A 124,569-nucleotide genomic window follows, 5' to 3' on the forward strand; every position below is an offset into this window, starting at 1 on the left:
CATTTGGTCTACCAGGAGGCCATTTATCAAGGTTACCATCCAGGACAGTGTTGAAATCACCTCCCATGAGAATTATGGCATTTGGCCACTTTTTTAACCATTCTAAAAGGATCTTTTCAACTATGAGAAACAGCTTATCATTTTCTTTTTTATTATTGTAACCATAAATATTGGCACAAATGAAATGATGGTTTTCATAGAAAAAAAGTTGAAAAATAAAGTGACCCAGCGAATCACATTCAGTAGAAATAATATTCCCATTAAATCTATGTTTTAAAGTCATAACTCCTGCAGAGCGCTCAGTCCCATGAGAGAACCAGACAGAATTACCCCACTGGGACTTCCAAAAAGTAACATCATCAACTGTAGAGTGACATTCTTGAAAAAAACAAAAATCAGATTTAAAATTTTTGGCAAACAAGAACAACGCTTTTCTTTTTAACATATTGCGCAACCCCCTGGCATTAAGAGAAATAAGTGAAAGAGACAACATATAAACAACAGGAAAAGTAACTTAATGAATGAAGGTAGTTATAGATGACATGGACACCGTGGGTCAGCACATTATTAAAGCTTCAGATCTCAGTTTGCAACCTAGGGTAAAGTTCTGAAGTAGTGGACCCATTAAGGAGAATAGACCTGCGATCATTCTAGCAGTGGAGTAAACACTGTGGGTATCTCCACACCGTTGATAAAACCACGACCCCCTATGAAGTAGGCAGATTTTCCTTCTTCACGAGCCTTCTGGATGCGAGGCCAGAGATTCTGCCGAGATTCACGGTCTTCTTTGCAAAGGTCTTCGGTAAAGCGGAGACCATTTTTCTTCAGGAAGTCATTTCCTTTAGCTGCTTTCCATATGTAGTCACGAAATCTCCTCGCAATGAAGCGAATGATGATAGACCGAGGGCGGGGGATTCCAGCGACCTTCCTACCGACTCGATGAGCGACATCAATGAAGAACTGAAGCCTTTCTTTTTCCTTCGGAAGAATCTCCTGGCAAACCCGCAACACCTCCTCCAACACGTCCTCCTTCTCCGACTCAGCGACTCCATGAAGCCTGAGGTTCCAGCGGCGACCATAGCGCTCCATCTCCGTGACACGGATTAAGCAGGAAGTTGTATCTTTTTCATTGCGCTCGACACGTTTTTCAACTGAGTTAACTTTTATTTTGATATCTTTAATTTCTTCTAGCATACTACCCAGCTTTGTTTCTAAAGCATCACTTCTTGTATTGATCAGGTTAGCAAGCATAGCAAAAGCATCATCAGGATTTGAGTTGCTATTTGTTCGTTGAATATCTGAAAAGGGCTTCTTGGCAACAGGAGGCTTACTTGGAGTCACCGGGAGCGGCGGGAAATCCTCTTCGTTAGTTAGCGGTTGGGGAGCCGGACCGACATAGTCGTGTTCCATTTCAGCATTGCCAGAGCAGGATTTTTCCATTTTGTTGTGGTCACTGGCTCTCTTTTGGGCTGTTTTAGGCATCTTCCCGTCAGTAAAGTAGATTTTAAAAAGTACTTATACTCAGGAAAATTGCAATAAGAGTTCTTGTACTGAGAGCACGGCACAGGACGTCTTACGCTACCGCCATCTTCTTCTCATCGGGTTTGGTTTTTACATTTAGTTAAACAAGAACATGTTGACGTGGGTCATGATCTGACTTTGGTACCACTGTGTCTTTTATGGCAAGCCGTGTTAACATAAAATCAGCTTCACCACACTTATATTCCAGACATCTGAAATCACTTTATTACTAAATATTATTAGTTAATTATAAAGGTATTTCTTATATTGAGTCCCAGTTCAAGATATCAGCAATAAAATATTTACTATTTCAAACATATATTTCCACCATGTTGATAATAATGAGGTGAACATGAGGAAGCTCTAAAATAATTTATATACTTGGATATTTTGCATATATTTGATGATCACCTCTAGTTGTTTCCCCATGTGAGTTTTGTATTTTTACATAATCCTCATTTTTTCATTTGTTGTATTTTTGCCACTTGCTCAATAACATTTCATGGGAAATAAGAATGAGGGGTTAACAGAACAGCTGCATAAATAACCTTCACACACTTCAAAATAAGAGCATGGACATAAGCATTTAATTATTCTTAACACTAAAAAACCAAAACTTTGACACAGATGTCAAATTTTATTATAACTGAACGTTTACAAAACAGAAAAGTCAATTTGTGCTTTAAAATTAATCTGGAAAAATGTACTTAAGGGAAGCTAAATGCACTGAACATTTTCAAAGTTAGTTAAAAAATTTGCTCTGCTACTAGCATTGTAGTGGAAGTGTGCAAACTAATACATTTTCAAGATGGTAGATATCCTCTTACTCTTGTCTAAAGGCATCAACAAGAAAACAAAACAATCCTGGGATTCCAGCTCCAGATCTCCAGTATTAAATTATCACATTATATTTCTACTCATAAAGATGGAAAAAGCTGAACAAAAGAGAAGCAACTCATTTTAAGTGTCTGAGGAGCTTTTACTCCATGTTTACTGGACTGATGATCAGGGGCATTTCGTTTTTTCCTGATTTGTTGGTGCAGGGGCTGAAGAAGGGGAAGAGGTTTTCAGTGAAGATGTCGTGGAAAGAGTAAATGTGGACTTTGGAATCGACGTTGTAAAAAGATACCTGTGGGAAGAAGAAAAGAACAAGGACAGTTTACTAACTTAATAAGGTTTCACATCCAGCCATTAATCGTTAGATTGATGAGTTTCTGAAAGTAAAACAAGGTTTTGTTTTCACCTCTCCTTTCTCATAGTCCACAAATATTCCAATCTTATGAGGTCGAAGTTTCATCTCCACGTTTGTGCACGGCTCAGAGCGAAAGGCGTAATTGTGTCTGAGAGAAAAGAAGAAAACAATTAAATTTCTAATGACTGCCTGTAGAGCCATGATGGGAAGAGTGGACACACAGCCAGACACAGGGATTTAACGTGAGGAGGTTTCTGTTATAATGTGAAAATAAAGTCATAATGTTACCAGAATAAAGTTGTCACATGGCAAGAAAAACGTTGTAATATTACTAAAATAAAAAACAACAGCATAGAATAAAATAAAGTTGTAATATTAGTAAAATAAAGTAGTAATTAGTTAAGAAAAACATGACAGAAGTCTGATGGTCTCTGATTGATTAGAGAGTGAAGTCAGAGGTCACATTACAATAGTTTCTCTCTTACAATAATCCAATTCACCATTTGCAAAAACTCACAGCAGTCACTGAGTCTGACCAAAAGCAAAAGACTAATCAGAAATTTACAACATGGCTTCCATGTCCTCCATTACTAATGAAGGACGTTGTGTTTGGGTCACATACAGATCACATTGTACTGACACTGGCATCGTCTACTAGAGCTCTGACTCAGTGGTAATAATAAACCATCCGCACTGTGTAGAGCAGAACTGAGCCAATTCAAACTGCCCTGCTAGTTGCTTTTGGTAAAGGGCTGTAAGTCAGACTGATAATCCACTAGTTTCAATTTGTAGATGTAAATATACAGACCAAAAATATGGATGTTTGATGTTGGGTATTCTGACCACTAGGAACCTCTGAGATCTTCACTCTGGAGGAATCATAAAGACTTTATCACACTCCAGCTCTCCACACAAAACAGGCAAAAATAAACAAGTTATTTGTAGATCTTGACAAATAATAGAATTAATCCTAAGAATCAACTTCAACAGATTATACTTATACTTTTTTTACATTTGTTTTGACAGTGAAAACAGAGAAAAAGCTTTAGCCTCATCTGACCGGAACATCTTCTTCTACAATTTCTCTTTCTATCTTCTCATCACTCTCAGCATCTCACATTCCTACCCTTAGAAATCCTAACCTGCTCACCTTTCCCATCTCTCTCTCTCTACTTCACCAACCTGTACAAATTATTATCTCCCTCCTTATTGTCCAACCAGCATATAGGTCATTATTGGCCCTTTGTTTGGGCTTTCCACCACTATTTTCACAATACATAATATCTCCTGGTACTCCTGTAAACACTCCTACTTCCTCTTTCCTAAATTCTTTATTTCCATTTGCTTCTGCAAATTATGCACTTGTGTGGGAACACGTTCTGCAAACTGTTGATAATTATGATTTATAACTTATAATTAACAGAAGTTGCTAATTGTTTTACTCAGATAAGTACTGGCCAAACAACATCCAGTCAGTCGGTGATGTTTTCTGAATGTCAACCTGAAGCAGAGTTACAAAACAAGTTCAGGTTCCTCCCAGTTCAACACCTGGGAGGAACCTGAACTTACAGCTCGTCTCTGTTTACAATGATCTTTAGGCCTTTGTGAAAGGAGCGGCCACATTCCTGGTATTTCCACCTATGGTTTTAGTTTTGTTTAGCCTCAAAATATCTAAGAAGTTTGTGGAAAGAATAAAAATATTCCATAATACTACAGATAGGGAAATATTAAGTAATTATACTACAAACAAGATTAAAGAAATAGACTTGAAGAGACCTGGAATAGTTATAAATTGTAAACCAAGTTGATGCTTGTATTTCCACAAACTGGTTTTTCTCTCTCCAGTCTGTGTGATTATTATTATTCTGCATAAAGTAGCCAAGATAAAACCAGAACTGACTTTAGTTCCCTCTTTGGTTTAATGTCTATAATACAAGTAAAGATAATTATAAGAAATAAACCTGTAAATAACAAGTTAAGCATCAAAGAGACTATTATTTTACCTTAAATCTTTCTGCTTCACAGCAAAATGAAATATGAAAGCGTTTGATAAACAAATATGAGGAAATGCTTCGTCTCTGGGGAGGGACAGAACCAACCTCATCACAGGTTGTTGTTGCCGCTACACCCCCTCCCCCCCCCTGCCCCTCCTTCACTCTCTACTCTCTCAGTCACTACTTCCTCTTCTGAGAGGGAAGATGTGCTACCAGCTCTCCATCTAACGGGTAAATTGAGTTTCCTAAATCTGCTGGGATTTACCCTGTCCAGAAGTAAACTCTGTTTAAGCTGGTTTCAAGACTTGATTCGCCTGACTACTAACGGCCTCCATCCAGATGTCCCACCCTTCTTCCCCCTGTGAATTAGCCAGACTGAGCAGCCTACAGCCAACTAGTTCCACAGAGCACATCTGTTAACGGTCGATGAAGAAGGTGTTGCAGCAGGAGGAAGGAGGTTGATTGATGAAGGCAGGGATCTCTGTTGGTCTGATGAACTTTCATCTCTGCATCGATGATAAGGTCACACAGCACTTAGGTCTTTATTTTTGTCTTGATCTTCATCTTTGCTTTGGTCTTCATCTTTTCCTTTATCTTTGTCTTTGGGGTCTGAACCCAGCCGATGAGAGAAGTCCGATTTGAAGCCACATGTTGCGGGGCTGATGGGTTGGTCCCCGTGCGCAGGACAGTCTTCGTCCCTGTGGCCCCGGCTCTTCTTCAGCTGCAGAGTTCTTTGTCCATCTCGGTCTTGACTCGAAGCTGCCTGGAGAATCCAACCAAACATTCCTCTTTTGCTCTCCCCTTATATAGGGTTTATACCCGCTTTCGGTGCATTTTCATTGGCTAACACTGTAGCTGTGCTTTATTGGGTAGCTGTTTGGACAGATGAACTCATATCCATCACTGTCTTAGAGACATTTTGTCCTGAGGTCTTGGCTAATGTCTCAGGGTTGCTCAACGTTCCTCCTGTGTCTCTTACACGTTTAAGTTGTTCAACAAGCTATCTCCTAATAAGGTCTTGGTCGTCTGCTTTCCTGTTAGTCCCCATTTGACCCCTAACCTCTCACCTACTATCTACCTCCAACACATCATCAGTGATCTTTAATAGCAGTTACATGTTTTACACCATTTCAAGTTCAATGTTAAAATCACATTCATAAACCTTTTAGTTTCTTTAATTTAGCATTAATTTATAATTTTATGATAACCACAACTTATTACTCTTTTATTATTTGATACCAAAGTTAGTTACTTGTTTTACTTGTACATTTTTCCACAAGTGTAAGTAAGTATTGTTATAAGTAAACCAATATTAATATAAGTACTTTACTTTAAATCTTATCTAATTACTCACAATGTTTAGATTTTATCCTTTGAAACTTTTATGCTTTTAAATAAGGACTGGTCTCAGCTATTTTTATACAGCTGCAAGCTGGAAACTTACTTCCTCTTTTTTCAGGAAACCTGCTCTTCCTGTCTCATCTCTCTCTCTGACTATGATTTCTTGTGATTAGATATAAAAATGAAGTATAATGAAAGCTAAGTTTGCAGGAGACAAAAACAACACACACAACCAGGTTTATTTTATTGCAGTCTGGGTCTACTGTTGGATCTAGATGTGATTGATGTGACTTACTTTAAAGGTAATTTTATTTGTTGTTACTGTTAACTAAAATCTCCAGCATGGGGAAGTGGGATGATCTCGGATTTTTCTTGACAAGGTGGATCGTCACCTGTGAGGGAGGGAGGAGTTTAACTGCTGCTCATTGCTTCAAGCTGTCAGTTCAAACCTTAGAAGAAATTTTATCTAGTCAGAAACTACAGTCAAAGATATCTATTAATTTAGTTTTCCCTGCCACTATTTGCTTTTACAATATCTGTAGTTGGATTTGCACAATTTGATTCCTTTATAAGTTACTTCATGTCTAAAAATACATTTTATACATCTTGACTACTTATCATGTAATTTAAGATATATTTAATTGGAACTGTTACTAGACATAACAAAAGAGCAAGATGACTAGTCATAATTAAATTATATTTGAAATATTGAGATGGCCAGGAATTTATGGCATTAATCTAGAATTGGAGCCTCCAAACATCTTAATAGTAAACCTTATTCAACTCAATAATACCTGATTGGTCCTGTTGTGTTTTGTTCTTCATATTTACAATGAACCACACATCCGTTTGTCAGGTAGCTCTATTCTCTTTATTTATTGCTAACTCACAGGTCCAACTCCTTCAGTGCTGCCAACATCTCATTCTGACTCCCTTCCCACCCAACTCTGCAGAACAACATGCACAATAATAATACTAGACAGAAAGTGAAAGTAACAGGATGCAGAACTGGCGGGTGTGGATTTCAAAACAAATTAGACAGCACAAACACAACACAAAAACTCAAAGACATGTTAAAATGAGAATATACAGTCATATGAAAAGGTTTGGCCATTAATGTTTATTATTTTTATTTCTAAATATTTGGGTGTTTGCAACAGCTATCTCAGTTTGATATATCTAATAACTGATGTACACAGTTATATTTCAGTACTGAAATGAGGTTTATTGTACTAATAGAAAATGGGCAATATGCATAAATACAAAATTTGACAGGTGCAATAATTTGGGTACCCTTATCATTTAATTGATTTGAATACTCCTAACTACTTTTCACTGACTTCCTGAAACACAAAGTTGGTTTGGCAACCTCATTAAGCTTTGAACTTCATAGCCAGGTGTATCCAAACATGAGAAAAGGTATTTAAGGTGGCCGATTGCAAGTTGTTCTCCAGTCTGGATCTCCTATGAAGAGTGGCATCATGGGCACATAAAAACAACTCTCACATGATCTAAAAACAAAGATTGTTCACCACAGTTGTTTAGGGAAGGATACAAAAAGTTATCTCAGAGATTTAAACTGTCAGTTTCCACTGTGAGGAACATAGTAAGGAAATTGAAGACCACAGGGACAGTACATGTTAAACCCAGAAGTGGCAGGCCAAGAAAAATATCAGAGAGGCAGAGAAGAAGAATGGTGAGAACTGTGAAGGACAACCCACAGACCACCTCCAAAGACCTGCAGCATCATCTTGCTGCAGATGGTGTCACTGTGCATTGTTCAACAACTTTGCACAAAGAGAAGCTGTATGGGAGAGTGATGCGACCGAAGCCTTTTCTGCAAGCACGCCACAAACGGAGTCGCTTGAGGTCTGCAAAAGCACATTTGGACAAGCCAGCTTCATTTTGGAATAAGGTCCTGTGGACTGATGAAACAAAGATTGAGTTGTTTGGTCATAAAAAAAGGCAAAAAAAAACACGTTCCAAGAAAAACACTTGCTACCCACTGTGAAGTTTGGTGGAGGTTCCATCATGCTTTGGGCCTGTGTGGCCAATGCTGGTACTGGGAATATTGTTAAAGTTGAGGGTCGCATGGATTCCACTCAATATCAACAGATTCTTGAGACTAATGTTCAAGAATCAGTTATGAAGTTGAAGCTACGCCGTTGATGGATATTTCAGCAAGACAATGATCCAGAACACCGCTCCAATCTACTCAGGCATTCATGCAGAGGAACAATTACAATGTTCTGGAATGGCCATCCCAATCCCCAGACCTGAATATTATTGAACATCTGTGGGATGAATTGAAGCGGGCTGTCCATGCTCGGCGACCGTCAAACTTAACTGAACTGGAATTGTTTTGCAAAGAAGAATGGTCAAAAATACCTTCATCCAGGATCCAGGATCTCATTAGAAGCTACAGAAAGCGACTAGAGGCTGTTATTGTTGCAAAAGGAGGATCTACTAAATATTAATGTCGCTTTTCTGGTGAGGTGCCCATATTTTTGCACCTGTCAAATTTTGTGTTTATGTGTACTGCACATTTTCTTTTAGTCCAATAAACCTCATTTCAATATTGAAATGTTACTGTGTCCATAAGTTATTGGTTATATCAAACTGAAATTGTTATTGCAAACATCCAAATATTTATTGATAAAAATAATTTAGATTAATAGGGGTGCCCAAACTTTTTTATATGACTGTATCCTAACAGATTCCAAAGGGAAATTAAATGCAACTCATTAATTCAAGATTCTTCAAAAAGGTGCTATAAATGTTGATGACTTTGGGCAGAAAATATCTTGTGTCGCAGTCTGTTAGTGAGTTTGAATCTGAAATGTGTTCAAGTTGCTAGTATTGAAATGCTGCCCTCTGGTGGACACATAACATCCCCAAGTTTTAACAGCAATACAACCTGCATTGAAAACTATGAGTGCTGCCCTGTTGAAGCATCTTTCAGTGGTATCCCTAGTCCAACCTAATGGAGCTCCAATTCCTCATTGACTACTGTCCTTTATTTAGGAGATAAACAGGTGTCTTCTATGTGATATTTCTCCCATCTCATGCTACCCTGGTCAAGTGCCCACATCAACAATTACTACAGCAGACAAAGATCACTACATTAAATCCAAGAAACAGTTTGTAAAATGATTTAATTTATTCAAGGATAAAGTAAAGTAAGAAAAGGTAAACTAATAAATAACATACAGAGTTGAAGCCAAAATGAAAACTATACATTTCCAACTGTTAGGATGAGTTGATGTGTTGAACCAAATGCAGCAGGCAGAAGATGAAGGTGAGATTCAAAAGTTAATGAAAAAAAATGAAAATGCAAACGTACTAAATACAAAGTCAAAGAAATAAAAAAATAAATCGAAAACAGAAACACAAGGGAACCAGGAAGGAGGAGACAAGGTGAGATGATTTGCTGGACCAGCAGGTTGTAACTGAAGAATAAGGAGCTTAAATATTAGGAGGTTGATAGTGGGAACAATGGATCAGGGCTGATAAGCTAACAGATTGCAGGTGTGAGTAGTTGGAGCTGGAACCAGGCTGAGGAGGGGAAAGAGAAAGTGTCACAGGAAAGTGAAGAAGAGAATACAAGGGAATAGAAAATAGTTCTAACACTAAGGAACAACTTGGATTAAAGAAACATGATAAACTAGAGCATCAGAAAAATAACTTAGAAGCAAGAAAAACATAAAAACAATCACTGAGGAGAACAGAAGAGAAAAACAGAGCAAACTAAAGTAGAAAAGTTAAAGGAACAACAATAATGACTAAATCTACAATCTAATTTAAACGCCCCCAGATCCTGACACCAACCTTAAAGGGGCAGGATATAAAATAATGAACATCATATTGTGCAAATATAAATAAGATGTCACTCTATTTTATATCATTTACACTACCATTCAAAAGTTTGGGGTCACCCCATTCAGTACTGTAGCTTCTGTGAGGAGCTAAACTCTTTTCAGATGTGTGAACATGGTTACACAAGGGTTTTCTAAACATCAATTAGCCTTCTGAGCCAATGAGCAATCACATTTTACCATTAGAACACTGGAGTGATAGTTGCTGGAAATGGGCCTCTATACACCGATGTAGATATTGCACCAAAAACCCAACATTTTTAGCTAGAATAGTCATTTACCACATTAGCAATGTATAGAGTGTATTTCTTTAAAGTTAGGACTGGTTTAGAGTTATTTTCATTGAAAAGTACAGTGCTTTTAGTGACTTTCCAATGTGACCCCAAACTTTTGAACGGTAGTATATGTGTACGACTTATAGCATATTAGTGAAGATGTATATTTCCAAGTATTTATTCTTCTTATTGATAATTTGTTAAGCACAAGAAAACAATCAATGCATAGAATCATTACCACAACATTAGAATATATTGTAGTTTAAATTGCAGTTTAAAGTGCAAGTAGATTACATTACATTGTCTTCAGGCACTAATAGCAACCAGGAAATCTACATCTTAACCAGTTTTCACAAACTTAGAGAAGAAAAAATGTACATCAGAGAAATGCATATTACAGAGATTATTGACATTAAACTGAGAGGTTTTGGATAAAATCTTACATCCAGTCTTAGATTCATTACTTTTAATGATCTGGTCATAGATTCTTTATTCTCACATTCTCATAACTAATTATTGATGCTTTTCCCCACTGCACTCTGTGCATCTCAGCATTCCTTCCCTAGAGTGGCTGCAAGGTGTAGTAAATGATGCTGCCAGGCTTCTGACAATCCTATAGGTTTTCATACGTGACTCCAATATTGATGCAGTGACATTGACTTCAGTTTTTCTTTTTTTTCCACAGTAAAATAAAATAAAATTATTTTATTGACTTAAGGAGTTTTCACAGACAGGCACCATTGAATATGAAAAGGCCACATGTCCTGTCATCAGGACCTGCTGATGACTTTTTATTTTATGATTAATTGAAAACAAAGGGAGACAGAATCGTTAGTTCAGTGGTTCTTAGACTCAAGAATTCTCCTTTGTTTGGACTTAAGATCGATGGACTATGTTGTTTCTTTTAAAAAACTGTTTTATTAATGTGACTTTTTATTGTTTTTTTCCTGTTTTTATTGCATTGATAGTCTTGAAATGTATTAGTTTTGAAAAGAACATAGGACTAAAATGAGCACCAGCACGCTCCTGAATAATTCCTGATCCCAAATCCAGGATAAAGTGTTTCAGTGAATTTGGTGTTGAAGGTGTAGATGTGGATCAGTGCATCTGAAGAGACTCTGTAGAAGGACAGAGTCCCAGCAGGACAGTCCACATATACGGCCACTCTGTCAGAGACAAAGGAGGGAGAGGAGAAGGAGGGAACAGGGATGAAAGCTTTTTTTTCACTATCATGCCAAACAGTGTAACCATCATTAGAGCAGATTAGACACCAGGACTTATCATTCAATCCAAACCAGGAATCATCATTGAGTCCTTTTCTATTGATTTCCCTGTAACTCACTGACATGTAGACTTTCCCACTCCACTCAACCTCCCAGTAACAGCGACCAGTCAGACCATCAGTACACAACAGCTGATGGAGATCAAATCTGTCTGGATGATCAGGATATGGCTGCTCCTCTGCCACACGTGTCACTTTCCTCTTGTCAGACAATCTGAGGAATCTGCTTACAGTGTTCAGGTCGACTGTTAGTGGACGGGAATCTGATGGACAGAACAAACACAATGCAGTTACTGATATATACTTTTCTGAATTCACTGTCACAAACGTGAACATCCATAAATGGGACAATCTGCTATGAATCAAAAATGCACTTACATTTCTTCAGACCTGATGTCATCCATCTTTCTCCTGCAGGCTCCATGCTGTAAGAAAGGAGGTTTTTTGATGGTATTTATCATAACGGGTGTCCCTATTATGTAAATAGGGACACCCATATTGATACCTCATTGAGTTTTCTAAGTCCATCTGTGGCTACATATCTGTCACTATGTATTGACAGTTTATTTGCTCCTCCTCAGTTTTTGTGTCATTGTTCTCATTCTGCCCCATACAATACATCCATAAAATAGTCTGGGAATAAAGTCCCAACAAAGTAACATTTGTCAAGAGCATTTTTAAAAAATTTTTAGATCAAACAAATTTATGTATTAGACTAGACCTAATTGAGAGTGCGTAGATTTGTACTTTTAATTCATATTAGTTATGGGTTAGGGCAAGACAAGGCAACTTTATTTATATAGCACCTTTCAGTCAAAGACAACTCAAAGTGCTTGTACAAGAAAAATAAGGAATACATACTGTTAGAAATAAATAAATAAATAAATAAAATAAAGAAAATATAGACAAAGTAAACATTAAAATTGTAATTATAGTAAATGAGTGGGATTAAAAATTTAAGAATAGACAACTTCAAATAAGAAGGTTTTTAACCTTGTTTTAAATGAACTCAAGGTAGGCGCAGACTTACAATGAGCAGAAAGTTTATTCCATAGTGTTGGAGCATAAAAACTAAAGGCTGCTTCTCCGTGTTTACTTCTGACTCTCGGTATAGTTAATAGGTTTGAGTCTGATGATCTTAATGTTCTGAGTGGTACATAGGGTTGCAGAAGAGCGGAAATGTAGTTTGGATTTCTATTATGAAGTGCTTTATAAACTATTAAGGAAATTTTAAAGTCAATTCTTTGAGCAACAGGCAGCCTGTGCAGAGATCTGAGAACTGGACTGATGTGCTGATCTCTTTTTGTGTTTGTAAGGACTCTTGCGGCAGCATTCTGAAGGAGCTGGAGCTGTCTTAATGCTTTTTTTGTAATCCAGTTAAAATGGCATTGCAATAATCAAGTCTGCTAAAAACAAAGGCATGAAAAGTCTCTCAGAATCCTGTACGGACATGAGTCGTCTCATTTTAGCAATAAGCCATTGTGTTCCCCCCTCCCTCTCTGCTCCTCCAAGCATTCACAGGATTCAATGGATACCAATGAAGAAATGTCTTCCGGACCAGAGTTTCTTAAATTTACAGATGGAATGAATCAAGAGGTTCGCCTCGGCACGTCTCTCCTTAGTACTAACATAGCAGACCTCACTACATTTAAGCAACCTGCCCCTGACTTTCCAGAGGATCCATCACTCTGCGTTTCTGAGGTCTGAGGCCGGGGACCAGGTATTATCTTTACACCCGTCTCCATCCAGAATGTGTCTGGCCCCCGGGTTCTGCAGAACAGGACATTACCTGTCCGGATCACTACAAGAAAATTTACAAAAACCAGAAATATGAAACACAGCGGTCCTAATTCAAACCTCAGAGTGATCCCCTGCCTAAAGGAACCTCAGACTGAAAATCTTTTGGCCTCCAAGCCACTTAAAGTAGCTCTTTTAAATACCAGATCACTCTGTGCTAAAGCTCTGTTAATTAATGATTTCATCACTGAGTATAATGTTGATGTTATGTTTCTGACAGAAACATGGTTGAATGACGATAATGACCAAATTGTACTCATTGAATCAGCGCCTCCTGACTACAATTTTTTAAGTTAGAACAGAAAACATAAAAAAGGAGGAGGCATGGCTTCTATATTTAAAAATACCATAAACTGTAGTAAAATCTCTTTCGGTCATTTCACATCTTTTGAGTATCTTGGAATTCAGGTTAAAGGCTTCAAACGAACTTTGACACTAACTTTATACAAAACTCCAGCATATGTGGAAAATTTCTTTACTGACTTGACTGATCTTCTTTCTCTCATATGCATTGATTATGATTGTTTAATAATTGTTGGTGATTTTAACATTCATGTGGACAAACCCGAAAACAGAGGAGCAAAAAAGCTCTCTGATATTTTAGAAAATTTTGGTTTAACACAACATGTTAAACAAGCAACACACACTCAAGGACACACACTGGACCTGGTTATCAGTAAGGGTGTGAATATTTCCAATGTCTCTGTAACTGATGTCGCCTGTCGGATCACTTCGCTGTTATCTTTGAAGGTTCTTTATTCTTTGACCCACTTGGACAAACAGCTACTATCACAAAACGTTCTTTCACAGAAAACACAGCAGAAACATTTAATCAAATCTACTCTTCCTCCTCACCCTTAAGCTGTAATGATGTAGATCAGTTGTTAGATGATTTTCAGTCTAAAGTTTCATATATCATTGATCCAATTAAAGTAAAGGTTGTGTCTGGTACGAAAAAATCTCCATGGAGAAAAGCACAAACAGTTCGTTCTGCAAGACAACTCTGTCGCAGAGCAGAACGAAAATGGCGTAAAACTCAACTTCACTTTCATAATGACATCTATAAAGAAACACTACGTAACTATCACTTAACACTAAAACATGCAAGGGAGGCTTTCTTTGCAGATGTCATAAACAAAAACATCAACAATGCTCGAACTTTATTTGCAACAGTTGACAGGCTCACAAACCCTCCTGTGACGTTACCACCTGAACTCCAATCTAATGTTGCCTGTAACAAGTTTTCCAGCTTCTTTTCAGAGAAAATTCAAAAAATCAGAGGATTAATCTGCACATCAACTCTAAAGCCAGAACCATTGCTGTACCAAAACAAAACAAATACAGAAAAAATGACCCACTTTCAACTACTTAATTATAAAACTCTAAAAGAAATTATAAGTCAATTAAGTTCAAGCTCCTGCTGTCTGGATGTCCTTCCCACACATTTCTTTAAGAAAGTCCTGCCTGTTATTGCTACTGATCTGATCCAAATCGTAACTCATCGCTTACATCAGGTGTTTTCCCTCAGGCCTTGAAAACAGCAGTCATCAAACCACTGTTAAAAAAGAACAACCTGGACAAATCACTATTGCAGAATTACAGGCCAATCTCAAACCTCCCATTCATCAGCAAAGTTATTGAAAAAACTGTGTGTAAAAAATTAAATAGTTTCCTCATGATGACCAACTGCTTTGACACTTTCCAGTCTGGTTTTCATGCTCACCACAGCACGGAGACTGCCCTCGTAAAAGTATTCAATGATATTCATATAAATACGGACTGTGGCAGAACCACGGTGCTGGTTCTGTTGGACCTCAGTGCAGCTTTTGACACTGTCGACCAGGACATATTACTGAATCGACTTGAAAGTTGGGTTGGACTCTCCGGTTCGGTGCTCGACTGGTTTGAATCCTACATAAAGAACAGGGATTTCTTTGTTTCAATTGGAAACTTCTCATCAAAGAGGTCAAAGGTCACATGTGGGGTACCCCAAGGTTCAGTCCTAGGACCCCTCTTATTTAATATTTATATTCTCCCACTAGCTCAGGTCATAACAGGAAATAATATTAGCTACCACAACTATGCAGATGACACAGCTCTACATTACGATGTCACCAGGTGACTCTGAACCCATCCAATCACTGAATAAATGTTTAGAACAGATAAATGTGTGGATGTGCCAAAACTTTCTCCAGCTAAACAAAAACAAAACTGAAGTCATTATTTTTGGACCTAAAGAGGAACGATCTAGAGTCAATGCACAGCTTCAGTTATTACAACTAAAAACTAGCATCAGGCCCGAAACCTGGGAGTAGTGATGGACTCAGACTTGAACCTCCAGAGCCACATAAAGACAGTTACAAAGTCGGCCTTCTATCACCTGAAGAACATCTCCAGGATTAGATGACTAATGTCTCAGCCAGATCTAGAGAAACTCATTCATGCGTTTATCTTTAGTCGCATTGATTATTGTAACAGCGTCTTCACAGGTCTGTCCAACAAATCAATCAAAAAGCTGCAGCTGATCCAGAAGCTGCTGCTCGCGTTCTCACTAAAACCAGGAAGATAGAGACATAACACCAGTTTTAAAGTCCCTCCACTGGCTCCCTGTAGCTCAAAGAATAGATTTTAAAATACTGTTGTTAGTTTACAAATCACTGAACGGTTTAGCACCACAATACATCAAAGATCTGCTGTTGTTGTGGCAACCTTCCAGACCTCTGAGGTCTTCTGGTTCTGGTCTGCTCTGCATCCCAGAACCAGAACCAAGAGAGGAGAAGCAGCTTTCAGCATCTATGCACCAAAACTTTGGAACAAACTTCCAGACAACTGTAAAACAGCGGAAACCCTGACTGCTTTTAAATCGCAATTAAAAACACACCTGTTTAGAGTTTCATTTGAAATGTAATATGTAACAATGTATTCTCTATTATATGTTGCATGACTTTGTGTTCTTGTGTTTATGATGTAAAGCACTTTGAAATGCCTTGCTGAAATGTGCTATACAAATAAAATTTGATTGATTTGATTGATTGATTGATTGATTGATTGATTGATTGATTGATTGATTGATTGATTGATTGATTGATTGATTGATTGATTGATGAAGCAAGGGACATGAACTTAAAAAGACCACTGTTCAACATTGTTTAATTAATTATTCCTCTATCTTAGCTTGATTTCCCTTGATGCAGCATACAGTAAACCAGCATTTCTTGGTCTGAGGCTTGTTGAGGTATCTGGGTTTACCTAGCTATATTCATATTCACATTGATTTATCCAGATCTCCTCACCCTCCCCAAGGATTATTGTTCCTCAATTATCCTGAGTATCACTGAGGGGCTGCAGAAAATATGTCCTTACTTGAGAGACTCCAGCCTGAAGTTTGGATTCTTCAGTATAGCTGCTAGACTCTCCATTCCTGCCTCTCTAGGATGATTGAAGCTGAGGTCCAGCTCCTTCAGGTGAGACGGGTTTGTAGTCAGAGCTGAGGCCAGAGCAGCACATCCTTCATCTGCGATCAGGCAGCCTGAAAGCCTGCAGACACAAACACACAACATTGTTGGAAAACTCACCCATATTCTCAGTATGAAGCACATTTTAGAACTTGTTTTCATCAGGAATAATTAGATGACATGCTAAGAAAGGTAGAGCATGAATGTTAAGCAACAGTCTGCAGAAAACTGTGTGTCTCTCTATATTGTCAGTTGAAGATGTTTACCACAACAGTTCGGCAAAATCAGCAACAGAGTTAGCAATAATCCACAATTATAAAACTGTAACCATGACTGGAAGGTCTGTTTCAAAGAATCACATCTTGAAGTGCAACCATAGAGAAAATGTTGGCCCGGACATGAGGACCAATGTAAACACACCGGTACATGCTGTTGTAGCACATGTTGTGTCATTGTGTGGTGGGTATCAGCATGATTTCATTTATCAAATTAGGATTAGAGTTAGCACAACAGTTAGTCAGCGATGCCCACAGCTAGAAGCAGGTTTTCCTAAATAATCCCTGTATTTGGCTGGGTTTTGAATCAGGTGTTCTGGAGCCAAAGTACATCTAAAATATGCAAGGTAGTGGTCCCTGATGAAATGGATTAGGAACATTTGTTGAAGTAATTTTTTCAGTTCAAGAAATGTTTTCAGTTTTCTTTCTAGAAAACTGAAAACACATTTTAGACATGTTAATAAATTTGGTAAATATGATAACAATAGAAGACTTTAAATGTATCTCACCTGAGAATCTCCAGTTCACAGTTAGGACTCATCAGTCCTTCACACAGCAGCTTCACTCCTGAATCTGTCAGGTCATTGTTACTCAGGTCCAGATCTCTGAGACTAGAGGATGTTGAGCTGAGCAATGAGGACAGAGCTTCACAGCTTCTCTCTGAGAGGTTACAGCCACTCAGTCTGAAAGGACAAGGACAATATAAAGTAATTGTATTATTATTATGAGACACTTTTCTAAAACTGATTACATCTGTACTTACATAACTTTGCTGGAGGCTTTGGCTACTGGCAACAGTCTCTGAAGAGCTTCCTCTGAAGCAGAGTATTTCTTCAGGTCAAATATCTCCAGATCTTTCTCTGATGACAGTAGGATGAAATGCAGAGCTGACCACTGAGCAGGAGACAACTGGTGTGTTGAAAGACTTCCTGTTTGTAGAGATTGTTGGATTTCCTCCACCAGCGACTGATCATTAAGTTCATTCAGACAGTGGAACAGATTGATGCTTTTCTCCACACCATGATGATTCAACTTCTCCTTGATGTACTGGGCTGTGTACTTATTGGCCACTAAACTTTCTTCAGTCTGTGCCACAAAGCCTCTGAAGTGACGCTTATTGGTCTCCAGTGAAAGACCAAGTAGGAAGCGGAGGAACAAGTCCAGGTGTCCATCTGGACTCTCTAGGGCCATGTCCACAGCACTCTTGTACATTTCTGTCTCTGAGGATTCATGATTTCTTTTTTCCAATTCCTTGGATTTCATTTCACCTTCTGCCATCAGATTGACTCCAGATTTGTTGAAGGTCAGGTGAACATGAAGAGCAGCCAGAAACTCCTGAACACTCAGGTGGATGAAACAGAAAACTTTGTCCTGGTACAGACCTCTCTCTTCTCTGAAGATCTCTGTGAAAACTCCTGAGTATGTTGAAGCTGCTGTGATATCGATGCCACACTCTGTCAGGTCTGATTCATAGAAGATCAGGTTTCCTTTCATCAGCTGCTCATAAGCCAGTTTTCCCAGAGACTCGATCATCTTCTGGTTCTCTGGACTCCAGATTGAATCTGTCTCAGTTCCTCCATCGTACTTGATGACCTTCAGTTTGGTCTGCACCACCAGGAAGTAAATGTACATCTCAGTCAGGGTCTTTGGCAGCTCTTCTCCATCTTTCTTGTTCAACATGTCTTCCACAACTGTAGCAGTGATCCAGCAGAAGATTGGGATGTGGCACATGATGTGGAGGCTTCTGGATTTCTTTACATGGGAGATTACCAAGCTGGTCTGTTTCTTATATTTAAATCTTTTTGTGAAGTATTCATCTTTCTGTGGATCAGTGAATCCTCTGATCTCTGTCATCATACCAATAAACTCAGTTGGGATCCGATTGGCTGCTGCAGGTCTTGTGGTTATCCAGAGGAGAGCTTTGGGAAGCAGGTTCCCTCTGATGAGGTTTGTCAGAATAACATGCACAGAGGTGGACTTTCTTACATCTGTCAGGATCTCATTTCTCTTGAAGTCCAGTGGAAGTCGACATTCATCCAAACCATCAAAGATGAACACAACTTTTAAATCTTCAAACCTGGAGATTCCTTTGGTTTCACTAAAAAAGTGGTGAACAAGCTCCACTAAGCTGAACTGTTTATCTTTTAACAGATTCAGCTCTCTGAATGTGAATGGAAACATGAACTGGATGTCCTGGTTAGTTTGGTCTTCTGCCCAGTCCAGAGTGAACTTCTGTGTCAGGACTGTTTTCCCAATACCAGCCACTCCTGTTGTCATCACTGTTCTGATTGGTTCATCTCTCTCAGGTGAGGGTTTAAATATGTCTTCAGGTCTAATTGTTGTTTCTGGCCTTTCTGGTTTCCAGGACACTGATTCAATCTGTCTGACCTCATGTTCCTTATTGACCTCTTCAGATCCTCCCTCTGTGATGTAGAGCTCTGTGTAGATCTGATTGAGAAAGTTTTGATTTTCTGATTTTACAATTCCTTCAAACACAAACTGGAACTTTTTCTTCATGTTAGACTTTAGTGTTTGTTGACGTGTGGTGAATGATCCTAAGTGAATGCAAGAATAACTAATTAAAATAATTTCTTCACTTCTTATATATTTAGCTTTAAAAGTATTACAAATATTTTCTGTTGGTTACATTTTATAGCCTCAAAATCAAAACATTTAAAAATCAACCATTTAAATCTTCTAGCCAGATTTATATATAAAACGCAACTGAATTCTTTAGATAAACTATTAAAGGAGCATGGACTTTTCAGTTTTTATATGCTATTAACTCAGTTATTATTTAATCATAATAATATCAACATATAATATTTTCATATTTTGCTATTTGGTACAAAACACACAGACAAGAAATTACTGAACTACGGGGATCCTAAAGTAGAAGCTCAGTGAAAGAGGCTTTATGCAGATAACATGGAAGGTTAAATAAATTTCTATATTACATGAACAACAACTTCTTTCCTGATGTTCATCATCATTTTCTGCTCGTCTTTGGAACAAAAAAGTATTGTTGCTTGGCAACCTCTCAGCCAATAGAATAAAAGTGTTGTACTGGGTTTGTTTGTTTTCTTCTAGCAGGTGTCCCTGTGTGGCTACTGTTAATTATAGCAACCTGCACCAACCACTGAATGTACTGAAAAACAACAATCTCAGCTTTCTCATCAGTGTTACGCTAACTATCCACTAGCAGTGCGCTACTAATTGCTAACAGCCTATTGAATTTGTTCACCCAAACAAAGAAAATGGATTCATAAATCCAATAGTATTACAACTTAGTCATGACTTGGTATCTATCTGATAGTTTTCTTTCTTAAGCCTCACTCAGCCACACTTATGCTGCCAGATTATTGAAGACGTTATGCAAGTAGTTTTCCAGCACTTTTCATCTTGTCCTTATTGTTGTGACCTCACTTTTGTTTGCTGGATTTGCCCCCTCACCTTTGTCCAACAGCTGTTTTTAAGAGTCACAAGGTGAGAGGCCACATTTGGTACCAGGAGCCACTGATTGAGCCCCACTTGCTGCGTTGCTTCAAAATATAGATATCTCTTTGCAGCGTACTCCTCAGGCCAGTCTTTAGGCGTGCTACGCCCTCTCCAGCCCAAAGGCTGCAGGTTGAGGTTCCTCTCTGCCCTGATCATCTGTGCTGGGCCACCTGTCCGACTCCTGGGACTTTGTGCCCAGTGAGATTCTACTCACTCCTCACCTGGAATACATCTGTATTCCACCAAATCTGTACTCCCCTTCCTTTACCTTAGCTCCTTTTATCTTGCATTTATTAGTCTTTGCAAATACCTCTATGACAGTGTTTCTTAATTCCAGTACTCAGGCCAACCTGCTCTGCATGTTTTACATGTGCCTCTATACCAGAACAGCTGATTAAATGACTGCATGACGTCTTCTCCAGCCACCAAGTACTGAAGAAGCCTGTTGATCACCCAAAGATTTAATCCATGTCTATGGCAGAAGGAAAACACCTAAAACATGCAGGGCAGTTGGATCTAAGGACCAGAATTAAGAAACACTGCTCTATGAGCAACTAATCACTGTGGTCCCCTCCTTATTAGAGGACCAGATCCAATTCAGAGTGTCTGACATGTTAAAGGGGAAAAAACTACACAGAATATAAAAGACATGTTTATATTCACTGTGAGAAAAAGAACCCACTGTGCAACAAATGTATTTGAATCTCATTTTGGAGCCTCTAAATATAAATCTAACAGAGGTTTGGCAGCCATGCACCAGTCTGGATGGAGCAGGTATCAAATCGGCAACCTATTGATTGTGCTGATTAAATGATTACCAAAATTGAAAGAAAGATTCATTTATCAATTTACACTCTTTACAGAAATTGTCTTACTGCTTTGAAGACGGTCAGCAAGCTCCTCCTGGTTCATCATCCTCAGGAAGTGCTGTGTGATTTTCTCAAATGCTTCTCTGCTGCTGTTCATCTGCTGTTTATCTTCACCCTCTGAAACTTCATGCTCCTCCTTATTCTCATCTAAACCTTCTGGGTAATCTGAAGCCAGAACCATTTGGATCTTTTTCAGCTCATTTTCCTCAAAGGTGAAAATCTTCTTTTTCAGCTCCTAAAATGGAATAATAGACAAGACCTCAATGGTTTAGCCAGTGCTGTGAAATACCATTAAATTCAGAGGTTTGTGAGTTGGGGATAATCTATTAACAATTTTTCAAAGTGAAATTTTATTTTAAATCTAATCTGAATTATTTACCCAAAATCTCCATCAACTTTAACTCAATAGGGAACAGACTCTTGTTAGTTCTCTGTTCATTGTGCTCCAATAGTGGAGCTAAATATCTAATCAAGAGAGGCTGTTAGAACAAAATGGATGCTGGTGGAAAATCCACTGGATTATAATTTACAGCATAGAGATGATTATGAACACAATAGACAGGAAGCAATGGATGTAAATATACTGACCTTATATGTGGAGTCCAGCTCTGTTTGATGCTGTTGGGGAGATGTACAACTAGGAGCCTCTGGGTTTAGCTTCACTCTGTGGAGGAATCATAAAGACTTTGCTCATATTACAGCTTTTCACAAACACAAGAAAAAAAAGGAAGCTTTTATAGATCCAGACAGGTAACAAATTTTATGTCATACTGAAGTTTATAAGGTGGATCCAATAGCAGCAGGCAGGACTAGTGATGGACCAGACGACACAGAAACCTCTTGTCACTTTAAGAAAAACCATGTGACTGATACAGTTCCTGTTTGGATGTAAAATTGTATTTATGAGTGAGATGGAGATACTTTGTGTTCTTTGTCTTGCGTTAGTTTTTCGCTCATATTATAATACCAGCATGGATCAACAGAGGAAGAGGAAGTTTCCTCAAAGAAACTTCAATTTTTATCAGTTATTTAATCATAAATAACAATTTATGATTAAATAACTTATTTACTCATAAATAATTTATTTATTTATGATAAATAAACAATTTATTAATAAATAATTTATTTTTTATTTATTGTCAAAATGACATTTTGTTTAAATAAAGGAAATGTTTATTTATCATAAATAAATAAATACATTATATTTAATGGAAATATAAATAAATAAATTTATTTATTTATGATAAATAAATTTATGATAAATTTATCATAAACTTTTGTTTATGTGAGATCATCACATTTTGATGATCTCACATCAAAATGTGAGATCATTTGATCCTATCCCAGAGAATAAAATAAGTTATTCTATTTTCATTTCACTTTGATCATTTTCTTTCAGATTATTCCACTTCCTTTCTGTAGAATATTTGAATTAGTTTACATGAATTAACTTTTATTTATATTGTAGATGAAAGTTGGATTTGCTCCCATAAACTGTCTTACTTCTCCAAATGTGGGTTGGGTTGCAGACACGCATCAAAATGCAAAGTAAAAACAAATAGTGCCCTCACCATAGCAACTACCACCTTCAAATGCAAATACAGGAGTAATAGAAATTATTTTACAAAACTAACCCGGGCGTCAATTACAAAAGAAAAGTAAGGCAAGCTGAATGAACACATAATGTCAGCTGCACTTCCTGTATTCAGCTGGTAGGTAAAAAGGATAGATGGTTATAAAACAGAAACAAATGCCCAGATATACCAAGTTACAACATTTACAAACAACTCACCTCTTTGGAGAAGGATGTTTTTCTATTTCTGACAGTTGTCCAGATGAACAGCTGGGCAGTGAGTGCTGAACTCTGTCATGTAAAACAATTATATACAGTAAGAGTACAGTGGCTAACAGGAGTATTGGCCTAACCCCTAACCTAAACACGATATAAATAGCAAAACACATAAACACAAAAAACAAACTGTAAATAAAACATATATACAATATTTTACAGTTTGAAGAAGAGATCTTTTTTCCGTTTTCAAACTTTTATGCCTGTATTTTTGAAGTAAACAGTAAAACATTACAAATAAGAAAAACAACCAAGTATGAAAAGCTGTCACTTTGTCCATGTCAACATGCAAAATGCAGATTGGAGTTGTTGAGTGTCTGATGAGAGTTTATTAAAGCAAACAGAAAACTTACAAAAAGTTTAGGAACAGACTGGGAAAAGCCAAGTTAAAGGGAGGATTAAAGAGTTTCTTTGTCTGGGTTTTGACAAAAGGAGTTAGTATTTGTGTTTCCACTGAACTTATAATTGTACAATTTGATTCGCTTAATGGAAATACAGCAATTTTGAAATATCAAAATTGGTTTAATTCGCAAAACTGCAATGGAAGCACATTTTCTGCACATAATCAACAACCAGAAGATGAAAGGAAGTAGTAGGTGGATGGGAGAAAGAGACTTGAATCAAATGAAACCATAATTAGAAAGAAACATTAAATAAACAAAGAATAAACTAAACTGGAAAAGTAAAAGAAAAACAAAGAAATGATCAAAAGAGGAAATAACTAAAACAGTCCAAAAAACAAATATCAGTTTACAGTTGCAACATTTTTTTTTATTAATTTTTTTTAATTTTTTAATTTTTTTTTTTGCATTTGTATTGTTCAGGTTTTAGTTTCTATTTTCTTGCGATTGCTTTTGTTTTGTCTTTGTGAGTTTTGGAGTTTATATCATTCATGTGTTTGCAGCGTTTTTCATTATTTGTTGTGTTTGTTACTGTCAGTCACCATATAAGCATCTAACCTAAGTAATATAATCCATAAATTACTGCATCATAACTCAACTGTGATTAACGAGATTCATGTTGTTAATCACACCATAATATCTATCTAAAACAGATAGTTATATACTGTTTTCCAGCCCACCCAGGTCTGATCACCTACTGACCTGATAAATTACTAAATCACTAAAACAATAGTACAATAAAATAATTTAAAATTTTCTTCCATGGGCAAATATTTTTCCATACCACATTATATGTTGGGATCACGTTTTAGATAGTTAGATTGTTTAGATGTAGCTCACCTCTTTCTAGATGAAGGCTGGTTTGATTTAAAATAAAAAAAATCCTCTTTGGACTTGTTCTCCCAGGATTCTGATTCCACTTCATCGTCAGATTTGCTGTAAATAAAGTTGCTTAAGTGATGCTTTGCTCTAACAGATTGATGACACAAAAACAGTGGAAGGTTATTTCACCTCTTAGCTTTGCTCTGAGTTTCTCCTTCTTTCAGCTCCTCACTCTGATCCATGATGCCGAGTTCAGGGCCACATCAATCTGCAAACAGTTTTTATATTAATTTATAGAGACGATCACTCACCTGTCCCACAGCTCTACATATTGTTTTTTTTTCACATTATGTGTTCAATAGTGATGCGTTCACACCATACGTGTTTCATGCATCAAAAATGCGTCCAATGCTTCAAGTTCATGTGTGACCTTTGAAGTCAGATGCTTGACATTTTATTCACATTGAGGGCGATTCACAGCCTCGATGCGCCTCAACATAGACTATAAACCAGATGTGCCTGATGCTCAAAACGTGGTTGATGTGAATGCAGCATAAAACTATCAGTTGACATTATTTTGCTGTAATAGGAGCCAACAGAGAAACACAAAGGGATCTGGCAAAAACACAGAAACTAATTTGGTACTTCCTACTGAATATTTAAACAAAATGTTAACTTTCCTGTTATTAAAACATAAAATCAGGTTTCAACCTTCATATTTTTGTATATGCACTTTGTTATTAAGTGCATATTTATTAATAAGATGTTAATAAATATGATTAGTCATTTAATATTAGTACATTAATTAATAAAGTTGAAAACAGTTTTAATCAAACTAGCAAACATCAGATGCTGCTCTGTAAACACCAACCTGTTACGGAACAACTGGTGGAGTGGCATTTAACATGGAGGATTGTGTGTAAACATGGGCAGTGTTTAGAGTGGAAACAATATTTTATTTTCAGGTTAGTTTTCTCCCTGTGCTCACAATATGGGAGGACATGTACAGTGTGCTGTGTGTGTCAGTAGACATTCAAAGTCAAATATATAATCCTTGTATGAAGGACTGGGTGAGGTACATGTATAAACTACCTTGAAACAAAACGATGCCAAACTAGAAAGGAACGATAGAACAATGGATAAATCTTGCATTTTAATATAGACATTGGATCACATGAGCTTCAGTTGTTCTTTGATGTGCAGAAAAACCAGTATGAGTGTTTATGAAGGAGGAGGAGGTCAAACCGTTCCAGTTCTCTGGTTTCAGTGTTTTTATCAATTTGACCATTTGTACAAACTAAACTCAGAACTCTTCTTATAATTTAACAATTTAAACAAATAACAAGTAGGATAAAACAATGTTCTCTGAAATATTGGAGTTTACGTATGTATGATGGTTGTATATATTACATTAATTTTAAAAACATTAGTCTATTATACAGCATTGCTCTTTATGATTTATTTCAAATTATGAGAAATAAATCACAAAGCAAATTAGATTTCATTTTCTATGAGTTGTTTTTATCACATTAATAGTCAGAGGTGGGTAAATTGTACTCAAATTAGAAAACAATTTGACTTTTTACTCAAAAAAAGTAAAACATGGCTGTCTAAAAGTGAAAAGTTTTTTATAAAAAGGCCCCTGAAGTACTGAGTAACTGATCACAGCATTTGTTTTAATATTTAAAACACATTTACATCAGACAGACAAAAAGTTATCTGCAAATATTTACGGAGACCCATCTTAAGATACAATTAGTATTCCATGTAATCATAAGTAAATGATGTTCAACAATAATAATGTTCCAGCATTAAACAAAGCATCACACCTAACTGGAGTTTAGAAATAAATGAAATAGAGAAACTAAACGAGCTGATCTTTCATCAGCAGAAAGAGAAATACATCATAAAGAGCAAATCCAGAGGTTATTTAGTGTTTCTCTTGTTTCGTCCTCAATGTATGAATTGTCTTACCTTCAGTTTGAAGTTGATCTGCAACACAGCAAAGATAAGTGAAAATAAGTGTCTGAAATTTTTAGGTTTTTCCTCCAGGTGAGAAACCGATTCTGTTTCTATTCCTGATTCACCTCTAGTTCTGTGCGGTGTTTTTAGTTCCTGTCCCTCAATTTGCAGGTTTTGTTTACTGTGAGCAAGTTATCAGTAGGCTACCTGTGCACTCAGCTTCCCCTATTTCTGATGCAAAGCCAGAAGGTTGAGCCCTGAGAGTATGGCAGGCCAGTTTAGCATACAATCTTTTTCTCCATCCATCCATCCATTTTCTTACACCCTTGTTCATCTGAGTCTTTATAAATATTTAAAACGAGTTTTGACTAGAAACAACTACATTTTGACTAATATAACGGGTAATTTAAAATTTCTGCTTTTATATTCTGACTTGTAAAAAACACAATTCAAAATGTCTCCAGTGTTTGTGTTTTCCACAGTGTGTTATAGTGGGTTTGGTTTTTACATTTAGTTAAACAAAAACATGTTGACGTGGGTCATCTGACTTTGGTACCGCTGTGTCTTTTATGGCAGACAGTGTTAACATAAAATCATGGCCGCAGACTACCTCTGTTCTTTGTATTTTCTGGACATTTTTGCATTAAAATTATTCAGTGTTTACCTCACCACCGCCACTCCACCCATCGTGACACTTGGATATTTTGCATATATTTGATGATCACCTCTAGTTGTTTCCCTATGTGAGTTTTGTATTTTTACATTTTCCTTATTTGTTCATTTGCTGTATTTTTGCCACTTGCTCAATAACATTTCAAAAACAAAATGAGGAGAGTTAACAGAACTGCTGTGTAAATAACCTTCACCCACTTCAAAATAAGAGCATTAACATAAGCATTTAATTATTCTTAACAGTAAAAAAACAAAACTTTGACACAGTTGTTAAATTTTATTAAACTGAACGTTTACAAAACAGCAAAGTAAATTAGTGCTTTAAAATTCATCTGGAAAAATTAACTTAAGGGAAGCTAAATGCACTGAACATTTCCAAAGTTAGCAAAAACTTTTAAACAAAAAAATTAGCTCTGCTACTAGCACTTTAGTGGAAGTGTGCAAACTAATAAATTTTCAAGATGGTAGATATTGTCTTACTCTTGTCTAAAGGCAGACTAGCAGTTAGCTTTAGCATCTAATCTCTTGTCATCCTGTATGACTAGAGACTGAAGGTAAGCTGTTAGCTGCTAATAACCTCTCAACAGAACCCCACTTCAAAAACATCTAAATTCTCCTTTTAATGTAGCAGAAAATGGCATTTAAACAAAAACTGCTTTACTAGATATCATGAAAAATGTTCATTATACAACAGTTTATTCAGAAACCACATTGTTTGTCCCATTTAAAGGTATATTTCCTGAATAAAGTAAATTAGGAATTAAGTAAATAGAAGGGATAAAATGTGGTACAAGAACTGAAAACCAAATCCAGTCAGAAATTATTGCTGTTTTCCACATTTTGAACATTTCAGGTTGTTTTTTGAAGCATCAACAAGAAAACAAAACAATCCTGGGATTCCAGCTCCAGATCTCCAGTATTAAATTATCACATTATATTTCTACTCATAAAGATGGAAAAAGCTGAACAAAAGAGAAGCAACTCATTTTAAGTGTCTGAGGAGCTTTTACTCCATGTTTACTGGACTGATGATCAGGGGCATTTCGTTTTTTCCTGATTTGTTGGTGCAGGGGCTGAAGAAGGGGAAGAGGTTTTCAGTGAAGATGTCGTGGAAAGAGTAAATGTGGACTTTGGAATCGACGTTGTAAAAAGATACCTGTGGGAAGAAGAAAAGAACAAGGACAGTTTACTAACTTAATAAGGTTTCACATCCAGCCGTTAATCGTTAGATTGATGAGTTTCTGAAAGTAAAACAAGGTTTGTTTTCACCTCTCCTTTCTCATAGTCCACAAATATTCCAATCTTATGAGGTCGAAGTTTCATCTCCACGTTTGTGCACGGCTCAGAGCGAAAGGCGTAATTGTGTCTGAGGGAAAAGAAGAAAACAATTAAATTTCTAATGACTGCCTGTAGAGCCTTGATGGGAAGAGTGGACACACAGCCAGACACAGGGATTTAACGTGAGGAGGTTTCTGTTATAATGTGAAAATAAAGTCATAATGTTACCAGAATAAAGTTGTCACATGGCAAATTTGAATGACAATAATGTAATAGTTCTAAAATATAGTAGTACTTGTGTAATAACTCCTGCACAAAAAATTTTAAAAAGAATATTATTGTGAACTTTTGGTATCAGTTCTACAAATAAGGAGATACTTAATCTTCTAACTTATTAATATAAAATCATTATCAGCAGGACTTTTAAACAATTCAGGAAATAATTGGGTTGATTTTAAGGACATAATTATTTACTGGACAGTGTTTTTACCTCAGATCCAAATAATGATCAAATTTTTATTTTATTAAAATGATTTTCTAGTATTTTTATGACTTTTTTCTGCTGATTTTTCTGCTTTATTCTTGTAATTTGAAAAAAAATCTATTCGTCTTTCTATCTGAAACGACTTTATTGCTGCAATATTTATTGACAATAGTGATAAAATGAAACTATGCATTTCCATTTAGTTCTCTATTAAAAGTATTTTTGTAAAAAATCAACCTTTAAGCCTGCATTTTATCCATCTTCTAGAAGATGAACTCACTTGTCTCTTAAGCTGAGGAACCAGAAGCCGTTGTCTGGGGTGTAATTGATCTTCCCCTTCCTGTTGACGGACTGTCTGGCCACGCCCAGATCCCAGTCCGTTTTTCCCGTTCACCTCCACCTGTTCACAGGAAGCGCAACATGTTCCCCCGTCAAACAGAGCAGATCCTGAAAGCTTGAGACAAAACTGTCCAGCCAGTAACGCTGACAGTTTACATCCAGTCACAAAGTTTCATAGCATTTTAGATATTTAGACCAAAAAATCTAATCATCAATAATTGATATTGACTGATATGAAACGCTCATCGTCCAGCCCAGGTTTCCTAAAATTACACAGAACTTGCAGGTTTATTTGAAGAAGGTTGAAGGTTCATTTGTGCCTTTTCCGCAGTTTACTGGTAAAATTTACAGAACACCAGCTGTTACTTTCTCAAAGCTTGTAGGTTGATTCTTACTCAGAACATACTTTTTAAAAAATGTTTTAGTGTACAGAAAGTAAGATGTTTTTCCCATTTGGTTTCTAGAAAGTGACACTGAAGAGTCAGTAATTCATAATAGCTACATTTCCTTGTTTGATATATATTTAACTTGAATTAAAAAAAAAAAAATCTTTGTTTATGCACATATAGCTTCAAATGTTTTAGAACAACTAAAAGTTTCAGATCCATTAATGCTTAAGTAATATGGCTTGAACTACAATTGTACATATTCACTTTCCATTCAACATTTTATAGTAGGATAACTTTTCAGCCTATTACCTCCCAGTAATGTTTCCCATGGGAGATTGCTTCTCTCCCCAGGACACAGACCACCCTGTTGAACCTCTCTGGATTATCTGGAACGTGGTTGTATCGATCTCCACACCAAACCTGCAGAAAAATGGACTATTAGCCCGGTTTTCTAAAATCTATAAACAAAACTTAGTGGTTAAATGTTGTGATAACTGAACGGGAAGCTCACACTTTTCAAATCTTCTGACAGGATCAGTCTGGGATGGGCGGTGCTGGAATCCAGAGTGACGTTCACTTTGTAGAAAAACCATGACATGAAAATTAATGACTAAAAATCCTGGTCTAAACTCACGTAACAATGCCAGTTCATGCTATTAAAATGAAAAGTTATTAGTTAATTGTACAATTCTATAATTATACTTGAGAATAGACTAACTTAAACTGAGAAATCATTTTCTTTAAGCATTAGCTCTTAACTAAAAAGTTGTAAAAATATATTTTTGGTTAATCAATTTTCACTTGAGAAAATCATTTTACAATATATGGATTTTGTTTTCCAGTTGGCTTGTTCTCAGGCTAAGCTATGCTAAGTGTTTTTATATCTGAAATGTTATCCTAACATAAAATGTTGAATGGGAAGTGAATATGTACAATTGTAGTTCAAGAAATATTACTCAAGCATTAATGGATCTGAAACTTTTAGTTGTTCTAAAACATTTGAAGCTATATGTGCATAAACAAAGAAATTTAACTAAACCCTCAAAATTTCTTAATTTTTTCTTATTCAAGTTAAATATATAGCAAACAAGAAAATGCAGATTTTATTAATTTAATTTTACATACGTGCAAAATCCTGCATCTTCTTTTCTCCTGCAGGAGAAACAAACAATACATTTACATGTTACAGATTGTGAAGTTTCATGTGAGGAAAAAAATTATTCATGTGATTAAATGAAGTGTTGCATCCTGTTTGTTCAAACCAAGAGTAAAACTCACTGGGCTTTGTTTGTGCCACACTGGCCTCCAATAGCGGAGAGGGAAAACCTGGAGAAAAACAACAAAGTGCTTCAGGAGCTGGGATCAATAAAGCTGAAGTTTAATTTATTAGAATTATTTTACAACAGTTTCATAATTTAATCTGTGTGCAACAACAATATGCTGTTTTTTTAAGGGAATAAAAAGACAGACGTCTCATTTTAACCAAAACTTTACCACTAGAGGGCAGTGTTTAATGATTAATGGTACTAACTGAAGTTTCAGCTTCAACACTTTAACCAAACCGGCTCTTTACTACCATGAAAGAAGTTCATCTCTTTTGGATCAAAAAGAGTTGTGTTCATATTTTTGTGCACTTTGGTACAAAACTATGTGTCTTTTTCCCTCCTTGTTCTTGTTTTGCGTTTACTAACCATTTTCTAGAATATTCCTCAGATCTCGCTGGAACTTTTCCACCGTAGCTGCCAAAGATCTGTAGATGGCGGCCGTCCCCAGGTCTTTCTTCAGCGACACTCCGGTCCAGTCTTTGGTGACTGGAGGTGTGGACAGGCTGGAAAAACTCTGAGGAACATTTACAAATTAATAAAAACATCCAGAGTTTTCTAATTAAACCAACCTTAAGTTCTGACTGACCCTGACGCAGTGAACATGGTCCTCTGACGTGGCCAGGTCACTGAGAGCAGCTTCTCTCCTCTCCAGTTCCTCTATCTCCCTCTCCAGCTGGTGGATCATGGCGTCAGCCTGGTGCTCCGCCGACCTGCGGCTGTTATCCATCACCTCTATCAGCTCCGCCTGGGACCGCTCGATGGCGGAGGCCAGCGCCGAGAAGAGGCACACGGTGCCCGACGTCTCCCGCTCCACCGCCATCTGACCAGGGTGAAGGTCATTTAGAGAAACACTTAGAAACTGAAGATTATGGTAACACTTGGTTGGCAATTAGCACTGGAACCAGGGCTTAATTTGACTTTAAAATAGCAAAATATTTGATATTCACAAAGAGACTTTAGTAAAACATTTATTTTTTTTAAAAAGGACAATCCCAAAGAAAGAGAATTAGTAGGAATTAATACTACTGAATAAAAAATATCACTATTATTGATACAGATCACAAGATTGTCAAAAATATCCTGAATAGGTAAAAAAAAACCAAAAAACAAGCAAAAATACAATTGTTAAAACCAGTTCATAACATTTAACAGTAAATCAAAAAGAAAGGCAAAATTTGAGAAACTATACAAAAGATCAATTTAATTTTGGTGTTTTTTAATGAAGTTTAAAAGGTCTAAAAATATTTAGAAAACTAATGAGAACATGTTTTTTTATGAGAGGTAACTTTTTGTGTAATTTAAAAAAGGTAAATTTGTTTAAGAAGATGTGATTTTAACCTTAGATTGTGCAGGTTGTGTTTGTTTTACCTCTAGTTCTGTCATAGTCTGTCTGATCTCCTCGATCTTCCTCCTCCTCTCGCTGATCATGTCCCGGACGTCCTGCTCAGAGTCCCTCAGCAGAAACTGCAACACAACCAACATGAATCACACTCACTACCAACATCATGGCTCTGATTTCTCCTATAACAGTTATTTTTAAAGTTCATTTCTGGGATTACAGACTTTGCATCTCATCCTACTAACTGAGGCTTTACATTATTATAAAAGTTTATAATAGTGATGTGTTTTTGATGAGCTACATTCCTAAATGCTCCCACTGGCTCAGATTATAAGTATATTATCAGCTATTAACAGGAACACAGACACTCAGCTCTACATTATGATGCCACCAATATTAAGTCAGTCATTCCTTAATATTGATATAAAATACTGGTTTCAGTCATATTGTTTTACTAATATGGGAAAAATTATTATAGTTACAAGTGAAATGATTTGCAAATGGAACTAGCACTTTTTCATCAATATTAAGGAGTTATCCACTCAAAACCAGCTCCTATATTTTACAGAAAAGTTAGTTTTGTCTTATTTCAAGTAGTAAGATTTTATGTTTTTGCAGTGCACAAGGGTAAAACTGGTACGATCAGCGACAAAGAGGTAAGTTGTGAAATGGAAATGTACTCAGCATGAGGAAACTGCTGGCATCTGCACTTTATTGAGCAACCGCTGCTAATTTCTTTCAGTCAGTTTAAGTCAGTCCAAACAAGAGCAGAAGCTTTTATTTTCTAACCTTAGTTTCCATCCACTCGGCCTCAATAGTGATGGTGTCATGATCGTTGTGGTCTTCGATCGCACATTCAGGACAGATGCACATTTGGTCAGATTTACAGTAAAGCTGGAAGCAAAAAGAGGAAAAGTTACAGTGCTGCTAAAATGTATTTTCTCCATTACAGATTTTTTTTTTCTTTTGTATTTTTTGTTCTAAATTTCATAATTCTGATTATTTTCAGTCATTATTTGCATCTGTTCAGATATAAATCAGATTTTTTAGTACAATATATGAAAGTGGAACAAATCAGCTTTTTTGGGGGTGAACAGATCAGAATTGGGTCGTTGGATGTTTCTGGAACTAGAAAACCTGGAAATGGTTTCTAAAACATTATTTCTACAGCTTTACAAACAGAAAAAACAAGGAATGATCTGTAAAGAAAATGATGCATAACACACAGCAAGTCCAGCTTCTTAATGGTTAAAAATAAAAAAACACAAAGTGGCCTAGTCAAATTCTAGAAGTCGATGCTCTGAAGAGACACCCTGGATGTGGCTGAATTAAAACACTTCTAAAGAAAGGAATATTTAAACCTATTTGATTATTTTAAACATTTAGATGTAACAATAAGCAAAAACATAAGAAGCGATTAGTATTTTCCTCTATAGTTTCTATATCAATACATAAAATAATACCAATAATATGTGAATGAAATACAAAGTTACCAATATTCCTCTGTTATGGATTTCGCACAGAGGGACATTCTGGCTACTGGCCGCTCCGCTCAGAGTGAACCTCCTGCGATTGTTGGAGTGGGGCATCATATGAGGGAAGTGAGGATGAAGATGATGATGCTCGGGGCTGTGGTTCAGACTGGAAGACCCGTAGTGGTCCGGTACCGATAGAGCCATCGTGTTTGTGGCAGTCGGGTACAAAGTTGACGTGGACAGACCTGGGAAAGAATGCGCTGCCAAAAAGAAACCCCAGAAAAACTGTTAGGTCCTTTTTAATATGTAATTTATTTGTATTATTTAAGAAAACAGAATCTAACAATCAACATTTCATCTCTTGGACGGCATTTCAACATTCCTGCATCGCTCCATCATCGCTGGATTACATAACCCTGACAGGAAAGTCATGTATCTCCTGCATAAGTGAAATTACCTGAACTTGGCAGCTTTCACAGATGTGCTTGTTATGAAACCAACCAGAGCAACAAGGTTATTGTATAAAGGAGAAACCTCCATGTTGCTGTTCTCTTGTTTCTCCTCATATATCTGTCCCTAAACATTTTTAACGTGATGAGATCATTGTCTCTGCTCTGCGTTTTTAGTTCATTCATAAATGTTGTAACTAATATCATCCTGGAGTCACAGGCAGTATTTAAGCTTTTGAGATTGTAGTCAGTTGCTCCCAGTTGTTACAGAAGAAAACAACTGAATAACACACCATGGCAATAGTCTAAATGTAGCAAAATAAGAGGAAAAATTTTTGCACCTGCACCATGTTGAAACCATGATGACCATGACGAACAAAAGTTAATTAGAACAAATCAGAACTGACGTAACAGAGTCTCAACAACATGCTGCATTTCTAGTAAATACATTGAAACCGCAGCTTCTCAATCACTGGCCATGTTTTCATGGGTTTTTTGAAATATCGCATAAGAAAAGGTTGATAGAGATGTTAAGATTCAAAATAACTATCAGTTTCTCAAAAAGGGTTTTAAACTTTTAGGGTTTTTTTTCTTAAAAGTTATTAATGCGCTAAAAGGAAATGGAAATGCATTTGCCAAATAATTTCTGACGTAGCAAATGTTCCCATCCACCGTTTAATCTGTGTCTTACCACAGGCATGAAACTTTGAAAAACGTCCTAGTCCAAACCTTCACTCAATTTTTAGAAGTTGTGTGGTCTCTACATTTTGTTTATTATAGCTGTACGTGATGTCAACATGTGATAACGTTTTGCAAACCCTTTCGATTACTTACCCTGGGATTGAGCCGTGCCGGTCAGAGCTGCCACGTTCTTGGGCAGAGGTTTTGGCAACTTCTTTTTTAGTTCTGCCATGAAGTTGTGATTTGTGTGTCCCATCATTTTTCCCTTCTTGTCCTTCACTGGCCCTCCACCTTTCATAGATTTGAACTGATCGGTTATCTCTCGCAGAGTCCTGTTGATCTGGAGGTCCGGTCGCTTCTGAAAGGTTTTCTTACATAAAGGACACTGGAAAACCTGGAAGAAGACGATGGAATAGGTGAAAGGATGTCCAGGAGAAAGAGATCAAATCAGAAACGCCAGCAGACAAATGAATAGGTAATGAAGATGGAAGAAAGATCGTACAGTTGAAACATAGCCCTTGTGACTGTTGTACCTCCAGTCATGAAGGGCTGACAGCAGGAAGCTGGTATTTAACTATTTGATTCAACAAAGGTAGAGTTAAAGCAGCTCTACCTTTGACAAGAAAATTTAAAGAGCAAAAATGAAGAAACAAAAGACGATTGAAGGGAGCTTCAACAATCACTCACCTGAGATCCATCCCAGTATGTGGTGATGCAGGCCATGCAGAAACTGTGGCCACATGGTATGGATGAAGGATTGGTGAACACATCCAGGCATATAGAGCATGTGAACTGGTCTTCAGTCAAAAAACTGCCATTTAAAGACATCCTGAAAACAAAACTAAAGGACAGGCATGAATTAGACAGAATATTCTAGAAAGCAGAAGGTCAGTCGTGACCTTAGGACACTCCAACCACCTTGTCTGCTGGTGATGGTCAGAAAGTCAGCAGTGGCTTCCACCATCACCAGGTGAATGTTTTCATGAATGACTTCATGTATTGTGAACCACTTTGGAGTTTTGAAGTCAACATGAAACAATTCTGTAAGAAACTTCTTAATGTTAACCCTAAAGCCTTGAATGACTTTCCCCCTACATTGACACAGATGCATAAGACGGGCCGTTGTAGCTGCCGTTATACTATGACAATTCCTAATCCCTAAAAATCTGATTAGGAAGAATTAAGGATTAATAGAAAAAAATCTAAACATAGTGAAGCATGGCATACTGGAGGTTTGTTCCAAACATTTATCTCAGATCAGATTAGGATGTTCAAAAAACCTCCAGGAATGAAGTGGGGTTGGATTCTCTCCCTCATTTTCACGTACACTTAGTTCAAATACACATACAGGTACCAGATCATTAAGGCATGAATGCTGCAACCTGCCAATATTTTTCTATTACATAAAATATTTTCAGATTCATCTGCTGTTCAGATTTGGTGTTTTGGGCTAAAATGTATAACTGCTATATGGAGAAGGAGAGGGAGGAAGCACACATAGAGTCTTGAACATAATTGAAGGGCAAAACAATATAAAACAAATTCTAACTAAATATTTTTTATATCCTCAATTATTGAAGCAATTGGTGTTAACCCTTAAGTGTTGTTTGACCTTTTTCCTACATATGCATTGGCACAGATCTCTTGACAATTACTGGTTAATGAACCCAGGTTTCCGTTTTGGACAGACAATGTTCCTTCCTTACTAAAGATCTCTTATTTAAATGCCAAATCTTTACTGACTTTCAAAAGCAACCCTCCTTCCAGTGTTTGATATTTGATTATGTCCAATAAAACTTCTCTTTACTTGTAAAGTATGTTCTTCCTTTGCTAAAGAAGGCGATAAACAAGTAGTATTGTTGTGAAAAGAATCCATACATTTCTAATTATTTGAGGTAGTCCTGTGTCTCTATCACCAGTAGGGATTAAAAAATTGGTTAAAAGTTTGTCAAGCTCAAATAAAAAACATAAGAAGAACAGTTCTTATGGTGCTTCGTTGTAACCTCAGACTTTAGTAATAACGTCGGTAATAATAAAGACAGAAATTATTATGCTTAAGCATGTTTCAAAAATAAAACTCAATAAATGTTACAAATTTTCCCAAACAGAGTCATGTAGTCACATCAGAGAATATTAACCTTTCATAAACCATAATACAGGCAAACAGAGCTAAACACAAACTGGGCGTCCAGATAATTCACTTCTTACACTGTAAAAACACAAAATCTTACCAAGGAATTCTGGTCTAGTTTTTAATGCAAATATTTTAGCACACTTGAAATAAAACTGACTTATAAGTAAATTTTCAGGCTTGTTTTAAGTCAATAATCCATAATATTGATGAAAATGTTCTAGTTCGATTGGCAGATAAAGACATTTTTTGCATGTTTTAGGTAAAATAATCTCACAGTGGAAAAAGTTATTTTTCATCAGTATTAAGAAATTATTGACTCTAAGCTCCTAAATTTTGTTGTGAATTTGCGTTTATGTAAGTTTTGTATTTTTAATTAAAAAAAACTTTTATAATCCCCACGAAATAACACAATGTGACACATTACTTATATGCTGTCGAAACATATTAATTTTACCTACTTCAGAATAACAAGCAGATACCTTAAGCTGTAAGTCCAAAGCCCTGCAGAGACGCTTGAGGCCCGTACCTTCTGTGCTCGCAGCAGTTGAGGTTGTCTGGGATTTAAACTTCCTCAAATCTTGCGTGTGGGCGTACCTGATTGAGGGCGGTGGTGTTTCGTTGCAAAGCCACTCCCACTCACCTGTCTCTCATTTTAGCAGGTAAAAGTGGCAGGACTGGTTAAGCTAAAAGGAACACACTCAGATATGCTGCAGAGTAGGTCAAAAGTCAACAGATCCAATCCTGAAGCTGTGTTTCAGGAGATGTTCAGCTGCATTTCTCACGGGTAAAGTATTTCCTGGAACCGAGCATAAACAAAGACTTGCCAAACATCATTACAACAACCCTTTGATAGATAGTTTGAGTTGCTCATTAAGATGGAGATTAGCTGGAAATGGAAACGTATGCATAGTCCTAAAACTGCAACATCGTTCTGTGAAATGGCTCCCTGCATTGCTTTGGAGAAATGAACAAGACCAGTGAAGTTAAAGAAATATGGGACACCTTCATGCAATTTTTGAAAGCAACCAAGCTGAAATGAAAATAAAATAATAAATAAAAGAACAGCACCTAAGATTATCAAGAGAGTGACACTTTATCTAGGCACTAGATTGAAACTTTATTTTATTTATCTGTATACTTATACATATATTTAGTTACTGTACAGGCAAATATACTTTTTTCCTTTATTTAAATGTTTTTTTCCTTATTACCAATGCTGTTATTTTTTTGTTGTCCCTTTTTAGTACAATCTTGGTTTGTTTTAAGTTATACCCCGAGGGTTTGTTGTGGGTGTTTGAATGTATATTTTTATATATGCAAAAACATATATAAATTGTTTTTAAAAAATGAACTCTGCCATTATTTTTAACCTGGGCACTTATGGGGGCCGTAGCTCAGGGCCCCCATTTTCACAGATTTTTCCATCATTAGTTGGTATTATCAGTTCATACCTAGTTATGTATGATACTTTCTATTAATTATTGCATTAGCAAAATATATTTTCTTTAGGGGACAGAACAGTCCCAGGGCTCACGTCCTTGTAGACCTGGTCCTGTTTCTAAGCCTAAGAGATTATAAGCTGTTAGAGGTATAATCTGAAAACACAGTAGTAATGATGAAAATACAACTAATAAAAAATAGAAGTCAATTTAGTCCATAAATTAAGTCATAAACATGAAATAACCCAGGGACTAAATACTGGCCAAAATCACAAAAATTTATTAATTTCTTGGTGAAAAAGCTTTTTTCTTCATTCATGCCTCTTGAATGAAGTCGGTGTTGGTGAGGTGTGATTTTGGCACATTCTTTCATGCCAACTGCCTTCAAATATTGAAGGTTCTGGGTAAACAAACAAGATGAGTATTCCAGTAGTTTGACATTCTTTCTCTGAAACCAATTAAGAGTTTCTTGTACTCTGTTGTTTTACTTAGAAATTATCATTAGATTCTTTTCAAGAATGTTGTGGTGCTTTTTCCATTCATCCTCTCTTGGTTTCTGTGAAGAGAGGATGAATGCTGTATGAAAGCCAACTCTTGAATGTTCCGATCTGCAGACATAATATGACCATAATAAAGTTTCCCAGTATTTCTTTGGACTGTTCGAATTTCATTAATTTTATTTTATTTTTTTGTTTGAGGAGTGTAATATTTCGCAGTGAGAGTGCATTAACAACATTTTATATTGTTTTCATAGGAAAAACTTTAAAAGGATTGCAACAATAGAAATATGTATTTAAAATAACATAGTAAAAAGAATTGCAGGCTGTTTACTTTTCTTAACAAAATTTAAATAAAAATATTTTCACATGGACGTAGCCATGTTGTTTACGGTGCAATGCATCCTGGGTAGATGACGTATGCTAGGTGCATCATGCTAGCTCCGACCAGGTAGAACAGAACCGTCATTTTTGCGCAGTAAGTAACGCTCAGCTTCTTCAATTTGAACCAGATCGCAATAGAGAAATATCAAGAGGAAATGAAAACGAGATGGACCGAACCAATAAAGAAAAAAGTCGGCCGGAAGTGCTAGTGTTTGAGCGGCTGCTGCTTGGACATGCCAACCGGAAATTAGTTCGTTTGCTGCAAAGATCGCAAAAAGCTTCGGTTTCCAAATCAAGCGGTTAACGGTAAGCTTCGCGACCAAAATTTTTCTCAAATACATTGGAAAAGTGTCTTGCAAAGATTTATAGATGTTGCATTGTTATATTAGTTGATTTAATATCGCTTAGCTTGTGCTAATAGTGTTAGCTCCTGTTTACTGTAGTAACAGTTGATCACAAACCGGTAACTTTTATTTATTTGTTTGTCGTGTCTTGTGTATAACGCCAATTGGAAACTTTGAGGTAGCTTGCCTGAATCCAGATGTTTTGTGGCCGCAGTTTTGACATCTTGTGTTTTAGTTTTAATTGTGCAGATGACAAAATAGCGACCTCTACATGATCCAACAAAATGGCGACCTCTGTATGGTCTAACAAAATGGCGACCTCCATATGGTCCAACAAAATGGCGACCTCTGTATGGTCCAACAAAATGGCGACCTCTGTATGGTCCAACAAAATGGCGACCTCCATATGGTCAAACTGTTAAGCATTCAATTTTTATTCGACTTCATCTTTACACCTGGCTGTGTTTAGTTTCACATCTGGAGCCCTGGAGTTGACTGATGTTTAATTAAACCAGAGTCACTGACCAAAACTCAGTCTTTTAATAAAAACTTGGGTTTTCATGTTTTGATCTGTTTGTGTCAGACTCTGAGAGGTCACCATCTTTACAAAACCTCTCCTACAGAGCATGTGCTCACCACTTCTCTTTGTTTTAGTTGTTTGTCTAAGGGCACGTGGATTTGTAGGGTTTCCCACAGTTGCTTTTAGGTGTTGACGTGACATCGTCACGCATCATGGAAGGTCTCTCAGACAAGCTGTACCAATGTTTTCCTGATTCTGTTTCTGATTAGTTGCACCTCTGGTTTTCCATGTAACAGTCTTCCACTCCCTTCCTGTTTTGTATTATATCTCTAGTTCAGTCAGACTGTAAGAAGAACTCATTTGAACTTTACTTCTCAACTCTTGCACAGATTCTAAGTTGGATATATATCCAGGCTTTGACTTGACCATTCTATTTTTTAATTTTTTTCATTTGAGTTCTGGCTGTATGTTTACTGTTGTCCTGCTGGAAGGTTTATCCTCTTCCAGGATTGTTTGGTAGTTAGCTCCTTCTATTTTACAAAAACCTCTGATCTGATTCCCTTTCCTGATGTAGAATAGCATCCCCAGAGCATGTCACGGCCACCGCCATGTTTTGCTGCTGCTTGGTGTGGTTGGTGTGATGTGATAATGAAGTTTGTGGTTGAATAGACCCAAAATGCAAAAACACTCAGGGAGTTTGAAAACTTTGTCAAGGCAGTTTAATCAAGGGGGAGCAATTAATAATGTAGAACAGGAGGTCCAACGTAGGGCGGTTCATCCAGATAAAAATTTTAGTTACATTTTAAAAGGTTTAAAACTAAAAATATGTATTTTTGAACTAAAATGCAAGATAATCCTCTTTTATGAATATTTTATCAGTTTTTATCAGGACAAATAGTCCTATTTGTTTGTACCAAATAGGATTACAAACATCCAGTGAGTTTCACTCAAAGCAGACTTGCACATATTTAAACTGAGTGCACATATTTAGTAAACATAACTAAATAATGCGGGACTTTCTTGAAATTGACCCACATTCACATTTTTTTATGACTACTAACATAAAATCTAGACAGAGAAAACATCAGCTGAAAAATCTAGGACACTGCATGGTGTTTTTGTTTCTTATTGTTTTTCCTAACAAGACAAACCTGCAGGACGGAAATGAGTTATGAGTCCATTTGTACAGACTTTATTGTTCATTTAAAATCCCAGGTTTAGTTTAAATTATTTTTTAATGATGCATAATTTAAAAAAATGGTTTGCAATAAAATAGGTAATGTATTTTTAATTTAACAAACAAAAAACATGTGTCATGGTTGGTGTTTGGGTGGAACCAAAAGAAGGCAGATCAGAGTTGAAGTGAAGAGTTTTAATTTGGACTTGGAAACAGAGTGAGCTAAAACAACAGAGCCCAGCTATGTAAGTTCATTGTTTGGCAGTGACTCACTAAGACAGAATGGACCTTGGGTAAATTTCCGCCACTGTAAAAATATGTAATTATCTGCAGATCAGCCGTTCAGATTGCTGATAAATGACTCTGTGTTCTGGTAGACCGGCTGTTTTCAACCAGAACCGGTTTGATCACTCCTTCTGCTAACGCTACATCACAATGACAATTCAAGTAATTAATTAAATGAATCAGCAAACCCAAACAGGAACTGCAGTTCATTTTCTCGCCACTTGTTGGCAGCAAAAACAAGCAGAAGATTTTTCTTCTGTATCTATGGCGTATCTGATTGATTTCCCCTAACTCTTTAATAAAACTTAATTATCAAATCAAAGCGAGTAAAGTAGAAGAGGGTTTAACTACAAAACAGTTTAAAACAATTAAACTGAGTTGAATTGAGCTGAACATTTTCTAAACAGTGTTGGTAAATGTTTTTTAAAAAATCAGTTTGAATCCATCAGAACATAGTTATTACAATTTCCCAACTTAAGCTTTATAAACTTTTGGTGGATTGTTGAGATAGGGCCTTAAATCAAATAAGGTAAATTGATGTGAGTACAACAATATGAGAAGTAATTGAAGGAAACATGATTTTATTTGCAATAAAAAACACAAGTCTTTATTTGACATGAAACAGAGAGAAATTATATATAAACTTTCTATAAAACAGAAATATAACACTTGGCTTAATGGCTCTGCTCCGATTTATTCAGAGAACATGATCCATTTTGGACTGTATTCAACCCAAATTTGTTATCTAAACATCACATTCTCTAACATCAGTTTAAAACTATGAAAATAAAATACCAAAATAGTTTTGGCTTTATGTTAAAATGGCAGCTTTTGCACAGGTAAAATATAGACAAATAATACTAAACCGCTCATGAATTTGAATTGTATGTTTCTCTTTCTGTAGAATCAGCTTTTTTTACACTCCTTCCATGACCTTTTTCCGGACGGGTGGCATGTAGTTGCTGCTGATGCTTCTGGCTCTCTTCATCTGGTACACCACCTCAGCTGCTTCGTCCGACAGACACTGCTCCAAAATGAGGGAACAAATGTGCATTTATGGGATATTTAAACTGCAAGATTGTAAAACATTTGCTTTTAGTTACATTCATAGTTTTCTTAATCTAAATGCAATCAGGCACAACTAAATTTTACTGCATTTAATGTCTCAATCAGGCAAACTTAACATGTTTGGCATGTTTTTTCTTCAGAGTTTAACTTTATTTTTCTATTATGGCTGAAACTAAAAGTGTTGGCTGGTGTGACGGTAAATGCAAAGGCACCTGAGAATCTGCTTTCATGTTGCCACAAATTGTGGTCATGGTTTCCATCCAGTTACCATAGATACTCTCTTCCTTTTGGATTGGCCTCAACCTACTGCAACGCAGACAGACAGGAAATAATCAATACACGTTTAACCCAGCAATTAAAATGAGCCAAGTCTTAAAACCCAACTTTAGCCTTTTAAAATGAATGGATTTATTCCCACACCAGTCTCCTGCATTCTGATGGGATTCTAAGTCTCTTCTTCTTCTCTTTTTCTTGAAGGTGTTTCACCTCAAATTCAAAAGGATTCAGTTCTGAACATGATTGGAACTGATGAAAATTATAAGTTGCAATCTTGGTAATAGCTGCTGGAAACATGACAAATGTTGCAGCTTTGGTCCCTAATTGAACCGAGTCGACCGGACTACTAGATGTCTGGTAAACATGTAGTGAGATGTGCAATGACAGCACTTGGAAAAATTCAAAATTTAATGGATTGATGTGAAAACACTCAGTGAGATTCAATGGTTTTGATAGAAAGTGACCATGCTCGGATCTCAGAGAGGAAGTAGTTTCCTCACTACTTCCTGTCGGGCAGTGTTGGTAGTACCTGATGTGTTGCAGCAGGTCTTGTTGAGCTGCTAGCTGCCTCTGTGCTTCGGCCACGCGGCCGTCCATGGTTAAACCGGCGCACAGCTGAGCGCAGTGGACGGCCAGCACCGCCGTGTTGAGTCTTCCCAGGGGAATCTTACTTTAGACAAAACCGACCAAGTGAAGTCAATACCAAAGAATCTAAAAGACAAACCAGTTTGGTTTATTGGGTGATACTGGGAGTAAGCTGTGGTTTTGCTTTTAACCTGCTGGTGGTTACTGGCCGTTGTTCGGTAATGATGCGAGTGACTTTTTGCTGGTCTCTGCTCTTGAAGCTGAGCTGCAGCTGGAATGGAAGCGTGTTCCTCTGGAGACAATCTTGTAACCAAACAACATCTCTTAGCAAAACAAAACTTCTTTTTGTTTCTGTGCTCAAATGTTTTATTTCTGACTAACTCACATTCCATGTAATCTGGTTTCACAGCAAACTGGAAGGTGATCTCCAGTCCCTTTGTTACGTTTCCGATCTCTCTCACCAGCTTGTGATTGTTCTCGTCCTCATATGGGAAATATCTACAGGGAGAAGAAATGTTTTAGTTGTTTGAACTATTTCATATATCAATTGACCAATAAGCCATAACATTTTGACCAATTATCAAGAAACAGAGGTGAGCGGATTGGTCCAAAATATTGATTATATTGATACCAAGTTGAGATTGATCATGTAGTTTCAGATTCCCTCTTGAAATTATATTTTTTGGTGTGTGTTTGATTTCAGTCTCCACTCACACGCCGTCAGGAGCAAGCAGGGTTGCAGTTACACTTGTTGCTAACACGTTGTCTTCAGAAATGGACTGGATCTCTGTCGCCATGGTGCCGATGCTAACAATGTTCACCTGAGGGGGACAAAACATTAAGAGTTTAAAATGTATTTTTTATGAAGTCTTCACAATGGCAGTGTAGGGTTTATGGTCTCTGGATGAGTTGTGAGCAATGGTGCGACTCGATTAAAATTTTTAATCGAGTTAATTGTAATTTATTAATCACAGTTAATCAAAAATTATATATTGAGAAAATAAGCAACAATTTTGATTCAAAAGGGAATTTTTGCTGCTAAATTACACTGTATAAATCAGAGCTTCTCTGTTCAATTTTAGCAATTGAGGAATCAGTTTCTTGACAGTAATTTTTAAAATAGAATAATGCTTTAAAAATGCTATGCTTATGTCTTTAAAATAAGAGTCTAACTTATTTTAGACTTATTTTAATTGTTTATGCTTTGAATATTGTAAAATCTGATTTTCGATTTAATGTCTGGCAGCAATCTGTCAAATTGTACATGAGCTATGTTAGGGCTGGACAATAAATCAGTAACTTATATCACAATAGAAACATAATCTATGTCAATAGATATTAGATCCTGATAAAATGTTCAATATTCACAGAACTCAGATCCAGAACCGCAAAGCATTCTGGGGGATGTAGGCAGATTAAAGGCTTTTTCCGCTCAATCTGCTGGTCAGAAACATGGACGAACTCACTCAATCTTTGGTTACCTGCTGAGTAACTGGGGCAGCAGCAGTTTAAGGTTTTGCCACCATATTTGAAATGCTTAAAAATAAAAAACAATGGGGTGGAAACTGTGGATACAACTCTGGATAAAACAGAAAAGGTCACGCCACCAGTCAGATAGTATTTCAATATTTAAAACATAAAGCTTTGTTGTCATCAACTTATGATCACATTTTATACAAATATATGTATTTTTTTTAACCTTTTCTTGTAATTGAGTGACAATAAGGATAACATTTTCTCTTTCAGCATGCTTTTATGTTGCTGCTGTGATGCCTGACCTCCATGCTTTCAAGCATTGCTCAAAACTACAATACAAAAATATTTACACCTCAGATTTTCTGCATTTGTAACTGCCATATAATATTTTGAGTAAATGTGCTTACAGCTCACACCAAAAAACACCAACACATTCACAAACAAAAAAATAGAACACACCTACACAACAATAGTTTCAGTTAACCTTTGGTAGACATTTGTAAAATTGCCGTTATGCTGAGTAAAAAGGCTTAACCACTGCCTGACCAGCTTCCTGTTTAAATGTAAAACAGTGTTACTTTGTTCTTCTTTAGACATTTTAATAAATTCATATTTGTGCCAAGATAACCAGTTAAATGTGCTTAATTTTGTGTCTCACCCTTCCTCCAGTCACATCAGCCAGTCTCCCAATATCAGCCAAGCAGCAGTCTGTCCCTTTAAAGGACATCACTGAGATTATGATTCTGAAAAAAACAAGAAATTGTTTATTTATTCTTAAGAATACAACAAAAACATTCTAGCGTGGAGTTAATGGGGAGGTTAGTGTGTGTGTGTTTCCTGACCCTTTCTCTACTGCCTGCAGACTCAACTGTCTGTAGAAATATGAAGCCTCTGCATTACAGGACAGAACTTGCTCCATGTCTCCGAGTCCGATGTTGGCTCTGCCGTCAGTGCACAAAATGACCTGCAGCATACATTGAAATAAAGCTGTGACACAACTGAATTAAACATTCAACCTTTCAGATGAAATTACGTATAAGATCATTTTTTTTTTAGCATAAGATCTGACTTATGCATATTTTGTTTTAAAGGAGCAGTATGATGTATTTTCCAGGCTCATAGTGCCGTTTTATACCGATAATGAGATAACCATGGTACCTTCAGTCATTATTAAATTCTATGTATATCAAATAGAAAATTTCACTTGAAATTGGGCCTCTGTCTCTTTAAGAAACTCCTCCTCTTTCTAAAACTCTACCTTCAGGAAGTCATTACAACATTGCTCCATTATTAAGCCTTTATTGACGTTTTTTTTTTTTTTACCAGTGTTTCACTGAGAAGTAGCTCGTGTCACAGGAGCTCGGCCACCCAGCCGTTTAGCACACCTGAAAGGTGTGCTACCTCATCATTAAAGGTGACGATTCCTTCTCAAATGTATATAAAAAACTCAAGGCGGCACTTCAGGTATGTTTTTGATGTGGGAATAACATAATAACATGATGTAAATTTAAAAAAAGTCAATTTTAAATGATACTGCCCCTTTAAAAGGGCACAGTAAAAAGAGCTTCTGACTGCCCCCTGCTGGGGGATTCATTATTTTATATTTCTGGCTGATTTTCTGGGAATTCTCAATTTTTAGAAATGTCAACGTTGGCAGGAGTTACTCCTCACTTACCTTGGAGCCGGGGTATTTTGATGCTAACGCTACTGAAGCTAACGCTGCCGGACCGAGAGCTGTTGCTCCATTTTCCCTTAACCTGGAAGACATGGAAATATAAAACACCAGTAGCGTTTCTGTGTTTTTACGCTGTTTAAATTTATAGTGGACAATGAGTTGTCTTTGTTTACTTTTTTGACAGAATTTCTTACTCTTTGACTCTCTGGGTGAGATGTTGGTATGTCTCAGCGATGCAGTGAGGGACACTGTAACCCAAAGCCTGTTTCCAGATGTGTTCGTAGTCAACCAACGCCCAGTCCTTGATGGTGAGCGGAGTCCGAGTACCATCCCCGTAGATAACAACCTGACGGACAGGCAGCAGAAAACGTGACCAAACAAAATCACATTTTAACCTTAAATGCTTCATTTTCAAAGGTTTCATTCAACTTTGAACTTCATTGACCGCACATTCTGAGTCAACAATGGCTTATTGCAAAGGGACCTAGTTATATGACAGAGGCGTCCAAGAAATCCAAACAAACCACAGTTTGACTGAAACAGACTAAACAGCATTGGTGTGAATGCAGCCTAAAAAACAACTCATATGAACGTCTGGCTCAAAAATGGCCGGCACATCAGTCCTACCTCATCATTAAAGGTGACGAGGGCCACCCTGCGGTGCGGCGTCTGCTGCAGCGTGAACGTTAGCGTCTTCTGAAGAGCATCCTGGATTCCCTGTTGGATGACAGCAATCCACCAAGTAATCCACAATCAATAGATTTCACACAGGGTTTAATTTAATCATCAACAACAAATTAATGTCTCACCTCTAATCTGGATATGTGAAGCATTGAGCCGCTATCGGAAGTCACCTAAAGAGAAATCATAGAGAAGTGATTGTACTATGATCTTTTTGTGGTCAAACGTATGTAGGTGTTTCTACTTGCAGCTCTTTCTCTTTTTACGTAAAACAACACAACGTCCATCTTGCAAATGCATAAAACATAGAGATATGCTTAAAATGCCCTTTCAGAAGTTACAAATTTAACTACACAAGGAAAATTCAGAAGAGAGCAAAGAAAAGCCAAATAGGGCGTCCTGATTGAATCTAATGGAGACGTGTTTGTGAAACCGAAAGCAGAGAGATCATATCTGTTGTGAAAGCCGAGTCTTTGTTGTGAGTGACTTCTTGTGCTTTAAGTGCTTCTCATCAGTGACACACACTGCCATTTAGTCTGTTGTTATCAGAGCTAAAACGCCAGATTTTTATCAGTTGTGGTTTGCGTTCTTGGTATTTCTACAGATCGTTTACATTTTTTTTTTTATTGGAGATGCTGAACATGCAGATCTTTTAGCTGTTTTCTCTCAAGTCGCTCCTGAATTCAGTTGGTTGAGGTTCAGCTACTAAATACAGATGTAGCAGAAAGGTAGACTGTATTTTAAAGTATATCTTAACATTTCTGTGAAAGTGTATCTTTGGAAAATTTGGAAAAAATTGACCCTGAGGGGCGTGGCCAAGTATAGAAAACATGCTCATGACAGTTTTGCAGTTTTTTCTTAGATAAGATTTTAGTCTCTTTTGAGCAAGTGGCTTATGGATGTTTAGTCAACAACAAAACACTTGTACGTTGTACAGCTCATACAGTGGTAAAACCAGCTGACCAAACATGCTGGGCTTCACCGGGGTTGCTAGGTAACAGGCTGGGTTTACTGAGGTTGCTAGGGAACGGCGCGGTGCCTGCTGATTTGTGACGTTACATTCCGCAGGTTTTTGAAGCTACTCATTTTCCAGACACCAAAACTTTTAACTTATTGCCAGAAACTATCTGCATTGGGTTTTTTACGCACTTGGCTCTTGCGTTGTTTTAAGATGTAGTAGACAATTAAATGGAAGCATAAAAACATGCACAACTTGAATTTTGCATAATGCTTCTCATTGAAGTTTTCTGTTTTACACAAACCTCTGTAGTGACCGTCATGCTGCCAGAAATGTCCACACAGAAAACAACCATTGTGTCCTCCAGGTTCTGGTAGTCGTCTTCGCTCATTCTCGGCAGGTAGAGGTCGTCAGTACGCACACCCGCACGCTGACCGACGCACACTTGGGCCAAACTTTCGTCTACACCGTTTTCATATCCACAGAACTCGCATACCCACAACTGCACAACAGAGGACAAACTTAAAATGCTAATTTGTGTTCTTACAGGAAGGATCGTCTTTAACAAATAAAACAAAAACCTGGTTATATTGACATGAAATATTTACCTTCTTCCACACTGAGCTGAGACATGACAGCGCAGCACTACATTTCCCACAAATCACCGGGTTCTGGAAGGTCTCCAGGCCTGCATCTGCAAAGCAGAAATAGGATAAACTAATGGGAAAATGATGATGTTTGGTTTGTGTGTGTCCTGACCTTGGCTCATGTCAGCCAGTTTTCCAAGACCAAGTGAGATGACGTTGATGTTGACCTTAAAACGATTTTCCTCTTCCAGCAAATCAACTGGAAGAATCAGAAAAAATCGGTTGGAAAAGTAATTACATTTCATCCATATTTAATCTTTAAGAGTTTGATTGAGGGTCACTTACGTCTGGGAGGAACCGGAGGAGGAAGAGAGAAAGGAGTGACAGGAAGTTGAGTGGGGAGAAAAGGCATATTGGGAAGGGAAATGGGTCGAGGTTTTCTCTGGCGGCGTGGCGGCAGCGGCGGAGGACGTGGATCTGATGAAACAAGAACCATCAAGTGTTAGATATGCATCAAAAATAGGTTAAACGGCTTAATTCTTCAATTTATCATGTCACTACAGAGACACCGTGATACGGCAGATTTAAACAAGATTCTTCTCTTGAGTAAATTTGATCTCGTGCAAATAAGAAAAAAAAAACAGAAGTTTGCATAACAGATAAGTTCAGTCAGCATTTCCAATGTGTACAACTTGTGAGATTTCTTCTATTTCTAACATTATATATCAAGTGGTCATGTTATATTATTTTCACACATTTTTTAAATGGTGAGAAATCTGGAAGCCGTCTGTCTTTTTGACATTGTGTTGAAGAGGTACGGAGGCTTTGGAGTGTGTGAATTACTGGTGTTTTCCCGCTGAAGTGAGAGCTGCAGGATCAGATATTCACTCGTTTAGAAAGTCTTGACAACTTGACAACTACGCACAAGTAGGTGCACAAGTCAGGTGTGTCCTGATTTTCTTTGTTACTTAGGTTTTTTAACTTGTATTTTTAACTTGTTTCTTATAATATCACTTAACTTTGAACTCTTTCTGTTTCCTTCTCATGTTTTTTAACACTGCAACAACATCTTTGCTTCTTTCCGTGTATTTTTTGTTGCAGTGTTAAATTATTTCTTATTTATTTTGGTATTTTCTGGTTTCCTTCTTAATTTCTTTCTTGTTTAAACACATTTTGCCTGACTTTTTAATCATGCATCAAAATGACTCTGACATCATGGACTTTCCACTTGTTGAGTTGCAACCTGCACAGCTATGCAGTCTTTCTCTTCTCTTGCTTTTGCAGGCATGCCCACACACACACACACACACACACACACACACACACACACACACACACACACACACACACACACACACACACACACACTTAGGCATGGAGGTTTCCTCTTTAATATGCTTTCCTGTTATCTCGCTGCAATACTCTGGAGAATAAAAACGTTCACTTGAGAGAGAAAAACAACTGTTAAGAAGCACTGGACTTGGAAAATGTTGAGTTTTTGCTGAAGTGTGTGAGAAAGTCACCTGTTTGTAGAATCGTTCTGTTTTCATATTCGGGTCCAAACTGAGAATTACCTGCTGTTAGAGAGAGAATTAAAAAGCTAAATATGAAAAGCTTTGATGAATTCAACGGAACAAACAGTTCTATCAACTTTAAAGAGTTTGGTCACATTTTTGTCTTAGTTATTTAAAACTTGCTAAAGGTTCGAAGACATAAACCTTTGTTTGAATATTAGTCCTGATAAAACATTCCTCATGTTTGAGGGAATGGACTGGTCTGAGATGGGCATTTATCAGATTATCATTTATTGTGATACCATTTCTTGTAAGAATTTAGATCAGTCATTGTTTTTCTTCTTTTTTTTTCCACAAAGGCATCAACAAATATCTGTAAATATGGAAAATACAGTTAAATAAAGAATCTATGTGCAGTTTAGTGATATAAATCCCTTTTTTTCTGCATCTGTCTGTCAGATAAAAATGAAGTAATACATAGTTTATCATTATTCACCATAGTCCTATAAAATATCGTGATGTATTTCTAAGTCCATGTTGCCCAATGCTACTCACGCGTTCCATCTGGGCCCCAGTTACATACAACATGGCTGCAAGCAAACTCCATCTGGCAACCACAAAGATGGACAGAAATCTTTAAAATTTAAATTACAACTAGAGGAAGAGAGGTTGTCTGTAAAAGACAACAATAAGTCAGAACAGCAATCTGAAAATGACAGCTCAGCTTCCTGGAGTTGCCCTCACAGCATCACCACAGCATCTGGTTTGCCAATCCTGTTATTTTTCAAGCTAACAGGTGGCTGAGTAAAACCATGACAGCAAACACTTCCTCACTTCCTGTGTGAACAACAGTGAGGGTGAAGAGAACAAGGCGCTGCTCTGCGAGGGTTTAAATCATTGATGAGGCGAGTTGCTCTGCCAAAAACGAGAACATGACACAGAAACAGACGGGATTTAACCAGCGGCACGCGGCGCTAACCACAACATAAACAGTGACCAGCAGCCAGAGTCAGGCAGTTACTAGTTACAGTTACTCAGTTATAGTTACTTCTGTCATTTTTTTAAAAACATGTTTACTTTTCTGAGAATTTTTACTTGAGTAATTTTATTATGAAATATTTTTACTCTTACTTCAATAAAACATCTGGATTTTCTTCCCACTGAATGAAAAACAAACATGTTTTAACCAAAAACTCACCAGACAGACATGTTTGTTTCAGATCTTTAATGATGTACAGACTTTGATAAAAGTACTATTTTTGAGTAGGTAAAAAAAATGACACCATTTCTAATTTAATGAATTTTGTGGCCTTCAGGTCAATTTACTAATTGTGTCTGTATTTTTGGGCTGCCTCAGTCTCAGGTTTTTTTCAGCCTCTAACAGCTTTTGTTCGGCTTTGCTTTGCATCCCCACAGGATGACGCTGCCACCGCCATGTTCCATATAGGGTGAGTATTTGCTTTCCATCACAACCAGAAAGTCTCTTAAGCCCAGACCTGACTCTTTTCCCATTGATGAAAAAGCACCTTCATGGCATGATGCTGCCGCCACCATATTTTACCAACAATAAAATGTGTTCAGGTTTATATGTAGAGATAATGTCACAATGCACTAATCATTTTCATGTATCTGCTTTATTAAGTAGATGGAATACTTCTGGAAGCTAAAACATAATATAAACATTACATTTTATTAACAATACATCTTTGTTTTATGTTCATTTGTTACACCTGGTGCCTATTTCAGTATAAAGTGATGAGGTTCAAGAATCCATTCATGTTTTCTGGATGCTAGAAGAATATCCAACTGTAAATATGCGTTTGCTTGGTATTCAAATGAAAATGTGTAACAACTCAGATCTGTGTAGTAGGATGTTATTTCCTCTTAATATTTCTATAGCAACTGTTACGCTAATTCTTGTGAGGGGAAAATAAGAGACTGAAAACCACAACGTACTTACGGTACTGCAGTATTTATCATAAAGAAGCATTTTCACATCGCCCACGTTTGTCAAGGTTTAACAGAGGAGTGCTGCACTTGACCATTCACTTCCTGAGTCTGGAAGCTAGCCACCAAATAATTCAAATTTACGTATTTTAGCACAAAATGTCATGATAACATTAAATAACTTGAAATAGGCTCCCAAGCACCATATGATAAATAAAACATTTCTCAGGCTGTATGTGTTTAGTGTTGTGGAGAAAATCAGAGACTTGGGTTTAATTTTAGACATAGGAAACGCTGTCGTCAACCGCTAGCAGCTGCACGTTAGCATAGAAACTGAGAACAGTTCAAGTATGTCCGGCTCTTTTTCAGTTTTTACTGAGAATGTCTGATAACACATGGGTAAAGAATAATTCACAATCATCAAACTGATCATTCTTAAAGTGAAAATGTTTTGTACAAGCTAACATGGCTTAGCATGCGTTAGCATGACTCATTTAATGTTATCAGAAATTGGTTCCTTTTAATCCAGTAGCCACTTTTAGCTTCGGTTTATTTCTCCAAGTTTGGAGGTGACCGATAATTTGGACTCTTAACCTCATTAATTTAAAACATGTAGCATGAAAGCTAGCTGACCCAAATTTAGGCAAATGCAGCTAATCTAGCATTAGCTTAAAAATTACTCCTATTTTATCATGAGTTAATTTTTCTCTCAAAAAACTCTTATCAAATAAAATAATGTTCTGTATCAGATATATAAGTATATATATTTTTAGAGCAGTTTTATTTTATAATTGTTTTCTTTTTATAACTATTTACACTCCTTTGAAGTTTTTCTTTTTTTCACATAATAAACCTCTATGTATTTTATTGAGATTTTATGTGATGGACCAACACAACGAATGAAACATTTGTGAAGCAGAAGAAAAATATGTATGTATATTTTCTACATTTTTTATGAATGCAAGTCTGAAATGGTGCTACAAATTTTTTATTTGCTCATCTTTAACTTGATATAAGTGGCTTCAAATGTTACCTTATCAGTAATTGGCACCCATCTAGCAGTAAATAAACCAGTAAATTGAGACAATATTGTGAAATGAAAATGCAATATGAAATGGGAGCAAGACAAAATACAGCCCTACCAAAACACGGACGTAATGATAAAAAATGTAACACCAACACTAAGAGACGTAAACGATTTCCTAGGGATGATAGATGTAAGGAAAAAAATTAATTAATGTATCACAAAAGACCGACGATTATGACACAGGTTTCCGGCTCTTCATCTTATCGCAAACTTTGGATTGTTTGTTTGATTGATGTAGTGGCAGAACTTTGATTTGGCTCTTTTCTGGTATTTTTCTCTGTGAAAATGTTTTATCTGGCTCTGGTTCATTGAATTTAAGCTTCTAATGAGCCAAAATCTTTACATTTTGACTCCTTGATCTCATGCGGAAGTGTAGCGCCGCTGTCCGAGTGACGCGGTTTAACATGAAAACTTTGTCCTCATATTTTTCATGTTAGAATGATGTAATTTTCACATTTGAACAAAATGTTATCACTATTACACATATTCTTCTGGTGATAAAAAAAACATTTCATGCTGTATGAATTATGTCATTTATTTTGCAGAAGTCTAAAAAACGTTGTTGAACGTTAAATATCTATTTTCTTTTTCCGGGTTGGCAGCTCTGTTCTAATTTGCTGGAATAATCTTGATTCATATTAAAGAAAATTTTTTCAAAAACTGTTAATTAAATATTTGAAACCACCCTTAGGCTCATTGTTGGTGATTTAAACCTTTGGCGATTTATTGCCTGACTCAGTTTTCCGGCCTTCCTTTTAAATCGCTCACGATTTAAAAGGTCATCCTCCTAGATTTAAAAAACTTACTCAAGCCATTCTTATGAAGTTTCAGAAGAGGAAATACAATATTTGTAGGATTTTTTTCACCTTTTATGTAAATGTTCAATGAAAAGATTTCGATCAGTAAGAGGAGCCTCTTTATGTCTGTTACATTCAATCAAATATCAAATATTGTAAACATTGCAGTTAGTTTAAAAGACCCAGATTAACATTATGGCTCTGAAATTGCTGAAAAGGTCCACATAAACCTGAGGATGAAGCGGAGATGTTTGGTAATGGTGGTTTATCGTCCCACAGCGACAACAGAGCGAGGAGCGACTCACCTTTGTCGTGGTCTGTGTGCAGCGAGTGCAGTTTGTTAAACTGAAAGCTTTTCTTTCATGCAGCAGGTCGGTGGAGTGCATGAGTGTGGGAGTGCTCAGAGAGAGGAGCAGGAAGTCGGTGAACGGGTGGAGGTTGAGAGAAACACCAAGAAATGAAAGTTAAAAGGAAGAGGAGAGCAAAGACAGAAACAGATTAATTTTATCTACATCTTTACTGAAAAAAGAACTGCTTAATTTTAATCTGTCAGTTTCTGCTGTTTCCTCAGCTGTTGATTGATTTCCTATATATATATATATATATAAAAAACAACCTCACTGCATCTCAGCTTGGCTCAAACAGCCGTGAACTTTTCACATTTTTACACGTTTCATCTTCAACCTCAGTGTGTTTTGTTGCCATTTTATAAGTTAAACAGACGCAGATAGTTGTGGAGCAAAAGTTTTGTACTGGTACTTAAAAAGGCAATAAAACCGAACCTTTTTAACGTTTGATATTTAGCAGAAAACTCATTCTGCACTTCAGGTCGAATATGTAATCCATAGGGTAAAACATGGTGGTGATGGCATTATGCTGTGGGACTGCTTTCCTTTGACACTGTCAGGGAAACAAGATGTCCCTGAACACACAATCTGAGTTGGCTCGGATTAGAGCAAAGCATCTAAAGGTGTTAACATGTCCTAGTCAAAGGCCACACATAAACAAACTGTGCAAAGACTTGAAATATCTGTTTACAGACAAGGTGATATACTGAGGGTTTTCTGGTGTAAAAACAGTCAAAAATGACACTTTATAGCAAATATTTTTATTTAGTTAGTGCAACTGGGAAACGTCAACACAGTTTTTGACAAAAACATATAATTTCAGAGACTATCTAGGTAAGATGGAGAGTCAGTACTTAATTTTTAATGTAGAAGAGGTTAGAGTTTGTAGAAAGTTTGACTCAATTACAGTCAGTCTGATGCTAAACTAAAATAAAACCAGGAACATTTTTTACAGTGTAGCTCAAATAATAGACTTATTTGTTTGGAAGTTCATCTTTTTCATATCTAAAAGCAAATGGAAAATGAACATTCAGATTTCAAATGTGAATAATTGAAAAATGAAGGAAACACCACAGCAATTTAAACAATTAATAAATTAACTTTGTCCAACATGTAGGCTCGAATGTTGGGGTTTGTGCAGGGCTAGCAAATCCAAACACTGTCTTCTAAACATGAAAACAAAATAACACAAAGAAACAGGTGAACGTCCCAATTTTTAGCTGATTTTAATTTTAACAGAACAAAAAACAGTAAAGTTTGAGGCAAGCACTGCTTTTCTCAGATGTGACACCACTTCATATTTCACATTTGTTCGAAGCAACAATTAACAGCAGGTGGTCATTTTCAAGGCTTTCTATAAAAAAAATTGGTTTTATTTTTATTTATTTTGAAAATTAGCCTAACAGGAATGCAAAAACTATTTTTGTTTATGTAAAACTGCACGATGGTGCTGATGTCTAAATCGTAAGGCACAATTGAGGCATTTTTTTCACATTTTCTTAAAATCATAGGAATGACTAGGATTCAGTCTAGAGGGTCTAACCACCACTCTATGCAAGCAAATATGAAAACAAACATTTGACTGTAATAAAACTGATTTTTGTGATTAAATTGTCAATGTTTGTGACTAATCTCTACTAACATTGTGGGTTTTGCCTCACTTCTGCTCCGCCAGCGTTTCTACGACGGCTCTCAACATGGCGGCTACGGCCACGGCGCCGGGGTCAGGCAGGGTGACCCGCTCGGCGGCGATGTAGCTGGCCCGCCCGGCCCGCGCTGTGAGGTCACGGGTTGCCTCGGCTCCCGCAGCTGCTTTCTGTGGAGTCGGAGGAAATAAAGGGGAGACGACCGGTTTTAGCCGTCAAGTTGTCGACATCATGCACAAAATCTTTACTGTATGCATGATATGTAAAAGAAAAAGGGACGCAGTGCTTTGCTACTAATTGTCAACACTACAACAATGAGATAACAAGATCAGGCAAAATATAATTACAAAGAAATATCGAGGTAGAGGGAAGTACATCAGTAATGCTAGCTTGACTTTGACAAGCTAGCATGTAGACGTGCTGTGGAATTCGGGTCAGTTAAAAAAAAAAATTTAATGTTCTGTTCTTTGTGTGGAAAATGTTTGTGTTTTGGGGTTAAATCCTGATACATTAGTAGAGCTGTTGTCACTCAGTTGTCATTGTCAGCAGATCTGTTTGTAGCAAAATTGACTGAGAGGGCAGAAAAACTGAAGAAAAAAAAGTGGCTTTGAGTTGTTTAATGGTTTTTCTGTGTTATTTTTCCCTTTTGCTGTGGTGCATTCACTAAATTAATAATACCTACATCTCCAGGTTTCATTTTGTTAACAGTTGTTCTACAGGTTCATGGAAAAGTCTTTTTACCCTCCATTGTTGTGCGCATGCATGAAAGTTCTGGATGGAAACAATAATATGAAACGTGTCTGTAGTTACTGTACCGCCACAGCTGCATGAAGCACATCCATTTGTCCAGCAGGTGGTGCTGTAGTTAGCTTCATGAGCTCCTCTGCAGCCGGACACAAAGCATCCAGCTACAGAATGAAGACAGCAGCAGAGGTCAGAGTTCAAACAGGGTCAGGCTTAACAGTAAATTACATTATGTCATGATAAATCTAAACATGAATCCTCGTTTCTCACCATCGTTCTGTCTCCAGGGTCAGCGCCTCCGTATCTGAAGGAAGACATTTTTTTACTTTGATCTCTTTAGACTGATGTGTTTAGGTGATGTAGGTTATCTGGGTACCTTCTCATGGCTTGCGTCCCAGCATGCACTGCAGCAGCCCAGGCGGCGCCGTTGGTCTTCCCCTCGGTCACATGACCAGCTGCAGCGGTGAGAAACAGACTGTACAGCTGAAAAACAGAAAATAAGAACTGATCTCAGATTGTTTGGCAAAATATGAACATAATTAAATACATAAAGCTTCTATGGCAGGCCATTTTAGCACATAATCAAACCGCTGTGAATTGTTTCATTACATCAATCTTGGGTTATATGTGTTAAGCTTGTCAAGGAAGTGATTCTTGTCCGAGTTGTGCTGTTTTATTATTTCATTTGAAGAAAAATAAAGACATGTCAAAGAACTGTAAGAATTGCCTTTACTCAATTCTTTAGAAAAAGAGCATTTATGTTTATTAATTAAAATTTGAAGTGTCTTTAACATCAGTTTTACTGTTCATGTTTGTCAAGTTTTCAGCTTCATTGTTTCTCTCTATAATGAACATTTTTGGTTCTTGAAAACAGTAACAAATCAGCTTGCCGTACTGCTCCCGAGGATCCGCCCATTTTCTCCTCCACCAATCCAGCGAGGACGGAAAGCAGTCGCCCCGGGCAACCAGGAACCACATGATCCCGGAGCCACTCCTGCACGGCTGCAGGAGCAACATGATAATGGTTTGGTATTGGTTTTTATTTTCCTCCTGTAAAAACTGTCTCACCTCTAGCGGCCTGAGCGTGAGTGTTGCCACAATCTCCGTCCCCGGAAGCCCGGTCCAGAGAGTTTAGTTCCTCCTGCTTTTCCAGCAAGGTGGAACAGATCTTGTTTAAAACTTTGTGCATAACGGGACTGAGAGGCCCTGGGAAAAATGTAAAAGATTAAATTTACATGGAAATAATACATTAACATAGGAACCTAAGTTAACTAGCTTGATTTTTAGTACCAAATAAGTTAAAATATATTGTAATTTAATAATTTTTTGTCCTGTTGCAGTTCGCTTTGTATAAATTTCATTACCAGCCTCTTGGAGCGTTAGATGCAAAGTTATTTACAATATTTCTACATGAAATAAACAGATTTTAACAAAATTTAGTGACCTTTGGCGTGTTTGTCATCCTGTGGCCGTGTGATCATAACAGGAGCTGAAGTGATGCAGTTGCGTCCGCTCACAGCAGCAGTGCTGAGGTTTGGCCAGGCGGGGGCGCTGGTCTTAGTATCTGAGTTGAGATATGCGGTTAACTAACTGCAAAAACAGATTAAACTTAATAAGTTGACTAAATTTTAGTTACATAAATGTAAAAATGTCTCACACAGTAAATTAGTGAAAAAAATTCTAAATAGTTTTGAAAACTATTGAAGCAGAAGCACATGAAATCAAACAAAATTTAAATTTTCACCTAAACCTAAAACTTCCTTCCATATTGTTACTTTTTAAATAATGACGTGAAACAAAAGGTTTATGCTGTTTACCAAACAGCCTCAGTGTTTCTGGGTTGACCTTCATCAGGGTCAGAGAAACTCCCGCCATCTCCAGTGACGTCATGAACGACCCGACATCACCCTGGCAACCACAACCCCACGGCTCTCTGTAACCATGGAGACCGTCAATAAACCTCCACACAACCGTTGGAACAAAAGTCCAACAAAAACATCAAAATAAAAACAAAATAGTGTTGCTTTTATATTTAACATTTCCAAAACGACTCAACTGTTTTAAGTGAAACACAAAATAAGGACAAATCGACTTAATCACCAGTTAAATTTTTGGCCTTAAAAAACACTTTTTATATTTTAACCAAAATAATCTACCTCAGTTTAGGATTATTCATTTGAGGTCCATTCCATGCTTCACTTTGTCCCTTGTATCCAAAAAACACATCCTTAAAAACTGCATCGGAAATCTAATGTTGGCACGTTTCTAAATCTTTTTCATGAACATTAGCCCTCACCAAACCCGAAAGAATAATCTTAAATTTACAGGACTTTTAACAGCTTCAAACGTCAGTTTAAGGAGTAAAAATCTATGACCTTTTGTTTTAAATCCTTTAATGCTGAAATATCTGGCTGCACTTAAAAACAAGTGTCCCCAAATATAGAGTCTAAATATAAATTTCTTAAATAATTAACCAGTTTATATCAGTGCAAGCTAATCTTTGCAATATTGTGTACAATGTGATAACGGTAAATGTGTGATTTCTTATGCAGCCCTGGCTAAGGTGGTGTTAAATCATGCTGTTACTGTTCTAACATAGTATACTGCTGAAACACTGATATTAAGTTTCGTTAAATGGCTACAGATGGAAGCGGCTCTCTGCTCACCCAGGCAGGTGATGGCCGCTTGGGTAACAACAGCCATCTCCAGGCAGGACAAAGCGCCAAGGTTGTTCACACACAGAACAACACTGTCACCTGTAATAACAACATTAGAAACCAAGTTTTAATAAGCAGTTCATGCCTTGACTGGAGTCACTAAGGCATAAAACACCTGATCCTGGAGAGGCTGTGAGGTTGATCACTATATTTTAGGATGTTTTGGGGTGTCGTGGTCGGGCACTAGGGGGCCCCACTCACCGGAGAAAGGAGAGATATACAGATATATAGCTTAATTAAAAACAAGCAGCAATATGGTCCATGCTAACTGAAACACCAAACTAATAAGAATGTCATAACCTTGACCTGATTTCAAAGGCAGATGTGATTGGCTGTCTGGGTTGGTCATGTGATCGATCATCGTCTTCACCACCTCATCTGCAGACGCCACCTGATTGTCAAGAACCCAAAGAAACAAAGCTTGTTCATACATTAAAATAAAAACGACTACGGGTGGTTAGTGTTAGTATTTCTGGCTGACCTTTGACCTCTTAATTCCAGGCTCTCCATGGATTCCTGATGGACAACAGATTCATATGTAGTACAAGTTAAGACTGAATTATTTGAGAATAAGTCAAACAAAATATTATTTACAGTAACAGTAATAAATTTTCTGAGTCATGCTAACAGCTACTTATATAAACATTATTAATAGGGTATTTTATCCTGCAGCAATAACCCATTATTCATTTAAATTAAAATGATTTAAACCATTTCCACTCTGATGGTTAATATTTTCTGAAGGGCAATTTTGTTCATAGAAACATCATGATCCGTTTTATTTGTGGTTTCTTTTGTGTTTTTTTATTTCTGTTTATTTATTGTTTTTGGTTGTTGTGTTTCAGTTTGGATATTTTGAATATCTTCCAGTTCCAGGGTTAAGCATTCTTCACAAATTAAAGTTTATTGGTCTCTTTTTATTTAATGTCCTTTTAGGATCAGCCAAGTATTTCTGAATTTGAGAGCAAACTTGCATTTTTATATCATTATCAATTACTTGGAAATGGTCTCAAAACAACAGTATGGTCGTTTATGGCAATAATTACTTGGGCAATTTATCGTAAGCAAAGTGTGTTATTGTGACAAGTCTAGAGTCAAATAAAAACTCTAGAAATAAAAACAGTTTCAGTGAAGTTTTATCAGTTTTTAAAGCATTTTAAACCACTACTAGAGCAGTTTCATAACAATCCCTTATAGATAGAATGAAAAGTTAAACCTCCGTCCATCAGGTCTACAACCTCAACCCTTCCTCCACGTTTTACCCTCTCGACCCTCCTGTCACGGCTCTCACCCAGTCCCAGCTCCATGGCTCCTGGCGGCAGGTCGAAAGAGGGAAGACATCCTGGAACGCTGCATGGAGAAAGACTCACTCCCAGTGTGCCTGTGATGGAAGAATCCATCACAAACAGTGAAATTATCAGATAAGATGAACTCAGGCAAGTCAAAACAGTGGTGTTCAAACCAAAAGACATAATTTTCAAAAGCACTAATACCACAAAATAAATCTAGAACTATTTTTACTTCTCAAAAACTCACCAATCCCTTTCAAACTTCTTTCATCTTAGAAACAATCTGGTCCAATGAACAGCCTTCTTCTGCCAACGCCCCGGCTGAACACAGTTTAACAGCAACACTTTTATTCATTTTATCCATCCGTCCACTTTCTAACACCCTTATCCCCCAGTGGGGTCAGGAGGTGCCGGTGCCCATCTCCAGCTGACCTTTTGGGCGAGAGGCGGGGTCACCCTGGAAGGTCGCCCGTCTGTCGCAGGGCAGAGACAGACAGGACAAGCAACCATGCACACACACTCACACCTGGGGACAATTTAGAGAGACCAATTAACCTGACAGTCATGTGTGGGAGAAAACCCACGCATGCACAGGGAGAACATGCCAACTCCATGCAGAAAGACCCCGGGCTGGAATCGAACCCAGGACCTCCTTGCAGCAGTGCGACCAACTGTGCATTTTAACTAGAAAAGTTAAATAAAAACACTTTCCTAACTGATCCGTCATCTGATCCTTTTCTGATTGTGGTTTCAGCTTTTTGTGACCCACGTTGTGTATGAAGACGGTGCCACACAGGCCTCTCCTGCCGGCTTTACTGGGCCGGTCGAAGGCGCAGTCCTCTGCAACAATCACCATGTCCACGGCCACTCCCTGGTTACGGGCCTGCTCTGCCGCGAGGCCAAAGTTCAGCCGGTCCCCGGTGTAGTTCTTCACGATGAGAAGAACCCCAGAAGCTCCTGGAGAGCCAGAAAGAGGCGCCAGACTCCACATTTAGGGTTTTATCTGAAAACTACATTTAAATTAGTTAATATTTGAAGAGCAGATTTACCTGCTTGGTGTAAGGTGAGAATGGCAGCCAGGATGCTGGCAGGAGGCGGAGAGGCAAACACTCCTCCTGCCACGGCTGCAGACAGCATGCCAGCACCAATATAACCTGATGACGCACCAGAAACATTAAACTGGGACCAGCAACATTAAACTGGACCAGCAACATCAAACTGGGACCAGTAACATTAAACTGGGACTCCAGTTTAACTGCAAACCTATAGAATGGTGGGGAGAAAAAAGTACACCCACTTCTGGTTCTCTGGTTTTACATACTACCACAAATTAGGATCTAAAACGATTTAAATTAACTTAAGAGAACTAAAAACATCAAGAAGACTTAAAAAAATATGAAGCAAAAAAAAAAAAGAATATCTTTGAGTCGACGTCATCTTTATAAAAAAGCGATGCACTGATTTAAAAAACCTGATTTGCCTATGCTTTTTTTTGTCTGAAATTTTGCTAAATCTTGTAAGAACCCTTCTCAATTAACTTTAGATTCTAATAAACATTAACACTTGAAAACATTTTAAATATAAACAACACAAGCAACAAATAAAATGAATTCAAACAAAACTGTGCTTCAAAAGACGGGGCTGGTTGAGACTGAAGCACCAAACTGAAAACCAATTTTGGTAGAAAAAGAGAAAAATATAAATAGTTCAAATGGAAATGATCAAGTTAATCTTGTGATTAATTATTATCAGTGGATAAGATAGGCTTCATATTTAGCTATCGGCTGATCAACAATCTCCCAAAACTAAGGAATCCATATTAAAAAGAATAAAAAATTCTTATGGTAAGAAATTTATAATAAATGATGCGATAATTATGCACTCCTAGTTTCCCTAAATGATTAGAGTGTACTTTCTTTTCTCCAACATTTAAAGGTCATGGATAGTAAAAAGTCGTACCCCCGTGTGCCGGCTCATGTCCAGAACCTCCTCCGGACAGCAGGCCCACTTTGCCCTTCAGACTGTCCAGGTCAGAGCGAAGCACGACCCTGTGGCCCTTCAGCAGAGCGAGGCCCCCGGAGGCCCTGACCAGGCCGCACAGGGCCTCATCAACACAGCAATCCACCGAGTTGATCAACTTCCTCTGGGCCTGGGAACGTCAAACTAAATATTATGATTAAGTGACGCAAACGGAGCTCATCAGAGGATTTCTGCAAAACTAAAACACTAAAAAGACATGAAAGATTCGAGAAGATGCAGGTATTGGAAGATTGATCTCATAAGTTTTCTAGAAATCTTGGAAACTTCTGAGATTGAAAAGTGGAATATTTTCTAAAAAAAAAACAAAATAAAGTTTTAGATTAGTTTTTGAAATTTTCTGAAAAGAACCCTTAGATTTCTGAGTTAGTTTTTGACTTTTGCAAATTGTCTGAGGATGAAAAGTAAAAATGTTTGACCCTTGTAACTCAGAAATGAGCCTTTGCAGCTGAATGGACTCTGATCTCTGGTTCTGCAGAGCACGGTGAGCTGAAACCACGTTACCAAGACGCTCCATTCATCCAACCAGACTCCACTAAATGATGATAAAGCTTCACCAACACTCAGTGCATGACTGTCCTGGTGATAAAACAGCAGATTCACTCACTTACCTCCATGTTTAGCTCCTGTTGTTGCTTCTCCCGACAGGCAGCAGCACGATGACGTATCGGCGTCAAGGCGAAGAGATTTAGAGGCAAAAACCGGATGTTGGTTCCTTTCAAAAATAAAATCGCTTTAAAATCTATTTATTTATTGAGTAATTATTTGCACAGTTCATTTACAAAATTATATTTTGTATGTGTGTAAAAAATCTGTACGTGACCTAAAAGAACTAAATTTAGTCAAAGATTATTTTGGAAATATTTTAATTGTAGAAATTCTTTTAATTTTAAAAACTGGAAATGCTAAACATTTGGATTTCTTTAACGTTTCTCCATAGTCAACCATATATGGGGTGAGGCATAAAGATGTCAAAATATAAGGTACTCTTTCACTAGTAATTTTTTAATTATTTGAAAGATGGAAAAGAAAAAGCCTAATTTAAATTCATGTTTTTTTATATATACACAAAATAATAATAAAAAAACAACACTTATTTAAATATAATATTTTTGTTTCAAGAGGAAACAATGTTTTGGTTTGTTTTACTTTTCACCAAACACGCACGGTACCTCCTTCCGGAACCACAGGTTGGAAACACATGGAGTCCCCGCCCACCCGGGCTGCCCCGTCTGTTTTCCTAAACCCACTGTGTGGTTCCTCTTCCCAACCTGTCCGCAGTACCCGTCCGTTCAGCGCAGCTTGGAACCGTCCAGAGCAACATGCAGGATGGCGAGCGTGGAGACAGCAGCCGAACACGAACGCATCCTGCGGGAAATCGAGAGCACGGACACCAACTGCATCGGGCCGACACTCCGGTGAGTCAGCCTGCGGCGGCTACGTGCCTGTCAGTCCCGCTGGAAGACGGTCCACCGCTCGGCTCCTGAGAGCGCCTTCAAAACTTTGAACACACATGCTTCCTTTATCGGACAGCTAACCGGCTAACTTGAGCAAACATGAGATATGGCTACTTTATGTAATACATTCTGGAGTTAAAACTTAAACAGAACCTCTTGTCTGACTTAATGTTTCTGTCAAAACCCGGTTCTCTTGTTTTTGCCCTTTAACTTTGGTAACTTTTATCAGGAGGTAAAGCAACCGTTAGGCTAACGTTAGCTTCCTGAGCTAACTACTTGTCATTCTATTCACACTTATTGGAAACGCTGCTTTCATAGGAATTTTAATGCTCTCCGTTTGGTGTAAGCCTCATCCCCGGGTTCTGTCTTTTTCTGTCAGCCTTTTGGGAAAATGTTTTGAAGGCTTTACATATTAAGCTTAGATTTAGCAGCAGGTAATCTGTACAGTTGATCAGGGAGTGTCAAGTGCAGTTGCCTGTTTTGTCACCGTCGCCCATTAAAAATGCTAAATATTTGTTAATGATTGGCACAATTTCTTATGCTGTAGGTCTGTTGTTTAGTAGAGACTCTGAATCAGTTAGTAGTTCTTGTTTTGCTAAACAAAGCCTACCAAAACTACTTATTTGGTTCTACAGCTATCATTTATTGGGTTTGCAGCATCAGAACCAGCGACTTAAAAATGCTAAAAAAGGGGGTAAATAAGGTTTGTTCTGTTCTGGTGACGACTAGGGAATATCTGCAGATGAGAGCGTTAAGATAGTATTTAATAAAATAAAGGAGGTTATGGATAACCCTCAGTGTTTCATAGTGTCTTCAGTCAGAAGCTTTTCCATAGCTGCTGTAATACTGACTGCTACAGAAAATCTTTCCTGCCCATTTGAATTAGCATCTATGACAACTACTTGAAGAGTTAGAATTTTCCTCTAGGATCAATAAAGTATCTTTTAAATTTGATTCTATATTCATTACAGTTTTGCAGCTATTTTGTGAATAGAATCTGTTTATTGTTGCCTCATATTATGAATTGTATTTAAGTCCAGGCTTTGACTGGACTGTTTACTCCTGAACACAAATGCACACTTTGCAGATTTTTATTTGTAAAAATGTTTTCAAAACCTTGCCGTCTTTTATTTCAACTCGACCATTTCGCATTAGTTTTTTTAAATGGAGTCCGACTGGGATACATCGACATTAACATGACACAATGTGGAAAATTACAAGTGGTCTGAATATTTTTCCACACTATGTAACTGACTCAGAACTGAGTTTTCTGAAACGAAATCTGTGAACATTAGCAGGTTAGTTTTATTTCAGGCTCTTCGGAAATGGAAATGTTCTACACAGGAGGACGGCGCCCTTGGCCAGCAGTGTTTGCTCTGATTGTCCAGAGAGGAAACGAGTTGTGAATGAGGGGAGGAAATGCAGATGAGCAACTGCCCTATTGAAGCCTTATCAAAGGTGTCTGTGTGCTTTTCAGAGATGGATTTTTTCCTGTTATTCTAATGCAACAGTCATTTCTGTTTTCCAATGTAATTAATTAGATGGTTTTTTTTTTCTCTTTTGAGACAATGTGTCTAAAAATATGTCGTCACAAAGGCGCTTTGGTGAAGAAATAAGCTCAGTGTTTTGGCTGTTTTACAGTTTTCTTGAAATGTGTTGCAGATTTGTGATGCATGGAAGCTGAAGCTTTATAAACTGACAGGAGTGTTTTAAAGCCTGCTCTGTGACATCAGAGTTTGCATTCAGCGTTCGCAGCAGTCTGAAAATACATGCAGGCTCTAACACAACTTGACATCTTGCTTCAGCACCTCTGGCTGCCACATTCCTCTGAGCTGCTCGGTGCCACGCTGGGGGACTTCCCCCCTGATGGTTCATCTTTTCCAGCCTCTTTCTGTCCCAGTCGTTTCCCTTTTTCCACTTCTTGCTCTACGTAGCTCCACAAATGTTCTGGGTCAGTTTATATTGTGACTAAGTTAGCTTCTGGAAAGAGTTTGAACTTTTCTTCCTTGTTGAGTCTTTTTAGAGAATATTTTTTTCTTTAAAAAAGGTCTGTTAATATTTAAAATCGATCAACATAAGCAGTGGAAAGCTGTCATGTGATTTAATTGCTCTTCTAAGACCCACCTCCTGTCTCTGGTTGTTTTGGACTGAGTGGTGTATTTTTGCAGTTGATACTGGGAACACTGGCAGCAAAGGAGATCAGATTTTTACCCAGATTATTTGTAATTTTTTATGCTGCCATGACATTATGATAATTGTAAAAAAAGAAAACACATTTTTTGTAAAAGTCACATAGTCTTAATGTTTTTTAATGTTATGTTTTTAGTGTTTGATGTTAATGCAAGACTGCTGTGTAGAAGAATGAAATTACAATTTCCTGAGGAAAATCCCTATCTACCTACCAACCTTCCTACATACCAAGATACCTAGTAACCTACCACCAGCTTACGTACATAGGTTGGTGGTACCTACCTACATACCACCTAACCAACCTACCTCCATGCTACCTATGTACCAATCTACATACCTACTAATCTACCACATGGAAAAGTTGTACATGTATGGATGCTTTTTCAGTTTGATAGTTTAAAAAAAAATTACATAGAGATGCATTTTTTTGATGCATGCATAAAATGCGGATTCGAAACACACAGCTGATTATCACTTCTTGTTTTGTATTAAACCAAGCCGTGGTGTTTTGTAGCGTTAGCAGCAGCAGCAGCACTTTGTCCACTATAAGCAGAAAACATCATTTATTATTGATGATCTTTGATTGTTGTGGCCTTTACCAACCTGCAGCTGTTCCAGCAGTAAATGTTGTCCAAATAAATTCAGACTGAGTCTAGCAGTGGTGTTCTGTATCATTTCTACAGTGAATAGTGTTAATCAGGATCCATTTCTGTACTGCAGGTCTGTTGTGTCTTTGGGTTTTGGTTCCTGGAGCAGCAACAGCAAGCAGGTCAAGACTGGCTGCTAAATTCCTCCCTGACTGACAGAGTGGACTCCCTCGGGTTACAAACGTTGAGGTTTTCTAGGTTCCACCGCAGCTCGTTCTGTCTTTACATGTTATAATTAATCACCATGGTTACCGTCTGCTGGCCCCTGAGGTTCATCAGATGAACCACAGACAGAAACCATTCGTTAGGTCGTGGGTTCATTGCTGGACTGAGTGATATGAAAAATATCAGCTGCACCTATCATACTAAAATACTTTGGTGTTTTATTTTGAAAATCAGAGATTTTGTTGCTTTTTGATTTTAATGAACCATATTTTAGAATTGCAAAAAAATTATGAGGCAACAAATGTAGGTATGGAAAGATATTAATGTTGCACTGCTGTGAATCATGCTACATAAATATTTGATATGCTAACAATGTAGTGATATCAGATTATGTCTGATAATTGATATTTACCGATATTTATAATATTTAATTTCCCTCAGTTTTATGTTGGTGAAAAGATTGGAATCAAACTTTTCTGATTGCCATAAAAAATTCAGATATGGGCTAAAAAAGATCTAGTTTATTTATTTGCTGTATTAACATGTTGCAAAAGTTTTATGCCGTCATGTGCTTTTGTCATTTCACTTTTAGTTTTGTAAATATCCTTTTTATTCTACTCTTGATAAATACCAGAATTTACTCATAATTTTTTTATGCTGTTGTCTATTATCGTGAAAACAGACTTTAGCTCTTATTTACTTACATTACTTTGTTACTCTGCTGAATAATTTTTTTACTGACTACTTTTTGCTTCTGCTTCAGTAATGTTAATTTGAACTAACTTCACTCTGCATGGTCTGAAACTATTGATCAGATTGATTGTTATTAAATGATCTACTTTAGTAATTGATTAATCGTTAACTTTAGGATAGACTTAAAAAAACGCTATTTGCTGAAGAAACAAGGAACTCAAAGCAGTAATTAAGCCAAAACTGTACTAAAATATAAATATTTTCTAGTAGAATTAAAAGAATATTAAGTTAGAATTGTATTTTTTACATGCTTTGCTACAATTGATCAAGCGGTCACTAAATGAATATGCAATTCTGTTATTGCATATTAGGTAAAAAAATGGTTAAAAAGGGACTTAATTATTTGTTTATTTGCATATTTTAGTGTATTTTTAATTAGGCTTGTCACAAAAAGCAATACATCAATTATTTGCATGATAAATTAAAACAATGTTAATAACTTCCATTTGCATGATTTATTGTTTTTCCTTATTTTCTCTATCAAAAACTGGATGACAAACTCTTTAGTTTAGATGACAAACTCTTTAAACATTTTTTAATGGACAATTTTGAGTACATAAACTTTATAATGAGTCCTAATCATAATTAATGTTGTTTTGTTTATTTTGTATATTAAAATGTCTCCAGTGTTAGATGTTCATTAGAATTTCAAGTTTACTAATTTTTGAGAATGTGTTCTTGCATTATTATACCTTTATTTGCATTATTCTATGGTCTCAAATCAACAATATTATTGTTTATTGAAATAACTTCTCAGACAATTTATCATCAAGCAAGATTTGTTACCATGACAGAATAATCTCTAATATTGTGAAAACAAAAAAAGAATGAAGTGTTTAAAAGCAAAATCTGCATCATCTGAATGATGGATTTGCTAAAATAAGTTGCATCAGAGCCTCTCATCGTCTGTATGTGAACTGGACCCAGTTGGACCCAGTTGGACCCGGTTGGACCCGGTTGGAGCTCAGCTGTGTGCTTTTGTGGCGCTCCACCCCGTTATTAGCGGCAGCCAGCTGGTTGAGGCTCGTTTTGTAGGTTTTCTCTGTTTGGACATGCACTAGGTTTATTTCTAGCTTGTTTCTGTTAATCCCTCAGAGTCAGACGTGTCCTCTCGGCGGTAAAACTCTGGCTCACCATGGAAACGGTGCTGATGTCGTAGCCAGCAGCTAACTCCAGTGTTTGGTAACCAAGAAGTTTTTATTTAGGGTTTCAAATCCAGTTTTTCTTCAGCCTGGAAGTGTGCAGACTGTTCCGTTCTGCACATCAAACCCAGCTGGAGGAACTCTGTGAAGGGAGAAGAGACGACTTGACACAAGCTTGTTGGGTCCAGCACGCCTTGCTGAGTCATCACTCTCACTCACCCAGCTGCTGGGGATCTCCCAACTGGGTTAAGATCCTATTTAGTCAGCTGTTGAGCAGGTCAGCGAAGAGATTTCACACGAACATGAGCGTCAGTTTGCAGATTGATCAAAGTTTATTAAAACAAGGAGTTTGTGGTGATTTTTCTCGTCTTTATGCTTTAATAACAATAAGTGATGGCAACATTTTTACTCTTTCTGGTGGTTGTTGACATAAATTAAATATGACACTATTAAGACACAACATTTGCAGTAACATTTCTACAATGTTTCTGTTTATTCCAATCATTCAGATGTTTTTAGTTCAGCAACATGGACATTTTTCGAAAACGTGCCGTGTTTCGCCAAATCTGACCATTGGGTGTGCCCAAATCTGTTTTACTTCACTTTAATTCACTTTTTTTGCCTTGTCTGCAGTTGTAGCTTTCAGAATTATTGTCTGACGGAGAAGTCCAACAGATTTACTTTCATATGTGGAGCATTGCAGCTTTCGCTTCAACGCTCCACTGGAGAAGTTAAGAGGCTAAAATGGAAGTAAAAATAGAGGAGGGGCAGAAGATTTTAGTCAACTTTGTTTCTTGAATGGGGTTTTGTTAGTTTCAGGACATTTCTGTTGGTGGATTTCTCTTTTACATTGTGTTTACAAGTTCAAAACTGACTTTTCTGTTGGGCTTCTGTTGAAAGTGCATGAGGTCATCCCACTGGTGGCTCCCGTGTTTGTTTGTGTCTAAAGAAAGCCCCGCTGTGGCGTCAGACCTGCTCTCTATTGTACAAGCCAGGCACTTCCTGGTCAACAGGAGGAAGGGTGAGGGACTCGTAGCTGCACACAGGTGTGTGTGTGTGTGTGTGTGTGTGTGTGTGTGTGTGTGTGTGTGTGTGTTGTGTGTGTGTGTGGTGTGTATGCGTGTGTGTTGTTTCAGCGTAGGAAAGACACAGGAAGAACCAGGAGGCTCCCTAAAAAAGGATTTTCCATTCACTCTGGTCACTGTTTTGGGTTTTCATCATCATATTCAACTGGGATCATTTTATCCAATATAAAAGCATTTTATTTAAACCTATAAATCAGATTTTATGTCCAAAAATCTCTTCCAGTGAAAATATCAGAAGACACAAAGAAAGAAACCAACATTTACTAGACAATAAACAGCAAAGTATTTTCAAAATACTTAGAAAACGAAGTATTTTGGGGTTTCTTGATGGTAAAATTAAAATATTTTGGCATTAAAAGACATATTAGGTCCCATAAAGTAATAGCTTGATTGTTTCATATCTAATAATTATACTTTTTGCCATTTTAAACCCCTAGTTGGATATTGGCTTTGGGTGCTACAAGTAAATCCATAATTTAGAAACAAATTTTAAAAGATAGTGAACCATCTGGTTTTTCAGGTTGTGTCTGTGTCTTATCAGGGAAAATGAAAGGGGAAAGGGGAAAGTTGAAAGATGTAAATCTGAGGGACAGACAAAACGCCAAAAACATCACAGCCTTATTTTGTTGTTTAGTAGCACAAATTTCTCAATTTTTAAGAATATATAAATATAATTAAACCTCAGGTTTTAAATTCAAAAGAGAAAAATCAAATATTTCCATTAAAAAGTGCATATTTAGTTTCAAAACAAAGCTTACAGAAACCTTCAAAATAAATCTCTGTATCACAGTTAAAATTGGTAAAATAAGCAGGTTTAAAACGCCTAATGAGCTTAAAAGACATGAACCTTAAAAATAATACCATTGGAAGTCTTTCACAATAAGAGCTTGAGAAATAAAGAGTTGTCTGTTTCTGTTTTTATTTGGCCGCTGGCCGGTTCTGTAAAATCAGAACCCGTCTCTCAGCAACAGGTTCCAGTATAAATAATGTGCATACTGCTCCCTAGTGGACATTTAACAAGACAACTGTTTTTATTGTTTTCATTTCGTCCTGAAATGAAAGCAGATGTAGAATAATTTTGTGTATTTACGGTAGATTAATCAGAAACAAACCAACATGAACTCGTAAAATGTTTTTTTTTAAATATGCCTTTTCTTTTAATTCTTACCATGCTGTTTTCTTAATTTTGAACGTTTATATTCCTGAATTTGTTCATTGTTGTTCACTTTTTCTGTTAATAGTTGGGATTTCTTTGCAGACCTAATTTGTGTTAACTCCTACTTATTTATTATTCATGCTTCCTTTATGTTTTTCCCTTTTTCTTTTCTTTTTTGCCTTCATTTTTTCCCTCCTTTTCTTTTTTCTCCATTTCCTTCTTAAACACATATGATTGATGGACAGTTGTTTTATAACTCAGTATTTATGTGAATGTTAGGGTAAACTGTCATAATGTATTCTTATTAAAAATAAGTATGTTGTTAAAATCACATTTTTCTTTCTCTCTGTCTTCCTCTGGCGCAGGTCGGTGTACGACGGTCAGGAACATGGCCTCTTCATGGAGAAGCTCGACGCTCGGATCAGGAACCACGACAGAGAGATTGAGAAGATGTGCAACCATCACTTCCAGGGTTTCGTCGACTCCATTACTGAGCTGCTCAAAGTCCGAGGAGAGGCCCAGAAGCTGAAGGTGAGAGGAAAAATGAGGAAGAACTTCAGATGGATAGAACAGTTTGAACTTGTTTTTGTCTTCCAGAGTCAGGTGACTGAAACCAACGTACGACTTCAGGAAGATGGGAAAGTGGTGAGTGCGGTTTGTGATGTCTCTGCTCTTCAGATCAGTTTTACTTCTTCAGTGAAAATCTCTGACGGTTTTCCTTCTTCTCAGCTCATCGGTTCGATGGAGGAGCTGAAACAGTGCCGCGTGCAGCAGAGGAACATCGCCACCACCATAGACAAGCTGGCTCACTGCCTGCCAGGTAACGCAGAACTACGCTGGACCAACATCATCACACGGTACCGGTCCGGATGTCCAGTTCTGAATCAGCTTTAGAACCAGGATCAAGCAGCTGAGCTCAGTCAGAACCAAACTTTGTAATGAGCCGACACTCCCATCTCCCAAACTATGCATGAAGCAGCTAAGTGAAGTTTCCCTGATCCTTCTCCAAATCAAACAAAACCATCAAAATTAGTGTAAAATGTTTGTGCTGCTAAAATTTCCATTTGTGCTGCAGAAATTTTTGTTTGTGCTGCTATCATTTTAAAGAGGTCATCAAAGGTCAACCAGGCAGTTCACATTTGACATATTTTTGTTTGTTATACTTCGGCCCGGCAGCTTTAAGTGATTCTTTCAGCTCGTTTCTAGACAACCTGCTGACTCTGTGTTTTGTTTGGCTTTGGTTTCATCAGTTCTGGAGATGTACAGCCGACTGCAGGAGCAAATGAGAGCCAAAAGGTGCGTGTGTGAGGATCTTCTGACATTTATTTTTGTTTCAAATGGACACCAGTGCAAACAGACACAGACTTGACGAGATTCAGAAGGGGACGCTGAGTTGTCATGCTGTCACTTAAAAAAAAATAATATTCCAAAATATCAGAATAATCACGAAATAAAAATAAAAAAAATGTAAAATAAGTGTAATGATTAGAAATCCAGTAAAAATGTGACTGAAAATCAAAACTTCTACACCGGCTTTAATTTTGATTTACGACATCAGTTAACGTTTTGCATTAGAAGGTTTATAACCAAACAAATCACAATGTTGAGATTTAGCCCAGTTCAGATTATTTTAATTGTGTTTCAGTCTTGTTAAAGTGGAAGGAACTATCAGTGTATTGTTTCACAATGATGCATATTTATACATTTGAATTCATGCTCACTTTTTACTAATAATTTTAGCCTTGACTCATCATAATGCAAGTCAGAATATCTTAAAATGCAGAGCAGAAGTAATGTTGACACATTTGATACCACCAAATTTATGAAACCATATAGATTTGACTTTATTTTATTTTTGTATTTTTAAAAAAATGTTAATGAACTGATTGTCATGTGAAGCTCTTAATGCACAAAATTCCCCATAAAACAGTTTCAGCAGCAGGATAAAGATAACTCATTATTTAATTGTTCTTATTCTGATTATTGCTCTGTTTTACTTTGCATTTATCCTGACTATTGTTTTTGCTGGGTTTTATATCAGATTTTTATTGTTCTTAGTCATTTTTGTCCAACATTTTGTGCTGCTTTGTCATTGATTGTTCCACTTCCAGACACTAGATGGCACCAGTAAGCTGTAAACAGACATCTGTAGCCTTTCTCTCCCCTCTTGACCTGTAAAACGGTCATGTGGTCATAAACTAGCCGTTTGTTTGGGGGGGTTTCTCCTCGTCTTATGGCTGCTGTTCTTAGAAAGAGCAGGCTGAGTGAGTTAGTCTTACCTGGAAGTTTCCGATAAAAGCTGCTGTCCTTTTCCTTCCTGTTGCTGCAGGTACTACCCTGCGTTACGGACTTTAGAGCAACTGGAACACACGTGTCTCCCCAGAGCCGGCCAGTACCGGTTCTGCTCCATCATGGCTGAGAACATCCCCAAGCTGAGGACGCACATCCGGGACACGGCCATGACGCAGCTGCGAGACTTCCTGGAGAGCATCCGCAAACACTCGGACAAGATCGGAGAGACGGCCATCAAACAGGTAGAAGGAAAGCAAACTCATCGCTGCTTTAAATTTACAGCATCAACACTTTGTTTCACTTTCTCTCACTGTTCCACAGCGTTTTCTATGTTTAAATCCAGCATGATATGTTCAACTTTAAGATGCGCCGATTTGAAAATTTTGGCCAATATCTGTAGGCCCAAATATCTCATATCTGTCAGATATTTACCGATATTTTATTAATTTCCTCACCATTTCAACTTTTTGATAAAACAAGCCATGATGTTGCTTTTTTACTTAAAACATCCCACAATGCTCTGCGTCATCACTGTCACAAGACCAACAAATACAAGGAAGTTAAGGAAGAGGGGATTTGTTAATATTGAACCGATACCAATACTTTAAACCACTGGAGTTCAAACTTTTTGCTCAAAGTTATTAACTTGAAAGTGACAGTTGTCACTAAAACAAAATAATTTTTTCTGGCTTTCAACTTAACAGTTTGGACACGACTGGTTTACAAATAAAAACAACAAACAAACAAAACACATTCTGTTTCTTTACAGTTTACTCCTCAGATTTCCATCTCTATTGTTATTATTACTATTATTATTTAACGTTAAGTTGACCTGTCTCTGCTTCTGACTTCCTGAATGTGTTCCTGTTTGTTTCTGGCTGGTTTCTGGCGCTAACTCCCCTACCGGTTCCTGCTGCGGGTTAATATCGACTCCTCAGTGTTTCAGCCTCACTCTGTGTGTAACTCAGAATCAGTCTCCCCATCTCTGAGAGTGTTTGTGTTTTCCGCTGCCAGTAAACAAACATGTCGCCGCTGCCGGAGCCTCCGAGGCGCGTCGACGATAACGCGCTTTAGCTTTTCACCACTTACCTCATTGTTTGAGTGTTTCTCAAGGCCAAGGAAGTCATATATGAGCGTCTGCTTGTTTGTGTTTGTCTCTGGTATCCAGAGCTCATGTTAGGGCCGTTTGTTTATTTGTGTCTTATTCCACAGAGCGGGATGGAAACTGTTCAGAGTTTCATACTTGCATATTTAAGTGTTTAGAGAATAGAGTAGCATAAAACAAAGGGAAATGGAATCAGCAATTGTGATGATATGGATGAAAAACATATAATAATAAATATTTCACACCAATTAATATTGATAATTATTGATTAGTTGTTTTGTTTTAAGTATTTGAAATTCTGTCAAACTGTCAGTGTGACCTTCTCTGTTTTTCCAGTTTTTACTCCATGCTGTTATTTTTACATTTTAAACATTTAGGAGGCAAAACCTTAAACTGTTGCTGCGCCAGTTACCCAACAGCCTGTTGCTAGGTAACCAAATAATGAGTTGCTAGGTAACCAAAGAATAAGTGAGTTAGTTGATTCCACAAACCTTGCTTAGCTAGTAGCGTTTTGCCTACATTTCCCAGAATGCTGTGTGGTTCTGAATCGCAGTTCAGTCAATATTCTATATTTTGATTATTCTATCAAACATATTATCTATTGATATTAATCACATGTTTATCGCAATATATGTTACGATTGATTTATGAGCGCATCTTAAGAAATACATTTTGAACAGATGATCTTGACAAGAAATGGCTCCTAAAGACGTTCTTGATGAGCGTAGATCTCCAATTGTTCTTAAATCTTAAGTGAAGTCATTTAACATTGTTTCACATTGTTCTGATTCAGGTCAGTTTACCAAATCCTATTTTATTCTACCAGCAACAGTCAGTCATAATCAATAACAAAAAAAGTCCTGGTTTGTCAAGTTAAATGAAATTCTGCACCACAAATTGAAAACAATATTTCTGTTGTTGAAAGTTGAGGAAAATGCTGAAATATTTGTTTTTAAAAATTATTGATCTGGATCGAATTCCTGATTGATTGACTTCAAACATCATGTCTGAATTTAAGTGTTCATCTCTCACAGATCAATTTAATGTTAGAAAAATGATTCTGGTGAGTTTCTTGGAGGTTAAAGGTCACCTTCTGGCTGTGTTGCTGTTGATCCACCCAGACTCATCAACCAGACTTTGGTGGTGTGATTCAAACGGCCTCTAGATGTCACTAAAGGTCCAGTTTTATCATGCAACTATCTTCATCTCCTGTGTCTCTACATGGGAGGATTAATTAAAAAGCTGGTTTTAATTAATCCAGTAGCACTGTAAAGTGTTCACATCCCTAGTAAAGTGTTCTGCTTCTGTAATGTCAAAAATTAGATTGTAATTAATTGCAAAACGTATTAAACTTCAAAACCTAAAGATGCCAGGATGAGAAACATACACAAAAATGTGCTACAACCTGTTTACAGAAATGAAAGATACTTCTTAGTCTCCTTTTGACCCAATTTCAACATTTAATCTTCTTGATTGTGCACCCATCACCAGTTATAGTCATTTTTATAAGCCTGAGTCACAGTTTAGCTCATGGGTATCCAAAGTGTGGCCTGGGGGCCATTTGTTGCCCTTTTACTGATTGTGTACGGCCCCCAACTGAAGTTCAAGTTTGACTTAAATTCAACCAGTCCAGCTCAGGTGTTTGATGTGGATACATTTTTATATTGGTAATGAGGGAAAAATTATTATTACATAATTTTCTTGCAATGGAAAAAGTTGAGAGCAGCTTTTCATAACCAAGCTTTTACAATAAGTAGAAAAGCCGACTTTGCTGCACAGGAATCAGCTTAATTCAGAATAGAAAAAAATGAGAAATTAGATCAAATAAAAACTAATTATTAAAACACCAAGATTAGAAATGGGAGGAATTGTTTAATTAACACTGTGGGGTTTCTCCCAGTGGATTATAAGCCTGGCGGGTCCCCACGCTTTACATGCCCCCCAGACCAGGCCTAATATAGTTGGTTTATTTTAAATAATTTATTTTATACACCAGGTACCGTGATAGGTTAAGCAAGGTTTATATATAATAAAACATCATTAATGTTTAGAATTTTATCACACATACACAACCTACATACAGACTATTTGTTGTATTTTCTTTGTTGGTTTATTTCCAAAATTTCCAGTCAGCTTTAACATTTCTTTTAACACATAAACAACTGCCATAGTGTTGAAAATGATAAATTTACGTCACACTGTGTAATGAAATAATCTTTTGAAGTTTTGGATGCACGTGAATTACTTTTTCAAACTATATTCATTTTTATTGTTACTACCAATTTTGGCAGGATCAGTCCTCCATATATTTTTGGGTCTTCATGTCAGAGTTTATCCTCTTATGGATGAAAAGATGTTTATTTTCCATCTGATGATGATGATGATGATGATGTCTTCAGTTCAGAATAGTTCTGTTAGTGAGCCTCGGATGCTGCGCTGGTCGCTAACCACCAACCCCATGTTGACCTTTACATGAAGGATCGCTGCTTGACAATTCACCTCAGCCACCGAGGAAGCTAACCGCTAATTATGAAGCAACAGAGCTGATGCCGATTCTGGGATTATCTCGTCACGTAATCAGTGCTGGGACGTTCTCCCTCCTCCCCGTCTCGTTTGTTTCGCCCTTCTTCTCCAAACTCTTCCTCTCGTTCTCTCAGACAGCATGTCTCTGTGGTGTGCTCTGTTCCAAATTAGCCCGACTCTCTGAATCCAGCCGTCGTTACGACTCCCTCAACCGAGGATGTGAAAATAAATGGATCTGGAGAGAAGGGGAAAAAGAGGAGAGTGAACGGGTTACAATGGGGCTATTGTCTGCTGCCACGGGGCCATGGAAGAGAGAGGAAAGGAAGAAGTGGATGATGAGGAAAAAACGGTTTGGGAGCTAATGAGTGGGATGAGAAAGGAAAAAGTAAATGGGGATGAATAAATGTGGAAAAAAAAGAGACTGAAATGTCAGGTATGGGACGAGGAGTCAAACACCTGGAGGAGAGGAGAAATTACTCCTTAAAGGAAAGACAAAGTTTATTTGTGTAGCAACAAGGCAGTTCAAAGTGCTTTGCATTAAAAAATTATACTACAGTTATCATGAAACATGGAATAAACATTCTTCCAAATGAAGCAAATATACATAAAATATGTTGATCAATGTTCCACTTATTAGTAATCAAAAGCAACTAATCAGGTGGGTTTTTAATCTTGACTTAAAGGAACTCTGTGTTTCTGCTGTTTTTCAGTTTTCTGGAAGTTTGTTTCAGATTTGTGGTGCATAGAAGCTGAATGCCGTTTCTCCTTGTTTGGTTCTGGGAATGTACAGCAGAACCAAAGACCTCACAGGTCTGGAAGGTCTGTACATTAGAAACTACTTTAAAACTTGGGTGATGTGCTCCATCTTCCTGAGTTAGAACGAGGTTTTAGTCAGGCCAGCAGCGTTCTGGATCTGCTGCTGCTGGAGAATAGATATTTTTTTCTTTTGTAGGTCTGTGAAAACACTGTCGCAGTAATCAGTTCGACTAAAGATAAATGCATGGATGAGTTTCTCTAGATCTTGTTGAAACATCATTTCTCTAATCCTAGAAAAGTTCCTCAGTGATAGAAGGCCGACTTTGTAATCGTCTTTATGTGACTGTGAAAGTTCAGGGAAGAGAAACCAAGAAAAATGGAGCAAAGTTTAAGGGAAAAGTAATATCATCTGAAGCAGTTTTGTCCACACCTTTTTGTTATATAGGCCAGTACATTTATGTTTGCGTCTAAAAACAGAAATGTTTTAAATCAATTCAGCACTGATTTTCTGTATCGGATTATTGTTGGTCGATACGAAAGGTTAGATGTCAGAATTGGTATTGGAAGTGAAAAATTGGATAATTGAATCCATCTTCTACAAAATGGGTCAGAAGATCATTGTATGTGCAAAATAAAACATAAAAAAGGTCTTTTAAAATAAATAAGGTCAAACTCTTCTTAGTATCAAACAAGCCTACAGTTTCAACCTTTTTTGGTTGATTTGCTCTTGAGTAAAACCATAACATTGAGTTCTATCCAATCTCTCCAACACTGGATTTGAATCTACTGGTAATTTTGGGTGATCTTTCATCAAAGAACCCAAGGCGGGACTGAGAGGTGAGACTATGATGGGAATGAAGTTATGACGAAATGCAGCAAAAATCGAAAAATATTCAGAGGAAGTAGAGAAACCAGAAGCTTTTCCTCATCATTTAACATTTCTGTCTTTCATCTCATCACATTTCCACAAGTCTTAGAACCTGTTGTCTCTCCTCCACCTCCTCTCTGCCTCCTTTAGTTCCCCGTCTCCTCCCGTTTTCCTGCTCTGCAGCGACAGACGGGTCTGGAGCTTTTGCTCCGTCGTCCTAACGGGAAACAGATTGCAGGGCCTGTGAAGTGGAGGAAGATGGATTACCTGTATCTAGTTACCGAACACACACGTGTGTGTGTGTGTGCGCGTGGCGCGTCGGTGTATCGAACCATCACAAGGAAAGAGAAAATGTACCGTTGTGGGTTGCTGTGTCACTCTGCCCAGCAGGGGCATCAGGCTGCATTATTTCTGACGTTTCAGCTCCTCATCTGTTAAATAGTAGCAGCACAGAGTTTTGACCTCGACTTTTACTGGCTAAGCTACACAAACATTGCTAATTAGCCAATTAAACTAGGGCATAACAACAACATAAACGACCTCAGCAACCATTTTTCATCTGTCTCAGATTTCTGTTTCCAACAGATGGAGCTTCCTGACAGTTTGAGGAAGAAATTTAATCACCTGGAGAAGAAAAACAAGATTTTCTTTACATATAAGAGAAGACAAAATAGCTGACAAAGTAACTGATTTGCAATATTTGCGTTATTTGCAATGTTTTCAGATTAAAATTAACGTCTAATTCTTCACAACGCAATGTTTACAGTATGTATGTCCCAATCAGGATGTTCTCAGTCTTAATCAGGTGGATCCTCGTTTTATTTTGAAGTCTGATCCTTTGTTATTAGTTTGCTTTTTTAAATCAATGAGGCAACAGTCTCAGGAAAATGCTCCCGTTTTTCCGTACAAGTGGAACGATTTTCCGCAGAACAATGATCCAGGTTTATGTGTCTGTCTTTTGTCATTACGGAAATAATGCCTTCTAAAAATATAAATAAAAACAGGAAACTGTGGTCAGGAATCAACGAGCGCTCGTATCCAAAACAACATGAAAAAACACTAGCAATATATTATCAAATAATCAACTTATTAGTTTGATATTTTTTTTTCCGTCTTGAACCAGCATTAGTTATATTCCCACGCTGAGCTTCTGACCTCCCTCATTTTCCATTTTTTTTTGTTTCTGTGGGAAAACCCTTGGAGATGTGAGGGCATCTTTCCATCCACGCCCTGACGGGCTTCAGCTCCTTTTGAACATGGCTTCCTTTGCTTGCCGGCGCCGACACGTAGGCTACGCTTCACTCTGCCGAAGGGGACGTCGACGGACACGCCAGGGACCTGGAGCGGCTTGGTTTGGGCCGCTAATGACAGCCATGATGAGAAAAACTGGTGTGCACGCAAGACCCGGAAGAATGCGGCATGCTGTAAGAATAACAATGCCATCTTTGATCTGATGCCCACATGCGGGCGGTCGCACAATCACAAGGTAAATGAGTCATAAAAGACAATAAGTGCTAAGAAAATCAGTGGAAAATGCTCCGAACAGGAGGGGGAACATTTCCAAGCGTCAAACAAACTCAGGTTTTCCAAAACTTAATCTGGGAAATTAGAGGAAACAGTATGTCGTCGACTTGAATTGAGTTTTGCTTTCAAATGCAAATGAACATAATCAGATGTGAAAAGAGGCAGAGAGGGAGAACATCTCTGAAGACGTCAGCATCAACGTCAAGAAGACCCACTTGGCGCTTCGGCTTGCCTCTTGCATTCCTCGGCAGGTGTGTTCGGTACACTGTTGACGCACTCGCCGAGCTCCTGTTCAAACCGGCCGCACAAAGGTGGGTTGTTCTGCGAGGGGAACCCTCTTAAAGCCGGCCTTTCTTCTGGGGAAGCCTTTCTATGTGGTGCTTGAAGCAGAAGTGCAGGACTGTGCGTCACCAGAAACATTTGGGACAGAGGGGGTAAATTGGGAGGAAGAAGAGATGGTGCATAAAGTGGTCCAAATTCTCCAAACAAGTATTGAGGTAAAACCAGAAGGTAGATGGGTGGATTCACTGAGAAATCTCCAACAAGCTGGCATTTTTGGATCAAATCTGTGAAATTACCATCAGCACAACTGCAGCAATCACTTCACTGTGACTAGTTTACAGTCAAAGTTATTAAATCTTTCCTTATCAGCCTGGCAAAACTGCTTCATACTTCTAATTTTACAATCACAAACTTCACTGAACCTCAAGCCGGACCATTGCAGGTACCAAGAACAACACTAGAGGCCTCAGTTACATTTGTAAACATAAAGACGTGACACGCTGTAGAAATCCTCAATATCTAGATGGACATTAGATATTGATTAAAAAACCTGCAAAATTATGACGTTTTCCCCTGAGTAGGAACCCTGAATGCACCACAGAGCTAAACTGATTAGAAGATCAGTTTAGTTGAACAAAAGAACCAAAATCCAACCAAACGCCCATATTTTCATTATCAATTTCACCTATTGATTATTTTCTTTGGAAAATTAAAATAATTTCTTAATATGTAACTGACAAAATGTAATATTTATTGCTTATTTCATAATTGGTGATTGATTTTTTTTATGAAGTAGAGCACTTTAAACTAATAAAGCACTAATAAAGTTTATTTGAGCACTTTGCTCAAATAAACTTGGACTTTACCCATTTTATTTTTCTCAAAAATAGTTTTCTGCACATTTTTCTCCACAACCAGCAATTATTATTTCCATTTGAATGGATTAAAACATTGCGATTCTTCTGAATAACCTGACTGATGCGAAAGGTAACAATTAACGCAGGTTTAAGATGTGATCCGTTTCTGCTTTAAGTCTAATTTTATTCACTGACTCATCGTCCTTCCTGTCTTTTTTTTATTTTCATTATTATCTCCCTGACGTTTTCTCACGTTTGGAGCAACAAGGCTTCCAGTACAAAACACTTGGTCTCCGTCTGCAAACTTGTTATTTTTATGTAAGATTTGTGTTTTTTCTTTGTTATGTACAATTCTTCGCATCTGAATCCTGGTTTGTTTGGTTTCCATATTTTATTTCCTGGGGAGTTTTGTTGAACAGATGCGGTGCAGCTTCTGCAGAGACGGTGTGTCATTGTTATCAGCTAACATCTGGTTTTGGTGTCAGACTCTGAGAATCAAAGGACCTCCATCGCTGCGCTCTGAAGTCGAGCCAAAGAGCCTCCCGCTTCTCCTCCGCACAACTTGAAAAGCTTTCTGGGAAATGTAGGAAATAACTAGGACAGACAGAAACAATGCAGGTCGGCCGGTCCCAGGGTACAAGAAAGAGGGAACCGGTTTCTGAGAGCGACGTTTGACCCTGGTGACCTTCTGCTTCGTGTTTCTGTTCAGGCTCAGCTGCAGCGCTCGCTGGACAGCTCCGTCACCCTGCAGCCCAGAGCTCTGATTGGCCGGCGCGGCAGGAAGGAGGCGGCGGTGGTAACAGAGGGCAGCGGAGAGGGCGGCAGTCCCCTGTCTGAACAGGACTCTAGCATTCTGGACGTGGAGGATGAAGAGGAGGAAGATGTGAGCATGACAGCACCGCAAACACATCCAAGTTACAGCTGTGATCTGATCTGATAGAGGTTCATGTTTAACAACAATGAAATAATTAAGCAGCTTTTTAAAATCTCAACCTATTAATAAGGATTTTCCACCTTCTCTTTTAACATCACTATTTATTTATTTAATTTGTTTTTTAATTGATTAATCAACCTAAATTTTAATTTGTAAATAACATATTTTAAATAATCACTTGCATTAGTTTTAGTTTGGTTTATTTTATTGATTTAATCAAATTATTTTTGATTAATTAGTTCATTGATTAATTCAATTTTGTTTGAATAAATTTTAGAATTAAAAATCAATGTGCAAATATTTGAAGTTAAACTCATGGATGGAAAAAAAAACCTTTTTAGACAGATAACATATTTCTTATGACTTTTTGGCAACATATGTACTTTTATTCAAAGGCTGTTTTGAAAATAGAATTTTTCTCAAACATAAAAAAAACATACTTTCAAAATGAGTTTGATGTTTTTAAAGTTGGAAGCAGTTTGAAAGCTTTGTTTGATTTAAGTACGATCTCTGATCAAACGTTCCCTCCAAATCCTTCCATCGACGATGTTTTCATCAGACCCGAAGCGCAATAAGCACCTCTGTGCAGCTGCTTGATTGTCTGCGCATCATTTCCACCTTAAGAATCATCAAACCTGACCTGTTTGGAGTCAATCTGATGATCCGATCCCATTTTTATCTTTCAGTGAGAATGAAATTGCCTGCAGATAATTTGCATTTGATTTACATTCCAGTGAGGTTTTCCCATTCTTTGATTTTTATTTATTTAGTTGCTGTTGTGTATGCCAGGCTGTTGCCAGAGCAGAAATGTTCAACTAAGTTTAAGCAATAAAAGATGGCATTTGTGGCTCCATGAATGCCATCTTGCCACGGCGGCGTTCTGACCTGCTGTTAGTCGTCCCTGGCCGGATCGGAGTTCCTCTGTTGTTCCCACTCGAGGAAAACCAAGTACAATGCAGCTGAACTTGTCACCTCCCTGCCCGCCCTGCGCTGGCACTGATGCTCAGGTCTCTGTGGCTTATTGACGTCCTGTAAACTCGACTCAACCTTCTTCGTGTGAAGACCTTGTTTGGAACAAAGGCCTGACCCCGCAGTCGTCAGGGTTACGACCGTTTTGGCGCCAGCGGCCTTCAAAAATGCCAACCACCAGCCCGTCTTTCCCTTCCCTTCATTTAATGACTCTTATTTCTGTTTCACTCCTTTTTTTTTTTTTGTTTAGCTGCTTTTATTATTCGACATCAAAACATCTTTTCAACACCTTTAACTTTTGTCTCTCTTTTATCTTTTATCCGCTCGTAATTCATTATTTGTCCAATTTTGTTTCAGTTTTTTGTATTTTACAGAAAACACAATTGCTAAATCTACAAGAACATTTTATTTAAACAGTCTGTGAATGTCCAGAAACAGAAAATAATAGAGTGAAACTGCCACTAGTTTTAGTTTTTATTATATTTTATTAAACTTTTGTTTAAGTGGGACACTTTAAATCACAATTTGTTGTTTGCATTTTTAAAAATCTGTAAATTAACTGGAAAGACCTAAAATGTCAACAACAACAAAAAAGGGTTTTAAAATAGCATTTAAATAATTTTAAAAAGTCTTTAAATTCATTAAAATGCTTTATGGGATTATTTTTAGTACTTGAGGGGAGACAGTTTTTGGAGAAAAATAAATAAATATATACGCAAAATTAATCAAACAATGCTTTCAAAATTTGTTCTATTTATTAAAAGTAAACTCATTTATCTCTCTTTTTTAATCAACTTTCAGAATTTTTTCAATATTCAAACATTATTCAAAAATGTAACAACTAGTTTCTCTTTGTATCTGTCAGTTAATCATTAAAGATATTTATGAATTAATGGAGTCAGGGGCCTAATTATGCATACACTGTTTTAAAACGGATCACTTTTCTTTATTTTGGCTGATTATTTCTTTTACTTTTTTTGTTTTAATCAACTCGTGGTTTGAAAATGTTAGAAAGCACACAGATGTAGCATTAATGTTTTTTTATTGTCATTTTAGTAAATTTATTAACGTAAAATTCTCTGTGAAAATTCATTCTTCAAAAATGTAACAGCTGGTGAAATTTATTTTAGAAATGTATAGTTTTTCTATGTTTTGCTGCTTATTTAGCTACAACTGTAATAATTTGGTGTCATTTATTAAATCAAAAGTATTTCCTGTTTTTAGAGGATTAAAGATGGTAAATGTTTGTGTAACCAGGTCCCAGGAGCTCAGGATCTGGTGGATTTCTCCCCAGTGTACCGCTGCCTCCATATCTACACTGTGCTGGTGAGTCATTCCTCTTCATGTTTTCCTTTCCTTCCTGCAAACTAAATAACTGTGAACGCATTTCCACCTCTGCTCTTAATCCACTTGTCATCTCGTTCTCACCAGCTGCATTAAATCACCTTTTCTGGTCTTTATTTCTCCAGAATAAATGAAGTCAAATGACTTTATGCTGATGATGCTGTTCTGGTTCCACATTAGATCAAGCAATCACCAATCTACAGTCTACATTTTATATTTTTGAACATAACTTCACAACTTTAAAATTGCAGTTAAATTCAAAGAGAGCTAAACTGATGATATTTTCTCTGATTAAAATAAAACCCCAGCTGTCCATTATCTTACACTTACAGAAACTGACGTAGTGTCATATTGGAAAATACTTCAATATAAACATTGATCAGTTTATTGGTCTTTCACTTTGCATATTCCAAATTTGGTAAGGAAGTTTAAGTTGAGATTCAGTGCAAATTAAAACGTTTTTTATTTGTTATTCTTTAATGTACTCCAGGATTAGTTGATTTTCTCTTTTCATTCAACGTTGGATTCACTGTCGTCTTTTATTATTGATAAGGCATTACTTAGACTGCTTCCTCCCTACTTGATTTTCTGTTATCTTTTTTTATCCCTAAAGCAGTGCTTCTCAATTATTTTCTGTTACGCCCCCCCTAGCAAGAAGAAAACTATTCGCGCCCCCCACTCCCCACCGTGACTATCCATCTCTGCATAACATTTTTTCCTTATTAACATTAAAGAAAAAAAGAAAGACATGGTCAAACTTACAAAGAATAACTTTATTAAATTGTGTTTTAAGTCTGCAACAGAAAAGATTTTAAGTGCATCAATGCCTGAAATTAAAAATAAATAAATCCATGTCTACTGCTGCAGGCAGTATCAGCTCCTCTGCTATGGTGTGGGGCTTTTTGCACTGCGCAATTTGGTACGCCACCTTATATGATGCTAGCAGCGCTTGATGGTTTACTGAAGTAGCCTTCACAAAGCGGGATGACTGTTGGCAATATTCAGCACGTTTTCGCTGAAAAAACTCTAGCGGCTTATCGGCGTGATTGGGATGTAACGTATTTAAGTGACGCGCTCATTTATTTGGCTTCATGCTGTCCGCTGCGAGCATTTTTAGACACAGCAAACACACCGGTCTTTCCTCTTCTCCAACTGTAGTCACAGTGAAGCCAAGCGCTAAATACGCTTCGTCGTATTTCCTCTTCTTAGCTTTCGGTTGACTTTCTGTTGTCTCATTATCTTTGTCTCTCTCCGCTTTTCTTTTCATCCCTGTAAAAAACTTTTTCATGTTGGGGGTTGTTGAATAACGGAGGCCATAGACAGAACGCAGTCGGAGCTTTTTGTTGACTTAACACTGCTAACCAAGGCAAACCTGTTGTCTTGTAAGTCGTAAAATGTTGCACTGTCGCAAACGTGACAGAAGTAACAATGAGAGCGCCACTGCCGCCTACTGTGCGCAATTACACTTTATACTAGTACGGCCAAAAAAAAGCCTGTTCCCCAGGATCACACGCGCCCCCCCAAGTATCGCACCGCGCCCCCCAAAGGGGCGCGCCCCACTATTTGAGAAGCACTGCCCTAGAGTCTGTGGTATATATATAAAAAAGCTTTTCATTTCAGGTTTAGTCTTGTTTTATTTCTTCGAGTGTTGCATGTTATTTTTCCTGGTTAATTACAAGCTGAAAAACTGTTGGTTGTGTCTGATTCGTCAGTATAACCAGGTGTTACTCCAGTGCATCAGACTCATTGAGTTTTGACGATGTATTTGCAACCAGCAGGAGGTTTCTGTTGTGTTCTCCGAGGCCTCCAAGTTCAGGCCTGGCTTCGTTCCAACCGAGCTGCGTGTCTCTTCTCAGTCTGAGCGAAAGCGACACGGGTGGAGGTGTTGACTGGGCCACGGTGGGGTCAGCTGCACATTTCTGGTCTGACTGAGCGTGTTTGTGTGTTGGGGTTGTGACCGGGCCAGCTCGGCCACGGGGTCGGTGTTTCTGTGCACTGAGAGTTTTTTGTGTGGTGGGGTTTTGAGGGGGGCTAACAGGAAGTGCATGAACTTTGACAGGAAGGAGAACGATGGAGGGAGTAAAGGAAAGCAGAATCAGGGTGAGAGAAAGGCTACGAAGGAAGAGATGATGGAGAGAGCGCAGGAGTAGAAGCTCCTGGGAAAACCGGACAATTAAGAGACGTTTGACCAGGTTTAGACAGGTGATGGTGTCAACATTTCTAAAGTGAAGAAGGAGAAGAATTTATCAAAGCTAATCTTTGTCTATTCATATTTTTATGGTGTTTTTGGCTGGTTTTAACAACTTGTTACCAATGTGTACTTTCTTTTGTGGTGCATCTTGCAAAAGTATTTGTACACCTTGAATTTTTACAATTTGTATCTGTGGATCAACACAGATAAAATTTGAGCATTTTATGGTATTCAGCAGGAAGGGCTTGAAACCAGTTTTGAAATGTGTTTTTGATAGGACCAGTCTTGAATCCATGCCTGATATGACCAATCTAAATTGATCATCCAACTTTTGTGCAATGTAAGCTGATGAATTCAGTTTGCAGATTGTATTTAATAGCTTTAATATCAGTATGTGATAATTAGTTTAACCAAGTAGTTAAAGTTGAGTGGTTACTCATGTTTCTTGGAAGGTCTTGGACATGGTCCTGGAAGGTTTTGTGAAGTTTGGTCTTGGTTTCGAAAGGTTTGGTCATAGTTTTGGAAGGTTTGTTTTTGGTCTTTGAAGGTTTGTTTTTGGTCTTTGAAGGTTTGTTTTTGGTCTTTGAAGGTTTGGTCTTGGTTTTGAAATGCTTTAAGTTTTGGAAGGCTTGGTCTTGGTTCTGGTCTTGGAAGGATTGGCCTTTGTCCCCAAATGCCTCTTCATCTCTAGCCTCAATACATTTCTTGTAAAATGTCAGATTTGAGATGTTTCAAAAGGAAATAGTCCTGGTGGTGAAAAACCAACAAAGACTTGGTGGTTTCACAGAGTGCAGACCCAGGAAGAGGCTGAAGTGATACTTGTCTGTCTTTTTAGGATCTTAAGAGGAATGGCTGCACAACACCGAACGGAAAGATTACCGGAAGCAAATAAATACTCATTTGATGTACGTATCAAAAAAACCAAGATGAATAAAAAATTGATGGAGGATATAAAATCAGTAGAAGAAAAACTTTTAAGCTATGGTTGGAGAGGATGAAGGCCCTTGGAGGCATAGCACTGGAGAGTGAATCAGCTAAAGAGCGATAAGGACAGGTCAGAAGGGGAGGAATGGAGGAAGGTCGAAGGGAGGCTGAAAGGGCAGAAACAGGAAAGCGAGGAAGAAAACACAACACAGGGATTGAGATTAGAGAGAGGGAGGCAGCTACTGTGGGAGAAGAAGAGAAGGAAGGTGTTGAAAGGGTTGACCTGCTGACCTCTGAGGTCACCACTCATTTTGCCTCTCTGATGTTCGTGCTCACATTTTGGCTGTAAAAAGTGACGGAACGCTTTCATTAACTTTTCTGGGGAGTCTGGAAGAGGAATCTTCTTTCCTCTCTCTCCCCTTGCCGTTTTCCGTGCCCAAAGTCCACATTTTTCCAGCAGTTATTAAGCAACGTGCAGGCCGAACAATGCGCCTTTGTTGTAATTCATGTTGGGCAACGTGGGCCGAGTTATGATTGATGTAAACACGGCAAGCAGAGAGGGAGGGGAGGTTGACAGCGAGGAGCTTTCTTCAGAATCGGAGCTGACCTGCTGAGGTTTTTCTTCTGGAGGAGACATCGTTTGGTTGGACTAAAGCGAAGGAAAATCGAGCACACACAAGACTTTACGGTCTTTAAAGAGACGGGGAAATGGTGCAGGTTGCTTTTTTACGATCCTCCAGTGTGGAAATGTTCAGCAAAGAGGAAAATCCATGAACACCGAGAAGGAGCTTGGTCAAAATAAGACCTAGTTTTCCAAGTCGCCTAACAAGCTTCTTCTGATTGATGAGAGTTACCTGAAAGTTAACAGCTACACAGAGCTGTTGAAAGTGTTTGCACGTTTTGAATATATAAGACAACCTGAATAAATACTAAAACCCATTATTTTAGTCAATTATTCTGTGAAAAAGCATCCAAACCATGTGTGAAAATATTGTTGCTGGTTTGCTGAATAAAAACTGATGCGCCATATTTGTTTTGGTTTCACTTGCATTCAATTTATCACAAGATTAATTGATTTATTGCTTATTGTGACAGGCTTACATATAAAATCCCCATTTAAGGCATCTTTGGACGTGACATATATTTAAAAAAAACCAGTAGATTAAAACATGTAAGTGTGACAAAGCAAGGGAAATGTTTTTTTCTTATCTATAAATTAACATTTTTAACCTTAAAGTTTCTACGATAAACAAGTGAACATTTGCTGTAATGTAACCTTAAACAGCAAGTTGTATTCCATCTCAGTCTGTTTACATTAACCTCTCATTTTATTGGTTTTTATCATTCTCAGTTTGCTTCAGTCTCTGCATATCCTTTGTTTCTGTGGCGATACAAAGGTCACGTCCACCTCCCAGCCCAGGTTTCACCCCTCAGCTCCCCTCTCTGGGATCCCAGCGCCGTAAAACGAAGAGTTCACGGCCGTTTGATGCCGCTCGCTTGTTTGAATGCTCATTGTTCGGCTTAGGGTCAAACTGGGAATTAAAGAATTAAAGCACGCCGTGTTTTCATCTCACAGCATCAAACCAAACAGAGTTCAAAGATGTTATCTAGATCTCCACCAATGAGATTCATATTTTTCTGCCAAATGCTTTGTTGTATTTGTAACTTCTTGCTTTCAATGGACATCTTGCAGCCAAGACTTGCTATTAAAAAAAAAAAATATTGTTTACTTTAAGTGCAAAGCGATCATGTTGACTCTTTGGTTCCTTCAGGTCATACAAAGGCTTCTTGAGATTAATAGAAATCCTTCCTGCCCACAGCAACTCTTTGACGATACTCACATTTCACGAGTACTTTTGGTAAGACGTATTCCAGACAGATCAGTTTCCTATAAATTAAATAATCTGCACAATTTACAGATTACATTCAAATAAATAACTATTCCTGATGAACAGAGATTTTACTTTCTGTGTAAGTAGAAAATGGTTGGCACATTTCTGCAAATCTGCTAATGCGCTAATAACGCTAATAACGAAGCTAACTTTAGCTTCCCCTACATTAATATTTCTAGATAAATTCTAAATCGATAATTTACGCTGTTTTGTAAACTTTTAATTGACTTCTTTTTCAAGTTTGGTAAATATTTATATTCATGCTCTTATTTTGAAGTTGACAACTTTTTTTTTTTTACAACAGTAAACAGCTGCTAATGTGCTAACTGCAAAACTGACTTTTTGTCTAGCGCTATAGCTAACTTTGAAAATGTTTATCACAGTTAGCTTCCCATACTTTAATTTTCCGAGATAAAATTAGTTTCTGTGTTTGAATTTTTGCTTATAATCTTCTTCTTCTTCATGTAAGTAGATATTTATATTCATGCTCTTATTCTGAAGGGGGTGACGACTGTTTATCCAGCAGTTCCACTTCCTCTCCTCACGTTCTCTGTCTGTTTTCCTAATAACTTTATTTAAAACAAAAAGCATCTTAACAAAATAAAACTGACAGTAAGGAACAAGTTAGTGAAGTTAGCGCCTTAGCATTAGCTTCTGCTAAATATTGTGTAGGAGTAGCACTTTAAGTTTAGCTCAGTTAAGGCAAAAATCTGTGCAAATGCAACTTCGGCTGCATAAATCAGTTGAAAAGTGGTCAGATTGTCCAAAGAAAAATGGAAGTTTATGTGCTTTATTGTGTAAGTGTGAGAAATTGGTGCATGTAGATGTCAGCGAATAACCTGATCTCTATTTGTTATCACAGTGGTAACAGCTGGTGGTCCATTGCAGCAGATATGTGGGAGTTTATCCATGGTGGTCTGGTCAGGACCTGAGGGGTTCTGGCTGCAGGCTTTTATCTCTGACCTCAGCAGTGACTGTAGGTCCTGGTTTCAGACCTCAAACAGATTTCGCACAGCCCACAGGGAGATAAGAGATAACAGCTTCGGTGTAATGGAAGAAATAGATATGAAGTGATCAAGTTTACAAAAACAGATGCAGCTTCTGTCTGTGTGTTAAGGCGGTGGTTGACCTCACCGACGGCTGACCGATGAGGTCACAGTCTGTTATTCACTTATTTAAAATAGCTACACTGAGGTAATTGGGTCAATTTCGCTTACCATAACAACTTGGTGATGAAAAAATCTAACCTTTCAGGGTACAACTTGTAATCTTAACTGTGAAATACTAATAATTTCCTTTATCCATTTCAGGTTTGGTAGAAGCTTTCAAACTCATACACTTGTTGTGCTCTGTTTGTTCACCTTTGGTTTTTAACCCCCGTTTACGTTTTAGGGTTTGCGTGATGTGTTTGAGAACTACTACAGAAAGCAGAGGAGGAAACAAGCTCGCCTCGTACTGCAGCCGCACTCTAACATGGTACGACCCCGCACTGTCACGGTCATGGAGGGCCACACACTTCTAACTCCACACACAACCCCAACCTGACTCACTGATGCACCTAAAAAACACCTTAACAAATGTGAAAAAGGGCTTTATTTTGAAAGTCATTGATGTGCTGTATTAAATGTAAACCTTTTACCAAAGTGAATTAATGCTAGCTAGCATTACCTTAAATATACAGCAGTCTGTGTGATCTCAGTTTGGAGAACCATTTATAATATCACACAAAGAAATCAAACTTTTGTTCAAGTAACTGGAAGCAAATTTATGGCTATCTAGGATTAAGAAAACAGCCAGCTAGGGTTAAGCTAACAGCTGACTTGAGTTGATCAGACAAGGTACATTGGCAAGGCAATGGTAGTCAAGTTAAACCAATAAGCTAGAATGATGCTAAAAACTAACATGAGTAAACATTAGAGCTAACTCCTAATAAACTGAAGGCTAACTAGGGTGAAGCTAAAAGCAAATTAGATTAAGTGCAGGCAAACCAGGGTATAGCTAAAAGCCACTTGTATTGAACATAACAAATAACTTCAGATAAACTAAGGGCTAACTCAGATAAAGCTAATGGCTAACTGACTTAGCAGGTAGCTACAGATAAACACAAGGCTAACTCGGATGAAGCTAAAAGCTAACTGGATTAACTGGTAGCTACAGATAAACTGAAGGCTAACTAGGGTGAAGCTAAAAGCCACTTGTATTGAACATAACAAATAACTTCAGATAAACTAAAGGCTAACTCAGATAAAGCTAATGGCTAACTGACTTAGCAGGTAGCTACAGATAAACTGAAGGTTAACTGGGATGAAGTGAAAGGCTAACTGTAAACATAAATTAACTTCACATAAGGTGAAGGGCTATTTAGTTTATCTGTTAGCTGAAAGCTAATTGGTTTAAACATAAGTGATAACTAGTTAATACAGCTACTCATAGTGAAACTATTTCTACTCTAAACAAATTCTATGTAGCAATTGCAAAGCTATTTTTTTCTTTTCCATTTTTTTCTCCGAAGAGCTTTTAGCAGCGCTAGTGGCTCGCATTTTTTGACAGTAGTAGACTGACAGGAAAGAGGACAAGGAGAAGGGAAAAGACATGCGGCAAAGGTCGCCGGGCCCGGGAGTCGAACCCACAAAGTCCGCATTGAGGACTGAGGCCTCCAAACGCCCCTCAAAGCTATTTTAATCATCTTTTTTTCCTTTACACTCCAAGGCAGAATTAGACATTTATCCTACAGACATTTTTATCTTGCAAATTAGCCACTTAATGCTGAATGTTGATTAAACTTCATTCAAGCTTGGTTTTTAGTGATAATTTGTAACTTTTATGTATTTCTGTACTCGTGTTTTTTTTCCTTCTACTCGTCTCTAGCATGAAACCCTGGAGGGATACAGGAGGTACTTCAATCAGATTGTCGGGTAGGTCCATCCATTAATAGCTTGCTTTTTAAAATTTATATAAACTGAAATAATAGTCGTACAACGTGTACCAGTGGCCACATAATATTTTGAAATATTTGGTTTTCAAAATGTCTTGAACAAAGCAGTTTCTGATTGGTTTATCTATTTATCCTTCCTTCTGTCATCTTCATGCCTTTTTTATGCAGCTATTTATATATATTTGGAAATTTCATAAAGCTAAGAGCTCAGTTGGCATGTTAAACATTGAAGTTCATCACAGGACAGAGTCTCGTCTCTCGTTGATAAGATTCATGTAAATAAACCACAAGAGCTATAAATCGATGTCCTTTAGGACAGACCAGAAGTGTCGGCTGATTTGAGGTTCACCACTTCTTCTGAGTTGAGTGGGAGGTAATATACCAGAGTTAATTTATAATCTGCAAGCTAGAGATCAAGACGTTGCTGAAAACATCTGAGGTTTATTGCTGTTATGTTTTCCAAGTTTTTTCACACACACACACAAGAAAAAACAAACGAGAGAAATTGTTTGAAATCGGTCAAAAAAGTGGGCATTTTCCCGCAGTCGTCTGAAAGCAGAGAAAACTCGCTGCAGCTCGTTGTGGTCTGGCGAAGTCTGAGCGGCCGACGATTTGATTGAGACGTTCTGTCAGCGCACATAAAAAAAAATCACTGCAGACGCTTTGATCCGTTCATTCGGGCTTCGTGTCGGGAACGACTAGGACGTCGGCATCATGAAACTGGATGGATGCACCGCTTGCATTCAGTGCCTGATTGTACAGCAAGGATTCATCTCTGCTGCTCTGGAAATGCAGAAAAGCTGCAAAAGTATCAATCCTGATCATTATTGATGATGTTTTTCTAACTTAAGGAGTCATGAGGAGTTTGTGTTGCAGCTTTTTGTTACAAATTTGATTAATTCTAAAATATTCATTATGTGTCAGTAGAATACATTTACATAATGTTTTCATCAGAATGGGAGATATGGCTTAAAGTTACAATTTTATCAGAAAAAGATATGAAAAAAGTTGTTTTAATCAGAAAAATCTTTGAAAAAGTTAATTTGATTTGAACAGCTCAGTTGGTCTAGATTTTTTAAAAATAGAAACATTTGTTTGCACAATCGTTTATAAGTTGTGTTACAGACAATTTGACGGTGATCAAAATATTAAGCATTTCTCTGAACTATTCTGTAAACTCCACTGCGCCCTCTAGGTACGCAGTGCAAAGATGATGCTCAACGTTGAGCATCAAAGTTGAGCATCATCTTTGCAAGACACTCAAAATTCCTCATTTTTTTTATTTTCCTGTTGGAGTTCACGTAAAATCACTACTTCATTCAAATATTACAACTAAGTTTTTGATGAGGGAATAATATTATAACATGAAATCGCGCTGGAAAAAAGAATACTGTAAAAATCTTCTGCTTAACTGTTCCACTTTAGCAGAAGTAGTATATCTCTCAGGAGTGTTTATTTGTAGATTAGCAGACTTGACAACCCATATTTTTTGTGTATTTGATTCAATATTCGCATTTCCGACTAATTAGCTACTCCAGATGGAAATTAAAGACTGACTGAAAGTCTTAAATATTGAAACTTTGTTCAGTATTAGAGTAAAAAGTCAGGCCTGAAATTGAGAGAAGCAATCATGAAAAGGAGCCTGGTGTTCCTTTTCTGGAACAGAAAAGCCAATAAAAATATGAGCGCATCGATTCAGCTTTCTTCTAATATTACGATTTTATTGTCTTAGTTAAAAATAAACAGCTTAGTCTGGGCGTAATATTTTGTTGTGGAGTTGACCAGAATTGAAAAATCCAAATAAGTAAAAATACGCTTGTCAAACGAGATGGCTGCCTTGGACTTGCTGACATCACCCAGGGAGTTCATTGGTGGGGAAAAAAAATCTGGATTTGCTAAGATTTAATCTCCAAAAACCAAAAATTCGATTAATAGATTTAAAAAGTTTTTTTTATTTTATTTAACTTAAATTTGTTTCTTGTTCATGAAGTGTTGGCGTTTCTCTCTCCGTCCAGCTTCTTTGTCGTGGAGGACCACATCCTTCACACCACCCAGGGGTTGGTCAACAAAGCCTACGTGGAGGAGCTCTGGGAGTTGGCTTTGTCTAAAATTGTCGCTGCCTTGAGGACGCACTCTGTAAGATGTTTTCTAAACTAATTATCAAAAATCAGATCGATTATTCTGATCACTCAGTCACAATTGACTGAGTTTTCTGCTTATACTACTGTAAACTTCTGCATAATAACAGTTCAATATTGTCTGATTTTTCTAAAATATTCAATAAAGAAAATCCTGCAATAGAATCATAAACCATCAGACCTGTTAGGTGCAGGAAGTTTATAACTGGTGTTATGTTTTGATTTATACATTTTTTTTGTGAATTAGAAATGGCTGATGGAAACAACAAATTTAAAAATAACTTCCAATATCACAAAAACTTGATTTGGTCACTTGATTTGGTTTTTGGGTTTTCTGAAAAGAGCTAATGTGTTGAAGGAGATGAAAACATGTTACCAGAGGCACAAATCTCAGAGAAATTTCAAACCTCCAGGCCAGAGGGAAAATGCTCTTGATTTCTCTGAGATGTGGTCGATGATGGTTTCCAACATCTACACTGCAAAAACACAAAATTTTACCAAGTATTTTTGGTCTCGTTTGTAGAATAAATATCTTATTTTTGTCTTTTGTCAAGTTCACCAACTTACAAGAAACCTTTGGCCAGATACAGAGAGTTGTGTTGAGTAAATAATTCCTTAAAATTGATGAGACAGTTCTAGTTCCATTGGCAGATTATTTCATTTATAACATGACATTTTTTAGATAAATTAATTTATATCCCAATAGAACTAGTACTTGTTTATCAATATAAAGGATTTTTTTACTTAAACTTCTATTTCTCGCTGAAAAGTGACTTGTTAGTTAGTTTTGTCTCATTTCAAGTTTACTAAGATATTTCCTCTACAAATTAGACCAAAATTACTTGGTAAGATTTTGTGTTTTTGCAGTGTACTCGCAAATAAATCAAACAAAGATAAAGCAAACCAACTTTCTGATTTTAACATTTGTAAATAATTTTGGTGTTTCTGCCGATCTTCTAAATAACGTCCTGGTCTGTCTCTGCAGTCGTACTGTGACGACCCGGACCTGGTTCTGGATCTGAAGAACCTCATCGTCCTGTTTGCCGACACTTTGCAGGTTTGTGTTTGAACCTCTGAAGTCCTCAAACATCCTTGCCTCTTTTAACCCGGAGGACCATGAATCTTTTCTGAAACTTGTTTTATCAGCATTCAGTCTGTGTCCAAGTGGACAGCTGCCAGTTTCCAGAGACTCCTTTAATAGCCAAACCATGTTAGAAATAATAGTTCATCATCCAATGTGAGTTTTTACTGTTTATGCGTCTCTGTTTATGAGCGGCCCTCGATGGATTGAGTGTGATGGATGAGTGGATGGAGAGATGGTGAGGGGTGTGGGTGAAAGCTGGATGGGATGAAAGCATGGAGTCTGATGAATGGGTGGTCTGATGCCCACCAGTCGTTTATGTGAAGTGATGAGGAGCAGCTGAATCGATGCGCTCATATTTTTATTGGCTTTTCTGTTCCAGAAAAGGAACACCAGGCTCCTTTTCATGATTGCTTCTCTCAATTTCAGGCCTGACTTTTTACTCTAATACTGAACAAAGTTCAATATTTAAGACTTTCAGTCAGTCTTTAATTTCCATCTGGAGTAGCTAATTAGTCGGAAATGCGAATATTGAATCAAATACACAAAAATATGGGTTGTCAAGTCTGCTAATCTACAAATAAACACTCCTGAGAGATATACTACTTCTGCTAAAGTAGAACGGTTAAGCAGAAGATTTTTACAGTATTCTTTTTTTCCAGCCCAATTTCATGTTATAATATTATTCCCTCATCAAAAACGTACCTGAAGTGTCGCTTTGATTCTTTCATTCATGTTTGAGAAATGTTTTAATCTGCATGGCAACCATTCAGCTGCACTAAACGCCTAGTTGGACCAAACTTCACTTTAAAAAAAGCAGCTCCTCCTCTGAGTTTAGTTTCCAAGCTTCTGAGCTCCCATCTCACAGAGCAGCTCCTTCAGACTAGCCAGCAGCAATAAGCAAACACCTGGTGTGCATCAGCTGAGCTCATTATTGGAGCAACTTTTCAGTGCAACTGTGGTAAAAATGTTGTTAAAGAGTTAATAGAGGAGCCATGTTGTGACAACTTCCTGGAGCTGGAGTTTCAGAAAGAACAGGGTTTTTTTAAATGACAAAGACCCAATTTTAAGGCGCAAATTTCTTTTGACATATTTGACTTGTATAACAACTGAAGGTAACATACATACCTGATTGTGTCATAAAATGGCACTATGTACCTGGATAATACCTAATGTTGCCTCTTTAGGCCTAGAGGTATTCATATATAATAAAATTAAGTAAAAATTGTGCCACTTGAAAAACTAAAAAATTTTTTTACTCTTTAACTAGAATTTTCATTTTCCCTTTTTAATAATGAGTGTAGAAATATTTATTTGCATTTCAACAATCAAGCATCCTTTCAGAGAAGCTTGTTGTTTATCGCAATAACTTCTGGTACAAAATTTATCTTGAGACTTATTTTCTATTCTATTCTAAACATTAGTAGTTTCTGTATCATTTTATTGAAAGCTATTAAGGTCCTGCTCCAAGGTAAAAACTGATGTTTATGTCAAAACTCAGTAGTAGGTATTGAAAGTGCCCTTTCGTTAAATGCCTGGAAAACCAATGAATATGTGGCTGAAACTCTCCTGTTTTGGTTATTGTTAGGCGTTTTTGACGTCGTTTTTTCCCGTCCTTATGTGCAGGGTTATGGTTTCCCCGTTTCCCAGCTGTTTGACATGCTACTGGAAATGAGGGAGCAGTACGGAGAAATCCTGCTGAAGCGATGGAACATCACTTTCAGGTAGGGATCAGGTTGTGCGCTGCGGTTATCAGAAGGTCACGAGGAAGCTGAGGCCTTTCTCAAAACGGGCCAGGCGGGGTTTGAAGTTTTACAAGCAGCCAGAGAGAGGAAGCGCTTTAAATTGTGTCCGGAAGAGAATGGGTAGTAGCATTCAGGAGTCGGGTTGGGCCAATGTGTGTTTGGGCCCGACGTGCCATTGTTCCAGCATCCCTTTTGTCCCGTGACACCACTGGGATTCGTAGCAGTGAGAACGGACAAACAAACACACACATTCCCTCTCCTTCCTCTCTCTTCTCGTTCACACACAAGCACTTGGGAAGCCACAGGAATGTTGTGTTGCATTGTTGGGGAGAGAGCCCTCTCCGGTTCATGGACTCTCCATGGAACGCTGGAACGTCCGAGCTCCGGAGCGCCAAGAAGAAGTGGGGGTGTTGACTGAAGGGAGGGTGGTAAGAAAACCTCAAGCATCAGAATGACCCCCAGTGGGACGTGTTGGTTGTTTCTGAGAAGGAAAAACAGAGACTCATGGTGTCTTTCTCTCTTGTTTTATAGCATCTAAGCAGGAGATCGGAAAATATTACCTGACATTCTGTTTGCTTTGCTGCAGGCAGATTCTGGACCAGGACAACTTCAGTCCAATCCCAGTTTCTACAGAGCAGGAATACAGACAGTACACGTCTCAATTTCCCCTCCAAGACCCGGAACTGGAAAAGGTAGAGAGCTGCGACCTTGAGCTAGGCCGAAAACCCACAGCAGATGATCCTAAAGCCAACATAAAACTCAATTTGTCTTTTAGCTTAGCTTCCAAGAAGCTTCCCTTCTCTGAGTTTGTGCCAAAAGCCTACTGCCAGCTGAAAGAGTTCATCTATGCTTGCCTGAAATACTCTGAGGATCTTCATCTCAGGTGAGCTTCTTGGTGTTCGTCCAATTCCTCATGAAAAATTATAGTATTATAGAGAACTCAAGTGCTTGAGTCCACTCAATTAGTGTCATAAGAAAATGTCCTGCAGCATACAAGTGAAACAGGTGAAAACAAAAAACATATCACTACTTTTAGATAGAAATAAACATCAGCAAACGTCACATGTGGGGTTCCTCAGGTATGTGTGCTCGGGCCACTTTTGTTCAATTTTAAGGGAAAAATTATATCATCTGGGTAAAGATTACATAATATACCAACAAATTGTAAAACTTTCCTGGTATATAATTGTTGTTTGTTGGTATGCAACATTTATTATCACATACCAACAAACGTGACAGGTGGGGTTCTCAAGGCGGTCTACTTTTTATTTAATGTGTAAAAATTTAATAAAATACCAATAAATTATAAAAATGTGTTATCATGTTGTGTTTTTGGGCCATTTTTACTCAACGTAGTTGGCAAAATTGAGTCTTACAGTGATATAAATATATAGTGGTTGGTATATAATGGTTTGTTGTATGTCACATGTGCGGTTCCTCAGGGCTTTATTGTCAGTCCACTTTTATTCAATGTATTGGGTAAAAATTGCATAAAATATCAACCAATTGTGAAAATGTGTTGGTATATTGTATTACATACCAACAATTGTCACATGGTGTTGTTTTGGGACTCTTTAATGGGTAATAATTGTGCAGTATGAGCCTAAGTTCACACATTTTAATGTTTTACACAGGTCCTGGCTTGCAGACAGTTGACTAATTACTTTGCAGAATATTATTTATCTTGACAATAATAATGTTTAAAAAGTATATTATATATTCTATGTTTTCAGTAATATGAGTTTTATGGGAAAAGCCTTGAGCCCTTCTGTGAAAATTTCACATTATTAACCTGTTTATGCAGTTGCCAATCAATCAACCAGGTTTATTTACAAAGCACATTTCAGCAGCAAGGCGGTTCAGTGTTTTATATCATAAAAACACAAAAATACAAAATCATAAAAAGCAACATATAGTCAACAGTTGCAAAAAACTAGTAATAAATAATCAAAATCATCATACACATCAAAGTTACCTACAGTGTGTTTCTGTTCATGGTGGATTAAAGTGTTAAACTATGCAGCTACTTTTCTTTTAAGTAGACAAGCGATCCAGAAGTGGCTTCCTTCCTGTCCGGAAGGGTTGAACAAAGCTGGGTCTCAGCCAGTCACACGTTGAACAACATGCACACATGCAGGAAAGCAGACAGAAACCAACTCGCCCTGAATCACGATGCTTGAAGAAAGCAATCAAATCAATGGATAGAAAATAAATTGGAGAGGGTGAAAGCACTGATTTGTGATTGGAGCAGAAAACAGGAGAACGAGTGATTACTCTTTGGCTTAAGACTGAAAGGAAGGAACTGCTGCTTGTTAGAAGATGAATATGTCAGGGCTCTTGGCGTTTTGCTTTGTTTGACATATTGTGAATATGAACCAGTTCTGTCCTCTTATAAAGCCCACAAGCCAACCTGAACAGAACGGAGTGAATCTCCAAGTGAAAACCTCCTTCTAGTCTCTGACCAGGCAGGACAAATTGCTGCCCTCAATCAGAGTAATGATCCCAACTCTTTGAGCTCCCTTGATTTCTACCGTCACGCACGCCCTGCTATCCGGCTTCCTGTCGACTTCAAACATGCGCTGGCTCGCAGAAACGGAAGCAGACGGGATGATGGAGCCGGATTATAGTCACCGATATCCCTGACCTCTGGGATCAACCTCTGCTCACGTTTGTAATTAGGCGGAAAGAAGCGACCAACGCACTTTGGCGCCCTTCGTAGAGACGAGGACAATGGCCTTAAAGGAAACTTGTGATGCCACGCCTCGCTTTTAACTCCTTAGCTGTAAAACCTGGGATCCCATCCAGCCTTTTCACGTCTCAGTGTTTTAAGTTGATTAGTTGTTTGCCTGACTGTCAATTTTGGAAAATGAAGAGATGTTTGTTGTCTTGTAGATCAAACCCTTCTTCTTTTTTTAAATAGCATGTTCTCTTGTCTTTCCTAATCTGAAGAAAGCCTGAGAGAAATGGACTCCTGTGTCACGTTGGTATTTATACTCCAGGAAACTGTGAATATGAGTCAAAATTTCCTCAAAAGTCTGATTACCTTTAAAAAGTTAAGTGCTTTATTTAGACTATCCATTTCTAAGACTCAATATGAATGTTAAAATTCATCACTATTGTGACATTATCAGTATTTAAGAGAGTAAATGCTGATAATGTATTTACGGAAAACAACAAACAAAATTAATTTTAGCGTGTTAGAACTAGATCTATAAAGGAGCTCTCGATTTCTGGTTCTTCTCGAGAAGACAAATCAATCCGATTATCACAAATCAAGTCATTTACTAGCAAATTCTTTGAAGAGAGAAAACTTATGTTCAGTAAAGCATGTAGTTTGTCGTATATTTAGCTCTATTTAGGCCGGGTTTTCCTCAAAATATTCGCCATTTATCGCCACCGTACTTTGACTTACAAAATGTAAACATGTTCTTACTTAATTTTATTATTGCATCCCTGAGTTTAATCCATCCGTGGTTTATATATTTGATTGAAATCTCTGATTTTGAGGACTTCTCTCCCTCTCCTGCTTTTAACCACAGCTGGTTGGTAAAGACATCACTTTGCGACTTGACAGAGACCTGGATGCTAGCTTGGCTGGCGCTTTGCAGATAGAGCTCTGTGATTGTTCCTGGAAGAAAACGGTGATGAGGTGGTGAAGACATGAACATCCGTGGGAAAGAAAGCGACTCGTCGGAAATAAGGGGAATATTTTGACAGAGGTTTTCTTGTGTAATCCCCTGAAAAAATTGTGGAAAGATTGAAGAAAGTGAAAATGAAAGGTGCCGCTCAGATGCCCGGTGGCAGACGACTGAAAGAAAATCTCAGCATCTCCAGTAGAAATTAATATTCATATAATAAAACTAAAAGGGAAAATATGTCAACTTTTTAAATGCATCTACTGACATTTCTACTGTAAATATAGACACACTCTAGTTATTTAGAATAGCTCTGAAACTGCAGCTTAACCAGCAAATAACAGGATATTCACCTTCTTGGTGAATAAACTTTTGACATTTGTACCCTGAACAAATATATTTCTAGGATACATAAATATAATGTTGCAGTCAATATCTCCAGTCACATAAGGGAAACCATGTCTGGACTTTTAACATGTTAATTTGATTAATTATATAGATCTTAACAGGTTTAGGATTTTAACGCAGTTAATCAGTACATTCTCAAATTAGAATATTACATCAATCCAATGAAAAACATTTTAATACAGAATAAAAAGTTTTAATCTGACAAATAAGCTTCACTAGAACTTGGCACTTTGCACCAATCTGATGGATTAATAACGGATTAAAAACAATAAATATGTTTGTTGTTGAGCTCATTTGTGTATTCATTCAGTAATTTACCAGTTTTTGACTTGATAATGTTGCTTATTTTGTCGATTTGTTTTCGATAAAACAGACCCTGTAATTAACTCGACTAATGACTTCAATCAAGTCCCACCACTTGTTTAAATGTGTGTGAGATATTTCCATCAGTCAGTTAGCATTGCTGATAGCAGCATCAGCCTTGTTGTATGTGTTGGATGGCCCTCAGCCGGTATCCCTCCATCCATCCCTCAGCGTGTTGTTAACATGTCTGCGTTGAAGTCGTCTGGCCTCTCTTTGACAGAGCCGACCGCCGGCTGTTTATTGTGACTGATGGCAGCATAAATACAATGAAATTCGATCTGAGCCCTGCGGCGCGGCTATATTTGTACACCCACAGAGTTCACTACGATGCATTGACTTTTTGCCTCTCTCTGCACACATTCTTTCTGTCCATTCTGCACTTCTGCTGCTCCAGGATTTCTTTTTTTTCTTCTTTTTTTTAGATTTTTTTTTCAGGCCCCCCTGAGTTGTCGGAACGTTTTTTGGATTCTTGAGCTTCTTTGGAAGCGGACCGGGTTTTGGGTTCCAGCGTTCGGCCTCCCTCAGGCGGAGCTGCATGCGTCTGTGTGTGTTTAGGTTGAATTCCAAGCGCAATTTACTGATTTGGTTGGAATGATTCTGTGTGTGTTATCCGCAGGGTTCTGGAGTCAGAGACGGAGGACAGAAAAAAAATAAAAATAAAGAAACACAGATTATTCATCATTTCTCAGTGGGAGAAACCGATCCTGCTCTTTTCTGCTGATTATCTGTGTGCGTTTCACCTCTTCAGACCTTTACATGGAACCCTCTGACTCCTTCTGCATTTTGTCGCGCAGTTTGATTCTTCCAGGAACCTGATATTAAACTCCCTTCCAGGGGATTTGCTGCCATGCAAAACGTTACTGGACTCGCTGGTAACACTGTGCAGAAATTTGTCTGAGTTTCCTCACCAAACATCAGCCCCATTTCAAGCAAAACAAAATGGATAGCATGTCAGTCATTCTGCTAAGCTGCTCTGCGTTGCTGACATGGACTTTCTTTATTAGGTAACTTGAGCTCGTCTCAGGGTTTTGCCTGGTTGGCGGTGCAGAGTTGGTAATTTGCCGACCATTAAAATCATGTAAGAAAACGTTTCCAAAAAGGATGACTGGCTTTTTTTTTTTTTTGTGGATCATTTTTTAGTTTCAACAGGGTTCAGATTATTTAAACTTCATGGTCTCATCAGGAGATATAAGAAGAACTTTTTAACGAATCTGACAGATTAAAACATGATAAAGATGTTAAGGTTGGTTGACATTTAGACTTTTTTTTTTTTTTCCCCAATGGAGAAATTCACTTTTAACTGTTTTTGCTGGCATTAAGACAGAGTTAAGTGTGTTGCTCTTCTCTTTGCTCATGTAAAAGTTTTTCACTTTTTTTTCCTGGAACCACCACAGGTTTTAATTTGATTTATCAAGTTTTACCTCATACACCAACGCAAAACGGTATATAACTGTAATCGGAAGATTTGTGTGACAAGTATACATTCCTATTCAGCCCCCTTTACTCTCACACCCTGAAATAAAGTCCCCTAAACAGAGCAATCTGCTTCTGTAGTTATGTTTCCGTCCACATGTGGAGCAAACTTTTAAAATATAGCAAAAAAGGTTTTGCAAAGAGTGCAAAAACTGTTAGTCTCTAAATGCTTAAAGGAGACATATAATGCAGAATTTATCTTTTGTTAATTTTAATTTTTCCATTTGGGTTTCTGCTGTTTCTGAAAACATTTGGCAATTTATTTGGCAACAAATTGATGTCTTTTGGGTGATTGGTAAACAGGCGGTTTCAAAAATGTCCCAAATATTGAGTCACATTCGATGGACTTACCTTGCAACCACACTTTCTAGATTTTTACTTTTTAAAAGAAACTATGAATCATTTTCCTTTCACTTCACAATATTGCACTATTTTTGGTGTATGGCATTAAAATCTGAAGTTTGTGATAGATTTGGAAAAAGTGAAGACTCTGTGAGCTCACGTGTTTCTTTGTCTTCAGTTCCACAGAGATCGACGACATGATCCGCAAGTCGACGAATCTGCTGTTGACCCGAACCCTCAGTAACTGCCTTCAGTACGCCATTAAGAAGAAGAACGTGGGCCTGGCAGAGGTAAAGAGGATCATAGTAATCATCATAATTATTATTATTATTGACCAAAACTGAAGAAGATAACTGGAGAGGAGGAGTTCATAAAAATTAAACTTTTTAAAATCCCTGAAAAATTACCCAAAATGGCCGACTTCCTGTCGGTTTGAGACAGGACTTTTTGTTCTATCTATATACCAAATTTGAAGTATCTGGAGTCCAATATAAATACTTACATTTCATGAAAAAAAGGACCAAAATTATTTCATTTAACTTTGGTCCTTAGATCAGTCAATCAATCAATCATCAGTCAGTTCAAAGGGCTTTACATCTTAAGAATACAAAGTTATTAAAAACACCTTACAGTCAACAGTTGAGAAACCAGAAACAGACATTACATTTTGATGAGCGTCAACATCAAAATCATAAATACCCTCAAATATGTTGGTCAATGATCCATTTATTATGGTTCAAAAGCAATTCTTAAACATCTGGGTTTTAGCCTTGATTTAAATAAACTCCATGTTTCAGTGTTAATGTGGCTTAAAATTCAAAGTTTCTTCCTGTAAGTTAAGAGAATTTTCCTGATTCCGCCTTAAGATTGTGTTGCTTTGCTATCATTTTCCTCAAACTCGGATGTATTCGATTACAGATGGATCATTTAAAGTGCCCGGTGTCGGTGTTTGTTTTGTAGTTGGTGCAGGTGATCATCAACACCACCCACCTGGAGCAGAGTTGCCACTTCCTGGAGGAGTTCATAACCAACATAACAAACGTCCCGCCTGAAACGGCCAACGCCACCAAACTGTACGGGACCGCAACGTTTAAGGTCCGTTTATCTTCCCGCCTTCATTTCTACACACAAACCAGCTGCTTGTTCACCTTCAGTAGGCTGATAAGCTTTTACTTTTGTTTTTGTTGTATTTTTTTTTTTGTATGTCTTTGTTGTTTAATTTAAAAAATAATTCTTCATTTAACAATATACATATACATAAACCCAACATAATATGCTTATTTTGATACATCTCTGGAAAAAATGAAGATGCCACTTTAAATGATCAGTTTCTCTAATTTACTATTTATATGTTAATTAATTAATTTAGAAACAACAATACTAATGTTTTAACTTAGGAAGAGTTCAGAAATCAATATTTGGTTGAAAAACCAGGAGGTTTAATGCAGTGGGCTCTTATAATTCCAGAGCTGTAGATACACAAATATACACTTAGTCATATAAACATGGATGCGCAAAATTTCTGAATATAAACAACAAGATGCAGTCAGAGAAATGTATCTCTAAATGTTTATATGTATTAGATATAATCTTCCTCTTACTATTTTCCTCTCTGCGTTCTAAATGGTCTTTCCTGTGGCTTATTTGTTACTTCAAACGATCACGGCTGTGCTGGAACAGGACGCCCGCCATGCGGCCGAGGCGGAGATCTACACCAGCCTGAATGCCAAGATCGACCAGTTTCTGCAGCTGGCGGATTACGACTGGATGTCTGCGGCGCAGAGCAGCGGCGGTCTGACGACCAGCGACTACCTGGTCGACCTCATCACGTTTTTGAGGAGCACGTTCAGCGTCTTCACCAACCTGCCGGTTAGCAAACACGCACGCACACACTGTTGCAGTAGATTTACAGTACATTAGTAGACAGTATGGGGGGAATAGACAAAGCTGTTACAATATGATTTTAGTCCTACAAGCGCCGTAATAAGATACAAATATAAGAATATAAACATTTTCTTTGTTTTATTTTATATTTGTGTCATATTACTTTGTTTGTAGGACATTTAAAGAATCAATTTTACATAAAATTGACTTTTTTTTCTTTGATAATGTTATTCTCTCATCAACTGGGTTGTTGCTTTGATTCTTTTTTGTGTTTGAGAAATCCTTTCATTTCCATGACAATCATTCAGCTGTGCAAAACGCCTGGGTGGCCAAAGCCCCGCCCACAAAGACAAAGCTCCTCCTCAGAGCTGAACATTTATTTTAAAAAATTATTTCAAATATGACAGTTTGGAGCCTTCGATGTCTTGCTGCGCAAAATGAATTTAGGTCTGGAACGATTCCTCGAATGATTCGAGTATCTCGATTATTAAAATTTCTCAAGGAAATTTCATCTGTTTTGAAGCTTCGATAAATAATGTTTTCTTATGTAACGCGCCGTGTTGTGGGCAGCGCTCTTACTTCCGCCTATGAGTTGTTGTGAAGTGCTAGCTGCACGGCGAATTGTCAGGGTTTGGTGGCAAATATGTATTGCTGAAGTTTGCGGCGTGATGTTTGGAGTGCGGCAGCTTTTCTGCCGTCGGATCCGCGTCGTCACAGAATATTCCAAAATAGTCCTAATTTAATTGTGATGAAAACTGTGATGACAGTATTGATTACAGTAACTCGTATTTTTTCTTTCTTAATCTTTCCAAAATGTCCTGACCACTGAGGTTTGGCATCTCTGCAAAAACACAAACTCTTACCAAGTCATTTTGGCCCAGATTCTAGTGCAAATATTTTAGTGCATTTCAAATGAGACAGAACTAATTGACAAGTAACTTTTCAGCAAAATATAGGAGCTTGATTTAAGTCAATAACTCATTAATATTGATGAAAACGTGATTGGTCCATTGGTAGATTATTTCCACTCATAATAAGGCATTTTCCCATGATGTAAGTGAAATAGTCATTTTTCTGCCATAGAAAGGAATTAACTTAAAACAAGCTCCTATAACTTACTGTAAAGTTACTTATAAGTCAGTTTCATCTTATTTTAAGTGAAGAGAAACTTGAAACTAGACCAAAATACTTGGTAAGACTTTGTGTTTTTGCAGTGTACCGCTAGAGGTATACATCTGGTTTGAGCTTTACGGGCATTTAGAGTCCATTTAAATTTCAGTACCATAATACTGATAAAAATATAGATTTCTGTAATCGTTGAGGATTTCTGCTGTTTGGTTTGAAAGCGCCTCATCGTGTCAGAGGGCTGCACAATCTGCTTTAGTTCGTTAGTGGGATCGTTAAAGGGTGAGCGGGTCGGGTCAGCAGCCCAGGATTATCCGCAGGCCATTGACACTAAAGCCCCAGCGGGAATCGCCTTACGCTCAGTCAGGATGCCGCAGTGCAACATTTACAGCTTGTTGAGCGTGTTTCACAGGGCAGCCAGAAAATTGATAAATCCTATTAATTCAGTATGCTTAAAGCTTATTCAGGTATCCAAATGTAGCAATACATTTAAATAAAAATAAAAACATTCCTGTAAATGTGTTATTTTAAAGATCTTTATGAGCTGCTTGTGACTCCAACTGGGAACACAGTTGATTCGTTTTTAGTTATTTACATTTTTAATTAAATGTAGGAAGTTAATTAAATCTGTATTAGCATCAGTATTGGTTGATGTTTTATTTTTTTAATGTATTTTAGAGTCAAGTCGTGCTACTTTGTAGCACAATGAAGTTACTTTCAGATGTAATAAAAAAGCTACATTGATGACACGACTAAATAGAAATTTAACACCTTGAAATTGGGCCTCTGTCTCTTTAAGAAATGTCTGCCCTATCCAACCTGCTGCCTTCAGTACTTCATCACAGTTTCTCCATTCACCATTTCAAAATGTTTTTACCAGCATTGAGCTGAGATGTAGCTGCTACAATGAGCTCAGTTTCACCAGGTGTTTGCTAATTGCTGCTGGCTAGTCTGAAGGAGCTGAGTGGGTGGGTATGTTTGTGATGGGGAATATTATTATTACATTATTGTTTTTCTCTTTTCCTCTCTTTCTGAGAAAAATTGGATGACAAAAGTCTTTGGTCCAGTGCTTTGGTTTCAACTAACCCTTTTTTTGAAGAACATTTTTGCTTACATAATTCATTGTGTCTGTTTTGTTTATTTCTTTTGGATAATTACAATGTCTTGGAATCTTTTTGTTAAATATTCATTAGAATTTAAGGTTTATTGATCTTTGAATAATGTTTTCTTTCCAATATTATATATATATATATATATACATATATTTATGAAGTTTCATTTGGTAAATAATGACACTTTTATTGCAAAGTTGCATTAAAACTTGCGTTAAAAGTCCATTAATAGGTAGATGGGTCATTTTATTTATATAGCATATTTTCAGCAGCATAGAGAGTTCAAAGTGCTTTACATAAATTAGAAGAAAATACAAACAAAACAACAAAACCAAAAGAAAGACAAAAATATTAGGGTAACAGCAAAAAAAGTTAAATATTGGTTCTCCATGTTTGATTCTGGGATCGCTAAGTACTCCACGATTTATAAACTAACAGGCGGTCGTAGACATTCATGAACATTCCTTCATGTTCAAATAAAGTCTTTACCAGTTTGACCTCCTGAAACCTGCATTGATTGGACAAGTTGCCAGTCAAAGACCAGTATTAATATCAGAAATCAATATCAACCCAAACTTTCATATTAATGCATTCCAAATCATATGGTTTCAAAAACCTACAAGCTTGTTTTTATCTGCATTCCTGCAGGTGATCATATAAAAGTTAGAGAGTCAGACACCTACAGACCATTTCTTTCAGTCTGTTTTGATCAAAGGTCACGAACAGATTCATATGATGCAAACACACAGCGAAATCAGCTTTAAGGTGATTAGGCGCCCAGATTTGGACCAGCCGGGTCACAAGGCCACACACAGGCCACACACACTGCTAAGTGTTTCGCAGCACATCTAATCAGCTTTTCCTTCACACCCTCCCACAGACCCGGACACGACCCCATCACACATGCTTCAACGCGGACTCAAACGCGGCGTGAGGCCTCTTAAGTAGATCAGACGCTATGGATCTAAACGCTGGGTGGTATGACCCCGCTCAGATAAAGGCTGGTGGTGTGAAACAGGCGAGTTATGAGGGAATGAAGCAGAGCTACAGAAATAAATTATTTTAATATACTGAATTGTTTTGAGGCTAATCCACACTCACCTGACACTTTATTAGGTGCAATAAAGTGTCAGTAATTTGTGAGCTATTGCTGTCTTTTTTCAAACTTTGTTCCAGATTTTTGGTTCATAATTTTGTTGACATTTGATAAAATTACAATTTTGCTGAGGTAAAATCTGAAAGTGATTAATATAATATCTGTCTGAGTTCCAGCTGGTTTTATCAGCTGGGTTTTCAGCCTTGATTTAAAGAACTCAGTATTTCAGCTGTTTTTCAGTTTTCTAGAAGGTTGTTTCAGATTTGAGGTGCATAGAAGCTGAATGCTGGTTCTCCATGTTTGGATCAGAGGATGTAGAGCTTTAATGCAGTAACTAATTACGAAACAATCAATAAACACTTTGGTTGTAGTTACCCAGAATGCCTTTTACTGTAGTCCACTTCCTGTTTTTGGAGCGCTTGTTGTTCTCTTGTTGAACCGCACCAGAGTTCAGTTCAACCAAACCAAGACTGAGGTTTTCAGATGGGCCACCGTTTGCATTTCTTGGTGCGCTTTAGAGATTGATTGAGTCTTCACACCTTCGCTAAACAACCGAACTTCCAATACAAACAAAGAGTTCAATTAAAGTGCATTGAACATGGCTGCTGTGAATCCACTCTAACATTATTTGAATCCCTTCTGCATTTCCTACAAAACAAAGTTGCTTGGTGCCGGCCGTTTTTCCCTGCCGTCATTTTATCCCCACTTTGCTAATGGACATGACTGTATGTTAAAACGCACAAATTAGTGATTTATTTTAAAATATTTCTATTCCATCTGCACCAAAATGACTAATTAGTAAAACACAGTAGATGTGGAGGACAGTTTGGAGGACAGAAGTTCTTTGGCCAGTTTCTATTTAGTGTTTGCATGTCTGTGGACATCCTGCTGGAAGCGGCTCTGTACTGAGATGAACCTCAGCAGGATCAGGTGTCTTCTTCAGCTTTGGACGCTGTAAACACGCGTCTTCGCCGCCTCCTGTCTCTGCAGACGTTATCCAGGAGCTAATGGCTTCACTCGGAGTTGGACGCCACTGGATAGCGCTCATAATTTAGCCAGGCTCAAATTATCGGGATGGAATGAGGATGACGGGAAAAGGCCTCTGGGGGTGAAAGTGATCATGTAAGAATTAGGAGGGAATTTTGGACTCGCAAGCTTCCAAGTTTCAAGATCCAAAAGCTACTTGACCTGTTTTCTGTTGTGACCTGATTGCCATTTTTATTTTTTGTGGCGATGCTTTATCACGTCAGAGTGGCTGAGGTGAATTAGCTTAACCTCCGCAGGCCTTGTGCGATACTTTTACTGCTCTAACTTTTCATTTTCCCAATGAAGCAATGGGATTTGGATGTTTTTCAGTGCAGGTAATGTCTGTATATGTTTCTGTAGGGAATGCCTGTAGAGCACGCCACCTTGCCGGTGAGTATTGGCGTGAGAAATGCAGTGGCGTTTACCTTACTGACCTGCTTAACCCTGCGGTCCGGTCCAACAGCAAGCATGTGGGAGAGGAACGCAGCAATGCATGTTTGAACTTGATGTGGTTAAATGTGTTTCTCTGCTGCAGTAAGAAAGAAATAACTGCTCACCTGCTCATGTTGTGTGTTCAAGTCAGTTTAATTAACTGGATTTATGCTTAACACATTTGCTTCAATTCCACATCAGCATATTAGAAGTAATTGAAAAGTTAATTGAATTCAATAATTCACCAGACTTCTAACATGGAGAGTGATGATATCTGAGGGTTTATTTCTGACATTCACCAACTGCTTAACAATAAAAACAGGAATATAAAGGATATAAAACAGGAAAGTTCACGCCATGAGTGGTCAATATTTTAGATATTCAAAACAAAAAAACTAGTCAACAATTATCTATCGAAGTACTATATGATGTGTGATCAGTTATCCTGATCATAACATGGCATTTACTTTAATCTGTTAAAAAAACATTCATTTTTAACACTTTTTTTTTAACTTTTTTGTTGTATTTGGCTTTAAGGCGTAAACATCAAAGTAAACTCTTAAAATTTAGCAAACTTTGTGGAATTATTGACCTTTTGTAATAATTTCAACTTTCTCAATTGAGTTACTGAAAAATACGCTTTTTGGTAATATTTTTATTCTAGTTTTTGGATTAAATCAAGTCAGAGAAACCGAAATGAAAGTATTCATGTGAAAACATTCCCACCCCTGATGGTGAAGTGAAAATGCTTGCTCACATTCTGTCTAGAGCAAATATTTTACTGGGTATTGGGTGACATTAATGTAAAAATCATCTATGGCTTTGCAGCATTTAATCCTTTTACTGTCATTCTCATCGGTCAGTTGGTATTAGAGTCATAAAACACCTTAAGCTCCAGTAGCTGTGAGTTTTCATCCAGATTTTTAGGAGCCCTGAGATGGGGTCTAAAACTCCAGCATCAAGCTGTCTCTCGACGTCTGGCTGTCCTGCCTGGCCTTGAATTACGCACCATGTCGAATCCCATCTTGGATCAGGGAAGCTGGTCCTCTACCCCGACCTGTTTCTGTTATTAAAAGGCTGGAATGCAAGTCTGCTTCTCTCAGATGGGAAATTCACGTAAAGCTGAGTGACATTGGATTATATTATACTAAATTACACACGAGGTTCAGGTTGTTCTTTCTGATTTATCATTGGGATCTTTTTACTTCAAGGTTATTGATTTAATCTGGTGCAAATCAAACTTACAGAAAAGATTAAAGGAGAGGAAAGTTACACCGATTACACCAAAATATCATTGCTTTTAGTCTTCAGATTAAAGCAGATTGTTTCATCAGACTACATATTTTTACTGGCCTAATTTCTATTTGTTCTTGTAAATCTTTTTACATTTGTTGCATAAAATTATCGATTAATGACTACAAACGGTTAGGCGTCCATTTTTCCTGTATTGAGAGGACTGCCTTTCCATAACATGAAACATTTTTCATATTCTGAATTTTAAGAAAGCATATTTTAACAAATTTTGTGTCGACTGCATTAAACACAGACAGAATGAACAAAAGAAATTAAACTTACAAACTTAAAAATAGGAACCCTTTTAGGTTGCAGGATATAAAATAATAGATGAAAAGTCTAAAATGTGCAATAATACTGCATTAACAGAGATGTTTTTGTATTATTTGTAAGTTTATTCATTGTTTGTTTCCCTAGTAAAGCCTGATTTCTCAGTATTTTCAGCGTTAATTTGCTTTCTGCCTTTAGTTTGGTTTATGTTTTCAAAGGCGTTTCTGAAAGTCGGGGTAGATTTAGACGTTAAGGAAAGAAAATACTCCCATCAAAGTTAAACTGCATACATAGCTAAAGTGGGCTTTGAGTGTTTCCTGCTTATCTCCGTCTTAATGGGGGGAAATTTCTAGAAAACTAAAAAAAGTACAACTAATTTTTACTGAAATATCTTGGGAACTGAAACAGCTGCCCAGTAGAAGTACTTCTGAATTTCCACATTTAGCAGCAACACCCAAAATAACCAAAAGGATAAAAACATCTTTTTAAAAAAAATCTAATATTTGAAAGCATGTAACTAAACAAAAGCAACATCAGGCTGAATTCAAATCAAGCACGTTTGTGCATATATGTTACATGTTTCATCAGGCATCCAGTTTTTAAGCAAATTTATCATTTTTACAACTTTCTGTTTTAACTTCATAATATTTATATTTATTTTGATATTCTACATATAGAATAAAGTGAAACAGATTCACAAAAAAGGTCAAAATATCCAAGCCTGAAACTTACACTCACTTTACAGAAGAGTGTAAGTTTTATATTAAGCATGATAAACTCACATATCAGGGCATAAGGCAACAGCCACCCAAAGTTAAAGCAGTGGCAGCAAATCATCCAAAACAAACTTGGATTCATAAAGTGAAAATTTATATGATGTTTTGAGGAGATAGTTGGAGGAAATACTGTCTGCGACCTGAAGCTTTAAGACTTAGGAAACCGGCACACTATGGAAGGACTTATAAGCTCTGAGTCTTCCTGTAATTCACCTATGTGTTTATAAAACATGTTAATTAAAACACAATATCTGGCAGCATTTCAGATCAATTGAATTATGATTTATGATAATTGAAATGTGTCAGTCATTAACATCATGTCACTGGTTAATACTAAATGGCATCTTGTCACAGTAAAAACGTGCAGAACGAGTTTTCACTCTTCACTGCATGAGATAAAAATGCCACAAAGACTCGAGTCTCAGACCACGAGTCCAAGTCAAGGCCTTTGGGCACAATCAAAGGTCAAGTATGAAGGCCATTGTTTTTCTGACTCCAACTTGAGCTGCAATCTACATCTTGAAAGACTGGAGTTGCTTTATAAAGTCAGTTTGATTGTTCACTCTTAATGGAGTAATTGTTCTATATTCAGCGTTTTTCTGCTGTAGGACTATTTATATGCTAAGTCTTTGATTTTAAAGTCTAAGTCGACAATGAGCAGTAGTGAAACTGAATGTGCCACATTTAGCAGCTACTGTTATTTTCACTAATAAAAGTGGTCAGACCATGAGAATCTGACATGGACCAGCAATAAACCAGTAAAATGTTGCTTTTCTTCACTCTGTTCAGGAAGAGTAACAATAGCCAGTTTTTATATATTATTCGGCCTTGTTAGATTAAACGGTTTGGTTAAAGTGAACTCCAAAGCAAATGTGAACGGGAGGAATTCTGGGTAAATGCCACCAAAACAAAACTCACTAATCTAGCTTTAGCAGTAAAAATGTCTTATCTTTTACCAAAAACAAACCGTTAACATCTTACACTTCTCCATTTTCCATTTACAATTTGTGCTGCGTCTCTTCTTTGAAAGTTTTTTGTGCTGTTTCCTTCAGTGGTAATTGGTGCTGTGCAATCGGGGGGGAACAGCACCAACTGAAAATATAACAAATGTTGCAGTTTTGGTCCCAAATCGAACCGGGTTCTACTGGACTACCTGGTGTGAAATCACTCTGGCCTCAGATGGCTTTTCTCTTCCCTCCTTTCTTATTTCTCCTTTACGTTCTTCCTTTTCTAACCTTATTTTTCGCTCTCCTCTGTTCCTCTCCTCTCTAACGGTTGCCAGTCATCGGTTCTGAGGCGACACTGTTTGTGTCAGACAGACGTGTTTTTGTGTTTCTGCGCCTCGGCCCGTCCAGGTCCAGGCCGTGTAAACAGAATTAGCTCATTTCACGCTCCATCTCCCCTGTGATAACTGACCTCTGGGACGAGCGGAGTGTGTGTGGAGTGTGTGTTGGGAGTTCAGAGGCCGCCGTCGGATTGGAGGATATCCGGCCGGTCGTACGTCTGTGTTTCCCAAATATGTGTGCGGCGCACGTGTTCGCCGTGTGTTGGGTCTGAGGTGGAAGCTGCGTCTGGACTCAACCGGGTCCAGACACTTTCCCAGTGTCTCAGTTCATGAACAACACAGTCTGAGTTTTACAAGACAAAAAGGAGTTCAAGAATCTACAAGCTGGAATACGGTAGTTATTAAAAATGGTACATGCAGATCCAAAGAAATGTTCAACTGATTATTAAAAGAGGCATTATTTTGTAAAATTGGCCTTTTCGTTACGATGTTATCCCCTCATTAAAAACAGATTTTATTCTTGCTCAAAAGCAATTTTCTTACTTTCCATTTATTAAAGGATCAGACTTTTTTGTCCAGAAACAAACCCACATTCACAAAATCAAGAAGAACTGGAGTCTCTCATTTCCAAGAAATGAGAGACTTTAATCTTTATATGTGACATATAAAGATTATTCGTAAGAGCAAATGAATGCTAAAACGTTTTTCTGCTGATAATCCATCATGATCCAGTTTCAGCTGAAAGAAATGACAGAAAGTGTCTCTTCAGGTTGATGCACGGTTAAAACAGCTGATGTGTTCGTCTGATTGGCTGTGTCCAGCATGATTAATGAAGGTAATTAAATACAGGCCATGAATGAGAGCCCTGACGTTTGTTTCTTATTAATCACCTGGAAGCATGTTGCTTTGTGTCTGTTTGTGTAATCCAGACACATCAAAGTCTCGTCAGGACTCATTTGTGTAATGAGCCTGTTCTGTACAAACATGCACTTCCCCTCCTGCGTCTCTGCGATTCGCGATGGCAAGAAGGTTAATTCTTTGCTCACGACGCAACATCTCATCAGATCTGTGTTAATGGATTAAAGGAAGAGGAAATGAAGTCTAATGAAAATCGTCTTTTAATGATTAAGAGAAAACAAAACACGTTTCATCGCAGATTTCCTCCGCTTGACTCTTGACTTTCTCTGGCGGTTGTCGGCCCAACCTCCGTCCGTTCCGTCCATCTTTGATCCGCTTGCTTCACGGGGCTGGAATGCAGACCCGGAGGTCGGGACGGAGGCCACAGCTAATCACTGAGATTACACAAGCGTCTGTCCGCTCAGACACCAACACATGTTTTGGTTTTTTTGAATTAATGCGTTGTCACGTACTTCCTCATCTCCTGCTGTAGTTCTTGTTATGCTACTTTATCATCCTGACTGCACCTGAGCCCCTGGTTCATTAGGGGACACTGGTGCAGCCTGATGGTCTTTTTACATTTAGAAAAGCCATTTTATTTGTTTTAAGAAGCATCACTTTTAATTATTTAGGTGCATTAACATTCAGTTCTAGGTGATATTTGTACATTTCAGTTAGAAAACAACCAACTTTCTAACTGCTGGTTTGTGTTTGCAGCCAAGAGACAAACCAAAGATCAGCTTGAAAAGCCAGTAACGTTCCTCCTTCCTTTGCCTCTCCGTGTTTCAGGGGAAAGTCGCCCAGACGGCCTGCATGTCGGCCTGCAAGCACATCTCCACCTCCCTGATGCAGCTGCTGCTCGACCCAGAGGTCCGGCAGATCTCAATCGGTGCTCTGCACCAGCTCAACGTCGACCTCAAGGAGTGCGAGAGTGAGTTGACCTTTTTTTAACAGCTTTGTTGTTGCACAAACAGTTTTATTCCTAAAATTTCTGGATATTTAATTAATGTTGTTGCTGTAACCCAGGAGATTTAGTTTTATTATCATTCTTGAGTCATTTGAGTATATAAAAATAAATCTTTGGAAATGATTCTACCATTTAAGACCAAGTGCACCACTTGGACAAAGTAAATACACAATTAGTGAAGCATCAGGCATGAATTTAAGTTTGAAACAAAAGCAGAATCAACTCACATCCAATTAAAGCTGTTGCCTTGGTTTTCTTAAACCAGGGGTTCTCAAAGTAGGGGTCGGGACCCACTGGGGGTCACAAGAAACCAACTTGGGGGTGAAAAAATAGTGATGAAACCTGAGCTATATGTAGGGTTAAAATTAAATAAATATAATATAAACATAGTATTAAATGTCTCATTAGATAATGTACAGTTATATACTTTTAATGCATTTTAAGAAAATAAATCAATTTTAAATTTCTATAATTTTCATTGTATGTATATTATACATGTACATTGAAAAGATTTTAATTATTTCAAAATTTATTTCAGCAATATATTTATTAAATTATTTTTAATAAATATATAAATAAACAAAACATTTTTCCGTTTACTAAATTTATTAAGATTTTATTTCAACAAAAAAAAAATTTCAAAATATTTTTTAAATATTTTTTTTTGTTTTTTAGTCATAGTTTAACAAAATTCATTTTTGTAATTTGAAAAATAGACAAAACAAACATGAAACTGAATCTTAATTTGTTCAAATGTTGGTCTTTCCACATGTATTGTGCATATATTTCATCTTCCCTTTGCCGCCATTTTCTTTTTTTTCCCTCTTCTTTATTCACAAACCACACCAACTAAAGTTCCTAAAGTTAAAAGTAATTTTATTAAATATCGTCTGTTTGCGTCTGAGAGCCCAGGGGGCGCTGTGGAACAACCAAATAAAGGTTTAGAAGCGTACATCATCTTCCTCCTCCTTCCGTCCCTCTGATTTGTGAGACTTTTAGGACGCAAACGAGTTTTTTGCAGATAAAGGATTTGGCGAGCTGAAAGAGCGCGAGGCGTCGTTGGCTCGGTTTGTACATGATCAAGGTTCTTAGAGTCACAGAGCGGGTCACACTGCGTGTTTGTGACCTGATGTGAAGTGACATGCGTGCAGAGCTGCAGATTTGGTTTTCTGAAGCAAACTGGAGGAAGTTGGGCTGACGGTACAGTAGAGGGCAAAACGAGAAGCAAAAATCCAAAACAGAAAGAGCGAGGAAGTGAAAAGATGGAGCGAAATGTTAAGATATTACCTCCGTTATTTAAAAAAGAAAAAGAGGAAAATTAAAGACCTAAAAGCTTTAAGGGTTTAAAAGAATGTCTGGTGTAGATTTGGATGAAAGAGTTTTGGACAAAAGGAAAATGGGATTAAATGAGGGAGGTGTGACTTTAATGAAACATAAAGAAGGAGAGTTTGGAAAAAAGCTAAAAAGACGACTGAGAATGGAAACTAAGTTTACGCTCACACAGGGAAGGAAATGAGAAGTTCAAAAAAGGGATTAAAGCTTAAATTAATGAGAGAATCTCCGGATTGTGACGGGCGGGAAGAAATGGAGGCACGGCTGGAAGAACAGCAAAAAATAAAATAAATTCTCTACATTTGAGAGAAAATATGAGAAAAAGGGAAGCAAATACAGGAAAAATGTGTATAAGCTGTTCTGTTTAACAGCACCTATAAACTTCTTTAATATTTTACCCTACCAAAAACAATAAATAAAACAAAAACAGAAACCATACATACAATGGATAATTAAGAAAAAAATAGTCTTTCAACGAAAATGAATTATGATGAAGATATTAAGCTCAAGCTAATAATTCAGTGAATTGCAAAAATCAAGCTCAATAATTTCCATTTTTATGATGGCATTGGTCTCCATTTGCCACTTTTCTGAAGGACAATTTTATTTACAGAAACTTCTGCATCCATTTTATTTGCTGTTTCTGTTTTGTTTGTTTTTAGACATTCAAATTGTCTTTCGGTGTTAAATGTTCTTTTGATCTTTGAGAAAGTATTCTTGCATTATTAGGGCTGGACAATAAACCAATAACGTATATGACAATAGAAATGTAATTAAAATCAGTACATACAAATTCAATATGTGGAATATTCACTGAACTCGGACCTGGAACCGCACAGCATTCTGGGAGTTGTAGGCAGAATAAAGTTGCTGGAATCAACTAACTCTCCCACTCTTTGGTTACCTAGCAATGACCTGTTAATTAGCAGCATTAGCAGTTTAAAGTTTCCCTCATAAGCAGTGTGATAACTGGATCAAACAGGAAAGGTCACACCACCAGTTTGGACGTATTTCAGACAAATAAAACTAAACTAATCAATAATTATCGATATAAACTGATATGAAATGCTTATGTCGTGATACATTTTTCAGCCATATTGGTCATAACATGGCTGTGACATTAATCTCTTAAAAAAGAAAACATTCATTTTAAAGTGATAAACATCAAAATAAACACATGAATTAGTTTCTGTGTCATGTAAATACCTGATCCATTGTTTAGCCGTATTGTCCAGCCCTACTCTTAGGCCCGGCGGCCATTACAGACCCAAGCTTTCCCCATCTGATCGCAGACATGCTAACAAAGCGCTGCGTAAACAGAGCAAACGCACTCAGGTGAAATCTGCCAGTGTTATTACCCCAGTTTTGTTTACATCCACACACTTTCTCACACACTCGTTCTGTCTTTCAGCCAGCGACATGACTCTAACCCCCCACCCCCACCCGTTTCCCCCTTTGTCCCCCCCACGCTGTCATTCGTCTGCCAATCTGTCCCGATGCATAGCGAATCCGACCAGGTCTTTTATTATTCCCGTTTTTCACCCTGTTTTTTTTTTTTTTTCTTCCTCTTCCTCCTCCTCGTCCTCCTCCTCTCTTCCCTCTCTCCGGGGGTGGACTGGTGGGGGGGTGGGTTTGTATTTTCCCACAGGTTTTGCCAGAGCCGGCCCGGTCGCAGGCTTCCAGGGTGACACGTTGCTTCTGGCCTTCAGTGACTTGAGACAAGTAGGTCTTTGTCTCCTTCGTGGTCCTCACTCCTTCGTTTCTTCTTCTTCTTCTCCTCACTGTCTTTCTTCTGCCTCCTCCTCCTCATTGTTCCCTCCCTCTCTCCCCGTCTTCATCTTCTTCCTTCATCATGTCTTCATGCTTCATTCATCCCTTAATGCATAAATCTGTCTTAATATTTCCTGATTATATTATTCTGTGTTGTTCCTTTCTGCCTTTTTTCTGATATCATTTGTTTTACTGTAAAAATGGCTGTTAAATAAGAAACGGCTAAAAAGGTAAAAGAAAATTGCACACAATTTTTAGAGGTACAGTACCTCATTATTCTGTTTATTACTGCAGATGAATCCTTTGGTGAAAATCACCAAGCGGTAAAAAGCAGTTGCATTTTAGGAGTAAATGTTTATTTTGCTTTTATTTATAATGGAAGGCAGAAGATTAAAATTTCATTGTCTATGAATTATTTTATGCACAAAAAGTACAGTTGATTCATGATGTAACAAGTAAGAGTGTTTAATCTTCATGATGGTTTAGGATGGTTTTGGTTTTGTTTAGTCAAATTTAATTTATTTGATTAGGTTAGCGCACATCGATCAACATTACTACTGTTCCTGTCAGTGTAAATAGCACAGAAGCTAAATTTCCCCCTCAGTCCTAAGACAAAAGCACAAAACCACACAACACAGGACGCACAGTTCAATTAAAAAAAGCAAAAGAAAACATTTACACAAAAAATGATTTACCAAAAGACAGAAACAGTATAAAAACAAAATAAAAAATAGATTACATAATTGTTTGAGAACCAATTTAATTTTTTGATAAAATTAGGGTTCGTTTTGTGATATAAAACATTTAAGGAAGTCGAGTTCGTTTTGAACATTTCAGTAACACGGCAGTTAAAAGTCATTTACGTCATAAACATCACACAATCATCAGCTGTAAAAGAAGCAACAAACTTTAAATTCGAGCCAGTCTAAGGACTGCAGAGCTGGAGAGATGTTTGCCGTCTTCCTGGTTTTAGACAAAGACAAAAAGATGAAAATCTGTCCTCTGTAATGTGGTGAAGACATTTTATAACGCCATGAACTTTAACTCCAGTGAATCGGATGACTTCCTGTGTTACCAGTATTTCTTTGGGGTCTTGACGGCCTTGAGGCCAGATTTGCAGAAACTTCCCAATGCAGGAAGCGGCTCTGCTTGTGTCCCGTCGGTTTTGTTTGGTTCCTGGGAAAGAACTCGTCCGAAACCAGCCAGCGCCAGGCCAGAACTGGACAGCCCTCCGCTGCCGGGCGGAGGTTTTTGTTTGCGTCTCATTTTCATGTTAAATTTCAATTTTGTGAAGGAAGTGCATACGTGCATGAAGAGCTTTTTGCGCCGTCGCCGCTGAATGTGTGAACCGGGGCGGAGAGTCCCAACTCGCAGCTTCCGAAATGTTTACTCCGTTTTTAAAAACCGAGAGCTGTCAGAGTGTGTGTGTGTGTGTGTGTGTGTGTCCGGCTTTGATGTGTGTGTTTGTTGTTGCCGAGTGTGTGAAAGTCAAAGAAGAGTGTCTGTTTTTTTGGGGGGTTTTTTTGTGACAGCGGATGACGGATGGGCCGGCAGGACGGAGCAGGGGACGATGAATGAGGTGACAGACAGAGACGGATAGCCCTTTATCCCTCCGTCACAATCCCTCTTTCTCTCTCCTTCTCTTCTCTTTCTCCGCCTGTCGGGATGATGCAGTGCCTCTTGTTCTCTCGCTCGGAGGAGGAGAAGGAAGGGGCAAAGATGGGGAGAAGAAGAAAAGGAAAAATTGCATTCATCTGGCATCGATGTTTACTTCAAACCCCCGCCTGCCCGCTCTTTCCTCCAGCATCTTCCTTTTGCTGATCGGAGTTATTCAGCTCCTCGGCTCTTTTTATTTCATTCTCCTCCATTTTTTTTTTCCGTGCCTATTCTTGTCATATCAAAAGATGCACATTCCTGCGACCCCCCAATTTGTGCTTTCACACCTAACCGTTGCGCACGCACATCTGCCGGAGCGCATCTTTGCGATGCGAGCCGCTTTGTTCCGAAGAGGTTTTCCAAGTTTGCGCGGCCAGGAGACTCTGTGACGATGTGTCGATGTTGGTGAATGGTCGATAAATCAAGCTGACGGGCCCGTTTTGTTGGCCGCCCGGGTCCCGGTGTTTTGGGAGGTTCTGGGGTCCTGGGACTGGGCCGAGGCTCAAAGGTTTTCCCTAGCACTCAGACACCATACAGGTTAACTTTAGAGACAACAAGTTTAAAGCCTTATTGTGGAGGTTTTAAAATGTTTTCAGTTGATTTAGAAATAATTTAATCTCTAGATTGGGCCCGTCTCAGTTAATGGCGAGAAATTTAAATAAGCTCAATAATTTCCATTTGTATGATTTATCGTTTTTCTCTCTTTCTACCAAAAACTGATGATTAAAGTCTTCGCTAAGGTCTGGTGCTTTGGTCTCAACAATCTCCTGTTTCTTAAAGGACAGTTTTGTTTATTTTATTCCTTGTTTCTGTTGTTTTGTTTATTTATTTTGGATATTGAAATGTCTTCCAGTTCCAGTGTTAAATGTTCTTCAGACTTTAAAGTTCGTTCATTTTTGATTGTGTTCTTGTATTATCATACCATTATCATTATCTTAACTGAAAATAGTCTCAAAATAACATCATTTATTGTAATGACTTCTGGGACAATTTATCAGCCAGATAAATTTGTCACACTACTTTAGATTAGGGGCTGAAAAGTTGCTTTATCACAACTTTTTTGATGTCATTGTTAAAAAAAAGTGAAAACTCTTTGCTCCTTTTTTGGTTAATGTATGACTGCGACTCCATGGCACAGAAACACAAATACTGCTCTTCAGAAACATTCCCATTTGTAAAGAAATGTGATTTATGTCACTAAACTGCTCACAGGAACTGCATTTAATCCTAATTTAAAATTGATTGATGCTCTCATAGACGAAACAGTGGAGAAAAAGGCAAAACTAACAATTGCAACATCATTTATTATGACAACAATAAATCTGAATTCTTATCATAAGAAGTTAGATTAGATTTAATGCCATCGAACAGCATTTTTAGCAGTACAAGATTAATGGAGCAGCTCATACAAACAAGCATTTAGCAGTTTGAACAGCTCAATTATGTATCAAAAATAAAATGATCCTAAATCTAGATGCTCTGATAAAGAGATGGACCTGAGTTTAATCCCTACTTTTTACTTTTTAAAAGTAAGATTTACAGTGTACTCCGCAGATGTTCGGATATCAGAGAGGAAATCTTGCAAAATCAAACATGAGTTAAGAGTAAACAAATATGGCTGACAAAGAAGAATCAGTGGGAATAATTTGTGGACTATTTTAACTGATGAAAACTAATCAAAAAGACATTTCTGATATCCACTGGAGTTTCTGGTGCATCCTGACATCATGTTTTATATTTTGGTTAGTCTCCATGTTTGCGTCACCTCGCTTTCTTGATTGGCTACACATCACACTTAACAGAAAATCCCTGAATATTCCTAACTTGAGTTTGGAGTCATCACCGCATCCATCATAATAATTTGAGTTTCCTGAGTTTGTCGGTGAAGAATCAGAATAAAACCTGATGGTCCAATAGACTCGGTTCAATTTTGACCAAAGTTGAAACATTTGTTATATTTTCAGCTGCTGCAGTTCGCTGTCACGCTCCACTGTGTCAAACAATCCAACTGATCAGAAAAACCTGTTCCCCCCGTCGCCTGAGGGGCGCTGCACCAAGAACTACTGAAGGAAACGACACGCTTCAAAGAGGACCAGTGCAACTTCACAACATTTAAATCTAAAGGAGTTGCGTCAGATTTTAGCGGTTGCAGGGTTTCTCTTAAAAAGACTACAAACATTTTTCCCGCTAGTTCTAGACGCTTTCATTAGCTTTGGTTGTATTTACCCAGAATGCCCTGCGCTTTAGTCCACTTCCTGCTTTTGTTTCGCATTCACATATGCATTCAAACCACACCAGAGTTCACTTCATCTGAACCGAGTCCAGGTTTTCAGCCAGACCAGAGTTTGCTTTCTGGTCCACATTAGAGTTTGGAGGCACGTTCACACCTCACAATCACAATCCAAAGTAGATTTGGATTAAAGTGGACTAAACATGTCTGCTGTGAATGCACTCTTGGTGTGAATTAACATTTTTACCATCTGCAGTTTGGTCTTAAAAAGGTTTAACACTCCAAAACTTTACAGTCATATTTTCTTTCTGGATAAGTCTAGTCAAATCCTCGTTCTGACCTTTAAAAGTCTTGATTCATAATCAATAAAAATGTTTCAGGCTGCTTCGTCCAAGCCAGGACTTTAACTCTGAAAGCAGACTCCAGAACAAGGCAGCGCTCTCCTGTTCTCTGAAATCTCTAAATATTTAGCTGAGCATAAGAGGCCGTTTGTGTTTGCTTCAGGCCTCTGGCTGCCACCTTTTTTCCACAGATCTTATCAATCTGCCTAAATTTAGAACATCCAGAAGTCTGTGGTTATTCCAGACCTTTGGCTGGCCCTCGCGTGGCGTGGCGCCGCTCCAAGCAAACGCTCGCTACAGTAGACTTTCACTCATCCTTTCCTCCAGCCCTTAATCTGCCAGGCAGGCATTGTTCCACCTTCAGCCGTTGTTGTTGATGATCGATCCTGTTTTTGTTTCTCTGGTTGACCACAGACGGTCCAATTCCATCTGTTCATCTCTTTTCTTCTCCAAGAACTGATGTGGATCAAATGGACTCCTTAGAAAGGCTGCTTTTTCTCCTGACCTCCATTCTGTCTCTTCTGTTGTTCTTTTACCTTTTTACACTCAGTTTTACGCATTTTAAATGAATCACACTCAGTTTTGACTAAACTAAATGGAATGATTTCCAGTTTTAGAAATTCTTGGTTGGACTTCATCTAAACTCCAAAGGTAAACTACTTGAAACCTAAAGACTTCTTTGCATCTTCCACATAAATTATAACAACACAGACTAGGTGTACTTTCTGTAAGAGAGAATGTATATATATATAAAAGTAATGGCAGTACTAGTTCTCTCAAAAAAGAGCTAAACTTGGAAGCAGTGAACTGTACTTTCTATGGGAAAGAAAATAAGTAAATCTAACAAATGA

General features: G+C 37.6%; 5 protein-coding genes and 1 long non-coding RNA gene across 9 annotated transcripts; 1 reads left to right on the plus strand and 5 right to left on the minus strand.

The window, feature by feature from the left end:
- Positions 1 to 2,086: 2,086 nt before the first annotated feature.
- LOC129356667 (uncharacterized) lies at positions 2,087 to 5,478 on the minus strand. 3 transcript variants are annotated; one of them, XR_008605439.1, is made up of 4 exons: positions 5,096 to 5,478; positions 3,522 to 3,582; positions 2,765 to 2,861; positions 2,087 to 2,650 (listed from the first exon to the last, which is right to left on the minus strand). It is a non-coding gene; the product is annotated as an uncharacterized LOC129356667 (long non-coding RNA). The 3 variants fall into 3 exon arrangements; XR_008605438.1 differs by having other exon boundaries at positions 4,973 to 5,478; XR_008605437.1 differs by having other exon boundaries at positions 4,717 to 5,478.
- A 4,691-nt stretch (positions 5,479 to 10,169) lies between these two features.
- LOC129356660 (NLR family CARD domain-containing protein 3-like) lies at positions 10,170 to 26,492 on the minus strand. The gene is made up of 11 exons (XM_055026235.1): positions 26,421 to 26,492; positions 24,636 to 24,714; positions 24,465 to 24,560; positions 23,167 to 23,238; positions 21,963 to 22,038; positions 21,381 to 21,609; positions 17,771 to 19,562; positions 17,517 to 17,690; positions 16,641 to 16,814; positions 11,859 to 11,905; positions 10,170 to 11,743 (listed from the first exon to the last, which is right to left on the minus strand). Exons 2-11 carry the CDS (start codon positions 24,686 to 24,688, stop codon positions 11,202 to 11,204), a joined length of 3,255 nt encoding a protein of 1,084 aa, XP_054882210.1. The 5' UTR covers positions 24,689 to 24,714; positions 26,421 to 26,492; the 3' UTR covers positions 10,170 to 11,201.
- An 851-nt stretch (positions 26,493 to 27,343) lies between these two features.
- Positions 27,344 to 37,501, minus strand: LOC129356666 (E3 ubiquitin-protein ligase TRIM39-like). Its single transcript, XM_055026239.1, is given in 16 exon segments — positions 27,344 to 28,236; positions 28,350 to 28,446; positions 29,123 to 29,229; positions 29,231 to 29,242; positions 29,880 to 29,990; positions 30,082 to 30,146; positions 30,696 to 30,722; positions 30,849 to 30,896; positions 31,262 to 31,409; positions 31,482 to 31,715; positions 32,264 to 32,359; positions 33,024 to 33,128; positions 33,728 to 33,969; positions 34,993 to 35,233; positions 35,527 to 35,680; positions 37,453 to 37,501. Coding segments are annotated over 15 exon segments (1,824 nt in total). The 5' UTR covers positions 35,668 to 35,680; positions 37,453 to 37,501; the 3' UTR covers positions 27,344 to 28,086.
- A 4,765-nt stretch (positions 37,502 to 42,266) lies between these two features.
- On the minus strand, positions 42,267 to 54,590 carry LOC129356670 (circularly permutated Ras protein 1-like). Of its 2 annotated transcripts, XM_055026240.1 has the most exons (19): positions 54,576 to 54,590; positions 50,995 to 51,046; positions 50,449 to 50,502; positions 49,271 to 49,402; positions 49,098 to 49,184; positions 48,947 to 49,032; positions 48,643 to 48,840; positions 47,509 to 47,553; positions 47,327 to 47,416; positions 46,894 to 47,045; positions 46,700 to 46,781; positions 45,867 to 45,988; positions 45,683 to 45,767; positions 44,263 to 44,369; positions 43,934 to 44,046; positions 43,740 to 43,851; positions 43,493 to 43,633; positions 42,900 to 42,993; positions 42,267 to 42,643 (listed from the first exon to the last, which is right to left on the minus strand). In XM_055026240.1, exons 2-19 carry the CDS (start codon positions 51,044 to 51,046, stop codon positions 42,536 to 42,538), a joined length of 1,860 nt encoding a protein of 619 aa, XP_054882215.1. In that variant the 5' UTR covers positions 54,576 to 54,590; the 3' UTR covers positions 42,267 to 42,535. The 2 variants fall into 2 exon arrangements, 1 of the variants encoding a protein (XP_054882215.1); XR_008605441.1 differs by lacking the exon at positions 42,267 to 42,643 and having other exon boundaries at positions 43,493 to 43,629.
- A 766-nt stretch (positions 54,591 to 55,356) lies between these two features.
- On the minus strand, positions 55,357 to 63,745 carry LOC129356671 (triokinase/FMN cyclase-like). Its single transcript, XM_055026241.1, is given in 18 exon segments — positions 55,357 to 56,433; positions 57,079 to 57,171; positions 57,278 to 57,311; positions 57,384 to 57,490; positions 57,903 to 58,009; positions 58,076 to 58,213; positions 58,452 to 58,571; positions 58,825 to 58,902; positions 58,905 to 58,940; positions 59,674 to 59,763; positions 60,031 to 60,115; positions 60,206 to 60,240; positions 61,016 to 61,105; positions 61,257 to 61,334; positions 61,779 to 61,970; positions 62,063 to 62,167; positions 62,973 to 63,162; positions 63,662 to 63,745. Coding segments are annotated over 18 exon segments (1,743 nt in total). The 5' UTR covers positions 63,668 to 63,745; the 3' UTR covers positions 55,357 to 56,274.
- A 596-nt stretch (positions 63,746 to 64,341) lies between these two features.
- On the plus strand, positions 64,342 to 119,634 carry LOC129356672 (exocyst complex component 6B-like). The gene is made up of 20 exons (XM_055026242.1): positions 64,342 to 64,468; positions 72,011 to 72,176; positions 72,243 to 72,290; positions 72,375 to 72,465; positions 72,896 to 72,941; positions 73,975 to 74,179; positions 82,562 to 82,735; positions 85,013 to 85,081; positions 91,499 to 91,582; positions 92,975 to 93,021; positions 95,057 to 95,177; positions 96,165 to 96,236; positions 97,887 to 97,984; positions 98,592 to 98,704; positions 98,786 to 98,888; positions 104,405 to 104,516; positions 105,187 to 105,321; positions 105,907 to 106,095; positions 116,212 to 116,353; positions 119,370 to 119,634. The coding sequence occupies exons 1-20, from the start codon at positions 64,380 to 64,382 to the stop codon at positions 119,606 to 119,608; spliced, it is 2,343 nt and encodes a 780-aa protein (XP_054882217.1). The 5' UTR covers positions 64,342 to 64,379; the 3' UTR covers positions 119,609 to 119,634.
- The last annotated feature ends 4,935 nt before the right edge of the window (positions 119,635 to 124,569 follow it).

The sequence above is a fragment of the Poeciliopsis prolifica genome, unplaced genomic scaffold (genome assembly GCF_027474105.1).
Source record: "Poeciliopsis prolifica strain line A6 unplaced genomic scaffold, Auburn_PproV2 SCAFFOLD184, whole genome shotgun sequence".
NCBI lineage: Eukaryota > Metazoa > Chordata > Actinopteri > Cyprinodontiformes > Poeciliidae > Poeciliopsis > Poeciliopsis prolifica.

What these genes read in the sequence shown, in the direction of transcription:
- LOC129356660 (XM_055026235.1), bottom strand. Translation starts at nt 24,688, where the DNA reads ATGGATCAGAGTGAGGAGCTGAAAGAAGGAGAAACTCAGAGCAAAGCT. An exon ending in AGCTGGACTCCACATATAAG is followed by an intron (nt 21,610 to 21,962) that starts GTCAGTATATTT and finishes ATTCCATTTTAG; the next exon opens with GAGCTGAAAAAGAAGATTTT. An exon ending in TGCTGACCGTCTTCAAAGCA is followed by an intron (nt 19,563 to 21,380) that starts GTAAGACAATTT and finishes GCATTCACTTAG; the next exon opens with GATCATTCACCACACGTCAA.
- LOC129356670 (XM_055026240.1), bottom strand. Translation starts at nt 51,046, where the DNA reads ATGGAGTTTGCTTGCAGCCATGTTGTATGTAACTGGGGCCCAGATGGA. An exon ending in CTCACCCAGAGAGTCAAAGA is followed by an intron (nt 46,782 to 46,893) that starts GTAAGAAATTCT and finishes CATGTCTTCCAG; the next exon opens with GTTAAGGGAAAATGGAGCAA. An exon ending in GAAACCAGATTACATGGAAT is followed by an intron (nt 43,852 to 43,933) that starts GTGAGTTAGTCA and finishes TTTGGTTACAAG; the next exon opens with ATTGTCTCCAGAGGAACACG.
- LOC129356672 (XM_055026242.1), top strand. Translation starts at nt 64,380, where the DNA reads ATGGCGAGCGTGGAGACAGCAGCCGAACACGAACGCATCCTGCGGGAA. An exon ending in CGATGGAACATCACTTTCAG is followed by an intron (nt 97,985 to 98,591) that starts GTAGGGATCAGG and finishes GCTTTGCTGCAG; the next exon opens with GCAGATTCTGGACCAGGACA. An exon ending in GGAACTGGAAAAGGTAGAGA is followed by an intron (nt 98,705 to 98,785) that starts GCTGCGACCTTG and finishes CTTTTAGCTTAG; the next exon opens with CTTCCAAGAAGCTTCCCTTC.